At 48.3% G+C, this 143327-nt stretch overlaps 3 protein-coding genes across 3 annotated transcripts; 2 read left to right on the top strand and 1 right to left on the bottom strand.

The window, feature by feature from the left end:
* Window positions 1-18244: 18244 nt before the first annotated feature.
* Window positions 18245-20356, bottom strand: EPOP (elongin BC and polycomb repressive complex 2 associated protein). Its single transcript, XM_065422447.1, has one exon. It carries the CDS (start codon window positions 20354-20356, stop codon window positions 18245-18247), a length of 2112 nt encoding a protein of 703 aa, XP_065278519.1.
* A 31186-nt stretch (window positions 20357-51542) lies between these two features.
* MLLT6 (MLLT6, PHD finger containing) lies at window positions 51543-118441 on the top strand. Its single transcript, XM_065422578.1, has 20 exons — window positions 51543-51931; window positions 57400-57479; window positions 63801-63855; window positions 65632-65741; window positions 67618-67721; window positions 68288-68381; window positions 71353-71457; window positions 86943-87041; window positions 98772-98946; window positions 100268-100855; window positions 104498-104682; window positions 105487-105604; window positions 109668-109734; window positions 110531-110673; window positions 111089-111277; window positions 111516-111604; window positions 112206-112564; window positions 113272-113380; window positions 116141-116515; window positions 118397-118441. The coding sequence occupies exons 1-20, from the start codon at window positions 51823-51825 to the stop codon at window positions 118439-118441; spliced, it is 3198 nt and encodes a 1065-aa protein (XP_065278650.1). The 5' UTR covers window positions 51543-51822.
* Window positions 118442-129645: 11204 nt separating this feature from the next.
* CISD3 (CDGSH iron sulfur domain 3) lies at window positions 129646-135900 on the top strand. Its single transcript, XM_065422430.1, has 3 exons — window positions 129646-129720; window positions 132735-132863; window positions 135721-135900. The coding sequence occupies exons 1-3, from the start codon at window positions 129646-129648 to the stop codon at window positions 135898-135900; spliced, it is 384 nt and encodes a 127-aa protein (XP_065278502.1).
* Window positions 135901-143327: the final 7427 nt, after the last annotated feature.

Below are 143327 nucleotides of genomic sequence, written 5' to 3'. Positions count from 1 at the left end.
ATTTGGGATTTGAACAATAGAGGGTGGGAAGAAGCAGGGAGGGGGGAAATGGCGACTGGCAGTTGGGGACAGACTGAGGCGTTTTGCAGCCAGTGACAGAGCTGCACGTGGGGGGCTGATTTGCAGGACAGACCCCACCTGAGGGAGGTGGATTCTGGGGTGCAAGGAATCCCAGCAGCAGTGCAGTCTCCTAGTTCCCAGCCCTCGTGTGTGCGTTCAACTGTGCCAATGCTGTAGCGCGCTGTCTCCATATATATATATAATATAATCCCATTGCTATCAAATACAATCCCATTTTCCAAGGATTTGGAGCTAAGTGGCTTTAAACATGGCTCTGGGGAAAGAACCACAAATCCTTGATTTGAGGAATTGTGGCCAAGGGGGAGGAGAGAATTCCAAATGTATTGCTTTAAAACTTTTTTTCCTCTCTCTCTCTTTTTTTTTTTTACCTTCAATCAAAAATGAAAGACATTTCCCTCCTTTCCCAGTATTAGCCGAGGGAAATGGCTGGATGAAAACAATCCACAATCTTGTTGTCACTTTATTTTTAACTCACCCTGGTGTGCAGTCGCCTCTTAATACATGGGGACATGTTAGCCAAATTGGCAAGGGAAACAACAATCAGAGAAGCAGGAAGAGGCCTGTCTGAAGATAAGGGCTTCTTTCAGGATAGTGCAGGAGGAATCTGCAATGGCTCTTTCTGGCTTCTTCCTCCCCTCAAACTATTAAGTGATCAAACTTTGTCTACACACAAAAAGTGCCCCTAACTAGCCCAGAACAGTTAAAGTGGCACAATACCCCACATGTGGAGGTAGTTATACTTATACCAGTGTAGATTACTGCTGTAAGGGGAATAAGGTATTTCTGTGCAAGGGAGAACTGTAGAACTGCTGATTCAACTAGTTTAGTAGAAAATCACACTCCTAACCAAAGTAGTTAAATCAGTACAAAAACTGTGTGTAGACCAGGCCTCGAAACAGAGCAGTAACTGCCCTGGTGCGAGTATACTGGAAAGGCAAAGTTTCCACACTGCCACTAAATCAATTTGAATCCTAAGGACCGTCACAAACCTCTCCTCCTTCTGCTCCAAGTGCCGGGTGCACTTCTGTGACCTCCCCTTCTCTAACAGAGCAACGTGTATTTTTAAAAAACAACAACTAACCCCCTCAAACCCTACCAAAACACGGCACTCCACCACACACGCTTCTCCCCCTGGAGAGAGGATGACAGAACAAACAACATGTGACAGATGTTAGTCCCATCGCTTAATGCACTGCTGGAAGGGGCTCAGAAGCTACAGAGAACCATAGATAGTTTCCAAATGAAACAGCCTTGTCTGGACTAAGATTTAAAGGTGCACCACTTTAACTATACCAGTGCTACCATTTTCCTGTGTAGACAAGGCCTTAGTAGTGAAGCAGTTTAGTTATTTTGATTTAGATGGAGAGATATATCAATATAAAACAATTTGTGTGTAGACCCAAAGGCCCAGATCCTCCAAGGTAGTAAGTAGCTCCTATGGGAGTTAGGCACTTAATTACCTTTGAACGTCTGGGCCAAAGTAGCTTCTGATGGAATAAAGGGACTAATAGTAATGCAAGCTCTCATATAAAAATAAGCCTTAGGCAGTAATTTTACAATAAATATAGATGGTAGCTTCCTACTAAAACCATGATCTAAACCAGTGTAAGGGCTGGTTTACACACAGTTCGTGCACCAGTTGGACTAAATTGGGATATAAACTGGGTCAGTTAAATTGATGAAATCCCTTAGTGTGGAAGCAGTTATATCAGTCTAAAAGTGTTGACATTGCCATAGCAAATTGAAACACTTCTATAAACATCTAATATCAACACTTTCATATGAATATATTTGCATCCATGCTAGAGAGTTACACCGATTTACCTAAATCATTGTATCCCAATGTAGTTAAATTGATGCAAGAACTGGGTGTAGACGGATTCGTCGGCACACAACCTTGCACAGAAATAATTAAATCAGTTTTAGTTTACACCTTTCGTTCCTTGAATTAAAGCCGATTTAGTTCTGTTCATGCAAGTTTGTGGCCTGATGCACTAAACACACCTCTCAGATGAGCCTCATTTTGAAGGACCCGACTCCTTTTAGCCCCAGGGTCTGATTCTGCCTTACCCCTGCACCTGGTGCAGTCATTTATGCCATGCTACCATTCAGGCTTCAGACGTCCATCCAGATTCCGTACCCCACACAGTTTTATTATTGAAAATGATTTGCATCAGAAATAAAGAACCACAAAACGGAGGTGATTGATCTGGGGGGGTTTAGGTACTTATATGGTTCCCATCACCATTGCACCTCCCAGTATTTACTCTGAAACCACCCCTGTGAAGCATGGCAGTGCTATTTTCCCCATTGTAGAAATGGGAAACGGAGGCACAGCAAGGCTAAGTGATTGCTCAAAGGTTACATAGAGAGTCTAGAGCAGGGGTGGCCATTCTGTGGCTCCGGAGCCACGTGCGGCTCTTCAGAAGTTAATATGCGGCTCCTTGTATAGGCACCGACTCCGGGGCTGGAGCTACAGGCGCCAACTTTCCAATGTGCTGGGGGTGCTCACTGCTCAACCCCTGGCTCTGCCACAGGCCCCGCCCCCACTCCACCCCTTCCCGCCTCCTCTCCTGAGCCTGCCATGCCCTTGCTCCTTCCTCCCTCCCCCCGAGCCTCCTGCATGCCATGAAACAGCTTATTGGGAGGTGCAGGGAGGTGCTGATCGGCGGGGCTGCCGGTGGGTGGGAGGTACTGGGAGCCGGGGGGGAGCTGATGGGGGGCTGCTGACGTATTACTGTGGCTCTTTGGCAATGTACATTGGTAAATTCTGGCTCCTTCTCAGGCTCAGGTTGGCCACCCCTGCTCTGGAGATTTGACCCCAAGTCTCTCAAGTCCTAGGTTAACACCCTAGCCACTGAACCATTCTTCCCCTAGAAAAAGTTACACCAAAGGAAGGGATCCGACAGCATTTAAGTTTCCCACTTGCACAATTTTTGTGTGTGCATCCCTCATTTGGACTTTGGCAGGCTAAGATATGTTTTAAAGCTAATGGCAAAATCCCCCTGTTGCTCTGATGGGAGCAGGTCAGGGCCCCGTTGTATTGCACAGAGCTCCTGTAAGATGCATGCTCTCTCTGTTCATGTTTATTAAGTAAAAACTTCAAACCCCAAACCAAAAATTACAGTCACAATCGGGACAAATCACAAAGAGGAAACGAAAACAGCCCAACCCTCCCTACCTAAAACACTTTGTCCTGAAAACTAAAAGGTCAGTTTGATAGTCTGGGCTCCCAGGCCCATCGCCATTTTGTCAAACTCATCTGTTCTCTCTCAGCCATTGCTCACAACTGAACGACTGCACAAACAGTGTGAACCAGAGTTTCAGGTGGGGCTTTCTGCTCTCTCTGTATGGTGCTTCAGGGTGGAAATCTACGCACTCCAGGACTCTTCACCAGCATGCTGGGTCAGATCCTGCCATGGTCGTTCCTGTCCTGCATTTTTCTCCAGGGAAGGCAAGGTTTGCTATGCAGGATGGGGGCCCGGAATCGGAAATCATTGTTAAAAAACCCATTCGGAATTAGAATGCACTGATTTTTGTCCGCAGTAAGCCTGTGCATTTGTTGACAGATACAGCCTCATAGCACACAACACACATCTGCTCCTCTCAAACATCCACACACACACAATTCCCCCACCCCCTGTTGCATTGTTAATTTAGAAAGAAAAAGCAACATTTTTTCCTTCCTATCTGGGATTCCTCCCCCCCTCCCCCCAAGCATTTATAAAGATCTCTTTGTTTGAAGGAAAAATGGGATCTCCTTTCCTTTTACCTTCCAGGGCAACCCTAACCCCCCTCCCCTCCTGCGAAAACACACAGGAAAGGGTTTTCTTTCTCAGCTTGATTAGATTCAAAGGGATCTTTGTCTGGGGGTAGGTCCGGCAAAGCCCTCCCCCATCTCCCTTTTGACCCCCAAGACTCTGCCTGGTTTTGTTTTAAACTAGAAGAGACAGATCTGCCCCCTTGGGATGTTTTATTTTTTGGAGGAGAGGCTCCCCTTTGATTTTCCTGGATGGCAGTTATATTTTTTGCATTGACACATGTTTCTCTTTCCTTAGCTCACCTATACATGCAGAGGGGTTCCTTTGAAGAAATTTCCTCCCATCGCAGTTTCCTTGAGAGTTTCTGGGACTTAACAGAAGACCTTGCCACCCTCTTCTCCTGTCCCTTGAGTGACAGGGGACGAGTTCCTCACAAGAGCTCTGTAAATACAAATATGTACAACGTGGAGAAAAGAGCCAGGAATCCACTTAGCTCTGCAATAGAGGTTGTGCTTACAACACTACATTTAGTGGAGAGATTTACCATGTGCTACACGTGTACTTAAAAGATATTGAAGATCTACACTTCTCTATTGCTGTGTATGTGTGTGTGTATGTATATATGTCTATGTAGGTACGGGTGTATAAATCTATATGAGTGTATGCATTGTGTATATATGTCTATGTATATCTGTTAGCCCAGTGGTTCTCAAACTTTTGTACTGGTGACCCCTTTCACATAGCAAGCCTCTGAGTGCGACCCCCCCCCTATAAATTAAAAAACACTTTTTTGCATATTTAACACCATTATAAATGCTGGAGGCAAAGCAGGGTTTGGGGTGGAGGCTGACAGCTTGCAACCCCCCATGTAATAACCTTGTGACCCCCAGTTTGAGAACCCCCGTGTTAGCCAATACATAGATCTTAGGTGTAGTATACACCACATTAATGAATATTTTGAGCACACGGGGTGAGTTATATGGGCCCATGATGCCTGTGCTCCACCAATATTCAGGAACGTGGGTCCAGCTCCACCAATGTTTGGGCTTATATTTTCAGAGTCGTTCCATCCATAGGACAGACCGGGGCAACAGCCCCAGTCCCCGTGCTTTGGGGGGCCCCGCACTTTCAGGGGGTCCATGCTTCAGGGGGACATGGGGTCCAGGGTGGCCTGGGGGGCTAGTGGGGGACCTTGCACTGGCAGCAGCGAGTGACCCAGCCACAGCCCACCCTGCTCGGCCCCCGCCCTGCCCCCACTCCACCCCTTCCCCCAAGTCCCCACCCCGCTTCTTTCCAGCTTCCGCCCCCTCCCCCGAGCGATGCTGGGAGTCACCAGGGCAAAGCAGAGGCGGGCTGGAGCTGGGTTGCTCGCTGCTGCTGGTGCCAGGCTCCCCGTTATCCTCCCAGACCACCCTGTACCCCGCATCCCCCTGAAGCGTGGGACCCCCCCAAAGTGCGGGCCCTGGAGCGGTTGCCTCACTCCATCCTATGGGGATGGGACAGCTCTTCTTGGACCCATTCTGGGCACCACCAAAAATTATACAAACGTGGGGCCCATGTTTGAGCATGGTATTAATATAATATACAATAGATAGAGAGATAGATGCAAAGGAGTGAGAGAAGAGTAAAGGATAGATAGATAGATAGATAGATAGATAGATAGATAGATAGTGGGGTGTGTATGGGGATAGATAGATAGATAGATAGATAGATAGATAGATAGATAGATAGATAGATAGATAGAGGGGTGTGTATGGGGATAGATAGATAGATAGATAGATAGATAGATAGATAGATAGATAGATAGATAGATAGATAGATAGATAGTGGGGTGTGTATGGGGATAGATAGATAGATAGATAGATAGATAGATAGATAGATAGATAGATATGGGGGTGTATGGGGATAGATAGATAGATAGATAGATAGATAGATAGATAGATAGATAGTGGGGTGTGTATGTAGATAGATAGATAGATAGATAGATAGATAGATAGATAGATAGATAGATAGATATGGGGGTGTATGGGGATAGATAGATAGATAGATAGATAGATAGATAGATATGGGGGTGTATGGGGATAGATAGATAGATAGATAGATAGATAGATAGATAGATAGATATTGGGGTGTGTATGGAGATAGATAGATAGATAGATAGATAGATAGATAGATAGATAGATAGATAGATAGATAGATAGATAGATATGGGGGTGTATGGGGACAGATAGATAGATAGATAGATAGATAGATAGATAGATAGATAGATAGATAGATAGATAGATAGATTAACTGAATGTATTATGCTCTTCCCACAATTCTGTTCCCCCATGTGAAGTATGCCCCAGCACTTTGCAGAGCTGAAATCAGCTCTGGCATTAGAAAATAGGAAGCCTGTCACAGCCAGGATACATGACTGGTGTGTCTAGCACAGGTTGGGGTGCACCTCTACCACCAACTGCAGTATCCAAAACAGAGATAAGAAAAGCCCAGAACAAAACAACAACAAGTTAAGGGACCGTTACGAATTGCTGGGTTGGATTTTAGAGACTAGAAAGGAGATCTGTGACTTGTCCAATCATACTGTACCCTACATCCTACTAGAAACACTACTAGCTGAAATGCAGATCTTTGAGGCGCACTTTGTGTGTAAGGCGAACATGCTGGGAAATCAGAATTGCTTCCTGCGTGTCTCCTTTCCATATTGTACTGCTTTGTCTTTGGACAATACATTTGGCTAAGTTGGCTTCTTGAATATTTTTAAGAACCAACTGGCTACACCTTTTAGCCAATAATATCTGTATCTCTTTCTAGGCGTGTGTATACACCAATATGGGGGTATAAACATACCTAGAGAAATATTTTAAACGTTTTATACATACCCATGTTATTTTGTCTTCAAACCTGTTTAAAACCTTGTCCCTCTTATTTATACTAAATATATATGGAGATATACCTATCTCATAGAACTGGAAGGGACCTTGAAAGGTCATCGAGTCCAGCCCCCTGCCTTCACTAGGCTAATTTATGGGGGGGGGGGGTACAGGGAGTGGGGGTCAACTCTGATAGAGTTCGAATTTGAATTGTCTTTCTTAATATTCAAAGAGGAAAATGGTTGAGTTGAATTGTTTCAGCTCTCAAAGAAATGAGGAGCTGGGACAATTTACACCAGAGGATGATCTGTCAGTGTCACCAAGGGCGATTCGCGGAACTGACCCTTTTTCTTCCCCAAAAGGTGTTTCACCCACACGTCTCTTGAAAGAATCCAGGTGGCAGAGTTGGTTTCATGGACTGGCAGTTAAAAAAAAAAAAAAAAACAGCAATCAAGAAAAAACCAACGTCCAAACAAAAACCCCAGCAGCCAAAACTCTCTGCTGCAAGGGAGGATGTATTCAAAGGACAAATAAAAAGGAAAATCTATTTCAAAGGGAGGCGGGCGACACAAGGAACCCGACTCTGGTCGGAAGTCTCTCCGCCCCTCCTTAGCATCCCTGGGCACACCGCGCAGGGCAGATTCTCAGCTGGGTTGCGTTGTCCTAACTCCATGGGAAACAACCCAGACAGGACCCTTTACACCCGCTCCCGTTGTCCCTGCGATCACCTTCCTTGTCTCCCCCCTCCTCTGACCAAAGCGCTGCGCTTTCGCAGACTCACCCGCCGGCTCATCCTGAAAGTGGTTGCACCAAAATAAATAAATGCCTGAAAATCACAACGAAAACAAAGGGCCCCACCCTGACTTCTTAACACGTGGGGAGCCGGAGAAACGAGGGGGGAGCTCTTGAACCGGCGAGCCCCCGTTTATGTAGGTATGTATTAATCCCGAGCTGGGAAGCGAGCCCAGCGGCTTTGCAGGCCATCTTTCTACAGAGTAACTGGCTTGTGACCGTGGGCCAGGCAGAAAGACAGATGACTATTTGGCTTCTGCGATTATAGGGTGATAAATTTGATGGGAAGCCCCCAGAGAGCATTGTTAATCGGTCTATTACCAAATGAAAAGGGTTTATTCCTCCTCCCTCCCTTCCCTCTCGCTCCCTACAGGCCCTCCCCCTCCCTTCCCTCCGCACCACCCCCATCCACCCAAAAAGCACAGCTGGATGTTTGAAAGTTGGGGGAGGGAGGGTGCCATTCTCCCCGAGCCCAGCTGTTCTCATGCGAAGAGTTCACAAAGTTCAAACTGCAAAGATTTGAGGGGGAGATAGAGAGAAAACTGACACCCCCGCTTTGCCCTATCGCTAGAATAAACAAGTGGACTTTCCAATCCGGCCACCTCATTATCAAACGCAGGCAACCCCCATGGAAGAGAATGCAAGAGCCTGATTGAAAGGCAGCTGAAATCTCGCCCAGAGCCAGCCAGTACTTTAAGCTCAGCTCCCAGCCAGGCACCTAAACAAGGGGGCAGATTTATCCCAGGGCGCCCTAAATTCCCCATCGACTTCCCTAAAGCCAGGATTTTACCCCAGGTTTCAAAAGAGCTCAGCGCCCCAGGTTCTTTGGGGAAAGCAGCCCCGCTCCTGCACAACAGTTTTGCCTCCATCCAGGGATCACGTCTCCAAGGCCCGTGTCATTACAATAATTCCTTCAATTAAATGAATACCGCAGGTTTGTGAAACGATGGGCCATTCTGTCTTTAAACCTCCCCATCACCCCCACTCAAATCCTGCTCGTGTTAAATATACCCCCCTTTCTGCACACACACCACCCACCCATCCATCCATCCACATTCTGGAGGGCTGCTAGGGATGAGAAGATTTCTTCTATCACCTAAAGCTGGGATTAGGAGAGACTATTGGCACAATGCTCCACAGAGCCCATGTCACTCCTTGCTTCCTGGAAACCTTTCAAACGGGAGAGGGGGGGGGGGGTGAAGAAGTGGTCAGGTTTTCTCCCACTCCCCCAATCCAAACGAAGAAATACTTGCAACATTCTTCCACTTATTTTATTAATCAGCGGTGAGTCTCTCCCCATCTAGCCCTGACCCCTACAGTCATTTCTCAAGCTAAATGCCCCTTGAGGTCAATGGGAATTCTGGCTAAAACGGCAGAGCCTGGCTCTTAACCTGTTTTAACACGAGTTAAAATAATAATGATGATACAAAAATCACATCCCAAATTGTGGTTGGGTCCCAAGTTTCTCCCCGCCAGGATTCTGCCTACATACCTAACCCCTTGCCCCAGCCTTAGGAGCTAGTCTGGGCTCAGGGAGGAGACATATGTTAGCCAGATATTTCCAGGACTGGGGTCAGATTTGCCAAAGACCCCAGCACACCAAGCACTGCACTCGTGTTTAAACCTGGTCCTGTGAAAACCTGGCTCTGAGCTCGTATGGAGAAAGCTAAACCCACGCCTCTAGGGTATAAACTGATGTGCCTGTCTACAAAACAGTCATTTAACTCCCCCAAATGGCCAGGGACCAGTTACATTTTCATTCATAAAACCTCCTCCAAGGCCGCTTTGGAGTGTGAAAGGTGCAACATGCAGAGTGTCGCCCCAGTGGTGAGGGATTTAAATACGTTCTTGAGGCCTGACAGATTTTCTTCTCTTATCCTTTATAGTTCCTATGATTTCCCCTAATGTTATGACAACTCCTCTCCCCAGTAGTTCTGTAGCGAAAACAGCTTTCCTCCTTCAAAGTCTTGGGCTGGGTTTGATCCTGGTGCCATTCAAATCAGTGTGTGTGTGTGTGTGTGTGTGTGTAAATGAAATCGATGGCAAATCTCCCATTGATTTCAATGAAGACAGGCTTTCGCCCACAGTGTGTTGATTGTGTGTGCTTCGAGGAGATGTATTTCCGAAAGCCATCACAATGGCCTCTTCTTATCTTAATCTTTCGTTTCCCCCTTTTGGCGATGGCAACTCTCAAAGTAGCGAGCAGAGGATTAGACAGAGCCTGATTTCCATGGATCTATTATCTCCCACCTATTAGGAGGCCTTCGTGGCTGTTAAAGACATTCACCTATCAGTGCCTGTGTGAACAATAGAAAAGGGCTTGCACGTTTCAGGCCAGGGGTTCAATAACCAATTTAAGACAGAAGGGAGTTGCTTTTTAAAAACCAGGTTCTTTCTAGACTTGGACAGATGCAAGAATCGAGTCGGTTTTAAACACGACATCTCGGTTTCAAAACGGGGAGCAAATGTACAGAAAAAATGGAGCTGTGTGTAGCTGATCAAATTAAACTAACCCCCCTTCAAAACAAAAACAAAAAAACCTCGCTCTTTTCTTTGCTGAAACCTGATGCACGAATGCCTATTTGTCTCCACTGCACCTCCCAGGGCCTTTTTCACTATCAACCTTAAGGGCTCTAATTTTTTTTGCAACTGCAAAAAGCTTTCGCCAGGAGAGCATGTTTAACCCTTCACCCACCAGGGAAACCAGCAGCTGGGAGAAGGGACATGATCCGAAGGGTTAGTCTCAAAAGAAACACCCCTAGATAAGAACGCGGAGTCATGCTAGATTTCAGCATGTCCGGATGTCTGTCTATCCATCCCTCTGGAGTCACCCTCTATCTTTGGAGTTTAATCTAGCGTATTATAAATGTGTGTTGTCCTCTCCTAACAGGCCATTTTTGTACATCTAGTATTTATTATTATTTCCTTTCTGTTCAGCCCTGGATTGAGAACCTGTTTCCAGCATTGTTATGCTTTGTCGTTGTTTGAGTGCATCTCCACGTTTAAATAGCTACGGAGCAGAACATCCAAATTCTTGTGGTTTCTTTATAGTTCCCTCTAAGTGATTTTTTAATGGGAAGTTAAAGAATCATTTAAAAAACGTCATCATTCTCAACATAGGCAAGAAACCATGGCGCATCAGGGCTACATGCAGCAGTCCTTAACTGATGCCAAATGGGAGTATTTGCCATGCTCTGGACGATGGGCAAAAATATGGCCCACAACGTTCCATATTTCTCTGTAATTTGCCATTCAAATTGCACTGATTTCCTGCCAGAGTCTGATGTTATTTCTTTTTATGAAGTGTCATTTCAATGCAAAATCCCAAATGTCCTAAGCAATTTATTTACTTTAAAAAAAAAATCACTGTCATGAATTAATTACAAGAAATCGCCTTAATATTTCAAATGGATTAAAAAGGCTTAAGGATCTCCCGGAAAGGGTCGAAATAAACATAAAATCCGCGAGCGCTTTGAGCTATTCAGTGCACGGAAGGGGGTCGGATTATTTTTGTAAAAAATAGAGCAGAGGCGGTATTTATTTGCAATATTCATTCGGCCGGGGGGGGGCGGGGAGATTTTAGTTGTTGAATTTTGTGGATAATTTTGCTTTTAAATTCCTCGATCAGGGAGGAGATCAAAGGGCAATGGCGAAATACATAATAATAAAGCAAAAAAGGAGCAGAAAAGCTTGGTGAGAACTTAAATACAATGAAAAAATAATGAACAGCCACACCCCAAGAGGTACAACCTGGACATCATGTGTAGCTAGCGGTAACAAACTATAGTCAATTCCCCTGCGACGCTTCTCTGTCTAAACAGGCACACGCTACAAATCGGTTTGCACACAGGAGTAACAAACTATCATCAGTTTCCTTCCATCCTTGTGCTCTAGTTGCTTCTCCCCTAACTCCGCCAAACTCAGTTCTTAAGGTTTCCACTCGGAGTTTTGTTGTTGTTGTTGTTTTAAAAAATGGTTCTGAATTAATGTCGTCTTCGTCTTCTTTTTTAAAGGCTCATTAGCTCGGCAAACCCAGTTCGGAATGAGGAATGTTCCGTTTTGGACGGTTCAGCTCTGAGGACCGCGGGGTTATTTTATGTGTTAAGCCAGAGGCCATGTTTTGGGGTTTGCAGCGTTTTGTTGTTGGGAGTTTAAAACGTTACTGGCCCGTCTTTGCAGACCCGATTTCTGCTAAGGAACGAGGACAAACCGTTACCGCCCCTTCCCCTTTTTTATTGATTTTATTTTATTTTGCTGGGTGTATGTTTCCCCATATGGCCTCATTTAGGCTAATTTCTCTCAATTGCTACAAGCATCAACTCTACCTATTGGTATGTAACCGCTGAGAGAGCTTCAAAAGTACAATTGTTGGGTTGATTTGTTTTTCCTACCTCCAGGAAAAGTTTGCAGATAACTTAAAAAAAAAACACTACATTTTTTTAAAATAGGGTCACATTGAAAACATAGAAGTTAGAAAGACTCTAATAACTCACAATAAACCCTTGTTCAGTCTCTTCTGTTGACTACATGTAAACATGGTAAATTAAAGGCCTTTATAGTGACATCTAATCCCTCAACCCCCCTCCTAGCTTTATCCTCCCCCCCCCCCAGATCCTGGGGTAGTTTAGCCTTCTTTTTCTCACAGCTTGGTGTTTTCCCGAGCTATCTAATTTATCATTAACAACCCGACACTAAACTAAATAAATGAAACTGCCCCCTACAATCCACCTCCCTACCATGCCCTTAGCCCATATATTTCCCCAGGAGCCTTTGACTTGAAATATCTCAAAATATTTACTGAGGGCTGGTGGGTGCATTCTCTCCTCCCCCTTTTCCAGCCCTCCTCCCTTTCCCCTGGGAAGTTGTATGCAGATAATTAACATCCTTATTAAATGACCCCCTTTTAAAAAGATAATAACAGTCAGGGGGTCATTTCACTGGGCTGGGATCTGAGGCGAGCCTGCCACTCCAGCAGCAGGAGTCCAGCGTTCCCGCTCGGCAGAACCGGCCTTTTGCACGGTTTGGGAAATGTTTTCCGGATCCCTGGATGTTCCCGAACTTTGCTTTTAGATGTGAAGAAGCTTTAAACCGGGGAGGGGGACGGGGGGAGGAATAACTTTGACATTGACTCCTTCGCTCCGTGCAAGGGAGTTTTAAAGGAGGAAGGGGAGCGGGGGGATCTTGGCTGGCAATTATCTAGACTGTGGGTTTCCCTTTTTTTTTTTTTTTTAAGGAGCAGTGTGATGATCTAGCCTGACCTCCTGCCAATCGGAGGGCATAGGCTGGTGGCGCTGTATCCCAATAAATACATGATCGCGTAGAGATTTGTGGGATCTCTGCCCCCCGATTGCCTGATTCCAGAACCCCTGTTCTACTGAGAAACAAAAGAATTGGATGGACGTTTCCCAGGTCAGGATCTGAGGTTCAGAGTTTGTATTGGCAATATTATTTGAAGCCCTTGCCAGAATAGAAGCCCTGTGTTTTCTTTGGTTCGTAGATTCATTGTTTATTATATTATTTATTATTACTGTGGGATGGGTTTTTTTTTACATTTGTCGCTGCTAGTCTCGGGAGCCGAGATCTTTCGCTCTTTGGTGGGTTTTCCGGGGGAAAAGATTTCACTCATTCCAGAGGAGGCAGCAAGTCCCCTGGCCCTCCAAGAGAAATTCCTGGATGGGGAGCAGATTCTGTGAGTATTCGTGGCTGGCCTACAAATCAGGCGGAAGTGGCTACCGATTTGCGATGGAATGTTTAGGGGAAATGTTCCATTCAGGCGACATTTGTCCAGAGAAACCCTTCCATAAACGGCCACGCACTCACGCGCACAATCCATCAGACCCATGCAAGCCAGACAAACACACACACAAAGTAATCAAATAGACCCCAAGCTCCCATAAAACCATTCTCCCTCTCACACATCCACATACGACAGGCAAGCACAGATGCACACCCGTCTCACAGTCATATGCACATGTAGACACAACACGTACAAACACAAGGTAAACATAAGCAAAGGAATTGCTGGCTCATGCAGAGAATACACACAAACCGCTCTTTGTACACACACCACACACAAATATGCATGCACTCACAAACAAAGCAAACACCCAAGGCTATCCCTACACCTCCGGTGTACACAAAGGCGCACAAATCCAGTACACCCATTGACACAGACAAACGCCTCCTGTAGGCATGCACCTCCAAGTGTGTGCACACAAACACACCCCCATAAACAAAGCAAAGACCCAGAAATATACACACACCTTCTGTCTGCACAGAGACACACACTCACAAACCAGCGAAACACACCATCAACCCCTCCCCTTCCTCCCTGCCCTAACATACACAAGCCAGGGCCATATACAATTTAGCTCTGTAAAAAGATATTTATTCCTCAGCCTAGATTCCATATTGCACGCAGGGAGTAGCACTCTTTCATAGTCATATACTTACAACAACTTTAAATAAATAAAGTTAAGAAAAAGTCCAATATACGGTTGGGGAAAAAAAGACAACTCCCTCCCTCCCCTGATATATTTTTAAACATGTGTTTCAAACTGTAGGGGGGGGGGGAAGCAATCAGAGGAAATGCAGTTTCTGAAGTTGGATAAAAGCTCATCACAGCAGGGGGGCAGTTTCAGACGTGGCCAATTCTCTGACTAATTCGTGTAAGAATTCACGAGAGGTAAATGCCTAGATTATAATTCCCCCCAAATCCTTCTGGGGATACATTTTATATATAAAGAGAAACTTTATCTATGGAACCAATGTCCAGGAGAAAAACTTTCCCACCTCAGCACCTCTGAAATCACACCGATTCTCTAATTCCTTGGACTGGGGGAAAGTGTGTTATTATTGACAAGTTGGTGGTGGGTTTTTTTCCCCCCTTTGCAGGAAAAACGGACAGCTGTGCCTTTAAATCCTGTGTGCAGAACTCCCCCACCCCCACCCCTTTTTGGATTGATCAGCAAAGCAGGTCAAGTCTAATTTAACCCACCTCCATTCCTGCGGAGTTCAAGTGATTTAAATGAAAACCGAGAGCTTGTTCTGTGCTCTGCTCCCAAACTGCATATCCAATTATGCAGAGGTAGAGCAAAGGGCCCAACCTTTGAAAACCCAGTCAGCCCCCATCCTCCCCAAAATAAACCCTTAAATCACGCAGCAACCCACCATATCCACGCTGAGATTCTCCTGAGTCTAAAACTAACTGCGTTTTTGTAAAATAAAAAATAAAATAAAAAAAGGCAGCCAGCCATTTATAAAAGTTTTTTTTTTTTTTTTTAAAGAAGATATTGTCATTGATTTTCCCCCTATCTGTTCCAACGCTTTTAGGAAAACAAAATGGAATAACAAAAAATCGGCTCTTCCTCCTTTTGCACCCATTTTGGAAACAAAGCGACGTTATACAATTTATTATAAAGGAGCCTTGTATAGCTTAACCCTTAAAGGACTCCAGTGGTGCAAACTGATTATTTGTTGTTCCAAAATACAAACACACTTCTCAACATCCCAATCGGTCCAGGCCTTTTGCGCTCGTGACGTTTATCCAGGAGGTTTTGCTTCTTTTCGATAAAGCACCATATACTCCTTTTATTATTATTATTATTATTATTATTATTATTTTATTATTAAATTTGTTATTTATTTGCGTGTTTATTTATTTTTAAACCACACGATATCAAATTACGGCTGGGTTTTCCTTTTCATTTTTTTTGTATTGCATTGCAACAAGCCTTTTTAAAAAAAAAAAAAAAAACCTTTTGGGAAAGAACATGGAGATTATTTCACGTTTCTGGCTGGGATCAATTTCTTTGCAACATGTAAACAAAGAGTCGGGGAAACCGTATTTCTTTAGCACAGAAGAGGGTGTCTCTGTTGCTTAAGTATACAAGGCGTGCGTGTTGTGGGGAAGAGAGGAAGTTTTGAGGTATATTATATTGTATTCACAGCCTCCATCACATTAGATAATGTATGTATGTGCGCATAGACAATAGTGCGTGTATGCAATCTGTGTGTTTCATATGTACACAGACACAAACACACACATATATACCCACACACTTTTTGAGGTGACTATATCCCTTAGAGAATATTCCTGAGTTATTTGTGTTACTGGTGTTTGTTGCTTTAGCAACATTGATAGCCAAAGTGTTTCTTTTCTGCTCAGTTTATCCAGGCTAAAAAAGACAAATTCTCTCTCCTTTTCACTTCACTGGCAGATTTGCATGTCCAAGGGCTTCAGGACCAGGCATATAATTAAAGAAAAACTAGCTAACACGTTCGGAATGGAGCCTGAGATTCCCAGCAGCCATGCACCCCTCTTGCAGACTTTTTGAATATTTCAAACTGATCTCTCTCTCTCTCTCTCTTTGTGTGTGCGTCTTTGTTGACATTATCCCAAGCTCTTGCATAAATAACAATGGTTTGTAATTAACACACGCCACAAATCTGTTTGCAAATTCCTCCCCCTTCCTCCCCCCCCCCCCCCCAAAAAAAAACCCCAAACAAACCCTGGAAAACACATTTTTAAAAATCTGCTTTGGATCTTGCAGCTACGAGTCCAGAAGCAAAATGTGCAGATTGGAGCGGGCGTTGGAGAACCGCATTCCCCTTAAGACATTAAAAGGAAAACAATATTATTTCTCTCGGTGTGTGCCTCTTTCCCTCTCTCCTGGGCTTTGCTTTTCAAATCCCCTATTCGGGCAGCCAGGACGACCAGCGCAGTGTATGTATGCGAAGAATAAAAGACTCCATTTTTGTACGCGTGTGTACATTGGAGACAAGGACTTAGTCTGCTAGAAAGAGGTTTAAAAGCAAACTGCAGAAGGGAGAGAGACTTCCAACAGAACAGGTATTTCTCTCACACAACAGACAGCAGATTTTTATAACCTTCCACAGTTATTGCACAGGCATAGGAGAAATCCCACCCATTTTGTTTAAACGGAGGAAAAAACCCAATCAATTAAAAATGCAAAACAAAGAAAAAACCCCCACAGAGGAATGTTTTTAGCATCAAAATAATTCAATATGCCTAAGAGAAAAAAATAAATTATTGAAGAGAAAATATTTTGGGCCTGTTATGGATAATTTTTTCCACCAAAGATGGAATGACATTAAAAATCTAAATCACCGGTGGCCAGGTTTGACTATTTGCTTTGATTATAATTCTATAATGATCCACAACTTTTCTTTCTTTCTTTCTTTCTTTCTTTCTTTCTTTCTTTCTTTCTTTCTTTCTTTCTTTCTTTCTATTGGAAGTAAAACCCCGTGTATAGGATGTCTGCTGGAGTCAATTATAACACTATAGAGGGGGGAATTAAAACATTCACACCAATGTGTTGAAATTGAGGGAATCGCATGGTCTCAGACTGTGTCAGATCCGCGGTTTGTTGAAAATATTTTATGCTGGAAAGGAGTGGGAGAAAAGCAAAAAAGCTCACACTCGCTTTGATTTGTCTAACATTTCCAAAACAGAACAGACTTAAGAGCCAGTTGAACTTTGATGTCCGAGAGGGGTGAAATCAAATCAGAAAGAGTCGAAAGGGCCAGTTCCAAAGACACTGGTTTGCAAGATTTCCTTTACAGAGAAGAGAAACTTTCTCTCAACATTCTTCTCCGCATTCCACTTTGGAACTTAATAGAGATCAAATTGTCCATCTGCACTTTATTCCTAATGCTCCTGGCTCCTATTTCTTGCGCCAATAAAGCTTTTACAGGCCTGCTACCTTTAGGCTATCCGACTTAGGGTATCCAGCAAACCACTCTTTTTTCCTTTTCATTTACATGCAGCAGTTTCCAATAACTTCCTCTGAAACCCGCCTGTTTTCTTTTTGCAGACAGAACTCCCTATTCTTTTTCGTGGGGGGGGGGGATTTTTTTCTCTTTGGTAGATAAAGTAGATTATTTAGTTTAAATAGCTGCTTGCAATTTTTCGTATGAGATTGATTAATGCAAAAGAGGGGGTATTTCTTCTATAGGATAGATCATTCTTTCTCTCTGCATGTGATTGTTATTATTTTAACCCAATGCATGTATCAAGGAAAGGAGAAATTAGATCCATTCTTTTCTTGCTTCGGCTTTTTTTTTTTTTTAAGAGAAAGCTTTGATGTGATCAGTTTAATGTGTGTTGGGCTGACAGCATTAAATTCTCCCACAAACGCAGAGGAAGTGGGAAGGGACAATATACAATTAACTTGGGGTGAATGGGAAGGGAGGGACATTTCTCGTTTCACTTGGAGAGGGGAGGGAGGGCAGGACCACTTGAACACTTCCCAGTCAATATGCACATTTTAGCCCATATCACCCTGGTTGGAATAAACCACCGAATGTAAAGGGGGTGAGGTATTCCTCAAGCTGACCTGGTTTGGGGGCGGGTGTTTTATTTTCTCACAGAACCCCCGAAAGGTGGACTCCCCCCCCAAAAAAAGAAATCGTGCAGAAACCAGAGTTGAAATCCCTTTCCTCCCCCTCTCCAAATGTCCAGCAGTAGATATATGTGGCCAAAGTTTCCTAACGTGATTTGGGGGGGTCCATTTGATTGGGGGAGTCAAACACCTTAAAGGGCGCTCGGGGGGGGTTAGAAGCTGGGGTGCTCAACCCTTCCTGAAAATCAAGGCGTCTCCAGTTGGGCACTTCAGATCCCTAGGGTCGTTGGGAATAATCCGGTTCCCATCTCCCTCGCCCCCTCCCTCAACTGTTGCATGTAAACCTGGCTGGCGAACATTCATCCGGCCTCGTTTAGAAACCCTCTAGGCCATAGCCCCGGAATTTGAGGCTGGGGGGCACAGGGAGGGCGCTGCCGCCCACCTGCCAGCTCCACAGCGGGTGCGTTTTGGAGAGCGCGCAGGAGTTCTTTACGCACAGGGAGGCGGCGGGGCGCAGATCCCCATCCTCCCCCACTACCAGCGAAGGGGTGCAGGGGAAGTTGCCCATGAGGCTGAAGGAATTCCTGCCTGGTGCTGGCCCGGCGCTGGCCAGGCGTTTGCAATGGGCCTTCCCCTTTGGGGCAGTTCTCCTCTGAGTCTTTTGTGGCCTCCCCTTTGCGGAGTTTTGTTGCCGTTCTGCCTCAGCGCCTCTGGCAAGGCGTCTGCGCTTGGAATTCCTTTCCGAGCCATTGCCTTTCAAAGCTTTGTTGGACAAGGGGCTCGGGCTCGGTGCGCCTTTGGAGACGGGGCATTGGAGCTCGGCCGCTTTGCACGGCTCCGTCCTCCCTCCGGGCCGCAAACTTTTCCCATCCGCGTTAAACCCCTTTGCATAACACCACAGCTTGGATTGCCTGATGAGCCTGTCGAAATGCTCCCTCCTGGGCTCCCCTAAGACCCTCTGGGGAGCCGGGCTGAGGCTCCCTGCGAATTCCTGAGCGGAGGGCGGAGGAGCTGAGCCCAGGGCTGGCTCTTGGGAAGCAGATCGCCCGGCTAAAGCAGCGAGCTGCCTCTCTGCTTGGTCACTGGGGCCTAACGAGGCTGCATTGTTCGAGGCATCTTTGTGCAAATCCTTCCCTTTGGCGCAGGGCTCTGTCTCCCCACAGCCTCCCGCCTTTTGTTGTGGGTCCCCCCCAGGGTAGCTGCAGCTCGGGGAGGGCTGGGAGGAGGGGGGCTCCTGCTTTGCGCACGCTAGCTCCGGCGGCGGCTGGGCCCCGGCTCCCAGAGCTGGAAGCGGCCTCAAACTTTCCAAAGTTGACGCTCGCAGAGTCCTGGCCCAGAGCTGCTGGGAGAGGAGCAGAAGGTTGGGATCGGGGCGCAGGGCTGCTTTGTGGGGCTCCGGGAGCCTCTCGTCCCCGCTGGGCTCTCTGGGGGGGTGGGGCAGCGGCTGGAACCTGGGCAGAGCCGCCTGCCTGTAGCGGGTACTCTGCACCGAGTCCCCGCTGCACAGCGAGCTGCTCTCCGACTCCGAGGAGCTGCCTTCCTCGCTGCTGCACGACGTGTCCCCCTCCTCTTCCTCCTCCTCCTCCGACGAGTCGCTGGAGGTGGCCGGGCTGGAGCCCCCGAAGTCCAGGCTGGAATCCGAGTCGCTGGAGTAGCCGGCCGAGGTGCCCTGCCTCTTGGAGCCCGGGAAGAGGCGGCCTTTCCTGGCCGCCCCTTGGCCCTTCTCCTCGGGGAAGAGCCCCTTGGAGCAGCAGGAGCCCCGCTTGGGCCGGCCGGGCTCCGGCTGGTGAGACGCCTGCCCGGCTCCGTGCGGCCCGCGGGCTGCCGAGTGGAGCAGCTGGAGGTCCCGGGGGTAGGCGCTCAACACGCCGGCGAAGAGCCCCCCGCGGCCCCCCAGGCCGTAGCCCTTCCTGCCCCGGGTGGCTTTGTCATAGTTTTGGAAGAGCCCGGCCGCGGGGGGATGGGGCGCGGGGGCCAGCTCGCTGCAGATCCCCGGCTCCTGGGTGCAGTAGGGGCCGGCTCCGCATGAGGAGCGCAGCGGCTGCCGGGGGCAGTCGAAGAGATCCGCGGGGCCCGGCAGCAGTAGCTGCTCTCTCCTCTTCCTCTTCCTCCTCCGGGGGCTGAGGCTCTTGCAGGAGGTGCAGAGCGCCTCCAGGTCTGCCTTGGAGATGAGCGAGCATTTCACCGCTCGCGTGGGCACGGAGTTGATGGCTTTGAGGGTCCGGAGCTCCCTGAGATCGCAGCGGCGGCTCTTGATCTTTAGGGTCTCCATCTTCTTGCTGATAGTGGTCCTGGGGATATCCTTAAACAGGTCGCTGAGGACCTGCGCCAAAGCAAACATCTGGGTGCCATTGATCTGTAAGTATCCCAGGTTTATCCCTTCGATTTCTTGGTAGCCAGTCTGGAATTCCCCTGGCCTGGCTTCCCCATTGTAACCCATGGTGGCTGGCACCATTCCGAAGGTCCCTTCGCAGGTCACGAACATGTTGCAAGGAGCATTTACTTGGTCTCTTCCCCAGGGGTCATTGGGAAGAAGGGCATCTGTGTTCCTGCTCCTTGATCACAAACTCCAACCCACACAAAAAAAGGGGAGAAGAGGTGTGTGTGTTGGGGGGAAGCTGCAACGCAGTGGATTTCCCTTTCAAACGCTCCCGTCAATGATTCGTGACATCTTCCAAATACCCAGTTCCTCCTCCTGCGCTGGGGCTAGGTTTCTCCCCTTCCCCCTCCCCAACCAAAAAAGGCAGAGAGGGAGAAAGAAAAATAAAGAAGCCAAACATCTTGCCGCCTCCAAGACTCCCCCCACCTTCCGCTTCAAAAATAACCTCTCTCCGAAAAGAAGCCCGCCAGCAGGTCCCCCTTTTGCTGGGCAATGCCAGTTAGACGCTAAGCAAACAAAGCTAAAGAGGTGGAGGTGGTGGAATAAAAATGGAATCTTGCGGGGGGGGGCACCACACAAATCCGTGTAGCTCCCACCTTTTGCTGGGCTTCTTTCTTAAAGACAAGCTCCCGGAGTACAGTATATGATAGGAAACACCCCACCAAATAATTTCTCAAATCTGGAAGCTGATTGGGTACTTTAGCCATGTGATGTCATAAAACCCCAACATTTCACCCCCCCCCCCCATGTAAAACACTCATAAAAAAAAACCCTTTCATTTAACAGCCACGCTGCTGCCAGGCAGACAAATATCAAGCGGTACATGAGCATGTTGCAGGATTAGATAGGGAGAGGCAGATTTGACTCTGTGCCTATATCTACATTTTATGCAGATGTTATATATGTATAATGTATTTGTATATGCACACAGCCCGGAAAAACAGATGTGCTTATTTCTATAATTATGCATGCTAACATTAAAAACACACACATATATTTATAGATGCACTATTTTAAAACATGTATGCTGCTTTTTCAAGGTAATTTTAATGCTGTCTTCCTTGTTAAGAAATCACCTTTTTAGCAGCTATAGGTGCATCTATGTGTAGTTTTATATTGTATTTATTTTAGCCTCTTTATACAGAATTATTTTACGAGATTTTACCTTTTTCTTTAAAATGCAATTTTCCTAGGTTTTCAGCCAAACCTATTTTTTAAAAATATGAAATGTTACTGCTTTGAGTTCAGAAGGATTGACTCTGTAACCATTCATCATTTAAACTGAAGTAGAATGCTTCTTAATTGCCAATTACTATATTTATTGTTCTGAATGATAGCCTTGATAATAATAATAATAATAGCAATAATAATAATTAATAATTAATAACAAGCGAAGACGCGTTTCTTTTTCTTTCTTTCTTTCTTTTTTTACTCACCCATCTTCTTTTCTTCTTTTCTCATCTTTTTCTTCCAAACTTCTGGATTTGATTTGATTTATTTACTTATGTTTAAAGAATTAATGATTCTGGAACGTGGCTTCACTTCACGGCAAACTTAAAATCCCAAGATTTCTTTGGCATGTGATGGCCTGGCTCCTGGTAACCCTGACCCATCCAGGCTTACCCAAAAGGAGAAAGAAAAAAACCTGAGCTCTATTGTCCCACCAGAACCCATTTCTTTCTAAACCTGAAAGCTGCTCGCGCTATTTGACTGACGCCATCGAGGTTGGTAAGGGAGTTTGAACTCTTTGTCACAGGCCACTTATTTTGGGGGCTTAGTTACCTCGGAAACTTTTGGGAGAAGGGAAGTCCCAGCTTTAAAGCCTCCTTTAAATGAAAGGTTGTGTTTATTCTTTCCCTGCTTTTTGTTCAATGTTCAGTATGAGTCATGTAATAATAATACAATAAATTATTAATATTATTTCTATATTAAGTTGTGAAGCTATATGTCTGATCGACCACAAATTGTCCTCATTTAAAAGCAACCCCCTCGGAGGAGGTGCCACATTCCTGAGTATCTGTGTTGGGGGGGAAAATGAAAATAAACCCAACATAGTTTTGAATTTGGGACTGATCTCGCCTGATTTAAATGTACTTTGCTGATCCGTTACTGACAACGGTATAAAACCCCACATCCTAACCGAAGACCTCCTATTTTTAAGCAGAAATCAATATGGGGAGGTTTGCCTTTAATAACATACACACATAACCGAACTAATGGCCCTGCTAAGAAAAGAAAACGTCACATTCTTCACGTCCCCTTGTGTTAAAACACCACATTTCAGCCCCGGTTTCTACATGCAGCGAGTTTCCTGTGCGTATAGATCCGCCATCCAACACAAACACCAAATTCTTCTTTGTTTGGGGCGGGGGGGAGATAGTTAAGATCGCAGAGGACAGAAAGGGACCAGTTAGTGCATACTGCAGCTTGTTGCTGCAAGTTGTTGTGTGTGTGGAGGCGGGAGAGAAGTGGGGAAAATCGGGGACGATCACAAAAAGAGTCGTTTGCATGAAACAGGTCAGTCAGACGGGAGTTTCCCTTCGCAAATAAGTAGGGAGATCTCTGGTATTTTTGTTTCAACGGAAATCTAGAGCCGTTCTACCCGTATGTTAAGCAGGGCTCTGTCCCAGACGGGCAGGAGGTGAGAGGGGTGTGTGGATGGGGAGCTGGTATATAATGCCCTTTCCAACTGGCTAATTCACAGTTTCATGGCCTTCGAGGGAGGGGTCCATCTATGAAAAGGCAAGTTCCAACACACAACAAACTTCCCCTGGCGGCAAAGGGGGGTTGAGATCTTCGCTCGAAAATCAGAAAAGAGCTCTGAGGGGCTGGCATGATAGGCCAGAGGCCATAAAACATAGAGATATTACATATAACAATAGATCTCTAGGGCGATATAAGGAGGCAGGTTTTGAGCATAATTATACCATATTTTAGCTGAAGATAAAGTTTTATATATATTGATATATAATGTGTGTTTATATGTATAGTAATTGACCCTTGGTAATACAGACTGACAACCATAAAGCATACACAGACAATATTTTAGAGGCTGATAAAATGTTATATATGTGTATGTACACACCAGCACACCGTGGTGTCTATATATATTGTATGTACACAGACAATCTGTGTACTCACATATTCTCTCTGTGTGAGAATGTATAAATGTATATACATACACACTATACTGTGTTTTGATGTGTACACAAACATACATTTTAACCTCCTCTAAACTATTTGACGTTTATATTTGAAGCCTAGCTGGTTGCATCGCCACAGATCAATTATTATACACATAATCCTGAGCCCATCCCTCCCCGCTAGGTCATTTTGAGCGCCGAATTACAAATTTATAGCCGGATTTGGCCATTATTAGGTGGATCAGGGCTTTTATATGTTATTGATGTTTAGGGTTAGGGTCACCCGAGCCCTTATTTATGTCGAAATGGGCGCCCACACAAAATGGATTGCTCGCTGGCTCTCTCTCGTCCTCGTGCAACAGTTATTTGGGTGGTGGGTCATTCCAACCAAGAAGATGAAATAATTGCAAGTGACTGTGCTTTGCAAGACCGGCAGAGAACTCCCCAGCACCTTCCTCCCTTGTGTCGATAGTTCTAAATTCCGGGCAAGGGAGGAAAGTGAGTGTGTGTGTGTGTGGGGGGGGGGGGGGATGAATTTTCCAATCTCTACCTCCTCTCACCCACTCCCTTGCACATGAATGGAAAGGACAATGGGCCAGGGTGATCTCAAGCGGTAATCTTGATTCATAAAGCAGAGCTGGGAGATAGTGTAGGTTTGCCTGTTTCCGCAGGAAGCAATAAATGTGACCAGGTTTTGGGGAGATTCACATTTGGAAGGGACACTAGAGACTGCTGGATTCGAGAGAGGCAAACCCACCACCTCCACCTCTCTGTCCCTGTTGAGAGAGAGGGGTTGGGGAAGAAGGAAATTTACAGCTGCAGTTGATTGACCAAATAAAGGAGAGATTTTTGCTTCGGTCTGGTGCCCTTTTTAGGATCCAGTTTGTGCTGATAAATTTTATACATGTGCCATCAAGCCGGTGCTAAAGAGGAGAGAGCGGATAAGCTGAAGGAAGGTTGAGGTTTAAATCATGCACAGATGTTGGTGACACGGAAGTGCAAAAAAAAGTATGCATGCGGAGGTGCTCTGTAAGCGTTGCATGATAAACACACAGACATGCATAGTTCTAACACACACATGCACACAGTTACAAACACACACATACAGAAACACAAACACACACACACGTCTCTACTTCCCTTCCCCCTCCCATTCAGTCCCAGCCACCAATTAATGAAGTGAACTTCAAGGCAGCTATTAAAATGGGTTTATAGACAGAACAACTCGTCCAAAAAAAAAAAAAAAAAAAAGAAAATCTCCGAAGGATTCCAATTATAGATGGAGTCCACCCAGCCGGAATCTGGACTCCGCTCTGTAATCTCTCCTCAGATATGTTAATGCTGTCATCCCTGTGCAGCACATTTTCAAAATAAAACAGGATCGCTTTAGTAGTGCAAAAGAAGATTATGGCGCTCCTAGCACCAAAGCCTAGGCGTGCAAAGGAATACACGGTTAAGGGTTGGGGCTGTAGGTGAGTGGGGGATACCGTCGATGCCAAGCTTGGCATCGACGGTAAATGTTGCTCCCCAAAAATGGTATCAGCATTGCAAACAGAGTTGTCAATGGTGTCAATGTTAAAAAGTTGCACTGGGATTTGCTTCTCGATCATCCCAGAAGAGGAGGGAATCTACTTTGTGGCAGGCTTAAACATCTTTTCTTGCTTAATTTTCAATCTGACCGGACACAATAGAATCAAAGTTATAGAAAAGCAAGACGTGTCTGATATGATCGTTTTTAAATCACAGATCAAAACTGGAATGTCTCTTGGTGTTGTTTACACTGGAACTCCCCCCTCCCCCTTCCCGCCTCCATTTAAACTGGATGTGGGCGAGAAAATAAAACAAGTTGTTTCTTTGTTTTGTTTTGTTTTGTTGTGTTGTGTTCGAACAGCTGAAAACTCAGTTGCAGATCTCTCAAGTTCAACACCCTTCGGAGTTAAACAAACCAACCAGCCGAGGAGATGTGTTTAAAAACAAAACAACAACAGCAACAAAACAGGTGCAAGCAAGAACACAGTTGGATGAGAGTGTATGTGCATGTATCACATACGGTGAACAATTTACAAAGAGAGCCAGTGCTTAATAAAAAGTTCAGGGACACAAGGGGGAAAAAAACAAAATCAAACTGTGGTTAAAAACTAAGGATGGAATCCCGGCTCCATTGAATTCAAATGGCAAAATTCCCATTGATTTCAGTGGGGGCAGGATTTCACCCTAAATGTGGAGATTTGTCTTCCTTTTTTCATCTGAAAATAATCTTGTAAAGCAGCTAAATCGTGTAGTGCCAAGACCAGTCCACGAAGAGCCTATAAAACAGGGAAAACGTGCCCTTATTCCTTTCCAGCAGAGATTTCCGAGGCTAGGTTTTCATACAACGGTTCCCATGTAGGTACCTACATGAAGTGGGTGTATTCTCAAAAAGTACTCAGCACCCAGTAGTTTCGTATAGAACCCAGGCCTACAGCAGGGGACCATCCCAGGAGACAGGAAAATAACCCTCTGTTTAAATATGAAGGTCCAGGAAAATATTGCAACTGTGATTTTTGATTTAAGATTTTTTTTAAGATGTGTGAATTAATCTACAGCATTAATGCAGGTAACCCTAAATGCTAAACACTGTCGGAGAATATAAAGCAGGATTTAAGATACTTAATAGTCGGATCTGGGGCAATTATTACTGACGGGTACTTAAGCTGTCTTGGATGAAAATGTTTCTACAAATCACCTCATATCCTGGCTATTTTTAAAAAAGTTTCTGTTACATTTTACAAATTGAAGAAATTGTGAGTTAAGAGAAACCATTCAAACCCTCAAATCCATGCCAATTCTGTGGGTTGCTTGGGTGAAGCTATAGAACTTTTCAGAATGCTATCTGGTGGGTTTGAAAGGTTTCCCTAAATGAAAGTGTCACACACACTTGAACTGCATGTAACTTTTTAAATACCTTCCCTTTCGCAGGCTTTCACCTTTATGCTACCAGCTGCACATACACTCTGTTAAAATGCTGTCAAGTCTTATTCAGCAGTAAAGATACCCTTTATGTTACACCAAAATATAATTATTCCCAGGCTCTGTCTATTTTACTCAGAAAGTTTCTTCCCGGCGGACAGTTTGTAGTCCATTTAACAATTTAATCAGGACAAGCTGCAAAATACCCATCTTCCTTGTTTTGAACCTTTAAGCGCATTAAGTCAGCATTTAATAAGAGTGCAATAAATCCCATTAATCGAACCAAGCTTCTAAAGTTAAGTATTTCTGATTATTTCCAGAGCAGTAATCGTTGTGTGTTTGTGTGTCAAGGTGCTTGTGTAATTACATTTGTGTTGTGATACTCATGACCAATACTGAAATAACTTTTTTTCTTGGAGAGGAGGTGGGCAAGGTAATATCTTTTACTGGAGCTCTGTGGAGCTAGCTGGAAAACGTGTCTCTTTCACCAACAGAAGTTGGTCCAATAAAAGATACCACCTCAGCCACCTCATCTCTCTCATATCCTGGATCTATGGGGGGTGGATGGGGAGCTACCACAACATTTTTGTCTTAGGTATTAATATGTAGACAACACTCCCTCTCCTCCACCACCTTCTCTTCTTCTTCTTCTTCTTCTTCTTGGCGAATCATAAAGATGCAAAGTCTGCTTGGGTTTTTGTTGTTTGTGTATATCCGCGGAAAAGGATAATTACTTTGTAAAATCGCTCTCTTCACATGCTCAGAATTGCTTCACAACTTTGTGGAGGTCACATTATTTATTATTATCTATCCCCTAATCCTTGCTTGGAGAACAGTGTTTCAAGACAAGGGGGGAAATATAAAGATTGGGTAATAGAATCAAAACTGCTGGATTGAAAGGAGGGAAAAGGCCTAACCAGAGAAACAGATTGCCTCAGACCAAATGGTGCCATTCTAAACACATTAAAAACCTTGCTTGGAGTAAAAACCAAGACCTTAGACATAAACAGCTACAAATAATAGAACCATAGCTGTGTTTCGCTAACCAGGTCCTCTTCTTGTTTAGATTTGATATGTTCAAACCTATTAGTGAAGGAGTTAATCAATACAGTTCATGGTTTAGAATATGCAATTATATTCTTACCAGAAATATATCTTTTGAGTTTAATTTGTCTTCATAGTTCATTGGCATGTTTTAGTGATTTGAGGGAGAGGGAAGCTCTGTGAATTAAAAAATGCATCATCCATGGAAGTAAATTAAAACAACCCAGTCTGCCTTTTAATACCTTCTGCTTTATCTCATTTTTAATAGATATCCATTCACCATATTTTTTAAAAGAAACCCCATTTCCTAGAGAACAGCTGAAGGGAATTATACAGTAATAAACACTAGCACTTTTAAAAAAAAGTTTGTTTGTTTTCCTAACCAGATCAAACCTAATGGTGTCAACAAAGATCCTTCTTCCGGAAAGAAAACCTCTGTTTGTTTTTTAGAAACATGGTGGAAATGTTTGTTAATTTCTGCTCGTTTGAAGCAAGGAATGAGAATTTCGAAGGGGGAACTTTCAATTTTCCCTTCATTTTTAACTCCTGTTTTTCCCCCAATGCCTTTGAACATTATTCTTGATGCCAATGGAAAGAACGGTATTTTTTCAAAGAATAGCAAACCTCTAAAATAGAGAGACAAGAAAAATGAGTTTGTAGATTCCCAAGAAGATTTCATGCATCAATCTTCAAGCCAGAAGAGAATTTGCATCGTTTTTCTATCTGCCTTTGAGGTTTTCCATATTACACTGTGATTTAATTGTTTCTCTTCCTGTTTTTTTTTTTAATTCATGCCTCTGCACCTTTTAGACAGAAACATTCATTTTATAAAAAAAAAAGTTTGCAGGTTATTAAATGATAAAAACAGACCTTTCTCTCTCTAACAAACTTCATCTGGAGAAATCCTAGTTTGTGTTTCTTCAATCTGGTCCACAAAGATTAGAAGGAAAAAATCTCATAAAAGTCTCCAATTTCCTTTCAATCATTGACTTGATTCTAGTATTTTATTTTGCTTATTAATTTATGATTAAAAGAATGTTGGACTGCTACATTTTTGCTCCTAGTACAAGATTATACTATAAACTATTGCTTGCAATTAAAATTGTACTACAAAATCAAAACAAAATATATGTAAAATTAAAAGGGCATGCTAAGGCATAAAGCACATATTTAATTATTTTTAATAAATACATATTTTTGCAAAGGAAAGATTGTCCATATTGCCTTCTCCCCTTGAAGAATATTTTCTCTATATATAATTCCTTTCTTGTGTAAATCACACTGAAAAATCATCTCTCCAATTATTTCCCCCTAATCTTTTTTTAATCTATTCTTTTGGGTGAAATTCTATTATAGCAGCAAAAATAGGCGGTTGGGAAGCATTTTAAAAACTGTGCTGGAGATAACATTCTGTGCAAAGTTTAATGTTGTCAAACTTCGAAAAGGAAAGTTTTTTTTTTTTTTTTACCTTTTACAAAGTATTTCTCATGCCTGTTATTGATTGACAAGGTTATTATTATTATGAATGGATTCTCCCATTTCCCAGTCCTCTTCAAGGCCTGATGTGGATTGAGAGCCTGACCAGTTGCTTATTGACCCATGATGGCTATACAATGACCCTGCTGCCCCCAGAGTGACCCTTTGACCTCAGGGGAACCCAGCTCAACAGAACAGGGCTCAGATATGCAAAGAAGGGGCTTTATGGAGTTTGGGGAAGGGAGGGGGTGGAAATTGCAAGTGGGCGAGGGTTTCATTAGCAAAAATGTGTTTATTGTAAATAAAAAGGCAAAGGGATGTTTAAAGGAACATGGCCCAAAGAACCACAGCTATCTGCTGCAGGGGAAATGCGGCAGACAGGGTGTCTTCTTTAAAGAATGTTTATCAACACGTGCCGAACTGGCTACAAATTAAAAAATAGTGAGACTGTTCTGGATGCCTGATTGTTATTCCATGGCTATTGATCGATTTTAAGAAGTCATTGAGTTTGTTCAAATGATAAACCCCAACCGCCTCTCAGGAGGGAAATAAGGAGAGAAAACAGAAAACACCCAGCCCCCCTTAATGTAAGAGATTTGATAAAATTATAAATTATTTTATCAGCTAAATGTGTCTGGGTCTTTTCTATTTCTCTCACTGTTTCCCTCCTGAGGAAAGGTTGGGGTTTATAACTTGAACAAACTCAATCACACACACACACACACACACACACACACACACACACACACACTCCCACTTTTATAGGAAATGAGGCTATATCCCTTTCATTGCTGCTGATATATCTAGTGAGATATATCAGCAGTGAGAGGGATATAGCCTCATTTCCTATAAAAGTGGGATAATTACATTTTGTGGAAAATAAGGCTTTATTAATTATTATTGTTATTAAGGGAATGATTTATGGGTAAAATAAAATGTAAGGGTGAATATAATATAATATAATATAATATAATATAATATAATATAATATAATATAAATCTTTGTGTGTATATGTATATATATGCATATATATCTGAAACTGAAACTGTCCTTCACCGAATTCTTGGAACAGAATAACTCAATCTTTTCAGAAAGCAGGAGGCTCTGCCTTCCGCTCCCACTTCCCCCCATTTCATGGAGATGCGGTTGTTTAAATATTTTTCCCCTTCCCAAAACAAATGTGGGAGGATGAGAGCTCATTTTTTATCCTAATGGATAGATCACCGAAGACACCCCTTTGAAGAAAAAGGCTGTCAACAGTGGGAAATACTCGGAGCATCTGGGTTAGATAGGTATAAACCAAAGAGCAACCTGCATTCTTTGGAAGGCTAGTTGCTGTCAGAATAGAAAAGACCGAGATAGTGTTTGATTTCGTCATAAACACCACACCAGCAAATTGTCCTGATTCTCCTCCAAAACATCTGTAGTGTCAAGTTTTCTAGTCCTTGGGAGCAGCAAAGAATCTCTTGCAATAGGGCAAAATCCTTCAGACTTTCAATGAGTTCATTAGGAGTTCAGGATTTGTTCATCATTTTTGTTTCCTGCTTCAGGAAAGAAATTGTTGTAATGTAGATGTGTGTATACCCACACTACATACTGGATCCAGATGGATAAGGAACAGATCTGGAAGGTGGAGACACAGCCAAAATCTTGGATCTAGAGGTATATAGGTACAGATGTGGGCACACACATATACACAAGAAATCCTGTCTCTAGGTGTATAATGCACAGAGGTGTGTGTGTGTGTGTGTACAGACATGGATATAGATGTTTAAGTTCAGATATTTATATATGTATATATACGTACAGGGGAAAGGGATGGAAGATAAAACATGGCCCCCGCCAGGACTCCAGCCCGCAGACTTAAAAAAACAACAACAACGTTATCCCAAATGTCCTCCCTAAATGTGTCTCTCTCCACAGCTTGAGGAAATCTGCCGGATGGGGGCTGTTATACCTGTTATTGGTCTGGGGCTAAAACTGGGGCATCAGGTCATAAAAAGTTATTGGAAGTCTTGTTCTAAATTACTTCCCCCCAAATCACTCCAGTCTATTGTACTTCTGCGTGTTTGTCATTATTAATTATTATTATTATTATTATTATTATTATTATTATTATTATTTCACACAAAAACTCCCTCACAGCTGCCAAGTGGCTCTCGGTTTAGCAGGTCCTGGAATTGAAAGGAAAATGAAAGCATCGCTCTAGGGAGCCAAGAAAAGGGGGGAGGGGCAGTTTTCATTTCACTCCAAAATGTGATTTAAACGTTCGCTCCGTTTTCAAAGAATCGCTAAGATAGAATCGATCTCGTTGGGGGTGGGGGAAGAGGTAAGGGTGGCACACACACACACACACACACACACACCGGAGCAAACGGCGGGTCACAATGGAAGCTCAGAGAGGTCCCATAGTTGCTTCCAGGCGATATCCGACCCAGCGGTCGCTAACCGCAGTCTTTGATCCCCAGCCTCCAGGACAATAATGACCGCCCCCCTCCCCCCGGTCTGAATAATAAGCCCAGAAAGGGAAGGGGATCGGAGGCAGCCACGGGAATATTGCCAAGAGAGAGTGACACTGGCGAGACAGAGACAGAGGATGACCAGAGGCACCTCGGCACGAAAGAGGCCGCTCTGGGTGCTGTGGCTATGAACACGTGCGGGGGGAAGCGGGGCGAGGGGGTGTCTGTGCCCCGCTGACTATCCGCTGGGTGCTGGAATAAGGTGAATCCGCAAAACGGCGGAAGGGCGGCGGTGCATTGGGTCAGTCAGCCCCGCCCCATCACAACCGCGCCTCCCCCGCCCCTCTATTCCAGCATCCCCATCCCAACGCCGCCCCCCCCCCCAGGCCAGCACCTCCTATTTAAACCCTCCTGTCCCATCCCCCTCAGTTCAACCCCCGCCCCTTATGCCCAGTGGTGCTGCTGTACAATTTGTATAGTGTGTGTGTGTGTGGGGGTGAAAGATACTGAACCAAACTGTAAACCCTGTATAGGCTGGAAACCCCTTCAAGCCCCTCGCCTCCCTGTCCCCAGACGGGTGCTTTTCTGGTTGCCTTTGTCCCAGCTGGGTGTTTTGAACCACCCCATTCCTTGCCTCCCCCCCCCCCCCCCTCCATTTCTCCTGATCAGCAGAAGCTGGAATTTCTCGCAGCCTCCTCGTCCGAGCCGGTTAGCAGGAGCTCTGTCCTTTCGGATCGCAGCAGCGTTCAGATATCAGAGGGCCCGGCGCGGCATCCCAGGGATGCCTGCTACCCCGGGGGTAGGACCTCTTTTCTGGCTGAGTCCCAGAAAGGACTGGGGGGGGGGGTCATCCGCCGGTGGCATCAAAAGCCCGGCACATTCCGGGGGAGTCTCACTCCGCGGCTGCCGCCTGTCTTTGTTTATAATGAAACCCAAACCTCCAACCTCGCTTTTATGTCAAACATAGACACACTTCCAGGGGCAGAGAGACTTCTTTTTAATGTTAACCCCCTTTTCCATTGCAAAGGAGAGAGATGTGGGGGGGGGGAGCAGCTCTGAGAGAGAGAGCGAGAGAGACGAGTAAAGGATGGGGAGGGAGCAGAATAAAGGATAGATAGATAGATAGATAGATAGATAGATAGATAGATAGATAGATAGATAGATAGATATTGGGGTGTGTATGGGGATAGATAGATAGATAGATAGATAGATAGATAGATAGATAGATAGATAGATAGATATTGGAGTGTGTATGGGGATAGATAGATAGATAGATAGATAGATAGATAGATAGATAGATAGATAGATAGATAGATAGATAGATAGATATTGGGGTGTGTATGGGGATAGATAGATAGATAGATAGATAGATAGATAGATAGATAGATAGATAGATAGATAGATATTGGGGTGTGTATGGGGATAGATAGATAGATAGATAGATAGATAGATAGATAGATAGATAGATAGATAGATAGAGGGGGTATATAGGGATAGATGGATAGATGGATGGCTGCAAAGGCGAGGGGGCAGTGGAAAGGACATATAGTTAGATAGATGCTGTAGATGTAAAAGAGAGAGCAGGGTACAGGATGGACACAGATAACGGATTAAAGAAAATCTCATTTCCCGCATACTGAGCACTCAGTCTCCTTGCAGACCAGCCACATCTGTAATTTAGATTTCTGGAAGAGTTCATATCACGTAATAAACTGCTCGCCCACCCCCCACCCCTCCACGCCCACCTAAGCTGCGGGTCCCCCCCCCGCACTGCCCGCATAGGACACATGATCCATGCCAGGGACACCCCCCCCCAATCCCCCTGACGCGCCGGGAGAGGGGAGAGCGGCGGATCACTTGGGCTGAGTCCCACGAGCGTTTCCTGGGGCGCAGGCACCAAGTGCCCACGGGAAAAGCGCACTCTGGGGTCCCTGGGGTGGACGGGGAAAGACCCCAGAGGGTTCAAAGTACAGGGGCCACCCAAAACGGGCCCCTGCAGAGGCTGCTTAGGTCCTGGGGTCGATTTAAGAGCGTCGAGGGGAAGCCCAGCTGTGCCGTGCTCTGGAGGATCATTCTGGCTCTCATCCGGACTCTACACATCTTCAGCATCCCTCAAGCACTCCGCCTCCGGGGGCTGCCCGGCTCCCGCCCCTCCAACCCGGGCGGGAGCGCCTGCGTCTTGCTCGGGGAGAGTTGGGGGTTCCCGACTAGCTCATCTCCAGCGGAATAACGTCGCGGCTACACGTGTCATGCACCTAACTCCCCCCTTACCCCCGGCCGTCCCACTTCTCGGATCGGCTGTAGGGTCCCAGTCGCATTCCGCACAGACCAACAGGCGCTCGGAGCCATTCAACATCCTGTCCCCCCCTCGCCCCCCGCCCCCCGCCACCTGCATTTCACCCTGGGCTGCCAGCCCAGAGATCGCGGCCCGTTGGTGAGCCGTGAATTGCTGAGTGAGCACTTTACTTCCCCCACCCACCCGCCCCTCTGATAACCCACAGCCACAAGCCCCAAGTGGGATGGAGAAGAAATGTGAGATGTTGGCGCCCCCTGCAGGTATCACACCTGGGCGCCTCACAGGAGACGGGGAGCATTTCAATCAGAAAGGGATTTTCTCAGGGTTGCCCAGCAGAGGTCCTCTTCCCCCACGAAACACACATACAAGAGCTTTTTATTCACGCAGGGGGCTTTCAGTGAGTAATGGCACAGAAGGCAGCAATCTCCCCTGGATGCTGCCCTGCTGATGATACCTGGTTGGAGAATCCCAGTTATCTCTCTCCCCACTCCCCCGTGCACACCCTTCCACCCATCTGCAAAGTATCTATCTACCCATCCACCCCCGGGGCACACCATCTATCCATCCCTATGGCTATGCACATCCATTTATCTACAAGTCTGTCTGTCTATGAATCTGTCTACCCGTCCTTTAGAGACGAGCCTGAAAAGCAGTATTCAGATCCAGATCTGAATTTAAAATACAAGGGGATTACAAGTCAGAGAACATTTTAGAGGGAAGACCATATGGCCCCAAAATCCTGATCCAAAGCAGCGAGTCACTTGTCTACATGGGAACGTTACACCAATATGAGCCAGGGTGTGAATTTAGACAGGTATAAGTATACCAGTCTAACTCCACATGTAGACACTCTTATTCTGGTATCAAAGGGCCTTTTATCAGTTACATTATGTCACTTTGGAGGAAGTTTAAACTAAAATGAAAAAAGACACTCATTCCAGAGTACACTGGGAGCTATACCAATATATCCATTTAACTATACTGGGATAGTATTTATTATTATTTGTTTCAGAGTAGCAGCCGTGTTAGTCTGTATCCGCAAAAAGAACAGGAGTACTTGTGGCACCTTAGAGACTAACAAATTTATTTGAGCATAAGCTTTTGTACAAATACTTATTTGTATTACTGTAGCACCTAAGAGTCCTAGTCACGGGCCAGGACCTCCCAGTGCTAGGTGCAGTACAAAGACAGAACAAAAAGATAGGTCCCCCCCCCCCCAAAAAAGGATTTCAAATCTAAGTATAAGGTAAGTGGCAACAGACAGGTACAGATAGACAGACTGGGGAGTATAAGGAAAAACAGAGACACTGTTAAATCAGCTTGACAGTGTTGTCTCAGCACACTAGGGGCCTAACCGCTGTCAATTTTTGACAGGTATAAGTGGTAAAACCTCACCATGTAGACAAACCCTTATTTCTCAAACCTTGCCCAACGTTTGAGACAAATTTCTGGAATCGGGAATTCTGGTTCTGATCCAATGGCACCCCAAGCTTCTTTAGAACACTATAATTATTAAATACAGATTAAATGACTAAATAATAATTATAGAAGAGTAAAAATAATTCCAATGATAAAACATCAAATGAAATGTTGCCTTGTGTCAAAAGCACTTCTGATATACAATTTTTAGAGCCTGCTTTATAGGAGGCTAATTCCATGGTGCTGCTTAAGTCATTCAGGGTCACAGGTGCAGTCACAGATATTATCTCTGAAGCTCCCTGCAAGACTAAGGCATTGATAGCCCCATCCCCTGAGACATAAGAGAGCATGAAGCTGGAAGGCCAGAAAAGTAGCTAAAAACAGACTAGTGAGGGGCTTAAAAATTAAACTCACTCAGTGCTCAGGCAGGCAGGAAGGAAATAAGCACATCCTTTCTGCCCATTCCTGAAGAGGAATTGAAAGAGAAACAAGCATTGGAGGTGTCCGCAGGGCAGGTTTTAGGCTTGTGTCAAGGGGGTGGCATAATCAGCATGTTCCCACTCTCAATCCGTGCACAGAACCTTCGGAGCAATGCTTGATACAGAATATGCTCGCCATCCTGAACTGGGTTCAAAAGACCCTTTTATGGGTATCATGTTGTTCTGCAGTAGTTGAAATTCATAAGGCAAAGTGGTCAGGTAATTTGTTTCTGTCCTGCATGGGGACTGGTGAGCTGTGAAAGTGGGAATGACACATAAACATGGGCCCCAAACCACAACCCTAGCTCAAAACACCCCTGAATTTTGGGGAGTTAATGGGAGTACTAGAGGCACAAGGACGGCATGGCTGGTCACCTGAAAGGGGGATGGAAAATATTCTTTTAACAAACCGCAGTAGACAGTGTATCTAGTGATTAGTGCAGGGCACTGGAAGTGAAGACTTCTAGGACCTGTTGCAACTATAACCTATAAGCAGCTCCTAATGATTTCAATTTCTTGAAATAAAAGAAAACAGGAGCCCATGGGGTGGAGAGAAAAAGATCCTACCTCAGTCTATCATTCTGGACTGACAGGGACTGGAAGCGATGCAGGCTCAGTCTCAGTGTCCTTTCCCAGTGACATACTATATGGTCTTTTGTAGCTTCCCGTGGGGATCAACGAGCGTCTCATGACTCTTCGGCTCAAGCTTAGCAACAACCTCTATGCCACGGTCATCAGCGTATCCGCCCCAACACTCAATGATGAGGAAGACAATCAGGAGCAGTTTTATAGAACTTGATGGAGTCCTCACAGCCACAACTAAGGCAGACAAACTCATCCTCCTGGGAGATTTCAATGCCAGAGTTGGATGGAGAGGCACAATAGGCTAAGAAGGGGTGGGAAATGTAAACCACAATGGTATTCTCCTCCTCAGCAAATGTGTGGAGCATGACCTGCTCATCACAAATACCATCTTTAGGCAGAGTAAAAATTTAAGATCACCTGGAAACATCCTCGGTCCAAACACCGGCACCCTCCTCAAGGACAATGCAGCCATTAAACAACGCTGGAAGGAACTCTTTGAGAGCCTACTAAACCGCGAATCCACGGTCTCTGAAGACGCCATCAAGTTTATTCCACAACGCTCAGCAATGGAACACCTTGCTGATCCCCCATCTTCTGAGGAAGTCCAGCATGCCATCACTTAGACAAAAGATCACAAGGCTCCAGGCCCAGACGGCATCCCAGCTGAGGTTTTTAAAGCTGGTGGAACAACACTCCAGCACAAACTTTGCCAACTCCTCGACAAAACCTGGACCTGTGAAGAAATTCCACCTGACTTTAAGAACGCCAACATTGTTACAATGTTCAAGAAAGGGGACAAGTACATCTTAAAAAGGGAGGGGTCAACCCAACAAACTGGGAGGACTTGGCACGGAACAGAACACTGTGGCGCTACACCAGACACCAAGCCACAGCTTACTTGGTGCTCATGAGACAGAGAAGCGACAAAGGGGGAAAGAAAGGGCACAACACTCCAACCAACAACTATGTCTCCTCCAAGATTACACCTGTCATTTCTGTGGGAAATCTGCAGGGCAAGAATTGGGCTCCTCAGCCACTTAAAAACTCACCAATGAACCCCCTTGGCAGACATCATCTTAGCACTGAGGGATAGCCGAAGAGAGTAAGACTATATGGTCTATGGACCACCGGTGGTTCGTGCTGTCCAACCACATAATGAGGTTTTCCCCTCCTTGCTTCCAGCTGCTACATTGCACTAGTCAGCTGAAAATAGAGGAGCACTTTCCTCACATCACATTACACAATCCATTGTTGCTGCTGGCATGTTCAGTGATCACGAATGGGCTGGGAGGAGACAAGCTGTCCATTTAGACGTGGTCCACATGCTATGAAAATGTCAGACAGCCCCAGCATTAATATACCTTAAATGGTATGAAAGTGCAAAGGTTTGCCAGGTGCAAAGCTCAGGAATATAGGAACAAATGTGGAGCATACACTTGTAGGCCCACATCTTGATCCCTGACATGAATGGCCGTTTTGATGTCAATGAAATGAGGAGATGGCCTTTAATAGGCTCTGAGTCTCTGTAGCCCTGAACCTTGTGAAGTCATTTTCACCAGTGCAATGTGAGTGGGAAGAGGATGCAAAACACTACCCAGATCAGAACGGCAGCATATGCACCCCTTTTGCACTGATGTAGATGAATTTACAGGGTCTACAACAATGGGGAATCAGGCCAACTGGGTCTGATTCTCCTCTCACTTACCCCAGTTTTACACTGTTGTGACTCCGCTGACTTCAGTGGAGTGACTCCTGATTTACAGAGGTGTAACTGGGAGCAAAATCAGACACAGAGACACCTCCCACAGAAACAACCACAAACGTTAATGCTATTTTCAGTCAGGCATGAGCAAGAAGTACTGAAAGGCTCCTGCATCCTGAGGTGCACACAAAAAGAGCCCTGGTTTCAATAATAATTACGAGCTTGCCCCTATTGCTATTGAAATCGACTGCAAAATTCCTTAGGATAAGACCCCAGGAATGTGGCATATCATGGGCCCAGACTGTCAGACGGAGCGTTTGCACCAGGTCTGTGGCTGATCAAATGTTCTCAGTTTGGTGACTTTTTTTGTCTTTTTGTGTGGTAGTTTGCTAATATTTGCCATCCCCAAAGCCACCTTGAACTTCTCCTTTACTAACTAGAATGTTCTTTCGATTAATCCATGTGAATGTGTTCAAATCAGGAATTACATTAGATCCTAGTGTTATCCTCAGCCCCCTATGGACTGGTCTACACACAAAAAATGTACCACTTATATACCACTGTATAGTTTATTCCTGTACAGAAAGGGGAATAAACTATACTAGTATAACTGCATCCACATTAGAGGCTGTACTAGTAAAACTGTGTCAGTTAAACAATCACACCCCTAAACTGACACATCTACAGTGATATAACAACTGTGCATTTAACAGGCCTAATTTTCAATTCCCAATCATCTAAGTAGTTTTCCAGACCCAGAGTTAAATAGCGAAAAACACGCTTTGGGCTTGGCTGTATTAGAAAACTTGTGCCAGTCTAAGTAAATGGATTTAGTCACACACCAGTGCAAACCTCTAATGTAGACATACTTGGGAAGAATACTTCAGACTCTAAGGAAGGTCCAGCCAGCCCTGCTCCTTGAAAGGGAAAATCAGTAGGTGTTTGTCTGATTACAGGGTAAACATTCAAAGACAAAAAGAAAGTGCATTGTCAGGAAGTTGTAATCCTGACTAACGCAACAGGAAACCATGCTCCATGCCAAAGTTGTTAATCAACTTCTGGAACTCATTCCCTCAGGAAATCAACTGATCCAGATCTATGGAGATATTGGAAAAGAATCAGATCTTTATGACAGAACACTGTGGTTCTATAGTTAGAGTTGAGTTTTTCACAGAAAGCAGGGACTCAACCTCTTTGTTATGTATGAAAAATACACAGCATCCTCCCCCAAAATTGCAGAATTTTCTTCGGTAGGCAGCGCTGCCTCCTGGATACAGCATTGAACTGGATCTCAGGAGACCTGGGTTCCAGTCCCAGCTCAGCCACTGGCCTGCTTGGTGATAATAGACAAATTGATTCCCCTCTCTGTGCCTCAGTTTCCTCATCTGTAAAATGGGGATGATACTCACATCTCTTGTAAAGCGCTTTGAGATCTACTGATGAAAAATGCTACATAAGAACTAGGTGTTCTTGTTGTTAATTATTAATTATTATTATAGTACAGAATGCAATTCCTGAGAATTTACAAGTAAACATGTTAATTAGTTTAGGAGTTAAATGGGTCATTTTAGAAATTTTGCACCCAATACCAGACTTTTTCTTTTGTCCTTAACTTAATAGAATATTGCAAACTCTTCAGACTTCTCGTAGTTAAAAGTAACTGCAATCCTCTACACATGAATAAGAAAACATGTGCAACTTACCTAGGTGAAGAAGTTACAAAGGTTATGATTATCTGCCCTCATGTTTCAGGGCAAAAACTGATTAGCTACAAAAGCCAGGCAATAATCCCCTTCCTCCACACCATTATATATGATATCAAGCACTTAGTTCAATGCATTAAGAATAATTTTTGCCTTTTTTGGAAGAATTGGGAATAGGCCCCTGATGGGGACAGTGTTAATCTAGACCAGTGGTCCCCAAACTGTGGGGTGTGCACCCCTAGGGGGGCGTGGAAGATTTGGGGGGGGCACACGGTAGGGCCCAGGCCAGCCCCCATGGGGAGCAGGGAGAGAGTACCACCCAGCCCTGCTCTGCCCCCAACCTAGCTTCAACCCCACCCGCAGCTCCACTCCACCCCCTGATCCACCTCCAGGCCACCTCCGGCTCTAGCCCCAGCTCTTCCTCCATCCCCAATTCTGCCCTCAGCTTCGCCTTCAGCCCAAGCTCCTCTCCTGAGCTGACTGTGCAGTAATTGGGGCTGGGGGAAGACAGATTCCTTTACTGGTAATGGGGGGCATGACAGGAAAAATTTGGGCACCACTGATCTAGATTAACTGGACAGCTGGGAAGCTCCAGTATGGAAATCCCTATATTTCCCCTTGATAAGGTTTGGTGGCACACCGGAGCACTGATTAGAAGAAAGTGGGAGGAGAACCACATTGTGTTGCTTGGTAATTAGAGCACGAAAGTGCAGCCAGGACTCTAGGTTCCTAGTTTCATAGATTCTAGGGCCAGAAGAGACCATAATGTTCATCTAGTCTGCCCTCCTGCATAACATAGGCCATGGAATTTCACCAAGTGATTCTTGCACTAAGCACATGACTTGTGGCTGAGGCTCTCTCCCTGATTCTGCCACTAAGGCCTTCTCTACACAAAAAGTTATACCGCTTTAAATATACCAGTATAGTTAAATGGTGCAAACTCCCCCTCCACTCTCAAGGCCTTGTCTATGCTAACTACATAGGCTCTGCTGATACAGCTATACCTGTATAGGTATCCAGTCAGACCTCCCTAGCCTAGACACAGTATATGCTGACAGAAGGAGCAGTTCTACCAGCATAGTAACGTCCCCTCCCCGAAAAGTATTACTTATGCGATCAAAGCCCTTTCCTCCTGGTATAGTTGTGTCTACACTGGGAGGTCTTCCATCAGAGCTATATGGGGTAGGGTGTGTGGTTTTTTGAGTTTGTTTTTTTTACCCCCTCGACTAACATAGTTATGCCAACAAAACTTTCTAGTGTAGACCAGGCCCCAGTGTGGACACAGTTATACCAGTATAAAGGTGCTTATACTGGTATTCCATATGGGGAAGGGAATAATAAAAGGGGGATAAATGCTACCTGACTTCTGAGGGATTATGTGAGGTTTAATTGTGTAATGTGTGAGAGTCTGGATGAAATTATATAAAATACCAAGTCTCATTAAAGGCGGTCTTGCAAATTTAAAACAAAACAGTGAACAAATGTCATGTTAATAGAGTTACAATGTGTAGCCTCTATTCCTTGCATACCCAACATTCCAAGATATTCAAAAGGGGCTAGTGATTTTGGGTGTCCAATTTGAGGCACCTTAAAGGAGCTGGAGTTTCAGAGGGACTCAGCACTTTCTGAAAATCAGTCCCTTCTTTAAGGCGTCTCAAGAAGAGCCCCTACAAATTGGGGCAGCGAAAATCACTAATTGCTTTTGAAAATCTTGGCAAATTTAGTATTAGATGTCCAGGGAAAGCAGGATCAGGTGCAAAATATTCTGGACTGGAAGGATTCTAACACCCTCCCTGACTCAAATTAGATAGCATCTTTCTGAACAAGTAGCCCCATTGGCTTTACCAAGACTATTTCTGAAGTATGCTGCGATTCAAAAAGAGTAACGGTGTCAGAATTTGACTGTCTGCCAGCTCCTAGGGGACGATCTATGATTCACCAGTGACTATAATCTGAGTAACAAGTTACAACCTCAGAATTTGTGATGAGTAATAGGGCATGTAACAAGAACATCAAATCCTTTCTTTAACAGCACACCAAATGGACACATGGTTTAAAGAATAATATTAACAGCAATTTAGAAGTGCCAGTGCCCACGATAAGGCAACAGAATATCAGTAGAGGAAATAGTTGCTTCCTCTGATAAGATAATCAGCACATTTTTAGTAAACCTGCTGAGCATCTGAGAATTGTGTATGCAAATTTCTCAAGATACAATGGAAATTTTTTTTCTTTGTAGCTCTTATTAAAAAACACAGCCCCGTCATCTTTTCTAGCATGTATAAAAAGATGCTTGCAGCTCAAAAAAATCTCACAGTGGTCTGCAGGGAATTCCTGGTCTCTTTTCCTTTTATATTTAACTCCATCTCTACAGTTCTCATACACGGGGGGAGTCAAAAATTAATCATTATGACCCAAATTCATTCATGGTGTAATTGCACTGAAATCAGGCATATTGAACCAGGCATGAATTTTACTTTATATGTTCTATTTGCCTTCTTAAAAATATGTTGGTTGCAAGGGGGCGAAGTTGGGAGCATATTTTAACTTTCCTAATTCAAGGCCCATTTTGATTTCCATGGCATGTGAAATGTTTTGAGCTGGTGTATGAATGGTCCTTATATAAAACAAGAGGGTTGTTTTTCTGTTTCTAAGGAGGGTTATTAACCCTCTGCTGTGTAGGATAGATAGATCAGTATTCTAGGATCTAGGGATGGAGATAGACAAAATTAGGCTTTGGGGTATGGCGAAGGTGTAGTGAGGAGAGAGAGAGAGATTTGACTACAGGTTTCGTGGGACTCTGTGAAGCAAAGCATATGAGTTCTCAGGCAGTTCTTGGTACACACGATATTTGAGACAAGGTTGTAGGTTGGGTTTGGAGGTATCTGTCATTTAGGAAGGCTGGTGGATTGGGGTGTTTGTCACTAGGAGGCACCAGTTTCTCTCACCAGGTAGGGCCATCCCAGGGGTAGGTTTGTGCTGGGATGGATGCCCAAATACGGGGCTCTGTCTCCTTATATAAGGCATGTCTCCGGACCCCCCAAACATCTGCCTCTCTCCCTCATCACTCCCTCTCTTTCTGTCTTTTCCCCAGTCCCTCAGCAAAGCAGTCACAGCCCTGCATCCTCCCCCAAACCCCAGCCATACACACTGCCAGGATGTTGTTGCTTGAATCTCAAAGTTAGACGCTGGGAACCCACGTACCAAAAAAGCCACCGATCATTTCCTGTCAATATATTCACTGAGGTTTCACAGGCTGGGCGGATTCTCAGAAACAGAAACCTAGGTGACGCCTTTTTCGCATCTCCTCCCCTTTCTGCCTGATAATGTCTTGGGTGGCTTTTTTGCAAGAGGCTGGGACCTGATCTCTGGCACAGGGACCAGCAGCTGCAGCTTGTGCAGAAGCGATAGCAGCCACTGCAAGGGGGTGGGAGGGTGGGAAGGCGTCAGAGAGTGTCGAGTTTCCGCTCAGCCCCACAATCCCCTTGTAGCTGTGGAAGGGAGGAGGTCAGTGAGAGAAAACAATTTTCTGTTTGCCAGATCTGCCCCAGCTCTTCAGAGCGAGCGAGACAGAGACTCACCTCCCAGTGGCAAGGCAAGGGACAGAGAAACCACCGAGAAAGAGACACACACACATCAAAGCTTCGCAGGGCCGAAACAACAGTTTACTAACGGGGGGGAAGACCCAGGATCAGAGGCAGATCTGCTACTAGGAATAATCCCTGTTTAAAAGGGAGCTGTTCCAGAAGACACACTGATCTAGACGGGTGCAATTAGGGAAGCAGATGTGGGGAAATCTTCCACCCAGCACTCATCCTTCCCTTCAAAGAAAGAAAGAAACACATAGGCATGCATGTGTGCAGACTGCCAAGTTTTGCGCGGCTCCCTGCGTGACATGTTATGTAATATTATGTACTGAGCTGTTTTGCATATTCGCAACTAATTTGCGTATGAGCATAAAACTTCAGATGCAGGGGGGGGGCAGCTGTGTGGATTTAGTACCCGAGAGTTGTCAGTTTGACAGCAGTAGTGGATTAAAAAATGTCGTTTATCTACTGTTTCCCAAGTAGATTGCCCTGCCAGCATGCCTCAGACCTAATGTGTGTGTGATTTTCTGTAAAGATAATCGGGGGAGTTCAGTCTTCATGGCCCATGCAGTGCTTGGCCTCTCTGCTGTGTCTGCCAATTTATTATTAAGTAAATAATTAATTTATCATTATTATTATTATTATTAAGGCCCTACTTAATTTGCGATATTGCAGAAATTGTGGATCCTGCAATATTAGGCTTCCAGCGTAATTTTAATTTTAATTAGCTTACATTGCACAGTCCACAATTTTGCATATATTTTGGGGGTTGCCATACACACTTTCCCCCCCCCCCCCCCATTAGTCAGTAGAACCCCATTTATCCAAGCTGATAGTGTCTGGGGCTTGGGCTGTCAGCCCCGCCCATGGCAGGACTTTCACTGTCAGCCCCATTCCTTAATGACTGTAATATAGTTGCAGCGAAATGTCTGGTTATCAAAAAAAAAAAAAAATGATCAGGTATAACATTATACTTGAGTGTTTATATATTGTTCCAGCCAATTTTTCTTAAACAAATAGATCTTCTCTGGCTTTTTCAAATTGCCGCAATTAATAAAGGTCCATTATTACTTTTCTGTGATTTTCCATGTCTTGTCCTCAACGCATCCACAATTACTTGACCATCATCCCACAATTCAAGTAGGGCCTTAATTATTTTGTATTACCATCATGCCTAGGAGCCGCAGTCATGGAGCAGGACCCTATTGTGCTGTACAAACACAAAACAAAAAAGATGTTGCCCCAAAGAGCTTACAATGTAAGTACAAGTTTACAATCTGATACAAAGCATGGGGTGGGTGGGTGAGCGGGTATAAGAGACAGCGATAGCGGAAACATGGTTTCCAGTATTACCATCCTAAAAAATCTAATACATAGACAGCAAATGCCTTCACATAGCTTCTTGATATCTATTATTTGCTATCCAGTAGCACCAACAATGTGCTAAGTGCGGTCCATGCGCATACACACATTCATGCACATTCCCTGCTTGGAAAAGATTAGAATATAAGGCCAAGCAACATCCAAATATATAAATTTTATTTCCCAGTATAAGTGATGGCCAAGATTTTCAAAAACAGCAAGTGGCTCTGGGTTGCTTCCATTTTTGTTTTTGTTTTGGGCTCGCTGGTGGTGGTGTCCATAAAATAGCCTAATTTTCAGAGGATGGATGGTCAGTGGAAGTTTTGCTTCCATAGTAGCAGGACTGGAGGCTAGGGAACTCTTGAGTGCTCAGAACTTCTGAAAATTAGTCCACTTCTTTAAGTGCTTAAGTATGGACTTTTCAACATCTTGATCTATAAGATCTCTGGATATAGATCATGTCATACATTTTTCTGTTAATGGTCAGGTATCGATATATTTTTCTGTGATTAATTTATTGTTATTATTATTATTGATATAGGATCATCCCACTAAGTCTGTTAAACTGGATTTCATATGGGCATGTTCCTTGTTATATAGACTGATTATCCCACATTCCTCCATTGGGGAACAAATGAAAAAACAGCAAAACTGTTTTCCAGTATGTGACCTTCAGAAGCCACATGTCCCCTGGTGGAGGAGGCAGGTGGGGAAGAGAAAGAGAGGTAAGTTGGTAATGGTCCATAAATGTATGAGAGAGACAAGGTGGGTGAGGTAATATCTTTTATTGAACCATCATCTGTTGGTGAAAGAGACAAACTTTCAAGCTCCACAGGACTCTTCTTCAGGTCTGGTGAAGCTCTGTGGAGTTCAAAGGTTGTCTCTTTCAACAGAAGATGATCCAGTAAAAGATTTCAGAGTAGATGTTCAGAGTAAAAGATGTTACTTCACCCACCTTGTCTCTCGCATATCCTGGGGCCAACATGGATAAAACACTGCAAACAGAAATGTATAGGCAGTGTGTAACAAAAATGTGGGAGTCGAGGGTCATAGGGGAAAGGAAAATCAGTCTGACTGTAAAAGTCCATTGAAAGTACTCTTATCTGTAAAAGAGTAGTTTTATAGATTCATAGATTCTAGGACTGGAAGGGACCTCGAGAGGTCATCGAGTCCAGTCCCCTGCCCTCATGGCAGGACCAAATACTGTCTAGACCATCCCCGATAGACATTTATCTAACCACAAGCAAACTTATTACATTCCTGTGTGAGGATGACACATGATATTCCTTGACTTTATTGTTTTAAATTAGACAGAACCAAGAAGACAAAACTGACCTACTACTTATTTGATTCAAGTGGTTAAAGAAAAGTGAAGGCATTTTGGATATTTCAGTTGCTACCTTGTAAGTCGTTAATGACATTAGAAGACAAGGTAGGTGAGGTAATATCTTTTATTGGACCAACTTCTGTTGGTAAGAGAGACAAGGTTTCAAACTTATGCAGAGCTCTTCTTCAGGTCAGATATTACCTCATCCACCTTGCTTCTCTAATCTCCTGAGACCAACATGGTGACAACAACCCTGCAACTATTAATGACATTGTTTAATGAATAATAACGTGTACTTACCTAGCTTTTTATACAACTCTTTCAAAGGGTTTTGCAAAAGGGAATCAGTGTTTTACAGACTGGGAAAATGAGGCAGTGGGAGATGAAAAGACTTGTCCAAGTCATTAGAACCCATCTATGGTCATTCATAGCTCCAAACACTAACCACTTGACCATGCTACAAGCTTTGTGGATGGTAGGAATGCAGGATCCAACTTATGCTCTGTCAAGCATGAAAGTAAACCTGCTAATAAGATATAAACACTGATGCAGAGGTCTGTTTTAGTGTACAGTTGCCTCTTATTTTGCAGATGCAATGTTATTAATAAAAAAAAATGTAGGTGTTCCTAGAAAATCCGTTGCTTGTTTGGTACAGGAGAAGGACAGAGACATAAGAAAGAATTGTTTCTTGGTGGATGCAGTTGATGAAAAGCAGAGGCAAAGTTATTGTTTTTCTCCTTTTAAAGCACCACACTACAAAGATAGCAGAAGCTCCTATTCAAACAGAGACTTTGACTTTGCTGATTGCCGTCTGGGGCCCAACTTCCCCCCGGCAGGAACTAGAAGCTCTACTATACCTCTACCTCTGGATTTCAGTGGGGAAAATCGTGTTCTGTGACCCTACATGGAGTGGAACAGGTTAAAACCTGCTGCTCATTACAGTGGAGAACTCGCCATATTGGAGGATGGGTATCTCCATTTTCCCATTTTGTGGGGCAGAGTGGGATATGACACTCCAGCCCTGCCCCTCTGCTAACATTCCTATCTTGCTTTGGGGGGTGCACGCCATTTATTACCAGGGAACAAAACTGTTTTTGGGGTGAGGGGAAATTACACCTTTTAGAAATACCTACATGTTGCCTAGCAGGTTTCTAAGCATCATTGACTTTAGGGCAGGAAACTGAAAGTTCAGCACTGCCAAGTTGGGACAATTTAAAGGGAGAGAGATTTAAAAAAAAAGAGGAGTGTGGTTTTAAAAGTCTCACTGAAACAAAGAGCCAAGCAATGCTTAAGTATTTTTACAGTACCATAGAGAGGGTCCTTCTGACATCAAGGCCCCACTGTGCTAAGCACCGTACAAATGCACACTAAGAGACAGCTCCTGCCCATAACACCTACATGGAAACAGATAAGAAAGAAAAGGGGAAAGAGAGGTGAAGTGATTTGCCTAAGCTCATACAACAGGTCAGTGTCAGAGCTGGGGATAGAGTTTGGTTCTCCTGATTCCCGATGAAGTGTCATGGCCAGGAGACAACACTGCCTCTTTGCCTAAAAAGGATGTTCACGTTAATTCAAGGGAGGTAAACTTGAAAGGTCTGGGAGCTGGCAGTTTGGATCATCTTTCCTGAATGTGGGACATAATGAGACCCAAAACAAGGGATCTGAAGGAAATAATCATATGCAACACTTTAAAGGAAGTCAGATTAATGTCTTCATCTTAAATAACACCTATACTCTCTCCTTCATTCTACACCTCTACCCCGATATAACGCGACCCGATATAACACGAATTCGGATAGAACGCGGTAAAGCAGTGCTCCGGGGGGGGGGGGGGGGGGCTGCACACTCTGGCGGATCAAAGCAAGTTCGATATAACGCGGTTTCACCTATAACGCGGTAAGATTTTTTGGCTCCCGAGGACAGCGTTATATCGAGGTAGAGGTATAGTAACCATTTACAGTAACAAAAGAGAGGCAGATACCACCAGATCCTGTTGGGAAGGAAGTGACTTTGGGTCTAAAATGAAGAATACCCTTTTTAAGGGAGGGATTGAGAGTAGTAAAGAGACTTCTGAAGCTGGAGAACATCCTCATGGCCCACACTGTGCCTCTCTCGTAGTGGCTGGTCCAGGCTGAGGATAAGAGCCTCATACTGCTACCAGCTAAAGGAGTTGCCCCTTTATTTTTATCAGCAGCACCTAGGAGCCCTTAGTTATGCACTAAGACTCCCATTGTGCTAGGTACTGTACAAACACAGAACAGATAGATTGCCCCCACCCCAAAAGCCTTTAGCTCATGCTTTGAAGTGGTAGTTCCTGGATTCTGTCATGGCTGGGGGTTATTACACTTCAATTTAAAATCCAAGGACTCCCTTCCTCCCCACCATCTGGGGAAGTAGGCAAAATCTCCGACAGAAGGAGCTACTTTGAAGATGCATTTTCACTAAACAGGGGCACCGATTTTCTTTCCCAAGTCCTGCCCTGTTTGGAATCAGATACATTATGATACATCCTTACCATGGGCTCTGCGCTCGGAATGGCACTTTCATGGGCTAGTTTTACCAACCTCCATTCTCCATAGTGGAATGGTGCAGGCCGCAGGTATTAGTGGCAAAACTGGACATAAGGAAGAGCTTTAGAAGACGAGGCGGAAGAAAAGACTAAGATGCCATGCAGCTATGTGAGTCTAATCATTACAACTCACTAAATACATGAAGCCCAATACATCCTTGCTGTAATGCTTTGCAATGTCACGTAGGCCATTAGCTAAGCCTGACCTAAATTCAAGCATTTTTTAATCTAGACAAAGTTTTATGTTCTCTTGGAGCATTCGGTATAATTTACAATCATGTATAAGAAGCTTTGATTCTTGTGTAAGTTTTTTCCATTTGTATTTTATTTATTTATATTTTAAAACAAAGTAGCTGCAGTATGAGCAATCTGAAAAACGTTACTAATGTGCAGTTATATTCTGAATAGTGACTCTGAAACTATGGCCTTGTAAGGTGCCATGCTTATTGTATCTTTATGGCTTCCATGATGAAGTCATTCAGTCTACAAGCAAAATTATTTTCTTTGTAACTACTTTCAAACTCAAAGTACATTCTGCCAGTCAAGCTGGGATCATGACCACCAGTACAAATGATTCTGCAATTGGAACTTACTTAACAATTCTATTCATGATGCCTGAGCCAGAGTAGAATCTGGCTCCCTCTTCTTCAGAACTAACAGTAGTAACAATTCATTTTTGTAAGTCACGTCAGCAGTTATGACTTAGCTATACTGCTCTATGTGCCATTTCTACCTAGCCCCTTTTCTAAGCACAACCACATTTTAAAAAATCATAGGAAATAGCAAATGCACAATATAAATAAAACATTTTCGGGCCTCAGTTTTTATGGCTGCAGTTTCCCCCTGATTTTGCTCAAGACACAGATATGCTCTTTCTTCCCTGGTTTCCCCACCACAGGGATTAGTTATGTAAATTAGAACTTAATCCCCTAAAGGCAAATTTGCAGTTCAAGTCCAAGTGCCTGTTTGCATGGCCAACTGGAACCAAAACCATCAAGAAACTGGGGATGTTTCGCATTTTACCCTATTTCCTTAAACTATAAAGGTCTCCGTCAAGTTATAAAGGCAACCGACCAGATTTTTTTTTCCTTTTAAACAAATTCATAATACAATAGATAAAAGGAAAGAGGGGGAAAAAATCTTCCTAGAAAAGTGAGCTAAGGCTCAGTGAATTTCCAGCAATGTGGCAAACATATTGTCTGCTTCTGTGACTCTCAAAAGAATGTAATAAAAGGAAGACAGCAGCCCAGCAGGCAACTTCTAGGGGAGCCGTCTGCCTTCCAGCCCCTTGATGTAACGCTTGAACAGGTGCAGTATAAAGGATGCTAAACTGGTGATTATTAGGGCTGTTGGAAAAGGGTTCCTCTCTGCTGTCTGATGTGAATATTTTTTAAAGGCACAGTATTAAGGGATATACAGGCCTTTTACAGATCACCTATTCTAAGGGGAATACTATGTTTGCACAGAAAAAGAAAGTTGCCCGTTTAAAAGATATTCATCCTGATTTGTGGCATTGTATATCAGGAATACTTCTTGTGAAATCAATGGAGTGATACAGGTGTAAGTGAGAGGGGAATCATGATCACTGAGTTGCATTTCAGATTGGCTATTTTTCTCAGCAATGTCAGCCGTTCCCTGGACTGACTTCAGAGCAATAGCTGACCTCCTAGCCACTCAAGTTTGCATAACAGGCTGCAAAAGTTTTTAGGTGTGTCTATCTTTGTGGGAGTTGAGATAACGTCGTTGTTTTTTTCCTTCTCTGAAGTTGCTGAACTTTCAAGATTATCTGTCCTTATGGCTCAGCAACCAACCAAAGACTAAATAACAAGCAAAGATCCCATATGGTTCAGTGATTTCTTGGTTAAGCTTCTATCCAAGAGACAGCATTCTCTTATTCTTTACATGATTTCTTTTAAAAACAAAACAACAACAGAGATTTACAGGAAGGGAAGTATGTTTAATGTCAACCACCCAACTTTAAATCCTCTTTTTATTGAGGTTACCCTCTTCCGTTCCTCAGCCAACTCTGATCTCTTATGCAACATGCACTACTAGTACAGGAATAGAATTGAGCAATTTAAAAGGACACCTACCTATTAGGCCCCTCCTAAGCCAGTGCAGGATTGTCCCTACACTCTACTTTTTTCTATTGCTTTGTCCAGTCTACTTTTTAGTGCTTTACTCTCTGGGACAGACAGTGCGGCCTAGTGCATGGGGCACTGGGTTGGGTGTCTTGAGACCTGGTTTTGACCTGCTGTATGACTAGGCAAGTTATTCCTGCTCTCTGTTTCTTCCCCACCCTTTGACTATGTAGACTGTAATATTTTGTGGGCAGTTGGAGGTTGTTTGTAACTCTGAAAAGTTCGTAACTCTGAACAAAAAGTTATGGTTGTTCTTTCAAAAGTTTACAACTGAACATTGACTTTAACAGCTTTGAAACTTTACTATGGAGAGGAAAAATGCTGCTTTCCCTTTATTTATTTTTTAGTAGTTTACGTTTAACACAGTTCTGTACTGTATTTGCTGCTTCTTTTTTTGTCTCTGCTGCTGCCTGATTATGTCCTTCTGGTTCCAAAAGAGGTGTGTGGTTGACTGGTCAGTTCCTAACTCTGGTGCTAACTCTGGTGCTGGTAACTCTGATTAGTGTCCTAATAATCTAATCCAGTGTACTGTAATAGCGCTCCTAACGCTAGGCTTTTCCAGCTACACTTTTAGTATTTAACGTCAAGATATCCTCACGCAATGGATGTGAAGCTCGAAGGGCCATTTTCCTCCCTGTTCCCCTGGCAAGATGCTTTTTCTAACAGGTGCCAATGGGTTAACAAATAATTATTTTAGCTTTTTAGGAGCCAACGCATGCCAGACGGTGGCGCTGGCGGTGCCCATATCTGTCAAGAAGGAATTGTATAGATAATAGGATTTGGGGAATGGTCCTAGCTGATCACTCCGGAGATATCCAAACTGACTGGAGTGGGCAAGCATCCTGCATTTTGGAAACACGTAGGGGTGCACATTTAGATTCCTGATCAGTTTCCAAGGGGAAAGATGCTAAAGGGAGGAAGGAGGGGAGAAGAAGAAGAAAAAAAAAAGCTCCCTACCCAGTCAGGCGGCAGTCCCTGAACCTAAGATTTTACAGGTTTCAGAGTAGCAGAGCTTCTACGTAGCCATGATTGCTGTATAGACTGGAGAGCTTGTATGTGTGTGCGTGTGTGTGTGTGTGCCTATGTGTGTGGATGGGAATGTGCCACCCTCCAGCGCCTGCCTGAGCCCTTAGCCAGCGCCTGCTCTGCCTGATTGTCTCCTGGCAGGAACAATGTGGGTTTGCACTGGGGGTCCCAGACCCCTGTCCCCGCCTGTGGAAACCGTGTGAAAGGCAGAAGGGGGCAACGCACGGAGGAGGAGGAGGAGGAGGAGGAGGAGTGTGTCCGTAGCAGGAGGAGGGGTGGAAAAAAGGAAGCCCTCATGGAAGTATGAAGGAGATGGTGGGAGGCTGCTGCGTTTGTTCTGACGAGAGAGGATGGGCAGAGAACCCGCTGGTCTATTGCGATGGACACGGTTGCAACGTGGCTGTACATCAAGGTAAGGCAGGGAGGGGAAGACCCCCCCCTCCCCAGCGCCGGGCTTGGCTTGTGGGGAGTGGAAGGGGTGTGGGGAGAAGGGGGGGGAAAAACCAGATCCCCGCCCCCCTTCCACGCCGACCTTTCCAGGCACACAACAGTGATGGGAAGCTCTGAGCCATCCCGAGCTGGGGGGGGGGCTTTGTTTTATCCCTATTGTTCGAAATAACGGTATTATTGATGGGCCCTGCTGCGGGGTAGGGGACTATGCCCAGGCGGAGCAGGGGGCAGGAGGAGAAGCGGTTTGGGGACCCTGGTGTGTGTCTACATTGGGGTGGGAGTGAAGGGGGGGTGGGATTGGGGTTTTTTGAGGGAGGGGCGCTAAGTGGGGAGTGGGTTCTTAGCCCCGGGTGCTGGGTTTTGGGGGGAGGGTTCGCCCAAGCAGCAGCACGCAAACGGGAGTCTCCCGGGTTGTTTACTATTCGCTGTTGTTATGGTTAGGAGCAGGGTAAACTCTGGGAGTCGTTAGCACGGAGCAGTGACCTCTGGCTGCGTTTCCCCGGCTTCCTTCCGGAGGACTGTGTGTTTATTAGGAGGGACCGAGGGGGACGGCGGTGTGGACAGGATCCTTAGGGAAAGTGTGTGTGGGTTTGTGGGTGTGGATCTGATGGGAGGTGCAGACCCCCGCTGTGGAGGCGGGGCAGGGCCTTGCAGAGGTGACAGAAAGGCAGGGAAAGGGACCGGCGCTGGCTGCTTTAGCAGATTATTAACGTGGGGGCGGGCGGGCGGGCCGCAGGATTGCGAAGAGGGTTAAAAGACCTCGCTTGGCAAGTGTTTCTTCAGCTCCCTGCTGCACATGGCTGGGTTATTAATGCCTCCCCGGAATGAGTTAACCCTTTCGAGGGGCAGCACCGGGACCCTTTCACAGGCTGGGTTCTGCAGAGGGAGGCAGCCCCACTTATCCCGCCCCCCATCCCCAATAAGGATCACTTGCATTTGTACATGACTTTACCTACAGGGCAGCACACACCCGAGCTGGAAATGTTGCCCTCCTCAGATCTGTGGGAAATAGTTGTTTTAGTGAAAGCCCAGCAGAAAGAGAGATGGTAAAAAGCTGAAGAAGCATAAGATTATTATGTGATTTTTGTTTAATAATAGAAAGTATCCTGGTCTCACCTGGTGTCTGTCTATCATCATGCATAAGCCAATATCTATCTATCTATCTATCTATCTATCTATCTATCTATCTATCTATCTATCTATCTGTCTATCCCCACACACACCCTCTATCTATCTATCTATCTATCTATCTATCTATCTATCTATCTATCTATCTATCTATCTATCCCCATACACAGCCATCTATCTATCTATCTATCTATCTATCTATCTATCCCCATACACAGCCATCTATCTATCTATCTATCTATCTATCTATCTATCCCCATACACACCCCACTATCTATCTATCTATCTATCTATCTATCTATCTATCTATCTATCTATCTATCCCCATACACACCCCACTATCTATCTATCTATCTATCTATCTATCTATCTATCTATCTATCTATCCCATACACACCCCACTATCTATCTATCTATCTATCTATCTATCTATCTATCTATCTATCTATCTATCTATCCCCATACACACCCCACTATCTATCTATCTATCTATCTATCCATCCCCATACACACCCCACTATCTATCTATCTATCTATCTATCTATCTATCTATCTATCTATCTATCTATCTATCTATCCCCATACACACCCCACTATCTATCTATCTATCTATCTATCTATCTATCTATCTATCTATCTATCTATCTATCCCCATACACACCCCACTATCTATCTATCCAGTGCACTGCCCTAAGTGCCCCAATAACAAGGAGGTGAGTGAAACCAGACAGTCACTACACTCTCCAATGAATTCACACAGCAAAATGGAAAAAAAAAAAAAAAAAAAGACAAAAACAGTATTTCACCCGTGGGCAAACACTTCTCCCAAGTGATCACTTTGTATCTGAGCTCTGAGTCCTCCTCAAAGGAAATCTGCCCAACACTTTCAAAAGCCAAGCCTCGGAACTTAAATTTGTAACTCTGCTAGACACCAAAAATCATGGACTTAATAAAGACACCAGATTTATGGCTCATAACAACAATCTGTAACTCACTAATCCTCCTTTGTCCTAGGACATCAGAGGTGATGACTGCTCACTTCTCCTTGAATGATCTCTTGCAATGTGCTAACTCCTGATCTGTTCCACCTTGTATTTAGCTGTGACACTCTCAGTACCTTTCCCAGACCTGAAGAAGAGCTCTGTGTAAGCCCTAAAGCTTGTCTCTCTCACCAACAGAAGACATTACCTCACCCACCTGGTTTCTCTTTCTCCTTATTATATATAAACCAATAACCATCATTATTATACATAAGCCAATATCTATCTATTGTACCCCAATATTTCTTTTTCTCTTGTTCTCTTTCTTTCTAGACTTTCTTATACAGGTTGCTGTGATTGGGAAGTTGGGCATTCTTCTGTGGCTTATATGCCATGCTCACACCTGTAAAAAGAGGTCATTTGCAACCAGGCGAGCAAGGGGAAGTTAAACAGAAGAAGCAGAGCTTGCAGGGGAATTCTCCTGACAAACAGATGCAGTGCCTCCTATCATAAAAGAGTTTATTCCAGGATGCCTCTAATGATCTGTTAGCATGTAGCTAGTCACTCTGAAATGACACTGGCTTGTTGTTTTAATGGCACCGGCGTAACTCTCCTACTTCCTATTTTTGTAATACCAGAAACTCGAGGATATTTTTCTTCACTGCTGATTATTGGGATTGGGGGGAAGAAGACATTGGCTTCTGTGCCCCACCCCTGGCCCTGAACATTAACACATATGCTTTTAATTGGTAACTAGGACCATTCCCACTTTTACGGTGCTTTATGATTCTGAAGTGTCTGGGTATACAAGCCAATGCAATTATATTGGGACTGTATATGTTTACTACTTGCTGCAGAGACAACAGAGCAGGCACAGAACATTGTTTTGGTAGGGCCTACAATACCAACTTTTAGTTTATAAAAGCCTGAGTCATAAAGTAGGGTATAAAGTATCCTACAAACTAGATATTTAGACCTGGAAGACTTGCCTCCTTCAGGTTATAATAATTTTAAGGGACATCCTATTTGATATCCAGAAACCTTGCCACCCTCCCTTACTATACTACCTATGAACATGGCATTTGGATATGATTTTGGCATACTTTAAATGTTCTCTTCCAAATAGAGTTGCTTTGTTAATTTATCTCTTTGTGCTTTTTCAACACCTGCAAAGGTAAACCATGTTAGCTTTTGACTGCATGAATAAAATAGAGCCAAAACCAAGCTTACTTTAAAACTTCACAACTGGTCAAAAAATGGAATGCAATTTTTTGTGGAAAATTTAATTAAAATGTTGTCCCTTTTTGTGACTCAAAATTATATTTTTCAACAAAAGTCTCATCAAAATGCAAATTAAGAACATTTTCAACTCTGGTCCATGTCCAGTTTATATTTTCTTTCTTTCTCGCTTCTTGTTCAAGCAACAGGCAGGGAAACTAATAATGTCTTCAGCTGAGTGCTTGCCTCTGGCCGTAAGCCCATTGCTAAAGATGGACCCAAGGCACTCCTTTGTCATTGCTTTTATATAGTTTCTATTTTCTTATGTATATGCCTTGGGCTCGACCTGGAGTGAGCCAGCCCTTTCAGTTTAACTCCACCACCCCCATTTTTTCCCCCGGCTCACATAAAATCTCAGACATTAGAGAAATGGAGAAAACTTATTGTGGCCCTGTCCCGTCTATCCCCAGGGAACATCACATGAGTGCTTCCAGCATTATATTTTCAGATGCTTTGTCCAACCTAGTTTCAATGGTGGGGACTCCATTCCAACTGTCAGCTCAGCTTTGAAGGTTGAGTAGGGAGGATGTAATTTGTTCTTTGCTGACGGGTCCCTACATCCTAGCTGGAGCATGAATGACCCTACCCCTGTCTTCTCTTTGCTTCTGTTGCTTTAAACCCACATGCATCCTTCCAGAGTGAGCAACCCTTTCTTAAAATCCAGCAAGTACATCCCTTGATGGGTTAGATAGAGGCACTGCTGCTGAAGGAGGTAGGGCATCCTCAAGTGACATCGCCAGTCCTTGGAAAGGATTATAATGGCCGGGATGTTGGCTTGCCCCATGGCAGAAGGGAAGCAGGCCGATTATAAAGGAGAGAGCTTCTGTTGACACAGAGGAAGCTGGAGACAATCAGTCATGCTGGGAGAGCAAAGAGAGGGGAACATTTTGATAAGAGTAGGGTAAAAATATGAAGATTTCCTGGATGCTAGCTGGAGGCTGTTACATTAAAATGGAGCTTGTTCCCCACATTGGTCCAAAATAGCCCAGATTTGGTGACCTTCCTGGCATGCTGAAAAAGGCATCTCTTTGACAGGGTTTTTGGAGAGGGCTAAGGGCATGCTTCTTACAGTGATGAAGAGATGGAAGAGATTTTATAGTTGTCTGGCTGGCAAAGTTCCTGGTGAAACGATTGCTTTAATGCTGCTGTGATTTTACTGTATTATTAATGATGGTTAGGGCACCTAGAGCCTTGGATAGGAGTCTTTTTAATTATTTTAAATCTAAATAAAGCAGAACCTGGTGGATTTGAAATTGGCTGGGGATTGTGGGAGTCGTCTCTCCACTCCATTTAGGCCAGATTTTCCAATGAGCTCAGCTCTCATTCGGGCCAGATTTTTCAGAAGCTTTCTGCATGTTGGGTGCTGACCTCTTCTGAAAGTCTGGCCCGATGTGTCACAGTGGAACTGCTGAGTACTTTGGAAAACTTGGTCACTTATTTAAGTGCTGAGCTCAGCTGAAGATCTGGCCTCAGTTGTGGATCTAAGGAGAATGTTCCTTACCTTTAAAGCCCTCCTCTGCAACCTAAAGCTAACTGCATGCCAGACAGCTGCTATGGTCCTGTGGCAAGGCCTTAGGTTTGAGAGCCAGACAATCCTGGGTTTTATTCCCCACTCTGCCAGTAAGGCAAGTCAGTTTGCTGCCTTGTGCCTGTGTTTACAGGGTGAAACTCCACAACCTGTGTTATGCTGCAGGTCAGACTAGAATTAGATGATCTAATGGTCCCTTTGGGCCTTCAGACTGGCTCTCTTTTTACAATGCACTAGGGTCTGCAGGTCTGACCAGAGCCAGAGGATGTTCTACAACAGATTTGTGGGGATGGGAGAGAGAGGTGGGTGTACAGTATTGTGTTGCCTGGTGGTGGGAGTCGAGAGGATAAGCTGCTGTTTAATTTTAATTTTTGCTCTTGTAATTTAAGTCTGGCTGCCTATAGCTTTGGAGAGACAGCCCCCCCCCTCTTTTTTTGTTTGTTTGTGTATGAATCTGAATAATTTAAACAAACAATGAAAAAGCCGAATTAATTTTCTCCTGCTTCCCCCTCACAGCTTGCTATGGAATCGTCCAGGTTCCCACCGGACCCTGGTTCTGTCGAAAATGTGAATCTCAAGAGAGAGCCGCCAGGGTGGTGAGTACGAATCACACCTGTCTTTACACTGACTAGATTATTCTGTTCCCCCTTTACTCCCCAGGAGTGGTCCAGTGGGGTGAGAAGTGGAACTCAGGAGATGTGGGTTCTCATCCCAGCTCTGCTGATAACCTTAGCCAAGTTACTCAAATGTTCTTCCTCCTATTGAAGTTTAATAGGATTTGAGTGCCTAACTCCCTTTGAAATTCCCTGCTTGATTTAAATCAAACCCATCTTGTATAGACAAGGCCAGAATCAGTATAAGCCTGGTTTAAGAGTGCCCACACAGCCTTTGTCACTGGTTTAACTACATTATTTTAAATCACAGCTTTAGTTAAACTAATGTAGACAAACCCTTGCTATGTATTTGTGCAGCACCTATCACAGTAGGGCCCCCAGTCTCAGCTGGGGATTGTAGGGGTCCTGGCAATACAATCATAGCTGTTTCACAGATGGGCACACAGAAGTGAAGTGAGTTGGCAAAGAGCTCAAGCTTAGGGCTTGTCTACACTGCAGAGTAGTAAATGGAAGAGTTAGGAAGAGAACCCATGTCTCCTGGCTTGCAGACCCCAACTCTAACCATTAGATCCCACCCCCTGTTGGAACCGGGACTGCAAACAAGACCTGACTCCCAGACCCCGCCCCTTCTCTAACCACTGGGAAATGCTGCTTTTATATACACTGTGGTAAAGAGTCTGGAATGTGCCTGAAGGTGGTTTTATCTCACGCAAATAGTTTCCTAACAGAGGGTCAGGACAGGAACGGTAATCTGGATTTCACGCCCCTCCTCCCCCTCGCCTGTGCGGAGGGAAGGACACCCTGCTGCGTTAGTTACAATGCAAACAGTGTCTAAGCTGAAATAATATACGTGCACATGCAAGTCCTCCTCGGGGGGGCCCCTCACCTGTGAACCTTGTGAGGACTGTAATGTTTCAGCAGGAGACTATGCCCCACAATCTACCTTTAAGATAGCAGGAGAATAATGGCCCTGCAGGTGGTTCCTCTTTTAACTCACCCTTGGTGAAATCTGTTGGACAATGCATAGTGGGCTTCAGTCATGGCATTCATTCATGTGACATTCAATCCCAGCTCCATAATAACCGGACAGTGATAATCTTATTTCCTAAGAAGAGCAGGGGGTGACTGCCTATCTAAATCTCTTACCTTATGTGTGTTAGACGCCAGCAGTCCTAACAGCAGATGCACAGATGGGTAAATACCTAGAAAGAGTCTAGTCCTTTGATGTAGGAAGCCGTGCATCTGGTGATCAGAGTGAGGGACTGACTCAGCTCTTGTGAGTTCTATGCTGAGCTCTGCTAGCTATTTACTATGTGGCCTTGTATACCACAACACAGTGCATTGGGTAGTACACTAGAAGACGTGGGTTGTGTTCCTGGCACTGCCAGAGTCTGGTGGCTTTGCTGTACCCTAGTTTCCTCCTCTTTAAGAGGAAAATTATCTGCCTGTGGGTAGCCTTGGTTGCAAAACACTGCTGTAGAAGTGCAAGATGTTCTTAGGATCCATTGGCATCCATATCTCACTTGCCGTGATTGGCTCTGAGCTGAACTACACTGAGAAATAACAGCCAGCCTCTAATAAGGTTTTGCACTTACATAGCTCTCGCCACCTGAGAATCTCAAAGCACTTTATAAAGATTAAACCTTACCTCCCCCCAAAACATGAATTGGGTGAATATTTATGGCCTCATTACAAATGGGGGAACTAAAGCACAGGGAAATATATGACTTGCCCAGGGTTTTAAAACCTAGATCTTGAGATTCCATACCCCTGCTCTGACCACACTCCCTCGAGCTGGGAAGAGAATCCAGGAGGCCTCACTCCCAGTTCCCCGCTCTAACCATTAGGTTGTACTCCCCGCTCTAGGAGTCCTAACCTCTAGGCCCCCCGCTCTAACTTTTAGGCTCTGTTCCTTTCACGGAGCTGGAAAGAGAACCCAGGAAGCTAGACTAGAGACCATGTTGGTTGAATGTAAGGAAGAAGTACTGCTAATCCCTACTCAGAACCCCTCCTCAAATTCGCAGGTCCCTAAAGGATGCTGTGGACGTTAGTGTGCTTATAGTAAGCAACTGAAAACCTATTCCACTTTGTAATCAAATTGTCTCTGAAGCCCCGTGAGCTGCAATGGCCCGGAGGGCGGCTTTAGCTGTCTTTTAGAAGCAGGGCTATTAAAAGTCTTGTGTGGGACTGTTAACCCCTCTTGTTATGATCAGAGCTTTGCTAATCGCATGGTGGGAGAGACACTTTGATCTAAGGGTTGGAGGGGAGAGTGTAGGGGCCTTTTCAAGTGCAAATTTCTTATTACAGGGCTTCGGTTTACTCTGTTCTCTCTGGGCTTTGCTGGAGTTGCCGTGCGGATCATGGGAGCAGCTCTTCAGTGCCCTCTCTGGCAATCCCAACCCAGTCAGCAGCGGTGTGCAATGCAGCCATGACTATTCAAATACCAAAACAATACCCAGTGTCTTTCATTCTTGGGGGGGGGGGGGGCTGACTGCTGAGTTCCTGATGGACTCTGCCATTTCCCCCCACATTGCTTATTATTTTTAATATTATTTAGCGCTGGTGAAAGTTGGCTGTTTGACAACCCATGAGACTTGAGTCTCTTATTTATCCAGAGAGTAGGTTCAGCATAGGCCAGGAGAGCAGAAGCTTCCCAAACTCTGCCCATGGCCAACACACACACACACACACACACACACACACACACACACACACACACACACACACACACACACACACACACACACACACACACACACACACACACTAATGTGTATTGCACTAGAGATCAGAGACCAGGGCCCCTGTGATGCTAGGGGCTGCTCAAATACAACTACAAGATGATTACAGAGTAAGGGTCTGATTCTCCATTGTCATGCATCTTCTGCAGTCATTGACACCAGACCAAAGTGGGTGTGAACCATTATCAAATTGGAGTGGGAGGATCAGACGCCCAGTTTGCACTGGTGCAAAGTGCATGGTGATACAGAATCAGGCCCTGGTGCAGCTACCCTGTTGCAAACCCCTCCTGTAGACACAGCTTGCGCTGGTGCAGCATGATTTCCTCTGTTTTGAAACGGGTCTAATCTGCCCTGGGGCAAATTGTGTGTGTTCCACCAGCGTAAAGCACATCTGCACAGTGGCTAACACCCCAGTGTAGAAAAGAGCTCAAGCCTATAGAAGAGGTTACCTCCAGGGGGCAGAGAGGAGTTGGGTCTCCAGGGCCCCTTCAACTATAGATGTTTTTGCTGAGAATGCCAAAAGGGAGCAATTGTTTGTTGCTAACTGTGATGGTGATTTTTCTAACTCGGGACACTATTCCACTGAGGAGTGGAATCTCTAGAGCTTGTTACATACAGCAAACCCAAACAAGGGCCCCACATCCACTACCCCCCCCCCAGCTCATGTTGATGGACCCCATAACTACAGCTGGTCATAAATTTTCAGTGGAAATGGCTTTTTCAACAAAATGGACATTTTCGCAAAAAAAAAAAAAAAAAAAAATCAGTTTTTCATTGAAAATTTTCGGGGTTTGGATTTTTCATCCCAAACCTGAAAAACTTAAAAGAAAAATGTCAATAAAAATAGAAAATACATTTTGTTTGCCTTTAATTTTTCAGGGGAGGAAAAAAAATAATTTCTCTCCTGCAGCCTCTTTTCGCAAACATTAGTGCGAGGTTGGAGGCACAAGTTTGCCAGCATCAGACACGCTCCTGGGAATACACATTTGGTGTAGAATCCACGTCAGTATTGGCCCAGCCATCTTGAAAGCTCATTGTGGGTTGCGGTCATCCAACCAGGGAGCAGGAAAAGTGCCATGTGAGCCCTCACCTGTCACAAATAGTCAGATACAAATAGCCAGTGATATAAAAAAGTGTGGAAAGAATTAATACTGGGACTCACCATCCGCTGTGGGGTGCTGGGTGGATCCTATGTCCGGGGCAAGGTGTGTTAATGAGTCTCCACTTCCATTGTCCCCTACGGCCATTTTAATTAGTGCAGGCAGGTGTGTGTTCTTGAGACAGTCTCTTGTCTGTTCCCTCCTGGCGGCTTCCTTTGCTGGAACTGCAGGGGGCTGGCTGGGTTTGGGCAGGTCTTGCCTCCCCTCACAGCCGGAGGGCATTTCCTCAGCCCCTTCTGGCTCCAGCAGCCTCCCTGGTTGTGGGGCTCCCTCTCCTGCTTCCGGAGAGGCTGGTGGAGATGGGAAGCAGGCCCAGGAAGGACCCGCAGCCTGGTGTGAGGCAGGGAGTTGGTCCTGGGGGGCTGGTGGTGCTGTGGAGGGGGCCCGGGGCTGAGTTGGGTCTCGTCTCCTCCCCGCCCGCCATGGCCATTTCTCTCAATGGGGCCAGCCCCCCTCACTGCCACACTGCACTATCTCTGGGGCCACTTCCTCACTCTCTGGGCTGCCTGCCCCTTTCCCTTCTCCACACCGGGCAGCCGACCCTCGCCCACTGAGGCCTGCTCAGTGACCGGCTGAGGGAAGATGGTGAAAGGTGGGTGGGGGCCTCCAGCCATTGGTCAGAAGGAGAGCTGGGGCGGGGCTCCCTTTGGAATTCCGGCCTCTGCATCCTGGTGAGTCCTGCAGCCCTGGGCAGAGTGCCTGCGCTAGGGTGACCAGATGTCCTGATTTTATTGGGATAGTCCCGATATTTGGGGCTTTTTCCTATATAGGCTCCTATTACCCCCCCAGCCCCGTCCCGATTTTTCACACTTTCTATCTGGTCAGCCTTTATGACCAACCCATATTATGTGAAATATCTTCCCATTACAGGTATAAAAATTGGTGCCTGGGCCCTGATAAACCATGGACAGAAAAAGGTGTAGGATTTTTTGAATTCATTGTTTCCTGCAGATGCTTTGCCCATCTTTGAGCTGAAACCCTCCAAGCTCATTTCACACAGTCATTCATAACTCTTGGGCCCAGGATTGTAAAGGCTTTCTGGCATTGCCACACTCAGCATGGCAATGCCTAACTGATTTAAGAGTCTAAATCTCTTTTTCAAAAGGGATTGAGGCACTTAGGAGCTAAAATTGCATTGACAGTTGATAGGATTTAGGTGTTGCAACACTGACCACAGCAGCGCCTAAATAGCTTTAAAAATCTGCTCCTTGGTCACTACTGACTGAGGCTGGACCAGTGACCTAGAAATGAAAGATGCTGTATCCCCTGAGCTAGCTTCCATCCTTCCACCAAGTGTATTATCACAACGAGGCAAATAGAAAAGTGACCTTGGCTTAGATCCTCAGCTTGTGTGAATCACCATTGTATTACTGAAATCTATGGAGCTATACCAGTGATTCTCAACCCCTGGAGGTACGCAGAGGTCTTCCAGCAGGTACATCAACTCACCTAGCTATTTGCCTAGTTTTACAACAAGCTACATAAAAAGCACTAGCAAAGTTAGTACAAACTAAAATTTCATACAGACAATGACTTATTTATACTGCTTTCTATTACTATACACTGAAACGTACGTGCAATATTTATATTCCAGCTGGTTTATTTTATAATTATATGGTAAAAATTAGAAAGTCAGCAATTTTTCAGTACAAGTAGGCTGTGACACTTTTGTATTTTTGTGTCTGATTTTGTAAGCAAGTCGTTTTTAAGTGAGGTGAAACTTGGAAGTACGCAAGACAAATCAGACTCCTGAAAGGGGTCCAGTCGTCTGGAAAGGTTGAGAGCCACTGAGCTACACCAATTTACACCGGTTAAGGATCCGGGCTCTTAATCAGTCATTGGATCCCTCTGGTGTAAATGCAGCACTCTGGTATGAGAGAGATAAGGTCAGTGTGGTAACATTTTATTGGACCAACTTCTGGTGGAGGAAGGTACAAACTTCCGATCTACACAGAGCGCTTCTTCAGGTTGGGGGCAGGAAGCCGAATAGCTCAGACGGAAGGAAGCAGAGTGACTCAGACACTTTTACTTCCTTCCCCAGACCTGAAGAAGAGTTCTATGTAGCTCAGAAAGTTTATACCTTCCACCAACAGAAATTGGTCCAAGATGTTACCTCCCCCACCTTGCCTCTCTCATGTCCTAGGACCAACACGGCTACAACACTTCAAACACTTTGGTATTGCAGACAGGACAATATCTGGCTCTGCTATTGAGTATCCTCCCCCCCACACACACACACACATACACACACATACACACACACACACACACACACACACACTTCCTCTCAGTGAAGAAAACATCATCCCACATAATCCAGCCATGTGCTAAATGAGAACATCTCTGTCCCCCATCCCCTACCAGGAATCATACTAACCTCATTGTTTCTGTTTGATTTCAAGAGATGCGAGCTGTGTCCCCACAAAGACGGAGCCCTGAAACGGACCGACAATGGAGGTAAATGCCCCTGCACAGAGTAGCCAGCTTGCTTTCTCATTGCATTGTCTGCTGGGGTGATGGCAGCACCAGTTCTGGATGCAGAGTAGTGGTTAACAACCCAGAAATTACTGCACTCATTGTCCATCTAGGTTGCCAGTGCTGGATGCTGTCTAGGTTGCCAACCAGTGGACAATGCTGAATGCTCCAGAGGAAGGAGTAACATCTCCCCTATCATACACACATGTACCTCCTAATGTACCTACAAAGGCAACACTATTCTCTGGAAAAAATTCCTTCCTGACCCCCAGCTGATATTCTGGTTTATGCCCTGAAGCATGGGGATGGCCTTTGTAATTTTCACCTAAGCTAGTGTCACTGCAGATGCTGCTATTGTTCATATAAATATATAACCTACTAAACTATTTACTTCAATCATATGCTGTAGCAGTGAGTTACAAAGGTTAATTATGCTGGAGAGAACACCTCCAAGTAGGGATAAGAGGGGAATTGATTCTCCGAGAGAGCTATTCAATCCTTGCCCTCTCTGCTGAGACTTCCAGCAAAGGAGTTGGTTAGTGGGGAGGCAGCATGGCCTAGTGGATAAAGAAGAGGTTCTGTTCCTAGTTCTGTCACTGGGTTGCTGGGTGACCTTGGGCAAATCACTTCACCTTCCTGTAACTTAGTTTTTCCCCATCTATAAAATAGGGAAAACGATACTTCCTTGGTAAAATGCCTAGAGATCTATGGAGGAATAAGAGCTAGGTATTCTTATCATCATTACTAGTGGCTGTTGGGATGATGGTTCAACTTGGGCACTTGTCCCCAAGGAACTGGGCTGAGACCCTGCAACTCATTGCACAGAGACAACTGAAGAGCCCTCAGGTGGCAGCAGTTACTAATGAATAGATGTGGAAGGCTGAGATTTTTATCGGTAAATGTCAGTAAATGTTGATTTCACCGTACACACACAAACTGGTGAAAAAAAATTTCCATCGATAATTAAAATGCACAGATAGGCAAAGTAAGAAAAATGCTGCTTGAGAACGTCTTAGAATTTGATTTAAGGATATTTACTTTGTATAGTTGATGTGATGTTGACAATTTTTGTGTGAACGGTTAGTAAGCTTTAAGTCTATGAATCTCAATGCCTAGTGTCGTTAAATAATTATTGTCTGACCTCTGCTATTGTCTGGACCCCCCCCCCCAGAATGTCCCGCCATTATGAAAATTTTAATAGATAACAATTATAAATAACTGCTTAAAAATAAACATAGATAGTAGATATTGACATTATCAAAATATACAAATTGAATTTTGCCAAGCCTACTAATCACCTAGGCTATGTCTGAGCCAGTCAGCTAAACCTGAAAGAGTTCAGTTCTTTTTAAGGTGAAATGTTTTCATTTTGGATGGGCTGCCCCTGTTGGCTGGAAGGCAAAGCATGGTCCTGACCTGCAAGAAATTTGTGTCTCAGGTACAGGAGTTCTCTGGTCTGGAAAGAGTGGGCATAGGGGATTTGTGTACCTCTGGAACATGGCAGCCCCTGCTGGCTGGCCTTCAGACTGGCAATAGCATAGGCTCTCTTTCTCTCTCCCCATCCACTGATCATCACCATAGGATCTGAGTAACTAACAAAATTTTCACAAAGGCCAGGATGTGATTTAGTTTAGTTCCCGCCCTTCCAGCCTCCCCCGAACCTTGATTCCAGCCCGCTGCCTGTTTGCTGTCCTCCCCAGGTCTCTGGCATCTCATGGGGGCCTGCTGTGATCTTCTCTCTCCCGTTTGCCTCCCCAGGCTGGGCCCATGTCGTCTGTGCTCTGTACATCCCCGAGGTGCAGTTCGCCAACGTGCTGACCATGGAGCCGATTGTCCTGCAGTACGTACCTCACGACCGTTTCAGCAAGGTGAGGCTGCCTGAGGAGGAAGAAGAGTTATTAGAGCTAAAAGACACGGTTGGCACAAGAACAAATGGGGTTAAACTGGCCATGAATAAACTTAGGCTGGAAGTTAGAAGAAGGATTCTGACCATCAGAGGAGTCCCTCTGGAGCAGTGGGGAGAGCAAACAACCTAACTAGTTTTAAAATGGAGCTTGATAGAGTTATGAACAGGATGATATGACAGCCTGCCAACCCCTGAGCACACCCGCTTGTGGCGTGGCATGGCCCCAGTGCTTAATTCGTGCCAGGGCTCAGCCCTGGCGCCTCTAGGCTTGCTGTGTTCGTTATGAAAGTAAAAAAATTGCTTGAGCCCTGGCACCTCTTTCATTACAAATTAAGCCCTGCGTGGCCCTGCAGGCCCTCTCCTCTCTCTTCCTCTTGTCATGCAATGATTTACTAGTAGACCAGAGTACTTAGACCAAGATTCCGCCCCTCCGGCCCCAGGAGGCTTATTTATTAACTCTTGCACAGAGTACAAACTCCTTAGCTCCTCAAATCCACCCTTTTTCTGGGAGCTAATTCAGACAGGCCTCCTCTCCTTAAATCAGACGTCCCACAGTCTCCACCTGGGCCTGTGTGGTCTCAGCCAGGTAGACTTCTGCCTCCTGCTAGCATCTCTAGATGCTGCTTTCCATGAGAGCCTCTTTTCTCTAGGTGCACCCCCCCTCAGCTGAGCTCTTACCTTTTTATCAGGTGCAAGGGGGTTAATTATTGGCGGGGGGGGGCTGGGCTCATTCTCCTTAAAGAAGCCCTTCGTAGGTAAACTGGGCCCTGACTCCTTTTAAAGGGGCCAGCCTCCCTGGGACATAAGGGCGGACTCTGTGATACAGGAGGTCTGTCAGTCCTTTCTCCCTTTACTCCAGATGCCCCCACCTCCATATGGTCTTTGTTGGGCCTTTTCTAATTCCCTGCATTTCCTATCCACTTTGGGTTCATTTCCAGATATTTTATTCCCTTTCAAAAACATATAATAAAGTGAAGTCTCATTAGAATTCTAGAATCACAGGGTTAGAAGGGACCACACGGGTCATCTAATCCAATCCCCTGCCAAGATGCAAGATTTGTTGTGTCTAAACCATCCCAGGCAGATGGCGATGATCCAGCCTCCTTTTGAAAACCTCCAGAGAAGGAGCTTCCACGACTTCTCTAGGCAGCCTGTTCCATTATCCTGTGGTTCTTTCCGTTAGAAAGTGTTTCCTGAGGTTTAATCTAAATCTGCTCTGCCGTAGTTTGAATCCATTGCCTCTTGTCCCGCCCTGTGGCAATTCTTGCAAGTTACCTTCATTTCCCTCCGTTGCCATGGCTCAGCCTCTGACTTGTGCCTTTGCATTCCCATTGCCCTCACCCGGCCCTTGCCCAGAGAACACTTCTCCTTGTGTATGCAATGCCCCATATTGTGGTGTGAGCGGGACGGGGGAGTGGGATTAGACTGCATCTGTCCCCCCTGTATTATTAGGGGATGGCAGGAGTGGAGCTTCATCTACCTCAAGCATTGCAGGGAGAATGGGGATGGGTCTCCCTTTGACCCACATGTTATGGGGAATTTGTGGGCTGAAGCTCTCTTTGACTCACGGGTTATGGAAAAACATGCGTGGGGAGGAAGGGGAAGGAGGCTGTTATTGGGATCAATGGGGCTGAGGCTGAGTGGAACACTGAAAAATACACCAGTATCAGTGTCACAGGAAGGAACTGACACGGCCCAACGAGGAGGAGTTTGGGAAGGTCTTTGCTGCATATGGAGCAGTGTGCATGGGATGGGGAAGGCCTGTCCTTTGGCTGCCCATTGCATGGCCTCCACGGGGTTAGGGGGACGGCTCACAGCCCTCTGTTTCCTTTCCCCAGACTTGCTATATCTGCGAAGAGCAGGGCAGGGAGAGCAAAGCAGCCTCTGGGGCTTGTATGACCTGCAATCGACATGGCTGCCGGCAAGCCTTCCATGTCACCTGGTGAGTCGCCGCGGTAACGGCCCCCATCCGCTGGTTTCTCTGCCACAGCCTTGAGGCCATGTTAAAGAACAGACAGGGCCCCACTCCAAGGGGAACTGGGCAAATAACACTGGCTTTATATTTGGGGGGGGGGGGATCCCCCCCACAACTACCAGAAGTGGAGGAGATTCCCCCAGGTTGTGTGAAATTTCACAAGAAGGAGGCATTCCCAGGGCGGGGTGGTGAGTGATGGGGAATTCTCTAGTACTGGGTGAAATCCAATGATAGAGAGGCTGACTCATAGCCCAGGGATGCTGTTTCACACGCACAGGGCCTGGAAGAGCTTAATCAGAAATATGTGATTTTTAAGGTCCCATCTAGGGTGACCAGACAGCAAGTGTGAAAAATTGGGACGGGGTGGGGGGTAATAGGAGCCCATATAAAAAAAAAGCCCCAAATATCGGGACACAAACCATTTATTGAACAGGCCAGGATGGGAAGCATCCAGCCCCTCATGGGACGGAGCACTCAGCACATGGCCTGTTGAGGTTTATGCTCTGCCACCCTCCCCATCTTGTGTATTTCAGCGCCCAGATGGCTGGCCTCTTGTGTGAAGAGGAAGTCCTGGAAGTCGACAATGTCAAATATTGTGGCTACTGCAAGTATCACTTCAACAAAATGGTGAGTCCCTTTGTTTCGCTGGTAGGGCTTATTCCCGCTTGAAAGGGGAGGCAGAGTCTTGGGGGTTGACCCCGGATCGTCCCAATGCCTGGCAGCAGGAGAGGACCTGAGGACATGTAGACGAGACCGTCAGTCTGTGCCATGGACCACTCCCTGGTTCTCTTGCTCTGACAGGGCTAGCAGAGCCTGCGAGTGGCTACCCTCCCTGACCTTTGACCCAAAGCACTTTAAAACTATGGGGCTGGTTCTGGCCCCCTGCTCCTGCCCCTGTAGGGTACTCTGGGAGCACTGAAGGGCCGTAAATAAACCTTAAGGGGCCAGGGGGAAATTCTCCAGGTGCAGGAGCAGGGTAGGGATGATGTAAGCTGCCCATTACTGCTCTGGCCTAGGCGGTGGTGTTGGGACCAGTAGGGGACGTGTCAGGGCAGGAGGGAACCCCCCGACTAAGGGGGTTCTGAGCCCATATGCCTTCCTGAAGAGGTTGCTGTAAGACAGAGCTGCCCTAATTTATGCCTGGAATCTGGGGTGGCCCAAAGATGGCATGAAGCCACCCAGGAGACGCAGCACAGAATCTGGCCCTATCTATATATACAGCCCCATCAAAATGCAGCCACTTCTGGGGAGGAGGGTGGCATGCTGCCTGGCATTCTGGGTAGATTTGGGGCAAGAGGAACATGGGCTCCTCCCCATTACATCACAAGAGGAATAGGAGGGAGAGGGACCCTTCCCAATTTAGAGCCCCCTTCTCTCCCCAACCCTACTGGAAAGGACACCTAATCCCCTGCACTCTCGGCCCCTCCTTTGTTTGCTGGCCTTTCCCAATCTCCTTCCCGCTTCTCAGGGCTGTCACATTCAGTGTCTAATACCTCCGGCCTCCTCCCCAAGGTCAAACCAGAGACCACATTCCTGCTATGTGGGTCCCTTCATCACCCCAAAAGCAACAGAGAGTCCTGTGGCACCTTTAAGACTAACAGATGTATTGGAGCATAAGCTTTCGTGGGTGAATCCCCACTTCGTCAGATGCATGTTGCTTTTTACAGATCCAGACTAACACGGCTACCCCTCTGATACTTCATCACCCAAGACAACCGTGGTCCTGTATCTACTTTCCCGACGCACCGATAGGCAGCAGGGCTCCCCAGCAGCCACCTCCCCAGGGGGCTGAGAACAGAGCCTCCCTGACCCAACATCTTATTCAAGAGCATTGGCCTTATCTAGGAAGGGGGCCTGGATGTAGAAGCCAAGCAGGGGGCGGGGGGGGGGGAGTGTCTGGTTTGGGCCTATCTATATATATCTGTGTGAGCTAAGCAAGGGTTTAGGGTGGTGCAAATCAGGTCAGAGCGCCGTTGCTGGCACAATTCACCTCCTCATCATAGGTAAGCTCCTCTCCTCCTTGCTTACAAAGCTCTCACACCCAGGCTGGGCCTAGCTACTTCCTCCGCCTCATGCGTGTCTTTGTGCATTGGCCATGTATAGGGCAACCAGATGTCCCGTTTTTATAGGGAAAGTCCCGTTTTTTGGGACTTTTTCTTATATCGGTGGCTATTACCCCCCACCCCCGTCCCGTTTTTTCACAGTTGCTGTCTGGTCACCCTAGCCATGTGGCATACAGGAATTGGATAGTATCCCTTGAAGCAGTCTGTGAACCCTCCAGTGCAGGGGTAGGCAACCTATGGCACACGTGCCGAAGGCGGCACGTGAGCTGATTTTCAGTGGCACTCACACTGCCCGGGTCCTGGCCACCGGTCCGGGGGGCTCTGCATTTTAATTTAATTTTAAATGAAGCTTCTTAAACATTTTAAAAACCTTATTTACTTTACATACAACAATAGTTTAGTTATATATTATAGACTTAGAGAAAGAGACCTTCTATAAATGTTAAAATGTATGACTGGCACGCGAAACTTTAAATTAGAGTGAATAAATGAAGACTCGGCACTTCTGAAAGGTTGCCGACCCCTGCAGTGGCACTCAGAGCAGAAGTATGCATGTGCAACTAGGCTTGGCATGTCAGTTGTGTGTACTAAACGCACTTGTTGGGCTCCCTGTATGGTTTCTTCACACCATTATTGTTGTGTAAAGGGCAAAAGGCACAAGAGGAGGGATGTGAAGTGGAGCGACATATAAGAAGCGGGGGGGGGGGAAGGGCGGTCCATCTGACCAGATGGAGAGGGGAAATAAGGGAAAGCATGTCTCATTAATCCCCTGACCTCATTCAGCTTGCCCAGGAGGTTGGCAAGCTGTAGATTATCCTGCTTGTAATCTTCTTTCTAGTGAAAGGGTGAAACTCCTCCATCCTCCCTTCCCAAGACTGGTCCAACATGTGCAGATCCAGCAAAGGGCCATGTGGCCCCTGTCTTAGGCCACGTCGACACCACGGGTGTTACAGCGGCACAGCTGCAGCTATGCCATTGTAGGGCTGTAGTGTAAGATGCTTTTACGTCGACAAAAGGGGGCTTTCTGTCCCTGTCGGTAATCCACCTCCCTGAGCAGCGGTAGGTAGGACGAGGAAAGAATTCTTCTGTTGACCTAGCCACGCCTACACCGGGGGTTGCCTCGGCTTAGCTACAGCATTCAAGGGTGTGAATTTTTCATACCCCTGAGTAGGGTGACCAGATGGGATGAAGAAAATATCGAGACACATGGGGGGGGGGGGGGAGTCCCGCTGGCGGAGCAAAAAAACAAACAAACAGGAGTGCGAAATATCGGGACAAATTGCGTCCCAACCAAACATCGGTCGGGACGTGGGACAAATGCCTAAATATCGGGACGGTCCCGATTTTATCGGGACGTCTGGTCACCCTACCCCTGAGCAACGTAGCTAGGTCGATCTAAATTTTAAGCGTAGCCGAGGCCTTAGTCATGATTTTGCTGTAGTGCTGAAGCTTTGGCCCTGAACTCACCGTTGGCTCTTTGTTTTTTGTCTATTCTCCATCTCCTCCCCCCACCCCCACTCTGCTTATCTCAGAAGACATTGCGTCACTCTGGAGGCAGCTCCTTCATCGCCGGGAGAAGAAGCCGGTCTGTGTCACCCGCTCAGGAGAAGCCTGTCTCCCACCATGAGAGGCCAAAGAAGGTAATGCTCCCCTTGGTACGTGTCTGTGCATTGAGAGAGCAAGGACTTGATCATATGGGGTGAAAGAGGGGAGAAGAGGGTGTGGAGGACACCGGTATCCTGTCTGATGTGTCATTGCCATCCAAAGGTGTTCACAGCTGGAGATTTGCCCGTTGGGCTGCATTTTCAAATCGCACTCTAGAAATACCTGCTAAATTTGGAAGCATAGCCATGGTGCATGTGAAACGCTGCACGTACAAAGGGAACACGTGCCAGCAGAGGTGCCCCTGTAACATGCTTCCCCTCCCTTCCCAGCGGCTGCTCCGTATGGAGGACAACAGTCTACTGCTGCCGCCCGCTAGCAGAGTTACTCCTTTAGCTCAAGTGGGAAGAGTCTGTGCTGTGGTGCTGAAAGCAGTGGGTTCAAATGCAGCTGGTGACTTATGCTCGAGGTTGTTATGCACACAGACTTTGGAGGCTTTGCTTTCAAGGACCAAGAGGTTATGGGTCAACTTTGGCCAAGTTGTTAATTGGAAACAATAAAATAATTCATAATAACAAGGAAGGTGCTTAATTAGTCAAATTAAGCACAGTCACATGGAGCCTGCCCTGCGGTGCAAAACTAACCAAGGAAATATCTCATTTTGGTTAAATGATTATTCTGAAGAATGTCACACTCTGTGTCTGTCTGGAAGGATAGTTATTTAAATGAGCAAGATGTGCTCACCGAAATCACGACAGTATTACATGTTAATGAGAGCGACAGAGATGTACTCTCCTATTGTCCACATTGATGTCTTCTGAGACTTTATGGATCAAATTCTGCTCTCAGTTATCCTGGTGTAAGTCTGGAGTGACTCTATTGAAGTCATTCAGCTTTACACCGGTGGAACCGAGAGCAGAATTTGGCTCATTGTACAAATGCAGCTGATGGTGCCATGCAAACGGGAGCAGGAACTCCTAAGGTCTTTTGCCATGGGTGGTGTCTGGGGATGTCTGGCTTGCTAGCTTTTATTTTGTCTTGTTTTAATACTGCAGCCCTCCATAAATAAATAAACCAATTCAAATCCAGCACAAGCTGGTAATAACCAAACTCCAGAACTCCCTGATGGCTTGTTGGGTGATTTCTATGGAATGAGTTGGGTGGGTCTCAGCCCAGTTCCCAGTGGGCAGGCAAGTCCACCTTAGAAAAGCAACATGGCTGCAGTGAACACGCCACCTGACTTCCTTCTTGCCCGCCCCTGCCGAGAGGGGCTGAGTGGGTCATGAAGATTCATCTCCCCTCTCGTCCCTAATGAGGGGTCCCTCCAGATCTGGGTTGAGACACACCAGCAAGTACGTGTGAGCACCGTGCCGTACTTGATCTGTAGTCGAACAAGGGAGACGTCAATTTCCAGGGATGCTGGTATAAATTCACATGCACCTAATTGCTGACTCTGAATGGGCAAATTTCCTGGTGTAGATGAAGCTAAGATGCACCGGGATATATTTACTCCTCTTATAAGTTGCAGCTGCTGGGAAGGAGGGAGAGAGAAAGAGCCTCTGTTTCATGGATAGAGAGAGCTGGAGCTTGGCACAGGGTAAACAGCTGTAATGGAACATGCTATTTTTAGCCAGCACCAGCCAGAGGGGTTGGGGGAGGGGGACGGGATCAGTGTGATTGACAGGAGCTTTGGAGATCCCAGCTGGAATTATAACTGACTGACGCTGCGAAGGTCAGGGACTGTAAGACAGTTCCTATATTTACACAGACTTTGGCAGCGGGGGTAGAAGGGGCGGGATCATTGTCATGTGCGTGGCAGGTAGGAGCTTAGGTGGTGCCGGTCTCCAGGCTGAGGTTGGAAAACAGGTTGGCACCGGAGGGGACGCCAGAGCAGGAGGAATGTATGTTTGTTTACAGGCATTTCTGCAACGCTTGCTGCTGTTGTCACGTCTGGGTGCCTCACAGACATGGATGGACTCAGCCCCACAACTCCCCCCAGCCCTGGGGGGGATCATCGCTGTGTTTGTACAGCCTCTAGCATAGTAGGGCACTGGCCCATGATTCCTAGGGCACTACTGCCATGCAAATAAATAATCATAATCGTAATCATTCCCCCATTACAGATGGGGAAACTGAGGCACAAAGAGGGCTAAGTGTAAACCTCTCTCGGGGGGATGAGAGTTGAAGTCTGTGTGAGTCATGGGTGCTCAGCAACATATAGGTCCGGCCCCAGTTAGTTGTTAAGGTGCGGGAATTGAAAGAATTGCTACTGAATATAGATTGTGCCTGTACCACAACCATTTAAAGAGTGTCTAAAGCGCTAGTTCCAATCTGTTACTCCCCGAACCTTTCCGCAGTAAGCGTCTGGTGGCTAGATCAGGGGACTGGCCCTCAGGACTCCCGGGTTCTATGCCTGCTTCTACAGATGACCTTGGGCAAGGTCACTTGCCCCCCATTGGCATTGCAAGACTGAGCTGTCTCCCAGGGAGCATTGTGAAATGATTCGTGTTTGCAGAGCTCTCTGAGAGTCTGGATGAAAGGGATCTGGGTGTTGTTAGGGTTATACCTTACCTTACTGGTAAAGGCCTTCAGCTGTCCTGCCCTCCCCTCTGGCCTTCAGTCAGGAGAGGATTTGAAACCCTGGTAGACCTTGGGTTCATCCTTTGTTGCTAATTATCTGGCTAGCACAGGGTTTTATACTGCTGCCCCTCACTCTAGTATCTGAGCCTCTTCCATATAAAATTGATAGCAATAGCGAAATTCCTAGTAGACTTTATATTGCTATGGAGTTTGTACCCATGGCAGCCAATGATATGGAGCCTTAATTCCAGTACCCACTTTTTAGCTTAGTAGGGAAGCCCTGGACAGGAAGGACTCAAATGAAAAGCCCCAGTCAGATTTAGGAGAAGGGTTTCCACTTGTTTGCCTCAGCCCTGATCAGGTTGCCAACCCACGGTTGCGCCAACCCCCGCGGAAGTCACGTCGCAACCCGTTACATCACAGCATGATGACACATCCTCATTCTGTGGTCATGCTACTTTGGGGTGCCCCAGAAAAATGTGAGACTCTTGCTGTCCTGTGAATGTGGGATGGACTCATGGAAATCAGCACTGGCCCACATGCTGGACGTAGCTTGGGGTTGGAACTAGCTAGACTACCTTAGCCACAGGGGTAGCTCAGCTGTGCCCGCTGTAATTTCCCTGGAGTCAATAGTCTTCAACAAAATTACACAAGAGGTGGATCTTGACCACTGAGTACTATGGGCAGCTCTCACAGATGAGATCCTAAAAGGAGGGGATCCTGTCAGCTGTTGCATAGTCATTATAGGCCACACGGCACATTTCAGAGTAAATGGGATTTGCTGCATTATCCCTGGGCAAAATCTTCCTTTTTCTCCACTTTCCCCTGCTGTGCAGCATACGGGGTGCCTTCCATCCCAGAGATGGCTGCATTTCAGCAGAGCTGTATGTGCGTAGGACCATATGCCAAGGTCCTTCCATAGGTCTGAAAGCTGCAGGTGCTTCCTGTAATGTGCTTAATCCCATTGATTTGTAGGGGACTCTTCACCAGGGCCGGCTTTATGAACTGCAGGGCCCGATTCGAATACCCGGCAGCGGTCTGGGGCTTCGGCGGCACTTCGGCGGCAGGGGGTCCGCTCCGGGTCTTCCGCGGCACTGAAGGACCCCCTGCCACCGAAATGCCGCCGAAGACCCGGAGCGGACCGCCACCGGGTGAGTAAAAAAAATTAAAAAGGCGCCTAAGGCGCGGGGCCCGATTCCGGGGAGTCGGGGGAATCAGCCTAAAGCCGGCCCTGCTCTTCACTGCCCAGCAGCAATTGTTTGTAACATTAGGATCATGACTTTTTACTTGGTCTTTACTGAAGCAAAGCTCTGACTGAAGTGAAGAGGGAGTCGAAACAGAGTAAAGAAAGAATAAGGAGCTCAGGATTTAGCCCGCTGAATTTGTTAGGAGTTGTGTCTGGGCTTTGCTAAATAAGGGCTCATCGTTTGTACGGCGCGTTCACCACACTGGAAAGAAAAAACCCCAGCACCTGAGTTTCAGAGCCGGAGTCAATTTACTTGAGCTCACAGGGCTTGGGCTATGGGGCTAAAACTAGTAGTGTAGACGTTCCCGCTTGGGAGCTGGGGCTCTGGCCCAAGTGGCAATGTCTACACTGCTATTTTTAGCCCCGCAGCCTGACCTCCATAAGCCCGAGTCCATTGGCACAGGCTTTGAGACTCGGTGCCGCGGGTTTTTCTTTGCCATGTAGACGTACCCTTTTGGACAATAGACGCTGATGGTGTGGCCCTGCTAGCCTGTGTGCCTGTCCCTCTCAGGAACCTCCAAGCCCTCGTGGTTTCAGCAACCCAAACATTTCCTTTCTCTTGCGCTGTTCCAAAAATGGGTCGCTCTTGTTTTAAGGCAGTTGGGGTTTTTTCTCCAACCACTCCCAGGGCCTTAGCAAAAGCACCACCATTTATTTCTTTGCCTTGGCCTTTCCAAAAGGAAAGTTCTTCTTCACGCAGCGCACAGTCAACTTGTGGAACTCCTTACCTGAGGAGGTTGTGAAGGCTAGGACTATAACAATGTTTAAAAGGGGACTGGATAAATTCATGGTGGCTAAGTCCATAAATGGCTATTAGCCAGGATGGGTAAGAATGGTGTCCCTAGCCTCTGTTCGTCAGAGGATGGAGATGGATGGCAGGAGAGAGATCACTTGATCATTGCCTGTTAGGTTCACTCCCTCTGGGGCACCTGGCATTGGCCACTGTCGGTAGACAGATACTGGGCTAGATGGACCTTTGGTCTGACCCAGTACGGCCTTTCTTATGTTCTTATGTTCTTATGTTCTTATGTTCAAAGCGCATGCTCATTGCTCAACCCTTCGGGAGCCTGTGTGCATTTTTTTAAAACAATGCTAAGTAACGAGAAAAGGCTGGATGACATCCGGATGTTGAATGAGGTACAGATGCCCGCGCCCCATCTCCCATATGTCGGCTGTGAAACTTTAAAAAACAGCCATGCTCTGTATGCTGAAGTTTTCTATGCACCTGAAGTTCCCAGGAATGGATGGAAACAGAGACTGCTTCCTCTATGAAGTGGTGGACATTCTAAAAAATATATATGACAGGCCAGATCCTCAACCACTGTTGTTATTATTATTCATACTGCAGCTTTACCTAGTTGTCATAACCCAGGTCAAGGCCCCATTGTGCTGGGTATTCTACATCCATATAGTAAGAATCAGTCCCTGCCCCCAAAGAGTTTATCATCTAAATATAGGAAGGAAATGACTTGCCCAAAGTCACATGGCAGCTCAGTGTTAAAAGCTGGGAATAAAGCTCCCTTCCGAGTTGTAAAACAGTGGTCTAACCACTGGACCACACTGCTTATCTATAGGGGTTTATACCAGCTAAGGATCTAGTCCAGTATATCTAGGTCCCAGCATGTGTTAGAAAGGGGGGAGGCAGTGACATCTCACATCCAAACCCCTTTATGTTTTGTGGACGTGTTAGTGTTCCCATCTGTACCAGCATCAAATCTGCCACGGATCGTTTTGTTTCCACGTTGGATCCAAAGAGGGGAGCAGCCTTCTTTTTTCCTCTTAATGCAGCTAAATACTTGTGAGATCAGCATCCAGGATATTTTTGGTACGGTCAGATCCAAGCCTGATTCAGCCTCAAACCCAGCACCCCGAGCCCTGATCCAGATCCCAGTCTGAATGACACCCCTTTTGGCCTTTCATTAGGGGGCACTGTCTGGCCCACCCCTCCCAGCAAATTCTTTGGAGCAAATAAATAGAGCAGCAACAATTTCAGAGCAGATGCTGCTATCATGCTGCCTCTGAGTGAAATCCAGGGGGTAACCCGCTAACCTGACCCATCTGGGTGCTAGCACCCATGGATAAACAGCTAACCTGACCCATCTGGGTGCTAACACCCATGGATAAACAGCTAACCTGACCCATCTGGGTGCTAACACCCATGGATAAACAGCTAACCTGACCCATCTGGGTTGACTTATACCCTATGCACTCACTGGGCTAGCTTCCCCTCTCTCTTACACTGGTATAACTCAGAAGGAAACCCACTGCAATGAACAGGGCAACACTGGTGGGAGAGAGAGCAGGATGAGGCTGTAACTTTCACTGGGGCAACATTTTTAACTCCTCCTTCCTTTCTCTGCCTTCTTCCTGCTGCTGCACCCATATCCTGGCCTCCTTGATTTCTGGATTATTAGAGAGTAAAAACCGGAGACCGCTCGCCTCTTCCAAACTAAGATCCCAACCCCCCTAGGAGCCTCTTCTTCCTTCCCCCATTCCAAACTGCTTTTCATGGTCCGCTTGCTCGTGCCCAGCGGCAGATTAGGAGTGGGGCTCAGAGCAGGGAGTGGAGTGTGTGGATTGGAGGGGGGAGGGAGTAAACGCCCCAGAGAAACCCTTTTTGGCAGCCAAGGGATCTTGTTTCACTCCGCCTGCCGTTTGAGAGCTACAAGTTGGATTGTGTGTCTCAGTCCCGCCCCGCTATGCGAGCCCAGCTCCCCCCCTCCTTCCCCAGTCAAGTCTCTGAGCTGCTCCATGCCGAGATGCCAGCTGTTAAATCCTGCCTGGGGAGAATGTGTTCATGAAGTTGGTTGCTTTGGGGAGGTCCATGTTCGCCCCAGAGCCCTGCAGGGAGCGTGCAGTGCCTGGAAGGTAGGGGGGTACTTTGTTTTTTCGAGGCAAGGTGGGTGCCTGTGTGTGTGTGTGTATGGTGTGGGGGGGGGTGTTAACATATTTGTCCCCCCCTCTCCTCTAGTGAAGCTGCTTCCTGCCAGCCTCCACTTCTGCCCCCTCCACTGCTGGTTCCCCAGGCAGGCAGGAGCCACTGGCAGCCATCCATCAGGGCTGCACACCAAGATTCCTGGAAAGCAGCTTTGCAAAAGGGGGCTCTGTGTGGAGGGGAAGGGGACGGGGGTGCTGGGCACCGAAGGACGTGGGTTGGCAAGCAGAGCAGACTCCGGCTGTGCCCTTCCTCCCTCGCTCGCTCCCCTCCAGGCGGGGCAGTCAGTGGTGGCTGTAGCAGGAAGCATTCAGAGCAGCAGTGATCCTCGTCCCCTCCCTTCCCCCAGAGCGAACGGACACGTTTAAATGCCTGGGCCGAGCCCTCGGGGGATGGCACGGATGGGGCTGCTGCCTGCCAAGCTGGGCGTGGGCGGCACAATGGAGCAAGGTAGAGACAGGGCAGGGCTGCAGGACCTGGGTGCTGCCAGCTGGCTCTGCGTGCGCATGCTCGCGGGTAATAGGGTAGCTTGTCTGGGGGACTGTCAGCACCACTAAAATACCCATGAGTAACTAGGGACCTGGGCCCCTGGGTGCCTGGGTAACCCAACCCCTCTGGGTGCCAAGGCCCCTGGGTGGTCAGGTAATCTGACCCCTCTGGGTGCCAAGGCCCCTGGGTGGCCGGGTAACCCGACCCCTCTGGGTGTCAGAGCCCCAGGTAATAGCCAGGTAACCCAACCTACTAAAGTATCAGGAAATAACCTGACTTGTCCATTTCCTGGGGTGTCACTAAGGGACTCAGAGCAATCAGGCATCCTGAAACTTGCAAAGTGGAAGCGCAGGGGTTTGAGACCCAGAAAACATGAGGCTGAGGTTCCACCAGGTCGTTTTGGCCTTTTGATCCACCAAGAGGGGAGTGAGTGAGTGACCCGCAGAAGCCTGAAAAGAAGAAGTGTTTCCTAACTGAGCAGGGGAGGAGAAGGAGGTGGCTGTGGGCATGGCCTGGAGCTCTTTGTGTTGGCTTGGAGCAGAACTGCAATTCCACTTCGTCTCCTTGCAACACTCTGGTTTTAATGCAGGAAGTGGCTGCTGGGTAAGTTTAAGCAGGGTTCAAAGTCTGGCCTCTGTAGAGCAGATTTTCCAGCGTTCAGAGCCAGATTCCCAACTGCTCAGCACCTGCACTTGGGGCCACCTTTTCAAAAGCACCGAGCACCCAGTGTGCTGAGCTCTTTGGAAAACCAGGCCACTTATTTTAGGTGCCTACATTGGAGATGAGCTCTTTGGCAAATCTGGTCCCAGTTGTGGGTGCTGAGTGCTTGCGATGTGCGTGTGCATATATATATATACAATCCTAGATGCAACCAGATGCACTGCTCAGTTATTTGTCATAACCTCTATAGTGCTGACAACTAAAGGAGATTCTCCAGGACTTCAAATAGGAGAGACCTGTGGTTTTGGAGCAGGAAGTTCTGAGATCTGTCACAACTGCTACTATGTTAGCTCTGGCTTGCACCACACTTGCCACAACCTATTGGATAAAATCATGACAGCGTTGTCTCGTGCAGCATTTGCATCATCACCTTGTAACGCTGCACTGCAATAAATTTGGGATTTGCTGCCAGGACCTATGGCACTCATGGAGTTTCAGGATCTGCGCTGGTGCAGCTATCTGGTAAAATGCTTCTTACTTATGCATCTGACTCCCTGCCCTATGGACCCTCCTCCTGACTGATACTAGCTTCATTTTCTGCATGTGTCATGAGTGGTGCGGGGAGGTGAGTGCCGGGGACTGGGAGTCAGGATGCCTGGGTTCTTTACCTAACTTCCTGTGAGACCTATGGCAAAGTCACGTCACTGCTCTTTGCCTCAGTTTCCCCATGTGTAAGATGGGGGTATAGATACTGAACCATCCTTATCAAGCACATTGAAAACTTCTTCTGTAAGCCACTAAACAAGTGCTTATTTTTCTTATTAGAGAAATGGACTAGGAGTCACAACCGTTTCATTCCAGTCCTAGCTCTGCCGCTGATGCACAACATGACCTTGGGCAAGTCACTTACCCTCCCCTGTGCCTCAGTTTTCCCATCTATAAAGTGAGTGTAACATCTGTGTATCCTACATGGATGGTTGTGAGGCTTAATTGATTAATTAATGTTTGCAGTAGTACTAGCACAGAGAATTCAAAACGCATGAATCAGGCTCTGAAAAATCATGAGATTGGCTAAAAACCATGAGATTTTAATATAATAGATTTTTTTTTTTAATTTGCCTTCTGGTTTTTGAGTCTTTAAGGGTCACATGGGCAAGTGTGTTTTGGTAATCACAAGAGGTGGAAATGTATGTTTGTTTTTAAGTGAAAGCTGAGATTCTCACATAATCCCTTGCTTCCAGGAGCTGGGGCTTTAAGAACAACACAACTATCAGGAGAGTTGGCAGCACTGCACCCAGGCTTCAAAACATTGGCCGAGGTGTTTGTAAAGTGCAAGGCAGTCCCTGGATCGCCACAAATACCCAGTGGCGTTGCCGGCACAGTATTCCAACTCCATGTGACTTAATGGCAGGGCCGGCTCTAACTTTTTTGCCGCCCCAGGCAAAAAAGAAGAGCGCCGCATCGCCGTAACACCCTCCCCGCCCCCCAGCGCCGGGCCGGGCCAGGCCGGGCTGGCCAAATCCCCGGAGCGCCGGGCCACTCAAACCCCCGCCCCAGTGCCGCGCCGTGCTGCCCAAACCCCCGTCCCCCCGGAATGCCGGCCCAGGCCGCCCAAACCCCCGCCCTCCCCCAGCGCTGCGCCGCCGAAACACCCCCGCGCTGCCCGGCCGAAACAAAAAACAAAAACAAAAAAAACCCTTGAGCGCCCCCCGCCACCCCAACATTGGCCGCCCCTTCTGAGGTGCCGCCCCAAGCATGTGCTTGGTCGGCTGGTGCCTAGAGCCGGCCCTGCTTAATGGATAACTGTTTGGGTTTTTTTTTTTTAACATGACACATTTGTTTGGGGCGAGGTGCACTCTTCTCATGTGGGCAGCCCAGCTGAACCCACCTGTTTCATGAGAAGGATATGGGGGAAGTTAAGGACATTTCCAGCATCAGAGCTGCCTCTCTCTGTGATACCTACGGGCAGGACCTTGGTGTCATCAAGTCTTTTTTAGCTCTAAATGCCCCATTGCTAAGGCACCTTTGTTCTTCATGTGTGAAATCCTATCTCCCCTTCCTTCCATCTTGACTCCTGTTGTGGGCATGCATGGCATGGGGGCGGGGGAGAGGAGGCAGCCATGCCATTTTTTCCTTCTGCTACTGCCTCTCTGCTGATGTTACAACTCTGCCTTCTTCTCTGCTCATGATGGGCCTCCTTCCCTGACCTCAGGGCTGCCGTGATGGAAGGAGGAGCCTTTACCGTTTCTTCTTCCCGGTAGTTTATTTCCTACAAAGTTTTCATCTTCCAAAGACTTTCCTAGAAGTTGTGTCCAAAGCACGCCTGTCCAGCTGCTGCTCAGGGTTGGAGCTGTTCGGTTTGGGCTCCATAGCGAATTCGCTGGGGAGTTTTCACATCAGACCCACCAGTTGGTTGAGATAAGGGGAAAAGATAGAGTGTTTGGGTAATAAGGTGACAAGTATGGGATGGATGGATGGGGAGAAAGAAAGGAACAGATGTTATGGTTGGTTATAGCCAAGTCTGTGTGAAGAGAGACTGTGGTCAAGTGGATTGAACTCATGGCTTGGAGCCAGAAGCTGTTGGTTTGCCGGAAGGAAGGATGGTCTTGTGGTTGAGCCACTGTCCTGGTACTCAGGAGAATTGGGTTCAGTTTCTGGATCTGCTGCTGACTCCCTGTGTGATGTAAATCACTTAGGGCCAGATTTACAAAGGGGTTTCGGTGCCTAGTGGACTGACAAATGTGCCTAAGCAGGTTAGGCACCTAACTCCCATTGAAAGTTAATGGATGAGGTATCTAACTCACTTCGGTGCTTTTGAAACTCCCACTAGATGCCTACCTGCATCTTTAGGCTCCTAAATACCTTTGCAAATCTGGCACTTGATCTCCCAGGGTCTCAGTTCTCCACCGTTAAAATAGGCGTGTGGATCCTTCCTTTGTTTAGACTGTAAGAGTACTGGGGCAGTGACTGTCTCTCACTATACTGTGCCTAGCACAATGGAGCCCTGATTTTGTTTGTGGCTCTTAAGTGATACTATAATACAAATACTAATAGCCCTGGCTCTGCTGCTGACTCATTATCTAGCCTTGGGAAAGTCACATAGGGCAGGCCCACATTTTTACAGCACCACTCTCTTTGGGTAGCTCCGTTTTTGGATGACCAGCGTGCAAGTGCCCCATGTGACTCACACATCCAAAAGGCTACCAGGGGTTCAGGTTGGAGAACCAGGGGGAAATTGACCTACATAGCTATTCTGGAATTGCTCCCCCTGTGGGTACACTGTGAATAAAAGTCTCTTTGTTCTGGAATAAGTATTCTGTTTATGAGCTTTTATGGCAGACGCAATTTCATGCCTTCTTTTTTCAACTGCTTCCTCAACCGAGTTGCACCAGGGATGAATCTGGTCCCAGGGCATTCATCACACACAACACTCAACACAAAGGAAATAATTATCACCCTCTACAACAGAAAGAGCAGGGAGATATGAGCTTGACTGCTGGAGACAGTTCTTTTGCAGGCCTGATCCTGCAAGTGACCGAATGTCCCCGTGGCTCAGTGACTTCCTTGGAGGTTAAGGGTGCGCAGCACCTCCTAGGAAGTTCTCAGCAACCCACAGGATCAGAACCTTGCTCTTCAGAGTAGCTTTACTTCTGGCATGGGAGATTTTAAGAATGGGAAGCCTAGAAAGTCAGAAGTTATGGGAACAGGGGACCCTCTACCCATCCAGCAATCTCATCCTTTAAAAATAATATTATTCCTAGTGCTTGGTACTTCCACAGACAGCCCTCTTCATCTGCATGGCACTTTATAAGCATTCATTTCTCTTGCTAAGCTATTTGCCTCAATATCCTGCAGCAGTAAGTTCTCCAGGGTTAATTATATGTCACATTTATTTTCATTAAAAAGTGTGTTGCTTTCAATATTTAAATCTTGATGCCTTTTAAATAACAATAATACCAAGTAATAATAAGTAATTCTCAGTTATTATTATTTGTATTACTGTAGCACATAGGAAATCCCAGTCACAGATTTTGAATGTTCAAAAATTAGCTTTTTGCGAAATTGGAGCGAAAAATGAAATTTTTTTAAATTCTTCACAAAGGAAAATTCAGATTTTTTTTGTTTGTTTGTTTCAGGTCAATGAAAATGTTTCATTTCAATTTCAACTTTGTTTTATTTTTTATTGTTTTAGGGCATCTGTTGTGGGGCGGGGTTATTAATTTCATTGGGGGGGGGTATTTTGAGCAATTTTTGCGTTTTTTGTAGATGTCCAAAAATCAAGGCGTTTTGGTGCTATCTCTGTGTATATACTGCAGTATTATGTACATTACTCATTACAGTAGTATATACAGTAATGAGTAATCTCTTTGTAACATTCGCTAGTGCACTTTACCATGGTACTCTTTCAAACAACACTATGTTAAAGTGCACTAGAGAATCTTTAGTGCACACCGGCAAGGTCTACACACAGACCAATTAATCTGCCACAAATTAGTGCGCTTTAGAGATAACACCCCCACAGTCTTCGTTAATGCTCTATGTAGACAAGCCCTTAGAGACAAGTAACCACTTCCAGTGTTTTTGCAATGTTGGATAACCACCAACTTCTTTTTTATTTTTTGAATCAGGGGTGTTTTATTAGTGTTTATCGCTTAAAGCCAAAAGTCAAAAGCCCTAATTATATTAGAATCATACATTTAAAAAAATTCAAAACAAAAAGTTGTTTCATAACACATAAATGAAGCATTTTGTTTGGAAGATGTCAAAACAAGACGCTTTGACATTATCAGAACTTTTTCCCCCCCAGTGTATTTGCAAAATGAAATTCTAGCAAAGCTGACCTGATTTGCAAAGCATTTCAATTTGGACTGAACTGCATAATCCCCAACTGTAGTTCCATCTAAATTTTTCCAACCAGCTCAATTTATTATGAACCATTATCGTCAGATAAGAGGATATTGTCTCCAAATCTGTTATAAATCTGGGCTCCTGGAATCACAGGGCCTAAGTGTCCCCTGCCTTGTGTCTGTCTGTCTATCTGTTTTAGGGTTTTATACAGCCACCCATCACTGTGGGATATGAGCACCTGCAGTGTAAAATCATTAGCAACAGTGAAGTCCCTAATGGACTTTATGAAGTATCTGTCATGTCTCCCTTTTTGAGGTAAAAACTGCTTGGGGTAGGGTTTGTTGAGGAGTCTCATTTATTTGTTTCATGGTGGGTTTGGGGGGGAAGGTGTTGGATAGAAGAGATTCCTGAGGTTGTGTCATTCATGCTAGAGTGGAAAGGCTTTTTCAAAGAGGAAGGTATTGTAGAGTTTCCTAAAGAGAGTCAGGGCTTGTCTACATGGTATGGTAATGCACTCTAGGGGGGGGGTGATTTCTAAACCACACTAACGTGTTACACGTTATTTGGTCCGTGTAGACCCTGCTGGTGCACTTTAATGTACCACTGTTTGCAACTGTACTACAGTAAAGCGCACTAGGGAACCTTTAGAGCACATCAGCAGGGTCTACACGGACCAATTAGTGCACAACACCTTAGTGTGATTTAGAAATCACACCCCCATACAGCGCATTACCCTACCGTGGAGACATACCTCTAGACACTGGATTTGCCTAATCTCCCCTGGAAGTGCTTTCTACAGCAGGGACTTTGCATCATCCTTTGTACCTGTGCAACACAGGTGTAAACCGGTGCCTGCCCCTGGTGTGAGCAAGTGGAGAACTCTGATATGCTGGTGTTTTATAGCCACCTTGCGCAGGTGTGCGTGGCTGTCTGAGTGGAGAATCAGGCCCATTCTGTTTGGAATCTTTTATAATCAGGATTTGAGGGTGGCTGTTTTGTTAAACCCCCTGCTAGTGCAAACAAATCAGGTTGATGAAAAATGAATGAGAAATAACCATCATCACTGTGTGTCGAAATGCAGAGTAAAAAAAATCAAATGCTCTCACGCCTACCTACAGAAGGCCAGTTAATGGCAAAACCGCTGTGAAGTCAATGGTACTGTCTCAAGTTGATAGAGAGAGGCAGCATGTTTAGTGTATGAGGCACTGACGTGGGGTTAGGAGACCTGGGTCCTAGTCCTGGTTTTGCCACTGACCTGCTGTGGAACCTTGAGCTAGTCACTACCCCGCTCTATGCCTCAGTTTCCCTCCCACCCTTTGTCTGCCTTGGCTGTAAGCTCTCTGGGGCAGAGACTGTTTCTTACTATGTGTATGTACAGCACCTTGCACAGTAGGGCCTTGATCTCAGTTGGGGTCACTAAGCATTACCCGAATACATAGTAATGCTAATAAAGAGGTGGTGTCCCCTTGTAAAGGCTCAACAGGGACGCTCAGTTGGTCTTCTCTGTATAGCCCTTGTTATTTTCTCTTGCCAGGATCAGTGCCTAAGAAGAGACTTCCTATGGAAGTCTGTGGTAGCCGCAAGGTCTCAGCACCTCTCGGGCCATAATCCTTGCTTGGTTTGCAGCCTGTACAATCCCACTGACTTCACTGGGGCTTTAGGGGATGGAAACCAGGATGGATTTTGCCCTAAATATTCCAGCTGTCATTGATAGAGGGGCCCAAACCAACCCCGCACTGCCTCCCAAGTAGACTGGGGGGAATATTAGAACATAGGAACAGCCATACTGGGTGAGACCAAAGGTCCATCTAGCCCAGTGTCCTGTCTTCCAACAGTGGCCAATGCCAGGTGCTTCAAAGGGAATGATCAAAACAGGACAGTTATCAAGCGCTCCATCCCCTGTTGTCCACTCCCAGCATCTGGCTGTCAGGCTTAGGGATGCCCGGAACATGGGGTTGTGTCCCTGCCCACCTCGGCTAATAGCCACTGGTGAACCTATCTTCCATGAACTGACCTAATTCTTTTCTGAACCCAGTTATACTTTTGGCCTTCACAACATCCCCTGGCAAGGAGTTCCACGGGCAGTCTGTGCGTTGCATGAAGAAGCACTTTCTGTTGTTTGTTTTAAACCTGCTGCCTCTTAATTTCACTGGGTGGCCCCGATTCATGTGTTATGTGAATGGGTAAATGACACTTCCTGACTTGCTTTCTCCACCCCAGTCATGATTTTATAGACCTCTATCATATCCCCCCTTTGTCATCACTTTGGATCCTGAGCTTTGCCGCCTGGGTCACCCCCTTGGCCTGCTGATCTCGTTAACCATGTGTCCCCGTACAGAGAACAGTTTGATGGACTGTCCCACCAACTGCAGTGCTGTGGGAGTCTGAGACCTCTGAGGAGGGGAGAGGGCTGAAGCAATGGGGCACAGAGCCCCTGTGGGAGAAGAGGAGGAGGGCTTAAGTTTCTTGAAATCAGCCAGGGCATGTTAAACCGTTCCCTGTATCATCTTACCAGAAACTGATTAGGGGGATCCTGTGGATATTCTGTATGCCAGATGTGGGCTGCAGCTGGGGGAGAGATAGTGGGAGTGGGACGCTCCCAGCAGCGGGTGTGAGGAGGCAGGGCTGGTGGGGAGAGAGGAAGATAAATGGATAGCTGTAAATCCACCCCAGCACAAACCTCCTCCTCTTTTTTTCTTTTGCAATCTCTGTTCCCACCCCAGCGGAAAACTTGTCCTTTCAACACTTTCTCATTTCCTTTGCAGAGTCGGAAGGACAAGGAAAGACCTAAACAGAAGCACAAAAAACATCCAGAGTCTCCCACCAGCCTCGCCCCGTCCTCTGTGCCCGTCCCTGCTGAGAAGGTACCAGATTCATGAGGTGCTGTTGGGTGGGGGCTGTCTCTGCCACCTTCTTTGGGAAGTGATGGGCAAGAGAGGCTTTATCCCTTTATTTTGATTCCTGTTTTCTCACATTCTTCCTTCTTCTGCCCTTATTCGCTCCTCCCCCTACCACCACTTTGGGAATTTCACACTGCGGCTGTCTCTTGCTTTCTGTCGGCATTGAGGACCCGATCAGTGGCGGCAGGTCTTAGCCTGCTCGGCAGCAGATGTTCGGGTTTAAAGCTCTGGTACAATAGATGAAACATCCATGGGTTGCCCTCTCTGCAGCCTCCATTTCGGGGTAGGAAGGGACAACTGGAGACCAAGGTCCTGGCACTTTGCCTTTCTCTAAGTCCTTCCATCCAAGCCTCAAAGCACCCCAGTAGGGCAGACAGGTAGTTACTGTATTTCCTTAATTTCTGGGGAAACTAAGGCACAGAGGGGCTGAGTCCTTACTGCCCTAAGGCCCCTTCATGAAAGACATCACAGCTCCCTACTCTGGAGCACCCCTACTGTAGGGGCTTCCTTGGATGGTGCAGAACTTTCTACACTGGCTCTACACCAGCCCCAGTGTTGGGGGCATGCAACGCCCCGTAGGGGGCTGTTGCAGCTGAGGGTAAATTAGAACAGCCCTGAGGCTGCTCTAATTTGTGCCATGGGCCAAGCCCCAGAATAATTGGCATAGAAGTGGTAGAGCTTGGTCAGAGCAGAGTCAGGGCCAGAGAGGTGACGTGTTTTGCCCCAGCGTCACAGCAAGAACTAGAACCCAGACATCCTGCCTCCCAGAGCCTGATTCTCCTCTCACTAATGCCAAAGTAACTGGAGGTAAGGCCAGCCTGCTCAATACAGTTACACTGGTGGGAACAGAGCCAGGCTAGAACCCATAGAAAACACGGCCTGCCAGCCCCCCTCAGAAAGACTATTTAAAGGTGGTTGCATGGCCGTGGTTGCATGTATACCCTGCGCTAATGGCATCTACACACAAGGAACACTCTGTGGGGAGGCCCAGGGCTGGGATAGCAGCCGGGCAGCACAGAGGCGGGCTATCAGAACTGTGTGAGAGGCCCAGAACTGGAATAGCAGGGGGTGTGTTTCAGGTCAGGATTGAAGGGAATTATCCAAGTTGCGCATGAGGCCCAGGGCTGGAACAGCAGGGGAGATGCAGGTCAGAACTGAGTTGCAGCAGCAGAGTACAGGGGCCAGGACGGAATAGCTGGTGGGCGCTGCCGGGCACGATCGAGGTGCCCCAGCTGAGCTGGGCATGGAATCCCACACTCCACTTATTTGCACTCTTCCCAGCCCAGTGTTCGTGCAGTTACGCTTGCTCTTCTGAGTGGCAGATTCCCCCAGTTCACAGAGCTGTCGGGGACTGATGTGCTAAGAAGATTATTTCCAAGCTCATGTCGAAATTCAAAACCTGGCTCCCGACTAGCTAGAGTGCCTCTTAGACAATTGCCCACTGTCTCCTCCCAGACCCTGCCAGACCTTTGTAAGAATTGGGGGAAGGGCCTAACTCGATTTATACAGGGACCTTTGTAAGCTGAAATTCAGGTGATCCTGATTACGCTGGCCGTTGCTGAGTGACGAGGCCATAGTCTTTCCACAGGGTGTTATTATTAATCTTCATAACAATGAGTGGCATTCCCATAGTGCCTTCTGTGCACAGATCCTTTAAAGCATTGCTCCAGCTTTCTGCTACTGAAACGCACCCACTTCTGGGGTGGAATGCAGCAGGTGTTTAACAGCATGCTGCAGCATTGCACAACAATTCAGGACTGGAAGTGGAAAATCCGTTTGAAACTGCAGAGGGGTACATGATAGATATTGGCACTGGTGTGACGACACGAGTGCAGTTACACAGCTGGAAACCCCCCAACGGAGATACAGGACACTGGGGCAAGCTCCATCTTGCACCAGTGTTGTGCATCTACATGGAATGTGCACTGGTGTAATGCAAAAATAACACCTGTAGAGTCAGGGCTTTAGGCCATGTCTACACTACAAACTTAGATCGGTGTAAGTTACGTCACGGTACAACCACCAAAGTTAGTATATCGCTGGTGTGCGTACATATTTGGCTGTTTGCAGCAGCACGGCACGTACTCACCAGCAGTGCTGGTGTCAATGCAAAGTTCAGTACGCCATGGGTAGGAATCCCAGTGTCCCTCAGGCCGCCGTCCTGCGCAGTGCCTTTTGGGAAATGTTTGCAATGTGTTGTGGGATAATAGAAATGACTCACCCTGGGATCTCTGGGAGATAGGAGCCAAGCTCCCAGCATGCACCTTTGATTGGTGGAGATTGGTAGAATTACCCCAACTGGACTTTGTCTGGGACAAAGTTAAGTGCTCAGATCTGTGGGGGCGAGTGGCAAACTAAAAAGTATTTGTGGATGGACTAGTTGGTAGAGCTTTGTCATCACGTTTAGATTTATAGTGAGAGAGGCAGGGCAGGCTAGTGGTTAGAGCATGGGACTAAGCATCAGGAGAGTGGGGTTCTATTCCTGATGCTGACAGTGACCTTGGGCAAGTTGTTTCCCTGCTCTGTGCCTCAGTTTCCCTCACTCTTGCCTGTTTAGGTTGTAAGTCCTTTAGGGCAGGGACTTTCCCTGATGATGTGTCTATGCAGTGTCAACTCTAGCACAATGGGGCCCTGATCTCAGTTGGGCCTCTAAGCGCTACTGTGATCTCAACAGTGGCATTGCCTCCCTTGAGATGCTTCGTGACCATGGCGTAGAACCAGAGGAAGAGACAGCGACCGTGCTGCACGCTTATCGTCAAACCCCAGCCAGGTCTACCCAGGGAATGGCTCTTTCCCCATGGCAGTGGAGCTCACTTCTTCCTCCTTCCCTGCAGCCCTAACACACTCCTGCCACCTGGCAGACAAACCAGGTCTTATAAGAGTCTCCCTGATGGGGCCAGAGCAGCCTCTGACCTAGCCGTCCTCCTGGATTCAGACTCTTATCCCTGCAGCTGGGGGTCGCTCACCACATTCCAAGCGTTCCAGTGGCTCTGGGGACACGCTGCCCGGCGCTGGAGCCCGCATCCTGTCCAGCAGCGGTGAAGAGGGCTAACTGGGGGGAGAGCGGGCTGTGGTCTAAAGCAGGAAGTAGCGTGGCTGGCTCAGCGGTAACTGAGCAGGACGTCTCAGGGCATTGGCAACGGGGAGCCCTTTGCCTCTTGGCTGCCAGTCTGAATCCAGACCAAGTTGCGAGCTAGGTGGGTTTCTTCACTGCCGCAGCACATGGGCCTCTGCATGGCAGTCTCATCAGGGAAGCCAAGAGTTTGACTGGACTGGAGAGGGTTTCTTAGGGACCCTCGAAAAGCCTGCAAGGTCTGAAAGAACCAGGCTCTCCGATGATCACCCTTCTGTGTGATCCAGGGAAAGTCACTAGATTAATGGAGAACAATGTGGGGAGGAGCTGTTCTTCTAACCCTGAGCAGGCCTGAATTCAAGAGGGCCAGATGTCTGCGTCCAGGCATCTGAACCCTTCCAAGGGCAGCAGCATCCTCCCTCTCTCCTGGCACCCTGTGCGTGGAAGGGGCACATGGGCAGCCCTTGGCATCCGACCCAGGGTAGAGGCTGCCAGCTAATCTCTTTCAGCTTGGCAAGGAGAGGGAGTTGGGAGCATGGTTGCCAAGGCAGCTGCGTCTCCAATGGGATTTGTGCTTCTGTCCCAAAATGCAGACAGGCAGGATGAAAGCTTGTCAGCGTTTTCAATGAGTGCACGAGTTGTGGGGGGAGGAAAAGGGGGCGGGGAATTGGTAACTCAGGACGATATTTAGGTGCCAGCGATAAGGAATCAGCGTGAGGAGCAAACACTTTCTAACTCATAAAGCCTCCGTCTGTCTGTCCCACACCCTTTCCCAGCAGCTTTAGTCACCGGATCTCACCAGCTTGCACGGGGGGCAGGAGGAGCTGCTGGTGGGACTCGGGTAAGGAGGATGGTGGGGGAGAGTGAGAGGAGACCAAAAGCAGGTTTGACCCTCTCCTTTGCTGCCACCTCCTCCCCTGGAGAGTCAGCCCATTAGCACCCGATGCCTCTTGCAGCAGGGAGTGGAGGTGCAGGGGGGCAGCCCTGGGGAGTGGCTAGGCAAGCCAGCATGTCGCATCTAAGTTTGGGACTCCGGAGACCCATGTTCAGTCCCTGGCTCTGCCTATGACCTTGGGCAAGTCACCTAGAACTAGGCCCCCATTTAAATTGATCAGAGTTGGGCTCCCGACTCCTAGAGGCAGCCTGAAAATCCAGTGCCTACCTGCACTTCAGCCCAGATCCTCCGGTCAGGCTCCTGACTCCCAGTGGAAGTTAGGAGCCTAAATACCTTTAAAATTCTGACCCGGAGGGCGTGTCTACACTGCAGGTGAACTCCTTCGGCTGCACTGTGTCAGCTGGCTCAGGCTCAGGCTGCGGGGCTCTTTAATTGTGGTGTCAATGTTCGGGCTCGCCAGGCTCTGGGACCCTCCCCCCTTCACAGGGTCCCAGATCCCGGGCTGCAGGTCTACGCTGCGGTTAAACAGCGCCCACAGCCCGACTCAACTGACCCAGGCCAGCTGCGGGGGGTTAACTGCAGGGTAGACATACCCTTAGTCACCCTGTCCCTTTGCTTCCCACGCGTCAAAACAGGAGGAAGAGCACTGGCCGACCTCCCAGTGAGGATAACTAGGATAAAGAGAGGTTTCAGAGTAGCAGCTGTGTTAGTGCTCACTAAGGAGGGCCATGTCAGTCCCATAGATAGCTGATCCCGGGTGTGTTCCTGGGATGGCGAACAGGGTGCTGAGAGAAGGTGGGTTGCTACGGGAGGGGAAATGGTGGTGGGGAGGATCCAGGCACGGGGTTGGCATGTTTGGGAGCAGGTTGGGCGGTTTGTGCGACCAGAAACTTGTCCTGCAGCACATGCCCGGCCATTTCGGTACCAGGTATCCAAGCACGGTACACAACGGCGGCTGTGTCTCTCTTCTCCGCCTACAAAAGCCCCTGGGGAGCCATCCTGGCCCTGCCTAGTGCACTTGCAGTAAATCTGCCGCCATTCCTGGCTGCCCCAGCTGCTTTCTCCCACCAGCTGCAGACATCCTGATCACTTGTTGACACGCAATCGCACATGCTTCGGGCTGCAACATCTGGCAGGCAAGGCCGGCTTGCTCTGGATTCTGCAATCCAAGCAAGTCATCCATGCCAAGGCCTCCCCTCACCCACCCTTCTAGGTCAGGTGCTGGGAAGGGGAGTTGGGGAGGGGGAAGCATCTGATTGGACATTTCCATCCAGGAGGCAGGGCAGCTTTCTGGTTTCCCAGCCTGGTCTGAGCCTTTCTGTACACCAGCAGGCCTAAGTCTGTCATGAGCCAGAGCCCCATCCTGGGAGAGCTCTGGGAAATTTTGCCCCAGGCCGGTTTCATCTTGATTTGCAATCCCTGTGATTGCATGAGGGGCAGTGGGGGGAGGGGGAGAGGCTCAGGGTCCCCCCCGCTACCTCCTGGAAATCAGAGCAAGCCTTAATTAAGCACTTGGAAGCCTGCAGTAAGGATCCTCTCACCCTTCCTCGGTCTGAAGCATGGGCCGGTAGTAAAAGCACACGGCTTGAAGTCAGGAGACGTGGGTTCTTCTCTGCAACCTAGAGCAGGGTGACAAAGGGGGGGGGGGCAATTGTACCCAGAAACCGAGCTCCGGGGCCCCCCTGAAACATCCGTAATGTCTGTGTAAATAAAATGAAATGGGACGGGGGGAGGGACCCCAGCAAACGTGATGCCCAGCCTGTCGGGAGAAATTTGGGGTCCCGGTACACGTCACTTCAGGCCTGATTCTGAAGTCTGTTCTTGTACCGTGCTGCACTGCAGTATCTGAGCGCCTAAGTGGTTCTCAGCCAGGGGTCCATGAGCAGGTTTCAGGGGGTCCGCCAAGCAAGGCCAGCATTAGACTTGCTGGGGCCCAGGGCAGAAAGCCAAAGCCCCACTGCACGAGGCTGAAGCCCAGGGCCCTGAGCCCTGCCACCCGGGGCTGAAGTCGAAGCTGAGCAATGTAGCTTCGAGGGGGACCCTGTGGCATGGGGCCTGGGCAAGTGCCCTGCTTGCTAACGCCGGCTCTGGCTTTTATATGCAGAAAACCAGTTATTGTGGCCCAGGTGGGCCGTGGAGATTTTATAGCATGTTGGAGGGGCCTCAGAAAGAAAAAGGTTGAGAACCTCTGCACTAAGCAACGCGACTCCGCGCCCAGAAGGCGCTTAGTTAGTATGGTGATGAGTGTGGTACAAGAACCTAGACAGGGTAGAAATAGCCAGTGGCAGTTTTGCCATGAGCATCATCAGAGCAGCCCCTGAATCTCAGTTGCTCAGTTTTCCCCTCCTGAGGACAGAGGTAACAACGCTGAGTTGACCTGTGTCCTCAGATGGCGTCCATTGACGGCTGCAAGGAGCTTCGAGAGTCTCAGAGGGGAGCTGCTCCAGAAATGCAACGTATTATTATGACCTGAGGTTTTCCAAAGGAGCCTGAATGAGCTAAGTGCCCGGGTCCCAGTGGAAGGTGAGACTAGAGCACTGAGGGACACCCCCAGCTGTTCTTATTAAGCACGCACATTAGAGCTCTCCTAAGGAGAGGAGGGATGGGGCAGTGATTTGGGGATTTGTTTAGGATTTGGAAAATGCGGGGTTGATTTTGCCTGCTCTACCGCCAACTCCCTGTGTGACCCACTTAGGCCCTGATATTTAAAGACATTTAGGCCTTGCTGTGCTCAGCATTGCACTGCCTAACTGATTTAGGAGCCTAGGTTTCATTTTCCAAAGGCCCTTAGGAGCCTAAATCCTATCAACTGTCAATGGGATTCTGTCTCCTGAGTGCCCCCCTAAATCCCTTTGAAAATGCAACGTAGGCTCCTAAATTAGTTAGGTGTTGCAGAGCCTAAATACCTTTTAAAATCTGGGCCTTCAGTCTCTCTGTGCCTCCATTCTCCATCTGTAAAATGGGTAGAACAGCACGGCCCGACCTCACTGGGGCGTTGTGAGGATAAATCCATTCAAGACTGTGAGGCGCCGATGCTGTGGTGATGGAGCCATTCACGTACCTTCGGCAGAAGGCTCTCGCTGCCATGGCCAAAGCTCCATCTCTAACAGGCAACTGGTTCTTGCTGGCCCTTTTGGGTGGCTGCTTCCCTGCATCCCTTTGTCTGGCCTGGGTGGGGAGAAGCTGCTGCTGTCACTGGATTGTTCACTGTTCCCATCCTCGCCACACTCCCCCCCATCAGTATTAGTTTAATCCAAGGCAGGCAGTTCTGTACAAGTGTTTTTCACCCCTCCCCCTGCTTCCTTGTCAGTGGTTCCCTCTAGCTGCTCATCCCACCAATCAGAGCGCAAAGAGATGCTCTTCTGATTTCCGATAAATAAATTAATGAATGAACAGCTCGGGCGCTGCAGAGTGTCGGACGGAGGCCGGGAAACAGGTACAGCTGTGAGGGGGGTAGCGTGTGGCTCTGGGAGTGTATGTGGTGTATGGGTCTGGTCTGGTCCTTCCATCTCCCGGCTCACGGACCCGCGGAATTGGATTCCTCATAAGATTTGTGGACTCGGCTGGGCCGGGAGACCCGTCTCCCTTGTGGTTTTTTTAAACAGGCCTTTTAAAATGTAAATACCTGTGAGTTTTTGCGAGGGATCTGTGACTTTCTCAGCCCTATGGGGTGTCTCTCCACAACATGCTCCTCCTGCCACCCAACACACACACACACACACACACACACACACACACACACACACACACACACACACACACACACTGCATCCTATGGAGTTTGCCCCCCTTGCTCCCCTTCTCTCTCTCTCTCTCTCTCTCTCTCTCACACACACACACACACACACACACACACACACACACACACACACACTGCATCCTATGGAGTTTGCCCCCCTTCTCCCCCTTCTGGTGAATTTAGTGCTGGGGGAAAGTTGACAGCCCTGGAGCCTGAAGGCCTCTGTGTAGCAACAGGGCAGATACAGAGCGGACAGCAACAAGGAAATCTTCCCACCCTCAAACTGCCTCAGGGCTGAGCAGGACGGACCACCTCTAGGAATGAGAGGGGATTAAAATCTCTAGGGTCTATTCAGTCTTTGTATTATGGTAGCGCCCGCCGAGATCGAGGCCCCGTTGCGCTAGGTGCTGTACGTACACAGTCTGTGCCCCAGAAGGCTCACAGTCTAAACGGACAAAAGGTGGGGAGGAGAAACAGAGGCACAGAGAGGGGAAGTGATTTTCCCACCGTCACCCAGCGGGGCTGGGAACAGAGCCCAGGTCTCCTGACTTCTCCTATGTGTGTGGGGGGGGGGGGGAGGGGGTCGGAGGGTTTATTTTGGTGATATGGACGGCTCTGATTTGGGCTGCGACCACCAGTTGGTTGCACATACGCACAGCCAGTACTGCCAGTAACCATCCAGCACCCTAGTGGGAAACCCTGGCCCCTCTGAAGTCAATGGGAGTTTTGCCATTGACTTCATAGAATATCAGGGTTGGAAGGGACCTCAGGAGGTCATCTAGTCCAACCCCCTGCTCAAAGCAGGACCAACCCCAACTAAATCATCCCAGCCAGGGCTTTGTCAAGCCGGACCTTAAACACCTCTAAGGAAGGAGATTCCACCACCTCCCTAGGGAACCCATTCCAGTGCTTCACCACCCTCCTAGTGAAAAAGTTTTTCCTAATATCCAGTACTTCCTTGTGGGCCAGGCTTTCAGTGCTGCAGGTGAACGGCTCTGTAGCCCACTGCCAGTCCCCTGAGCCAGCACGGCCCCTCTGTTAACTGTATCTATGTGTTTATTTTTAATTTTGCAACCAAGATTCGTTTACCAACGCCGATTTCACCCCGCCGTGCTGCTAATCCATGATGCTCCCCGCACTCCCTTCTTGGCCTGCTAGATTAAAAAGAAGGCTCTTTGATATGGGTTGTCTCCCTCTCTCTGCCCCTCGGTAGCCTGGCACACCTGGTGGGAGGATCAGAAGAGATGGATTTGTGGGGAAGTCTTGAGGGCTTTGCACCCATTTTGACTCCTGTTTCAAGGGGCACGTGTCAGTGTCCTGGTGGAGCTGATTGAGACGAGAGGTGTGCTTTCCCTGTGGCGTTCGGACGGCCTCACTGCATCCCATTGCTCCCAGACTCCGCTCTCCCTCCTCCTCTCCTGCCCTCAGCTCGCAGATGAGGAAGGTCGGAAAGATTTTCCTGCTCCCTCTGTGATCATAAATCAAGAGAGCTTAATCTTCAACATCCAGAAGTTAGTGATGAGAAAACACAGATTCCCCCACCCCACCCCTTTCCCAATTTCCACCACTCCCTTCCTCCTGTCTTTCATATTCCCAGCACATCTGGCCCGCATTAGGCTGCCAGCCATTGCATTGTGTGGAGTGATTAGACCAAGCAGGGGAAATAGGGATAGATTTTTATCCGGGCATCCATGTGTCTGCATCACAGGCCTATTTTTTACCCTTTCCAAGAGGAGGTCCTCTGGAGTCAGGGAGCGTGGAGCCAAGATCTTGCTCAAATCTGTCCCTCAGCAAGCTCTGGGGCAATGCAAGGAGCTTGCAGTCGCGTCACAGGTGTTTTATTTTGGGCTGGGACTGTCACATTGCAGCGGTGGCCAGAAAAGTGACCATGGAAGTACCATCTTGCACTTAGTGACTTTCAACGTTACTAGGCTGCGGCTGCCTTCGAACTGGCGAAGGGTTGAAAACACCACATCCTACTGTGGATGTCGTGAGAGATCCAGTTCCCGACCCACCAGACTGTCCTCCTGTTCAGCCCACTGCATTTCCTGGCCCATCCTTCCAAGCTCCCAGATTCCCTAGCATCTGTCTAGTCTGTTTCATTCCACGTGGATGGACACCTCAGGTTCTCTCTCTCTGTTTCTCTGGGGTTTTTCTCTAGCATCGATCACTGCAGCATAGAAAGCTGCCCTGCCAATTTAGCTTTGCAAAAGCATTCTCCACTGTAGACAATGGGAAGGCTCCAGGTGATCTTCTAGGTTAGCCAGCCTGGGGCTCCTGGGCAGAACAGACATTGGCGCAGAATGGTAGCAACAAAATGCAATGGAGGCATGAAGGGAGCTGCATTAATGGATGCTTGGTGGATGAGCAGTGTGGGGCTTGATATGCAGCGGTATCACGTCACCGAGCAGGGACTTGATAGTCGCATCCTGTGTAGGCCTGGCTTCATGTGGAATATTGCATTCAGTTCTGGGCACCTAGATAGCAAGAACGATATGGCTACCAGCTCAGAGAAGAGTGTGGGAAAAGACTAAGGGACTGGGGAGACTGAAAGGGCTGACGGGCTGATTTTGAGATGTGCCCGGATCCTGTGGACTCCAGCTGGAGTTGGGGCCTGCTCGGCATTTTTGAAAATTAAAGCCCTGAGCCTGGAATTTTCAAAGGTGCATAAAGAAGTTAGATGACCAAATCCCGTTGGATTTCAATAGGTCCCTTTGAAGTATCCCAGCCTAAATGCACATGGCTTGGCTAAGTGAGACCGCAAGTCTCCCAACATCTGAAGGGAAGAAGAAGCTATTTAGATGACAAGGGAGCAGAGCTAGGACTAATGGGACGTTCCCTTTTCTTAATATCAAACTTCCCGACAGCAAGGACTGTGAAACTGTGGAAGAGTCTGTCAAGGACAGTGGTGGGCAATCCGATCCATGAGAATTTTTAACAGCAGCTTGGACAAAGCATTCGAAAGCATGCAATAGGGTACAGCCCTGCATTGGCTCCGCCAGGGAAAGGGGAAAATGCCCCAGTAGGTCCTTTCCATCTCTCACGTCTGTGGCTCTGAGTGCTGTCAGCCCCACAAATTGCAAATCAGCACAAGATAATTATCGCCCCAGAGGTTCTTATTGTGCTCATAATTGCTGTTCTGGCCGGGGCATGTCGAGACAGCGCTGCTGAGCTCTGAGCCGTGGCTATAACTGGGATTGAGGCAAAAGGCCTCGGGATGTTCTGAGCCTCTTGGAGTTGTTACCAGTGGAATAGATCCCTTTGGCTCCGGAAGATGCCCTGGCACCATTTACACACCAGCGTGGGTTTTGTAAGTCAAAAGGAGCCTTACCAATTTTAAGGGAGTCCAGCGAAGAGCAGGCAGGTTTTGTCTCATTGCTCCCTTATGCTCCCCCATCTGGCTGTGTCCATCTCTCTCTTCTCCCTTGGATTGGGGCAGGAACTATCGTTTTGTTCTGTGTTTGTACAGCCCCGAGCACAATGGGGTGCTGGTCCACGACAAGGATAAAAACGAATACTTATCAATAATAAAATGTTAATATTATTATATTACTAATAACAATCACTTACGCCACCTTACACATCACCTCTAAATCTGGCCCACAGAATGTGACCTGGAGGAAGTCACACAAGCCCAGATTTTCAAATGATCCCTAGCTTTGCCTGCCCCCAGTTTGGAGGCAGTGCCTGTTTTTCAGTGGGGGTTGTGCACCCACAAGCCCAGCTGAAGTCAGGAGGAGCTGCAAATATCCAGCGCCTCTGAAAATCAGGTCCTAGGACTCTCAAATCAAGTGCCCCCAAAATAGCTGACGTGAGAATATTGCTCTTCTCCCCAGTGTTGAGTGGGGTGAAAGAATTGGTTATGAGCTATGCTTGGCCTATCCCTTTATTGGAATAAATTACATAAAATGGAAAATCAGTAAAGACAGAGCTAGCTGCGTGCACATCTGGACTGACTCTTGGCCCCTGTGTCTGTCTGCTTTCCAGGGTTCCACCGGGCACCATGAAGGTAGCAAAGAGACCTCGGAGGTCGGCAGGTCAGAGGTGAAAGGCAAGAAGTCCTCGAGTCATGGCACCAGCCACAAGGGGAAAAAGACGGGAAGTGGGAAAAGCTCCACCAGCTTCACCTCAGCTCCCTCCAGCAGCACTTTCCAGCCTGCAGGTAAGGGTGTGTGTGGGTAAAGTTGGCAGGGAGAGAGGAGAGCAGAGACTGAGTGAGGAGAGAGAGAAGATCAAGCATCAGGCTGGCAAAAGGAGCAAGGGATCGCTCACAAGGCAAAGCAGGAGGGAACTGTATAAGTCCAGCACATAAAGTGTGGAGAGCAGATACACTCATAGAGTTCATGGTCCTCCAGTTACCAGAGTGGATCAGGTTATAAAGAGTTAAAAGCAATAGAGAGTCCAACTCATCCCTAGTGCAGCTCCACTGCTTCAGGAGAGCAGTTTGTCCCTCTGGAGTTTCTTTTCTTGGGCTAAATGAAATGAACAGCAGTGGGGTGGGGGTGGAGGGGAATCGAGGCCTCGTTATTAAATTCACAGACATTTATTCCTGTTGCCGTCTGAATAACTGAGAACCCCTATCCATACAGGCTTAGGCTCCCCAACACAAGTTAAAATACCACCTCAGCCTGAAAACTCAGGGAGTGTGATCTAGCCAGGAGCTAAGAAGGAGTCAGGACACCTGAGCTCTATTCTTGGCTTTGCCCAAGGTGACCTTGAGCAAGTTGCTCCCCCTCCCCCTGCACCTCAGTTTCCCCCCATCTAAAATTATCCTGAGCCACCTTCTGGGGGAGTTAGAAAACTTCATTAATTACTGATTCTAAAAGCCCTTGAGGTCCCACCAGAGTTTTACTATTATTAATTCCATGTGGGGAGGGAATAATCAGGTCCAGATGTGGACTGGAGTTGCCCTCTTGAATGAGCCTGTCTTCACTACAAGGAAAGGAAGGTCCATCTGTCAGAATAAAGAGAGGAGGAAAAGGAAAATGCACAGAGGAGGCCATTGTAGCACCTGCCCTTTCCCCCTTGATTTAGTGGTGTCCCCTCCTTAACTTTGAGGTGGGCCTGAACCAAAACCCGGCATCCAAACACCCCTAAGCCTTGGATCTGGATCTGAGCTCAGGAGCTCTGACCTCACCAGAACCATTGTAATAAGCATACCTTCCTCTAGCGCCTTTCATCCCATGGGATCCCAAACTAGGCTGGAGGGGCGGTCGCCTCCCCACAGACAGTGCCCTGCATGACGGGGGGAGGAATTGGGGACAAACTCCTTACTCTTACAGAAGAATGTAGTGGGATCTTTACTGTTGTAATGAGCCTGCTAGCACACATCTCTGCTGGAGAGGACTGCTGCACTGTGTGTCCTATACCCTATACTGCTGATGGCGATCCTCCTTTAGCTCAGGCATCCGGGCTTTTGCAGAGGGAGGATTTGAGTTCTGAATTGCTGCCCCCCCCCCTTCGTTCCTCTTTGCTCTCCCTAGGCACCTCATGCAGCTCCCTGCAGGGCTCCCAGGATTTTGTGACATTCCCCAAGCTCGAGCAGGAAGAAGAGAAGTACCGGAAGCCCGTCTCCTCCTCCTCCTCCTCTTCCCACTGCTCCCCGCTGTACGAAGGGCAGAAAGGGGACGTCTTCGAGCAGAAGGTCATATTCTCGGGCTTCGGCTCTATCATGCGCTTCTCCACCTCGGCGGTGAGCCAGCAGCGGGGCCGCGTTGCCTCCCCCGTGGACTACAAGGCCTCGAACCCAGTCAGCGGCCCCTCGGGGGGAGGTGGTGGCACCGGCGGCGGCAGCCACAAGCGCATGCCCTCCCTCAGCATCGAGGACGGGGAGGTGCTGAAGGAGAAGAAGCACAAAGGCAGCAAGAAAAGCAAGCACGGGCCTGGCAGGCCGAAGGGAGGCAAGAACAAGGAGATGCTGGGCACCCAGCTGGCTGGGTCCACGTCTACCTCCTCCTCACCCTTCTCCGCGGGCTCCCTCGTCAGCTCCAGCATCGGCAACTCATCCCGGTCCTTCAGCCACACTGGGACCCTGCCCAGCCTCAGCCTGGAGTCCCCCCTGCTGGGCTCAGGTATGTTCCCCTCAGCACCCGTCCTGGGGCACGTGGCTCCCTTCAACCTACTTTTCCACTGTACAACCGGCATGAGGCCCTCCTCCCAGGGCCCTCAAAGGCATTTCGGTACCTGGCCCCCATTGAAATCAGTCAGTTAGGCCCCTAAATATCTTTTGAGGATCTGGGCGTTGGCTGCTGGTGAACAGAGGAGTCCAGCTTCAGGTTCTTCTCCTCTCAGGGGGCTCTGGTGTGACTCCATTCCAGATGTCCATAAAAATCCAGTTCAAGTTCTCCTTCTTTCCAGCCCCCCCTGCTCCACCCAGGCCTGTGCCCCAAATGACCATAGAAATCCAGTTCATGTTTTTTTTCTCCTTTCTGAGGCGGGGTTCAGAATCCCGCCCAGGTGAGCACGGGATTCAATCCAATGTCAGGTTCATCTCCAGTCAGGAGCGCTGTCCTGCATCCATTCCAGAAGGCCCTAGAAATCCAGTTCAGGTTTCCCCCCCCCCCCCCCGCTACTTTCCATCCAAGCCTGTGACCTGGTATCCGTTCCAGGTGAGCAGGAGGATCCAGGCCAAGTTTTCCTCCTGCAAATCCAACCCAATGGGCATGTCACAGCCACCTTTGCACAGGTGCCATCAGATTTAACCAGACTGGAGCTTATAAACAAAGGAGAGTGCGGATCAGGAAGGGACGGGATGGTCACCATCAAACCAGACCTAGCTGAGATCTGGGCCCCAGACTGAGGATTGATAAACAGATCTTACATTGTCCCCCTTTCTAGAGCAAAGCCACTTTTTAAACTAGCAAATGCCTGTTCTGCTTAGGCCCGGGGTGAGTGAGTGCTAGATGGTGAGGCCTGGTTTAACACAGTTAGGGGGGTGAATTTTTTTTAATTGACCCAGGGCTGGTGTACACTAGACCGACCCCGCTATGTCGCTCCGGAATGTGAAAAACCCGCACCCCGTGAGTGGGGTAGGTACACAGACCAAAGTCCCATGTAGACAGCGCTAGGTTGACTGGAGAATTCTTCCATTGACCTAGCTACTGCCCCTCGGGGCGATGGATTTACTACAGCCTCCCGAGTCCCGTCGCTGTAGTAAGTACACCTCTACCCCGATATAACGCTACCCGATATAACACGAATTCGGATAGAACGCGGTAAAGCAGCGCTCCGGGGGGGCGGGGCTGCGCACTCCGGGGGATCAAAGCAAGTTCGATATAACGCGGTTTCACCTATAACACGGTAAGATTTTTTGGCTCCCAAGGACAGCGTTATATCGGGGTAGTGGTGTATCTACACTGAAGCGCTACAGCAGCCTGGATGTAGTTATACTGATATAAAGGTTTGGCTTATACGCCTTCCCTTATGGGAATACTGGCCAGCGGCGGCTCTAGGCACCAGCGCTCCAAGCGCATGCCTGGGGCGGCAAGCTGCGGGGGCGCCCTGCGAGGGCAGCAGTCAGGCAGCCTTCGGCGGCTTGCCTGCGGGAGGTCCGCCAGTCCCGCGGATTCGGCGGCAATTTAGCGGCGGGTACGCCGAAGCTGCGGGACCGGCGGACCTCCCGCAGGCATGCCGCCGAATCCGCGGGACCGGGGACCTCCCGCAGGCAGGCTGCCTTTCTGCCTGCCGTGCTTAGGGCGGCAAAAAAGCTAGAGCCGCCCCTGATACTGGCATAAACACGCCTAACTAGTATAACCTGGCTAACCAGTCCTCTCACTAACCGACATGACTAACCAGTCCCACTGAGCCCACACTAGGGGTAAACCGGTGTAATTAAAAAGGTGTAACTTTTATGTGTAGACAAAACTGGAGTCGCCTTGCCCAGCCCTACAACCCTCCTTGGCAGAATGGAGGGCAGTGGCGCTGAGCTGTGGCAGGAAAGGGTTAAGGCGAGGGAGCAGGAGGAGGGGCCTGGCGCTTAAGCCTACTTCTGAGGCTTGACACTTCTGGCAGCAGTCAGTCTATTGTGGGTTGTTTGCAGATGCTCCTATTTAGGTCAAATTAGATGGGGGGGGGGATTTTTTGCATGTGCCTGGGAGCAGTGGCCCAGAATGTCTGGGCTGCCTGAGAGAGTTTGTGGTGGGGAGGTGAATTGGGGCTGTAGTCTGGGGAGGAGCTCTCAGGAATTGATGCAACCTCCATAGTCATAACCTTGGGCGATATTTCTCCTCCTCCCCTATCCCCGGGGAACAACAAAGAGACGGTTCAGAGCTGGGGGATGGCTGTCAGGCTCCCTTCTCCCATTCGCTCATTCCCCGACCGCCTTCTCCTCCTCCTGGAAGAGGATGTTGGCAAGGGCTCTGCAGGATCCGAGCCCTGGGGGCCACTGGCTGCCGCAGAGGGAACCCCTCCCTTGACAATCATTTCCTCACCTTTCTACCTCATTTATCCAGCCTCACCGCACCTTGCTGTCTGGGCGTCAGCCGTGGCGCACGTTGGCTTTTCTCCATGGGAGCGTGGTCGCATGTTGAGAGTAGGAGACAGGGAGTCTGGGCTCCTGGGTTCTAGTCGCCATTCTGGGCCTTCGTGCCTCGGTTTCTGTGTCTGTAGAATGGGAGCATCATGAGGCTGCAAAAGACTTTGACATCCTCAGGTGGAAGGACTGAGGTCCATCGCTATTCACTCTGTGTGCCAGGGCTGAAGGGGCACCTGTGCTCATGGCAATCTGGGGCCGGAGATGCCAAGCCTGGCCGTATATGACCATGAGCCGGAAGGTCTCCCCTCCCTTCCATTCTAGAGTCTAAGAGACTAAACGAGGTGCTCAGTGCGCCTGGTCTCAGGGGGCACTCTTGGGCCTCAATTTTCGAGTGTCCACTCTTTACTGGGTGCCTTAGGTTTTGGGGAGCCCAGCTGGAGACACCTTAGGCCTGGTTTTCAGGGGGCGTTGCACCCCCAGAGTTCCAGATGAATCGACAAGTGCTGAGGGTGTTTGACCCCCTCTGAAAAATCATACCCCGGGGGGGACCCCAAAATGGAGGCACCCAAAATCAGTGGATACACAAACAGTTTAGGCCCCAAATGAAAAAGGGGTTCCAAGTCCCTGGATAGGGCTGTTTGGCTTATCCCCCACTTGATTTGGGGCCGGGAGGATTCTAATCTAAGCTGCCTGCAATAACCTTCCAGCCCCCTGACTGTCTTTCCTCAGGCGAGGCGCAGTCATAGATCACTGCGTTGGGAGAACTTAGTCTATTTAGCTCATCAAAAGGGAGATCAAAGGGTGACTTGATTATGGTGTATACGTTCCTTCCTAGGGAGAAATGACCGGGTATTAAAAGGAGCTTTAATCTAGGGGAGAAAGTCCGAATGAGAACAAACGGCTGGAAGTGAAAGCCAGAGAAATGGGAAGTAGAAACAAGGCGCACATTTTTCACATTGTGGGTGATTGACCATCGGAACAAACGCCCAAGGGTAGTGGTGGGTTCTCCATCTCTTGATGGCCTTCAGAGCAGGACCGGATGCCTCCCTGGAAGATGCTTTAGCCCAGCCCAAGGTATGGGGCTCAGTACAGGGCAAACGGGGGGAAGTTCTCTGGCCTGTGCTAGGCAGGAGGACAGATTAGATGTTTTAGTGGTTTCTTTTGGCCTTAATCCCCAGGCAGCTCTGTAATGCTGAGCAGGGAATTCTGACTGCTCCACCCCCTTCTGTTTTCCATGCAGGGATCTACACCAGTAACAAGGACCCCATTTCCCACGGGGGCGGGGTGCTCCGGGCCGTGTGCAGCACCCCCCTCTCCTCCAGCCTCCTCGCGCACCAAGGCACCTCCTCGCTCCCACAGCTCAACCGCTCCCCTTTTGCTAGCACCATCCCGGCCTCCTCCTCTTCCGCGGTGTCCACCACCCAGGTAAGAGCATGTGACCGGGGAGGGAGGGGGGAGTTATAATACAAGAGGTGATTTGGACTGGCCCAGTAGCCTAGCAGTGCAATGCAGCCTGGGGAGGGGGGGTTCCCCTACTTAGGAGCAGTACTGAGGAGGGACCTCTGTTGCTCCACAACCAGATGGGCGGGAGCATGCGGGAGACCTCATTTCCTGCACCGCTGCTCCCTGAGCTCCGTCTTGCCAGCACCCACTGACTCGGGGATTCAGTTCAGTGGAGCACTGCTGGTGGCCTTCCTCTTCCTTCACAGACCACCCGGGATCAGAAGAAGGATGATCCCATGGTTAGGAGGCTAGCCCGGCACTTGGGAGCCCCAGTGCTCTTGTGACTGTAGTTAACTCCCTTTGCTACCCTGTGCCTCAATTTCCCCCATCTGTAAAATGTGGCTAATAGCCCTGCACTGCCTGAGGGTATAAATGTTAGTTCATGGTACTACAGATGCTATGGTCATGGGGACCATATAAGTACCTAAGACAAAGAGCAAGTCTTAGCCAGGATTGCCGTCTGATGTGTTAACCAACGGGATTGCTTCTCTAAGTTCAGAAACCAGCCTGATATTCAGCTGTTCATCTGAACCGCTTGGACTGGGAAGCTCAATCAAGAGCAACCTCTCTTGTGAAACTCCCGGTACTCCCTGCCTTTCTTTTTTAATACTTTCCCTGTTGGCTGGGACCCATTTGGAAGTTCAGAGGAGGCGTGGGAATGCAGCGTCGGGTTCCCCAGGCTGTTCAGCAAGTTTTCTGTCTCTCTTGTTAATTTCCCACCTGCAGGTGTTCTCGCTGGCAGGATCCACCTTTAGCCTCCCCTCCTCGCACATTTTCGGAAGCCCCCTGACCTCTGGCCTGTCTATGAACCCTCTCTTGAACCAGTCTGAAAGCAGCCGGGCAGGTACGTGAATCGGAAGGTCTGTGAGTTCAGAACTCAGAAAGAGTCTCCCTGGAAGAATTGAGACAACCAGGTCCACAGTTTGAGCTCCGCTTCCCCTGCTGTCTCCCCATCCCAAGAGCTGGAAGGCCGAGGGTGTGTGCTGGGAAGAATGAACTGTTGAGATCAGTGGCGTCTTTGTCAGCTCATGCTATGTCTGCATTAGCAGAGCACTTGGCTGGGAAGCTAGCAAGCCGGGGGGGTAGTCCCATGATGAGAGCACACATGCTGGATTGTCCGTGGGAGACTCTTTGTCTCTGGGCGTGTACTAGAATGGTGAAAAATGTGACCGTTTTGAGATTTCGTCATTTTACACACTTGAGCTGCGCAAATGTAGTGAACATTTTTTGGAAAAGTTGGCACAAAATTTTGCACTACAAATGTTCAGCTTTTGTTTTGGAGTGATTTCGTCCCCCTTCGACTCTGGCTCCTCCATGAAATGCAACAAAACCAGCTATGTTCACACTGAAAATATTCTGGCACTGAATTTGACTTTGGAATGGTTCATTTCCCCCCTGCAAAACAGGCTCATTTGCTTTGGGAAAGGGCCATGCTCATGAGGGGGAAACCTCCTGCATGGTAGTGAATGTTTCTAACCCAGCAGGCCCATTTTTTAGTTTGCAAGAAAATGCACATAAAAGGCCCCGCACACTCCTGACTTCCAGCCGTTTTGCCTTTGGTGGTTGTGACTATCTCGCGCTCCTCGGGGCCAGAATTTTCAGGCGCTCAGTACGTTGGATGCTGAACTCTTTGGAAAATCTAGCAGTAAGTGTCACAGCGGGGAGTTGCTGGGGGGTTGAGCCCCATTGCCGATGCCGATCCCTTGAATATCCGGCCCTGAGCCCTTTTGAAAATTGGGCCCCTCGTGTGTGCGGCACGTCGGTTTGTCTGCGTGAGAGTACATGCCTGCATGAGGAGCACGTACGAATGTTTACTCCTGTGTTTCCATACTTGTAAGCCCATGGAGAAGGTATATCGTATATGTGCACACCATGGAGTGGGGGGACGGGGCGGGGGGGCTGTGGGAGCTGTTTGTCTGTCCTGGAGCTGGGGGGTAATTTCCAGCTCCTGTGGTCACACTAGTTCTCATACCCACGCTTGCTCTGATTGAAAATAGCCGTGTAGCCGCGACTGCATGGGCGGTGAGATGGGTAGCTGCCCGCGTACCATCCCATCTGAAACCTAGGTACGTCCTTGGGACAGTTAACCCTAACGCTGCTATTTTTAGCATGCTAGCAGGGGTATGTCTACCTGGGCTGGAAATGACCCCTCTGGCTCCACGGTTGGACGTACCCTGAGTGTACGAGGAGCGTAACAATAGTGCTGACGTTAACTCAAGAGTTAAAGGCCCAATGCAACAACCCTTCCTCCTACGAAGCGCCTGTCTAGTTGGTCTGGGAGAAAAGGATGGTTCAGGAAGGTGCGTTTCCTCTTAACATGATGGGGGATGGAGGAAGCGGCACATCCGCTCCCTTCTGCCGTTACTTGGCCAGGTGAGGAAGGATGAAGGAGAAGAGCTCACTTGCAGGGATGGGCTTGTGGGTGGGACTCAGGAGACCTGGACAAGTCACTTAGGGCTAGATTTTGGTCCTCCAATATCCTGAGTTCTGTTTAAAATCTGACTCTCAATTTCAACTTCCGACATTGCTCTTCTTGCTTCATCGGGATCCCAGAGCTGTTTCTTCAGCCACAGGGCCCTAAACGCTTCCTCTTAGAGCAGTTGCCACAGGGGACCTTTTGTGATCTCTTTGTCCCCATCTCCTCCTGATCGGTCTTAGGCATTTGTTTGTTGTAGCTGAGCACCTGGGAATTGTTCATCTATTTATCCTGTGAGGTAGGGCAGTGCTACTAGCCTCCTCTTACAGCTGGGGCTCCAAGGCACGGAGACACTAAATCACTCATGTGAAGTCACGCAGGAGGCTTTTAGCAGAGGAGGGAATTGAAACCAGGTCTCCGGCTAGCACCATGACCACCGGGCCACCCTTCCTCCTGATACTGCATTCTGGGGATGAGTTAGACCCAACTGCCGCCTTCTGCGGCAGCTGTTCCCGAATCTCCTCTTCAGTCTTGCACCTTCTCCGGTAGCTCAAATGTCTTCATGTCCTCTAGAGTGACCTTCAGAAAAATGGCTACTTCTCCCCAAAGAGGAGGAGCCAGTTGAATTTGACTGACAGTCAAAGACTCCTATCTGGACGGGAAGGTGGGACTTCCAATCTACCTCCCATTCCAGGAGGGGCCTCTCGAAGGGGACTCCACAGGGCTGCTGCCTGCTTGCACAGGGCAGCAGCCTGGGAGGCTGCAGTCAATAACCAGCTTGGGGCATTACACCATAAATCACCCCGCCCCTGCCACCCTGCAGTGCTTCCCACAGGAAAGGTCCTGGATCCTTGCGTGCTATAAAGGCTCCTGAGATGAGGAGGGGACACAAGGAGGCCAGCTGGCACAGGCTGGTGCTCACAGCATCTGACACATACCAGAGTGATGGGGGACATATGCTGGCTGAGTGGCAGACATGGAGGTGGGGAAGAGAAAGCGCCTGGCTGATGATTATACTCTGCTTTTTTACTGGGGGGCTGGGGACACCACACACACGCACACACACACACACACACACACACACAGCCTTGCGGGGGGTGGGGGAAAACTATCACACCCCATTTTACAGATCAAGGCTGTTGGCTGTTCCCAGGCAAGCCACCAGCAGAGGTAGGAATGGAACCCAGGAATCCCGACTCTCAGAGCTGTCAGTTCTAGGCCACGCGTCCCTCCCAGACAGGTTGAGGTCTAAAGAGACGGTGTGGTCTCTGAGTGACTACAGAGAGTTCTTTCTCGGGTGGCTGGCTGTTGGGTCTTGCCCACATGCTCAGGGACTAACTGATCACCATATCTGGGGCTGGGAAGGAATTTCCCCCAGGTCAGATTGGCAGAGACCCTGGGGTTTCTTTCCCCTTCCTCTGCAGCATGGGGCTCGGGTCACTTGTAGATTTAAACCAGTGCAAATGGCGGATTCCCTGTAACTTGACGTCTTTAAATCATGATTCGAGGACTTCAGTAACTCAACCACAGGTCAGGGGTCTAGTACAGGAGCAGGTTGGTGAAGGTCTGTGACCTGCGACATGCAGGAGGTCAGACTAGATGATCACGATGGTCCCTTCTGGCCCTAAAGTCTATGAGACTGTTGGAGAGAGACCTTAGCAACCAAGGCAGCGGACTCTAAGGGGCTGCCATTTGCTCTCTGTTTGGACAGTGCCTAGCACACTGGGATACCTGGTACTAGCTGGGCCAAGAGGGCCTTGTTATAATAATAACCGTCTGCCCCAGAACAGGCGTCACAGTCCATGCTGGCTGGATCCATCCTATCTAGTCTATCCAGGCTGTTCTCTGTCGTGTCTGAGTGCCATGCCATCTGGCTCTGCTCGCCCCTGTTCCTAGGGAGGGGTCGTGCTCCTGGGCAGTGACCTTTGAGATATAATGCACAATGCTTCGTCCAGCTCGGAAAGAGGGTGGCTCCAGTTTAGAATATGTCCGAGAGCCCTGTCTCTCCTAGGAACTTACAGCATCTGAACACATCACAATCTCCAGATGTATTTACCCTCCCAAGCCCCCTGAGGGGGGCAGGGCAGGACTATTTAGCCCCATTGTACAGATGGGAAACTGAGGCACAGCGACTTGGGCAGCATCACACGGCGAGTCGGGGGTCCAGCAGGGAATTGAACGCAGCTCTCTGAAGTCCCAGGCTAGGGCCCTAACCGCTCTCCTTCCTCTCAACTCCCTGAACCACTCCCCCCCACTTCCCCACCCAGAGGAGTGAAGGGGGGCAGTGATTCCAGGGGCACCTGGCCAGCCTACAGACCCTACTGCCAGACCACGAGACAGGCTAACGGGGCTGTTACGTAAGGACAGTAGGGGAAAACTGCTCTGTGCTGCCACCTAGTGGGGGCTGTGGCCCTAGCAGCCCTTTGGCCCAGGCTAATAGTTGCTAGAGGCACAGGAGAAATGCTTTGTCTGCCTCTGTTTCCCCTCCCAGAGCCTGACCTGGAAGACTGCAGTTTTGGCTGCCGAGGAACCTCCCCGCAGGAAAGCCTCTCCTCCATGTGAGTGTCCTCCGACACGGGGGGTCAGGAGGCTCCACCAGGGGGTAGGGTGAGCTATAGGTAATACCAGCGGGTGAGGAGAAACTGAGGAACACGGTGCGGGGAAGGGAGGCAGCCGCTTCTCAGTGTGGAGTGGAAGTTGGGGGTGGGGGGCTAGGAAGAAGTGGAGCGGTGCAGAGACATCCCCTCCCAGTGTGGGGCAGAAGGGCTTGGGAAGGGGGATGTGAGAGGGGCAGAGACCGACCCTCCCTGTGTGGGGCTGGTAAGAGGGATACAGAGACATAGGCGCCGACTCCGTGGGTGCTCCGGGGCTGAAGCACCCACGGGGAAAAATTGGTGGGTGCTCTGCACCCACCGGCAGCTCCCCGCCCCAGCTCACCTCCGCCTCTGCTCCGCCTCTTTCCCTGAGCGTGCTGTGTGCCCACTTTTTCCCCCTGGCTCCCAGCGCTTGCTGTGGCGAAACAGCTGTTTTGCGGTGGCAAGCACTGGGAGGGAGGAGGGAGGAGGGGGAACAGGGATTTGGGGAGGGGTCCAATAGGGGCAGGGAGGGGGCGGAGTTGGGGCAGGGACTTTGGGGAAGGGGTTGGAATGGGGGCGGGGCAGGGGTGGAGTCGGGGCAGGGCCCGGAAAAGTTGGCACCTATGTGCAGAGACAGTCACTTCCAGTGCAGGACAGGGGAGAGGGTCTTCGGGTGGGTGGGGAGATGCAGAGACAGCCCCTCCCAGTGTGGACTAGAGAGGGGTGAAGGATCCGAGTCCCATCTTCTGACAGCCCTTCTCCTGGGGCCACTCCCCAGGTCCCCCATCAGCAGCCTCCCCACCCTCTTCGACCAGACCGTGTCCTGTAGCAGCAGCGGGCAGCTGGAGAACGTCCCCCAGGCCACCCCCAATATCGAGCAGCTCCTGGAGAAGCAAGGCAATGGAGAAGCCGGCGTAAACAGTGAGCCGGGCGGGGAGCGGGCTGGGGGACCCCTATGGGGCTGGGTTGGGGTGGGCTTCTTCCCCTCTGTTTGGGGGTAAGAGTGGGGGAGGCCGCAGACGGGGGCTCGGCAGGGTGGGTAGAGAGGTGCTGAGACAGCCCCTCCTGGTATGGGGCAGGGGCTGGGGGGGTGAGGAGTGCAGACACAGGCCCTCCCAGGGTGGGGAGGGGAGCTCCGTGCTAACCTGTGCCAAAGTGGAGAGGACAGTGGGGGCTGGTACGCCCCTGTCCCTGCACAGTAGATGCTCTAACTGTGTCACCCCGTGTGCCCCCTCTTCTCCTTCCCACCCCTCCTCCCTTCCCTCCCCTCTTCCACTGCCCCCTCCTCTCTCTGCCCCCCCGCCCCATCCCCCTTCCCCCCTTTCGTTTCCCGCAGTTGTAGAAATGCTCAAGGCCCTGCACTCCCTGCAGAAGGAGAACCAGCGGCTGCAGGAGCAGATCATGACCCTGACAGCTAAGAAGGAGCGGCTGCAGCTCCTCAACGTCCAGCTCTCTGTCCCCTTCCCAGTGGTGACCACCAGCAACGGCCCTTCCGGCCACGCCCAGTACATCCTGCCTGCCAATGGTGAGGGGCTGCCTGGGACCGGGACTGGGGGGGATACCCCTGCACTCATTCGTAACGGTCCCGCCACCCCGGGAGCCTGCCACAGAGGGGCTCTCTGGGCCTGGGGGGAGGAAGTTTGAGGGATTTTATCATGGTGCATAAAACCACGCCGGGTCCAGCCATTGGCTGCACCTGCTGTCCCTCTGCGTCACCGTGGTGATGCTGGGCTCTACCCCTGACTCCCTCCTCTCCCCTGCAGTGTGCAACAGCGACTCCCTGAGCATCAACAAGAACTCCCCCTGCAAGAACAGCTTTGGGATCGAGAACTCCCTCTCCACCTCCTCCGAGGTACAGTGGCCGCCGAGACCCTGCAGTGGGGCCCAGGGACTCCCCCACACTATATCGCTGCTCCCTATCAGCGGCACACAGCGATGGCCAGACCCCCTGGACTGAATGGGAGGGTTCGGCAGGGTGAAACCAGCCCGTACCCACCGCCCTGGGTGTTCTGTGATCTAAGGGGCTGGCTTTCTGCAGATGGAGTCAGGGAAATCGATGCCAGGACTGGGCAACAGGAGGCTCCTTAAGCTTTGCCGACTCATCTCCGTGGTGCATCCATCCCCACCCATTGCGTGGAGGGCCGTGGTGGTGGGTATGTGCTAGGTGCTGTACAAAGGGAAGCGAGAATGCTGGCAATTTACTCTGCATCCCTAGAGATCGGGCATTTGGGTGTTAGCTTCCAGCCAGGCATGTGAGAGCCCAGCTACTTCTCCCCAAAGAGGAGGAGCCAGTTGAATTTGACTGACAGTCAAAGACTCCTATCTGGACGGGAAGGTGGGACTTCCATTCTACCTCCCATTCCAGGAGGGGCCTCTCGAAGGGGACTCCACAGGGCTGCTGCACCCGAGGTTCAGTTCTCACCCTCTCTCCGTTTCTCTGCTTCTCCCCCCAGGATCCGCACTCGGGCTGCCCCAGCCGAAGCAGCTCGTCCCTCTCCTTCCACAGCACCCCTCCTCCCCTGCCGCTGCTGCAGCAGAGCCCCACCTCGCTGCCCCTCCCTGGGGTGCAGCAGCAGGTCAACGGCCTGGCCAGGGTGACGGCTGGCTCGCTGGGGGGAAGTGCGGCAGCCAGTCACGGCCTGCCCACAGGGCCCGGGGTGGATGGCCTGCTGGGGAGCCTGGCGGGAGGCCAGCAGCTGCCCATGAATGGGCTGCTGGGGAATCTGAACGGAGCTCCGGCCGCCCAGCCGCAGAACCCTCTGACGCAGGCGAGCGGGCCACCCGCCCTACAGCTCTCCACCAACCTGAGCAGGTGAGAGGGGCCCCCCAGGTATCCCGAGGGGGAGCAGCACAGTCATCCCTGCATCTCCGACCCTCTGCCCCCGGCACAGCCTCTGTCTCCCTGCGGGGCTATGACCCCCGGCCCTTCGTTTCCTCTTTCCTCCAGAACTGCAGCCTTGTGTCCGGCTAGTTCTCTCTGTGCAAACCAACACCGGCATGCTCCCAAAGTTAGGAGTGTCCACGGCAAACTAAACATGTACATCTCAGACCACACAAACCCCAAAGTATGCATCAAGCAACATGTGACAGTGCATACTAACACACGTATGACAGTTATTGCTTGTGTTAGGCACTGTGCTTAATGACATGTGCGCGCCTAGTGAGAGAGACAGTCCCTGCCCTGAAGAACTTGCAATAGAAACAGACAAAAGGTGGGAGGGGAAACTGAGGCACAGAGCAGGCAGGTGACTTGCCCAAGGTCACACAAATGGTCAGTGTCAGAGCTAGCGTCCTGCCCACTGGACCGCACTGTCTCTCATAGAGGCAGCTTAGTTTGACCCGTAAGGGAAGCTGAGCTTAAATGACTTCAGCCGTGTATCCTTACTGAGAAGCCTGGCTCACAGTTTGTGGCAGGGCTTCCCCTCTGAGACTGCTGCTTTCCTCGGGGCTGGGCATGCGGAAATACCCCAGCAGGAATGCAAGGCAGCGGGCTACGCTAACGTCCCGTCTTCCCCGCAGCGTGCCAGGCCTGAGCCCCCTGACGGAGCAGCAGCGGCACGTCCTGCACCAACACGAACACCAGCTGCAGCAGCTGCAGCAGCTCCTGACGTCCCAGCCGTTTAATCCGGTAAGGTTTTAGGTTTATTCCCCCTCCAGCAAGGGCCTGGCCTGAAGTTTGGATTGGGGGAGATTTAGTCCAGTGAAGAAAGACTGATCATGGCCTGGCGCATCCGTTGCTATGTTTGCTAAAGGCCTTGTCTACATGCACAAGTTGTGCCAATTTAACTGTGGGCTGATCTACACGTCTTTAAACTGGGACCAATGCTGCGGAGATCAGCCCTAAAATCAGTTCTTAAACCAGTGCAACCCCCTGTGTGGACATGCTCATTCTGGCTTATTTTGGGGTTAGTTTAAACTGATTCCCAGTCACACACAAAGTTCCACCACTTTGCGTAACTCTGTTTATACTCACACCTTAGTTAAACCAAAGCCAATGTTTGTGTAACCCACACTCCTCCTGAGTGTGGTGTTCTGTCCCCTCTCGTGGCACCAAGGCCACTTAGAGATTAATGACTCTGTTACAGCCTTAGGTAAGAGCCACATGGCTTTTAGTTCATGCAGTAGAAGCTCATGCACTAAGCTTCAGCAGTCCCAGGTTCGATCCCGTCTGCTGACGACCAGGGTCTGTCGGTGTTACATTTGCATTGTAGTTTGAGGTCTGATTGCCGCCCCGGGAGGCGTTCCCACACAAGCACGGTTGAAAATAGCAGTGTAGACACGGCCGTGTGGATTTCAGCGCATGCTGTGAAAGCCAAACCGGAACCCAGGGCGTTGCTAGCCTGTGGCACCGCATCTACGCTGCTACTTGGAGCAATGACAATCACTCAGGTATAGGTAACTCGATAATGTCTACCTATGCTGCAGTCACAGCTCGGATCGCAGTGTAGATGTGCCCTCTGTGGGCTGATCAGGTCCCAGGGAGCCGTCAGCAGGCACAGGCGCCAACTTTCCCCGGTGCCGGTGGGTGCTCGTGCCCAGCCCCACCCCGACACCACCCTTTCTCTGCCCCTATTGGACCCCTTCCCCAAATCCCCATCCCCGCCTCTTCCCCGAGCGCGCCATGTTCTCCCTCCTCCCCCATCCCTCCCAGCCGCGTGAAACAACTGTTTCGCGGCGCAAGCGCTGGGAGCTAGGGGGAAAAAGCAGGCACGCAGCACGCTCAGGGGAGGAGGCGGAAGCGAGCTGGGCGGGGAGCTGCCGGTGAGTGCCAAGCACCCACCAATTTTTCCCCGTGGGTGCTCCAGCCCCGGAGCACCCACGGAGTCAGCGCCTATGTCAGCAGGTACATGAGGCATCCATGTGCCGTGAACACACAGACTTGGCATTTGGTAGGTGGGCAGAACCAGGGCAATTGACACGCCAAACCTGGAAAGTTGGTGAAGCGGGAAAGGCAGTGCCTAACAAGGCCTGATTCTCCTCTCACTTACACCAGTTGAATTCCACTAACTTCACTGGGGAATAGCCCTGATCTACACTGGTGTCAATGAGATCTGGCCTTGTGTAGGAGCGGGTCCAGACTGTTTACCTTACAATCTCGTCTCATTTGCTTTGCCGGGCATTGCATCAATTTGGCATCCAGCGGTATGCAAAAAGGAGCGTGAATTGCACGGCCTCTCCATTTTCACTTGTTTCTCTGGCCAGCTGGCGTGTAACTTACAGCCTCGTTCACGTCACTGCCGAGCTGGGCCCCACGTTTCACTGGCACTCATATAAACCACAAACAAACCTGTCCTCGTGTGCTGGACATAATTGATCTGGTTCCTATTTCGTGTACACTCATGAAACGTCCGTAGAGTTAATCCTGGGTTAAACCAGTGTAACAATCAGGATCCGTGAGTGTGTAAAATATCTCAGGACAGATTCCCAGTTGTTATAAATCAGCATAATTCCATTGAAGTCCATGGAGCTCTGCAACTTTACATCAGCTTAGAATCTCACCCAGTAGGTGTCAGTCTTACATTATACACACAGGTTTCCAGGTTCAACTATTTATAATCAGAACAATATTTTTCAAGGGGATTCTCTTCTACGGTAGCTGATGTCACCATGTCATCCCCTTGCTCCCTTTGTGTGTGGGAACTAGTAGTTAGCTCCACGGGTGTATTCTGTTGGTCGATGGTTTCCATGGAAGCTAAAGTGGTTTAATTTGATTGGAGCACATCTCTGCCAGCTCCAGGTGAGTTGGGTCCCTTCCATCCCCACAGGATTCAGCTCACCTGGAGTAATTAATTCCACCAGAGGAGATTAAATATAACAAGGTCAGTTTCGGGGGAGGGAGGGGAATTGAAAGCCAGTCTGAGAACTCATAGCAATGAACTCCACAGGCTGCCGGACATCAGATTTAATACTGCAGATAGATTGAAAGGGGACTGGATACATTTGTGGGCCAATGTGTTTGTAGGGATCCTAAAATAGGAGTCATCCAATCTCATGCTTCAGTGTGCCTGGTGATGACTGAAGAGGTCAGGAAGGATACCAAGCACACTCCCACCCCAGGACCATATCTACTCTAGAAAAATGGATCATGTTAGAAAAAGTGTTCACGAACACAAGATGTTAAACATGACTTGGCCACCCAGTGTGGACAGGGATATGTTGTGCTTAAAAATGTGCCAGCTGGTTGTGATTAACCTAGTGGGTACAACTTAACACTGCTAGACCAGGGAGGAGCCATGGGATAAGAGCTGAGAGGGGCATGCAAATCCACCTGCTGTGTTAGTGAATCGGGTGTGAGTCTATTTCTCTGCATCCATGCAGGTACATGGATGCAAAGCCTCCCACATGCTCTGTACCCTTATCCAGCCTGACTCTCTCTCCCTTTCTCCAGGAGCAGCAGGCCTTGGTGTTCCAGATGATGCAGCAAATCCAGCAGAAGAGGGAGTTGCAGCGGCTTCAGATGACGGGCACCTCCCAGCTGCCCATGACCAATCTGCTGACGGCCACCTCCACGCCCCTCCTCCACTCGAGCGCCCTGATGACCTCCACCGCCGCGCCCCCTCCCAGCGGCAGCTCCCTCCTGGCGTCCATCTCCCCCCAGCAGCTCAACCCCGGCAACAGCCTGATGGGGACCCCGACAGCCCCGCCCCTGAGTGCTCCGGGGAACAGCTTGATGGCTTCAGGGGCGGGAGTCCCACCGGTCCTTTCCACACAAACCAACCCCTTCCTCAACCTCCAGGCGGACAGCAGTGCCCAGAAAGGAACGGTGCGTAAATTAGGAGTATTAAGGTAACACCTAGCTGAAATCAAGGCCCCCCTGTGCTAGGCTCTGTACAGGGGTGTAGTAAGAGACAAGTCCCTGCCCCAACAAGCTTTCAGTCTAAATAGGGGAAACTGAGGCAGAGAGAGAGGCAGAGTCTTGCCCAGGGTCACAGAATGCATCAGTGGCAGAGCGTGCAATACCCACGGGACTATGCTGCCTCTCGGGCTCATCCGCCTCCCTCATTAGCCAGCCAGGTGGGCCTGAACCTACCTCCACTGACATCAGTGGGGTCAAGACAGGGCGCTGGGGTGAGCGAAGGTGCACCCAGAGATACCCACCCCCGCACACGCCAGGCCAGCTGCAGAAGCAGGCACGGCAGCCCCTGGATTTGTCTCCATTGCTCATGACTAAGGCTGCGAGTCTGTCACGGACCTCACGGGTTCCGTGACTTTCCGTGACTTTCCGTGACTTCTGCAGCAGTTTGGGTGTGTGGGAGGAGGCTCAGGGCTAGGGGCAAGGGGTTGGGGTTGTGGGGGGACGCTTACCTTGGGGTGCGGTGCTCCCCGGCTCCCACTAGCATGGCCCTGCAGCTCCTCCTAGGGGAGGGGCAAGGAGGCTCCGTGCGCTGCCCCACCCCCGCAGCTCCCATTGGCTGTGGTTCGCGGCCAATGGGAGCTGCGCAGCCAGCGCTTGTGGCGGGAGCAGCACGGGGAGCCCACTGGCCCCTTCGCTGCCTAGGAGCTGCAGGGACATGCGGCGCTGGGTAGGAAGCCCCTGCCAGCCCCGCCAACCCTCCCCACCCCAGCACCAGTGGGGTCCCAGGCCCTCTCCCCCAGCACCCGCGGCGCCCCAGGACCGCCCCCCCAGAGCACCCATGGCCCCCCGCCCAAGTTTTAGTCAGGGGTATATAGTAAAAGTCATGGACAGGTCATGGGCCGTGAATTTTTGTTTACTTCCTGTGACCTGCCCATGACTTGTACTAAAAATACCCGTGGCTAAAACGTAGCCTTACTCATGACACCTCGATGGGGCAACACCCCTTCCCAGACAGAGGCGGATGATGATTTTGTGGGGCCCTGGGCCAGAGCAAGTGGGGGCCTCTCCCCACCCCTTCCGCCTGCAGTCCCCCCACTCTCCCCCAGCCCCTCACCCCCGGCATTCCTGCCAGGGAGCGGGGCGTGAGGGCTTGCCCCGCTCCACCCATCACTGCTGTCAGAAATTGTAGTGCCGGGCAGGCGGGGGGAGCGGGGCAAGCCCCCGTGCCCTGACCCCACTCCCCGGCAGGAGCACTGGGCAGGCGGAGCGGGTCAGGGTGCAGGGGCACTCAATTGGCTGGGGCCCCTGGGCACGGGCCCCATTGGCCCAGTGGCTAATCCACCACTGTTCCCAGGCTCTGACCTTATTGGCTTCACGTGGTAAAATACAAGGGGGATTGCTTTCTTGACTGGCAGGGCTCAAGAGGGGATACACACGCAGACACACACATGCAGAGTCAGGGGCACAGAGAAAACAGGATGGTATTGGCTGCTGTCAGAGGCAGGACCCCAGATTTGAGAGGCCAGTGGTGTGATCTGCTATGACAAAGCCCCGTCAAACTTGCCTCCTCCATCCATCTCTTGCCTTGTAGACAGGGCCTAGCAGGCCCAGCCTGGTGGAGCACTAGGGAGCAAATGCCAGAGTCAAGGAGTCTGTTTAAACTGGGAGCGGGGAGGTCTCCCAATCAAGTGTCTCTGCTGATCTCAGCCTCGGGGAGAAGTGGGCATTCCTCATTCCGGCTGCGTGCCCCAGCAGGGGCAAGCCGGCAGCGTGGCAGGGCTTTCGTTTCTGCTCACTTGCGGGTTGCTGCCTGTCTGATGACTCTCTTCTCCGTGTCTTTTTTTAAAGAGCATGAGTGAAAAGGGAGCTGCTGTCACCCAGGACAAGGGCTAAGGCCTCCCAAGCAGACCAGCGGCCCGCTCCTCTCTGCTACAGGAACACGGCTCTCCGCGGTCACACATTCGGATACTTTAGAGCAATGAGCACAAAGCTTCTGAGAAGGTCTTCCCGACCGTGGGAAGTGGCAGGTGGTGCTTTAGAAGATAACGTGTCTCCGGCCAAGACCTGGTATCGGGTGCTCTTCTAAGAGGAGAGATGGGGCAGGGGGAGGTCCCTGCCGGTTTGATCCATGGCGCACTTGCACGAAGCGAAGTTACACTTCTCCTTGCTAAGCAGAGGGCGAGAGTTTGCCTGTGCTCTGACACCTTCCGGCCTCTTCTCCAGTGCGTGTGTGTGTGTGTATGAGTGTGCGCGGGTGTGAGGCCTCCAGGATGGGGCCCTAAACCAAGACCACAGAGTATCCTAGGCCGAGACTGTGGTTGGAGGGTCATCTCTGCTTGTTTTCTGCACAGCATTCAGACAGCTTGCAGCGCCCTCCGGGGGGGGGTGCCAGATACGACGTGGCTGGGAAAGTGGGGCGGGGCCATGGGGGGGGCGGGGAGTCAAGATTCTGTCCCATCACATGGGGAAACGAAGAGGAATATGAGCTGTGAAAACCCTGCCACAAACCTACAGCAGGGACTTCGCTCCTGCCTGTCGCCTTGTGACCCCCTCAAGGAGATGTTCTGCCCTCGGGAACCACCACACCACCGGATCCAAATCCCGCTTGGGAAGACATGGATGGCAGAGCTCTGGAAGGGGATTGGGCATGAGGGGTGAATGCCACCTTCTTCTTACCCCAGCCACTGTGGTGGGTGTCTCTGCTGAAGATTAACCTTAAAGACACTACTGGGACCTCTACGCCAGCTGCAGGGCGGATGCCGGTTGGTCAGCTGGGTGCTGTCCCTTCCACCTGAGAAGCACACTCCTCCCTCTCACACTCTCTCTCGTTCTGTCCTTCCAAAGTTTACAGGCCCAGCATTACCACTTGAAAAGGGCTAACGCCAGTACTGCCCACTGCCTGCCCCGCCGCAGGGGGTGTGTGCTCACCAGGCCGTCTTCTCACGGGGCTAAAACGGCACCAAGGAGGCAAAGGGAGGGAGGGTCTGAAATCTGTTACTTTTGCTTCCTTACCCACCTCCCGAATGTGGCTACTCTGGCAAGAACTTCCTCCCCTGTCGCTGGCACTAGCTAACCCAGGCCCTGGAAATGTGGCCAGTCTTCCCAGCCTAGGGCATTGGATAGCCTCATTGCTTCACGCTGTCTGGTCTTAACTCCACCTTGAGACCTGGTCCTGTGGCAAAGAAACCTGCTTCCTCTAAGGTTGGACAATGCAGGGTTGGGTTTTTTTGAAGGACAGTTCAGGGAGGGGGAATCGGCGTCAAACGTTTGAATTCTCCCTCCCCCGGTTAAATCTGGATCTCTCGGGGGGGGGGGGGGTCAAGACTCCAGCGACTGGAAACACTGAGGGTCTTAAAAAAGTTTTCAGACCTTACCGGATACAAATGATTTTCAGCACACTCCCACCGCCTCGTCTGGTTTGCACTATTCAAATTTGTCAGCGGTGGGTCTGTGCTGATGCCAGTGGAAAAGCTCATCACCGTTTGACTCCATCTATTAAACCCATTTCACGTTTGTTCTTTGATTTGATTTTAAAGATTGTTGCCCCAATGGTTGAGCAGAACCAACAGCAGAGAGCGCCTCTCCCTCACCCCCCCCCAGGGGTCTCGCTTTCTGTTCTGTGAACCGGGCAGAACAATGGTCTCTGTTCGGAAAGCTATTGGGTTGGGTTTTTTTAAGCTATTGTTTAAAAACAAGAAGAAGCTACTGGAAAGACGGAGATGGCAGCTATAAAAGTGAAAATGGGAAAAAAGTAGTTTTGCTCTCATCCTTATGGTCTCTGCAATACCAATAGGAGAGGCTGCAAAATGTGATTCGAGTGAATGTTCCTTCTCGCTCCCCAGCCACCTCCTGAGTGAGTTAAGAATCAAGATGTGCCAAACTTCCATCCGCCTGGTACACGTCACAGCCTGGAACATTGAATTCCGTTTTTCACTCGCCTGATGTTTTTTTTGTTTGCCCCAACCCTGAGTTGCACGATTCTGTGCCTGCACTTTTTTATGTGTAATTTTTTTCCCCTCTGCAAGTGGGGGGCTCCCTCCTGCAAGCCCTCCCCCCACTGGGACAGTGATACAGGGCGCCATGTTCCCACATGCAGATTGGGTGATCTGATGCCGACCTGGCGTGCGCGTGGGAGGATCCAAGTGGGCCTGTGGGATCCCACCCGTGAAAAGCTGCCCGTGCAGAATTACAATTTCAGAGGCTGGCTGCGCTAAAAACCGGCCCCGAAATATTTTGCCAGCTGCTGTCCTGGGCTGGTTTGTTCCTTTACTGTAGAACTCCAGATCTGGGTTGCCATCTACCCCCCTGTTAGGACAACAGTCCATTAACACGGTGGGGGGAGCGTTTCACTTCCCGGCCCCTTTTTCATTCCAGCCAGTTCTACTCACGATGCAACAAGTTCATTCTCCAGGATAAATGAAAGCAAATCCAAGGAATCTGTTTCCCAACCATCGTCTCCATTGGTGTTGGTTCCATTCAAGGCCTGGTTCGGTGGATTCCTAGCTACCCCTGTGTGTATTTGACACATATTTTTTTGTTGGCATACCAAGCCTCTTAGCTCTAAGGCAGCTTCGTAGATCAGACATGGGCGAGGTTGAGGATAAGAGGAAGGAAGAGACAGATAGCACTTAAAGAAAAGATTTCTCTGGCTTCTTCCAAAAGCACCTGGTCCCTTTAAAGTATGCTCCTTGCCTGGTCCTGTCAGGAGATTAGGATGCGTTAAAGGGCCACTATTAGAAGGTTGACATTAAACTTTGTATCTGCGTGAAAAAGAGGAAGAGGAGAAAAAAATATAAAAGCTAAAGATTATCTGTGTTTCGGTTGCACTGGGGTACACGGTTCTTTACCCGTTTTAAGGCTAATGTCACATTTAGTATGTTGCATGTGTCTTTTTTTTTATTATTAAATAAAAGAGAAAAAATGTGTATATTTTTGGCAATTTAAGGTAATGTAGCTAAGATATATTTTTTTCACGCTGCTTGACTGTTCTTTATTATAATAAATAATATTAATATTAAAATTGAAGACCTTTTTGATACATTTAGGGTTTCAGATTTTAACTAAGGAAAGGGGTCGTGTGTTGGAGAGGCGAAATATAAAAATATCGTAGTTTCCGTTAAAGCTACCGACAGTGTCTGAATCATCCGTGTAAAAGGAAAAAATGTTGCTCCTAATTTATTTTAAGGTTCCATTTCTATAGATGTTTTAATAAATGGATTAATCAATTGTTATGGGTTGTTTTAGAGTCCAGTGAGTTAATAGGTTGCTTCTGACCAGCTGTAGCACCTTCTCCTGGGGTGTTTATAACCCTCTCTAAGACATGCTATTCATCCTTATGACACCGCTTACGAACTATTGATAAATGAAACCTTACTATAAAGTATGACCAAAATGTTATGTCTGCTAATTGTTAATTTTTTTTTTAAAAAAAGCTAAGGGTGAATTTTTCAAGTGACGAATGGGGTCTTTGGGGACGTGATCCCAAGCCTGTTGAAATCAGGGGGGTTCTTTTGCATTGATTTACAATGTGTCTTAGACCCTGATTAAAGAAAGCACGTAGGCATATGCTTACGTCCATCCCTCTGCAGGATGGCACCTGGACACATTCTTAACTTTAAGCAGCGGTGCTGAAGTCCCGTTGACTACAATGGGACTTGAACACCTGCTTAAGCGCGGTCCTGAATATGGGACGCTTTCCGGGAGCGAGGCCTTTACTGGGGCTAGCTGAGTGCTGACCTCTGAGCTGCCTTGGGCCTGGTTTTCGCAGGCACTCTGCACCCAGGCAGCTCCTGGTGAAGTGATGGGGAGCTGTGGCTTCTTGGCGTCCTCAGGAGAATCGGATCTGAGGTGTCTTAACCTTGGGAGCTCCAAAATGGAAGCACGCAGTCTTGGGAAAGCTTCGGCCGACTGAACTGATGAGGGGTGAGGGAAAAGAGCATTGTCCCCTAGCCAAGAGGAGTGCAGCTTAGTCATGTGGTCCTGAGATTGCGGGCTTAATCTTACGCCTGGCTGGGAAGGGAGACAGTCAGAGGCTCCAGAACCTTTGTGGAGGGGGTGGAGGGGGGGCAAGACCAAAGTGCCCCCTCCCTCTCCACAGCTGGCTGCTCCCCCAGTGAGCCAGCTGCCCTCTCTTCTGGTGCCACAGCAGCCCCTGGTGGACAAAAGGTGTAATTGCGCAGCGCCTCCTCAGCAGAATCTATTATTCTGTTGGGGACATGAATCCTGTACTTATGTTTCTTTTGTTAAAAAGTAGGGGGATGGCCCCCTTCCCCACCACCCCCGGTCCAACGCTGGTGGACCAGTCCCCACAGAAGAAAGAGCAGTCGCTACCTGGGCTCGAGATGTCTTTGTAACCAGTCGCGATGGGCCTAAAACCAAACCCTTGCTGCCATATCTGGCCCTTATGCCTGGTTTTCCAAAGGGGTCCACTTCCAATTAGGCAGTGAAACAAGGTTATACTACTGGCCCTATTGTTCCAAAGAGGCCTGCACATCAGGTGCTGCGCTCTCTTGAGCTGTGGCTGCTTATTTAGGTGCCTCTGGAAGGACTGGGCTTCTTAGGAAATCTGGTGCTGATGGTGGGGGCAGAGCCTGTGCATATCCAGCCCTGTGTCTGCACAGGACAAACCTCTGGACCTAGACACACTCTAATGAGAGGATAGTTCGGATCCAAACGCTTGTGGTCTCCATGGTGTTCATCATCCGAAGAAGTGGGTTGTAGCCCACGAAAGCTTATGCTCTAATAAATTTGTTAGTCTCTAAGGTGCCACAAGTACTCCTGTTCCTTCTATGGTACTAATCTAGCTCCCCTTTACCACCTCGCAAGCTGAAATGTATTTTCCCCTCCCAGCACCCCCTTGAGATAGGGCACGGCTATTATCCCCCTTGCACAGATGGGGAAACTGAGGCCCAGAGGTTCAAAGGTATTTTGGCATCTAACCCCCATTAATTTAAATGGGAGCTAGGTGCCTAAATACCCTAGAGGATCTGGGCCAAAGGACTTCCCAAGGATTCACAGAGCGTATGTGAGAGCAGGGAACTGGACCTCATTTTCCTAAGTCCTAGCCACTATATCATCTGTCCTCCTATCCCCAGAGTTTTCCTGCTCTCTTCTTTTACACACACACACCCATCCTCTATCACCGCTTTTCATGCTCGACCATCAAATCCACCATCTTAACTCCAAATGTGTTTTGCCATACGCAGAACTGGGCGCCCGGTCTACACTGCAAAGTTAGGTTGGCCAAACTACATCAGTCAGGGCTGTGAAAAATGTCACGCCCTTTGTGACGTAGTTAAACCAACCTAAGCCCCAGTGTAGACACCACTAGGTCAATGGAAGAATTCTTCCATCCACCTATCCCCCCGCAGTGGGTTTATGACAGTGACGGAAGAGCACCTTCCGTTGATGTAGTGAGTGTCTATACTGCAGGGAAGCAACTGTGCCACTGTGGTGTTTCTAGTGTAGACATACTCTGATTTTTAAACTGATTTAGTTAAACTGGTGCCAAATGCTGTGTGGACACTCTTATTTCAGTTTAAATTAGGAGAAGGCCTACTTTAGGCACAAAGTTGGACCAATGTAACTGAAGGTGTGATCTTATACCGATGTCATAAAACCGGTGTCTTTTTCTTTGTGAACTCTTACAGGAGTTCACACCTGGCTTACGTCTATTTAGCTTGCACATGTAAATTTACAGACGCAAGCTCAACCCATACAACCAGTTTTAAACCAATATAAGGGCATCCATGAGGGTTCTTGCTCCAGTTTAACTAAATCAGCTGTCTGTAGCCAAGGCCTCGGAAATGGATAGCTTGTTTTTCCTGGGATTGTTCCTCCCAAATTTCCCCTTCCCGTTTTTTTCCCAGCCAGCTATATCTCCATTGCTGGCAAAAGCCCCAATTCAGGAAAACATATAAGGACATGCTTATCCATCCCTGTTCTGGGAAGCCCTTAAGTGTTTGCTGACCTTTGACTTCAGTGGAAGTCAAACACATCCTTACAATTAAGCACAAGCACATGGATCACTTGATGATGACCTGTTCTGTTCGTTCCCTCTGAAGCACCTGGCATTGGCCACTGTCGGAAGACAGGACACTGGGCTAGATGGACCATTGGTCTGACCCAGCATGGCCGTTTTTATGTTCTTATGCTTAAGCTTAAACTATAAGCAGATATTTGTGTGATTTTTTTCCTAAAAAAGGTTTTCATTTTAGGCCCAGAGTCATAGTCAGGAGCGTGCTAACTTTCTTATAATGTTTGTATGACTGCCATCAACCAGGCATATTCCGTTTTTGCTTGGAGAACGTTCACTGGGATGACATTCTTTAAAAAAAAAATCTTTCTATGGACAAAACCCCACTTCAGGTGCTAAATAGCAGTGGAACGTCTTTGACAGAAAACTGCTCCTATTTTCCCTTCCTCTGCCGTCAGTGATAAAGGAATTCAGTGGGCCTCATATTCTCCCTGTTGTGTAATATGCAGATAAGAGCGTCTTTGTATCATTAATGTATTTGTACAACCAGAAAATTGTTGCAGTCCTTGTTCTTTTACTAAAAGAGTTATTTCCAAAAAAATAAAAAGTAGGACCAAAAAAAAAGTGAGTTCTGTATTTTGTTTTATTTTATTTTTTTCACTTAATTGTCGTTTCTGCCACAGCACGAACAGTCCAGGAATAATTATAGCATGGTGTCTTTCTAGCGGGATCTACATCCTATAAAGCATTCCTAGAGAAAGTCACAACTACTCAGATGCAGCCAGCTCTAGAGTGGAGCACAGCAGCTGTTTAACAGCCCACAGCTACACTGCACAAAAGGTTGGTGACCTATCCAATTGAAACTAAGGGGGAATTTTAGAGAGGCAGAACATAGTTATCCGATTCAGGTTAACACTTCTACTCTTATACGTCTAACTGGAGTTAGGGGATTAATTGCTCTGTGGCTAGGTTATTGCAAAACTGCCAGCTGCAGGGTTTCTTGCATCTTGTTGGGATGCAGCTGGCCAGTTGGAAACAAGGTTAGATGGACGATGGATTTGATCTGGTACAGCAATTCCTGCTTCTCTTGAGGAAAATGCCTTTGAGGGTCTGTAATAACCACAAGAGGCAGCTCCAGCAGCAATACACCGCCCAAAACCATGCTGGGCCCTACTGGTTCAGTTCTGACGCCGGCCCTGACTCAGGAAAGCACTTGCGCACGTGCTTAATTCTCATTGACTTCAATGGGATTTAAACATGCATAACTGTTGTCCTGATGAGGGAGGTTTTCCTGAATCAGGTAAAAGAGGACTAACTACTAAAGGCCCAGGCCACTTCATCTGCTTATTTCTTCCCAGCGTTGTGGGAAGAGGTGTGACATCTCTAACCCCTCTCTTTGGGGTGAGCGCTCTTGAGAGAAGGACTAGGGCAACAGCAGAGCGAACAGAAGAGCAATGCCCTGACACGTTTTGTCACCTGATTCCTCTGGAAAATGGCACAGACTAAGCCAGCAATCTTCCTGGCCCCTTCAGTGCTTAACCATCTGCGCAAGTTAAATCATCACAGCTGTCAAAAAGTTACATTTTCCCCAGGGTAAATGTTAAAAAACCAAACCAGAACACCCTCTGACGCTTCAAATAGTCATTCAAGGGAAGTGGCTGAGTCATGGGTAGCAAAGAGGCTAAATTCACTCTTCAGTTCTGATGTTCCGGTTGGGGGAAATCGGCAGAGCTCATGGAAAGCACAGTCGGAGGACACTAAGATGAAATTTTCTCTTGGTTTATTAGGTCAGCAGAATCCCTTCGTGTAACGACAGCCGTGGAGTTCACTTGGCTATTGTATTTAGCAGATATAGCATTACAAAAAAACACAAAATGACTGCAAAAAAAGGGGGGCATTTCTGTTCCTGGCTCTGATGTAATCCGACATCAGTCTGGATTAAGGGCTCCATTCTAAAATGAACAGTCCAGCCCTGATGCTTAAGCACATTGCTTAGTTTTCAGCTCTTGGTTAGTCCCATGGAAGTCAACAACACAGTGTTCAAGGTCGTCCCACTAAGACTGCAACAGAGCTAGGAAAAGAACCCAGGAGTCCTGATTCCCCATCCTGTTATTTATTTATCTGTATTTCCCTAGCTCCTAGGAGCTCTTATCATGAACCAGGCCCTCCCTGTGCTAGTCACAAACACAGGACAAAAAGCTCCCTGCCAGGGCAGGATAACTGAGTGGTTTGAGCATTGGGCTGCTAAACCCAGGGTTGTGAGTTCAATCTTTGAGGGGGCCATTTAGGGATCTGGGGCAAAAATCTGCCTGGGGATTGGTCCTGCTTTGAGCAGGGGGTTGGACTAGATGACCCCCTGAGGTCCCTTCCAACCCTGATATTCTATATTTTTTCTTTCTTTAAAGTCCTTACAATCTAACTTTAAGAAAAGAGGCAACAGATGGAGACATACAGGGGAGTCCACTTATTCTTTAACCAGACCAATGTGCGAATACTGTGTCAATCAGTTCTGAAGCTAAAGCCGGTCAAATTCCAATGAGAAATAAGCAACCTTTTTTTTTTAAACAGTGAAGATGATTAAACATTGGACCAAACTCCGGGGAAGTGGGTGATTCTCCATCTTTTGATGGCTTCAGAGCAAAACTGGACGCCTGTCTGGAAGATAGTCTTTACTCAGACAAGTTATTGCCCTGGATCCAGGGGAAGTGGGTGACATTCCATGGGTTGTGCTATACAGGAAGTCAGCCCAGATGAGCCAAGTGGTTCCTTCTGGCCTTAGAAGCTATGACAATACTCCAAGACTCAGAACCCCATAAGAACGGCCAGACTGGGTCAGACCAAAGGTCCATCTAGCCCAGTATCCTGTCTTCCAACAGTGGCCAATGCCAGGTGCCCCAGAGGGAATTAACAGAACAGGGAATCATCAAGTGATCCATCCTGTAGCGGGGCGGTCACCCCGCTCCAGTTAGGAAGGGGTTAAAAGCAGCCAAGGGAGGCTGGTTGGGTAGTCAGCCACAGGTGTGGTTGCACCCAATTAGGGCACAGCTGGTCCGGATAAAAGGCCAGGCTGAGGAGCAGAGAAAAGTCTCTTGCTCCAGCTGGGGAGCAGAGAGGACCAGGCTGCTGGGGAGATCAAGCAGGGCACCTGAGGCAGAGTAGGGCTGGGGCGCTCTGGCCTGGTGAGTGCCCAGCCTGAGGCCTTGCTAAAGGCCAGGGGAGGTACTAGGGCTGCAGGGAGGCAGCTGGGGCTGGAAAGGCAGCCAGTCCAACCCTTGCCAAAGATGAGTGGTCACTTCAGACTGCAGTTTGCCCCTGAGGGGGTCTTTGAGGGAACCAACAAGCATGTGGACAAGGGGGATCCAGTGGATATAGTGTATTTAGATTTTCAGAAAGCCTTTGACAAGGTCCCTCACCAAAGACTCTTAAGCAAAATAAGCAGTCATGGGATAACAGGGAAGATTCTCTCATGGACTGGTAACTGGTTAAAAGATAGGAAACAAAGGGTAGGAATAAATGGTCAGTTCTCAGAATAGAGAGAGGTAAATAGTGGTGTCCTCCAGGGATCTGTACTGGGTCCAGTCCTATTTAACATATTCATAAATGATCTGGAAAAAGGGGTAAACAGGGAGGTGGCAAAATTTGCAGATGATACAAAACTACTAAAGTTAAGTCCCAGGCAGACTGCAAAGAGCTACAAAAGGATTTCACAAAACTGGGTGACTGGGCAACATAAAAATGGCAGATGAAATTTAATGTTCATAAATGCAAAGTAATTCACATTGGAAAACATAATCCTAACTCTACATACAATGATGGGGTCTAAATTAGCTGTTACCGCTCAAGAAAGAGATCTTGGAGTCATTGTGGATAGTTCTCTGAAATCATCCACTCAGTGTGCAGTGGCAGTCAAAGCGAACAGAAGGTTGGGTATCATTAAGAAAGGGAAAGATAAGACAGAAAATATCATATTGCCTCTATATAAATCCATGGCACACCCACACCTTGAATACGGCCTGCAGATGTGGTTACCCCATTTCAAAAAAGATATACTGGAATTGGAAAAGGTTCAGAAAAGGGCAACAAAAATGATTAAGGGTATGGAACAGCTTCCGTATGAGGAGAGATTAATAAGGCTGGGACTTTTCAGCTTGGAAAAGAGGTGACTAAGGGGGGATAGGATAAAGGTCTATAAAATCATGAGTGGTATAGAGAATGTAAATAAGGAAGTGTTATTTATTCCTCATAATACAAGAACAAGGGGCCACCAAATGAAATGAATAGGTAGCAGGTTTAAAACAAACACAAGAAAGTATTTTTTCACACAACGCACTGTCAACCTCTGGAACTCCTTGCCAGAGGGTGTTGTAAAGGCCAATACTACCACGGGGTTCAAAAGGGAGCTAGATCGATGCATTGAAGATAGGTCCATCAATGGCTATTTGCCAGGATGGGCAGGAATGGCTGTATGTGGATGGAGGAGCCTTCATGGTAGGCCCCCAACTTCACAAAATCCCACCTCTGAGTTTTGGGTGCCCCTACTAACTGGGCCAGCAGGTTGCTGGACGCATAATTGCACCAGGGGCTGTCCAAGGGTGAAGTGAGCCAGACGCAATCCCCATCAGCCCAAGCCTCCGCTGCCGGGAGGAGTTCCTAAAAACCTCCTGCGGTCTCGGCAGCTCCTCACTGGGGTTGTGGGCAGCCCTTTCCCGGAGGCAGCAAGAGCTGCACCTGAAGGGAAGCTCCCCCAGCGAGGCTCGCTCCATTAGCAGCCTGAAGCCCAGAGGAAGTGGGCTCAGCTGAGGCGGGGGGGTCCACACTGCAAAAGGGGTGCAGAGGGGGAGCTTCCAAGCCTGCGCCCTTGCAACAGGCTGGCTGTATTGCATTGCATTGCATTGCAACGGGCTGGCTGTGCTGTATTGCATTGCATTGCAACGGGCTGGCTGCATTATAGGGCCGGGCCGCCCGCCGTGCACAAAGGTGGAACCCTTCTGCCGCTCGCCCAGCTCCCCGGCTGCAAACCGGCCCGGCATTGCCTGCGCCTTCCGGCGGGGCGGAGCTGGGCTGCGGAGCAGGAGCCGGGAAGGTGACCCGGCAGCCGGCTGCGCGCCCTCGCTTAGCCAGCATGCCGGCGCTGCAGAGACCGGCTGCTCTTGTGACACTGGTGAGCGGAGCCTGCGCTAGGGCGGCGGGCTGCTGGGTAAGCGCACGGGGCAGAGGCCAGGGCAGGGCTGCTGGTGGATCTTTAGGGGGCGGGAAAAGAGGGAACCCCCCTCAATTAGCCCCCTAACTCCCCTCCTTTTCGTGTTTTTCCAGGGGGTTCCCCATGTGCCAGAGGGTTGGGCTTTAGCCTAGACTGAAAAGTGTGTGCGTCATCCTGGCAAAACAACCCCCCCTTGCCTGCCCTTCACCCATCATTAGGGATTATTTGATTAATGAGGTTTACTAGGCTAGGGCCTAGGGACCCCCTCCCCCCCGAGACCCACCATGGTACCGTGCAGGGTGCAAACACACCTCAAACTTAGGTCGGCCTCCCTGGGTCGTTCAGGGGTGTGAATTGTTCACACCCGAGGCCTGGGCTCCGTGGTTGACGTAAGTCGCCCTGGCCTATCTGTGCGTGCGTCTACGCTCAGTTTTCTTTCCGGCCAGCCCGAGTGCCCTGTTATGGCGATGCAGTAAAAAAAAACACCTCCCCGAACGGCGCGGTCAACCTACTGAGGTCAAGGCAGACCCAGTGTAAACACTGCATAACCTGTGTCAACCCTAGCAGTCCTCCAGCAGCTGTCTAGGGTGACCAGACAGCAAATATGAAAAATCAGGACAGTGTTATAGGAGCCTATATAAGAAAAAAAAAACCAAAATCGGGACTGTCCCTATAAAATCGGGACATCTGGTCACTGTACAGCTGTTCCACAATGCCCCATTCCCTGAGACAGCAAGAGGCGTAGTTAAGACAGCCGAAGCCCAGGGTAGTCACCGCTGGTGGACAGAAGAATTCTTCCATCGACCCAGGGGATGGATTTACTACAGGCATAGTAAATAGCTGTAGCAAGTAGCGGCAGTGCTTGAGTGTAGACGTACCCTCAGGGTACATCTATGCTGTGAGTTGGGGGTGTGATTCCTGAGGAGACCCTCCCTGCTTGCGAAGCAGCTAGTGGGCTAAAAATGGTGCGGCTAGCGGCCTCTCCCACCACTCGCTCTGTTGCAACTACACTCTTGTTTGTCATGCACTAGCGCCATCCAAGCTAGCATGAGGACGTCGAGCTGGGGATTTATGCATCCAATCCAGCTCGAAGCATAGACATATCTTACATGAAAAAGCTAGACAAAGGGCAGGAGAAAGGGCTGGAGCGCGCTTTACCATGGGGGTGGAGGGGGGAAATTAATTGTGTTTTGCTCGCCTGTCAAAACAAAAACATATCCCCTTTCCCCTACAACAGCACTGTCCTAGAGCAAATGGAGGAGTAAACTATTGGCTGAGACCCATATCGAAACTGATGATAAACTTCTTGTAATAGAATAACTAGCTCTTTTTATCTGTATTGCTCAAAGCACTTGACAAAGGAGGTCTCAGTGTCATTATCCCCATTTTACAGATGGGGAAACTGAGGCACGGGGAGAGGAAATGGCTTGCCTAAGGTCATATGGCAGAGCCAAGAATAGAACCCCAATCTCCTATCCACCAGGTCATACTGCTCTGAAGGGAGACCAGCGTTTCTCTAGGGGTGGGGTTTTCATAAGCCCCAAAGGCCTTGATCTTGCAAACACTGATGCCCATGCAATGACTTAAGAGCACAAGACCGATTCACTTTCAGCAGGATTTGTGCTGCTAAGGTATTTGGAGTTGAAAAATCTCTGCCTATGATATATAACATGTATGTATGTGGTCGTCTGGTGTTTATTGTATGTGGTATGTATGTATGGTATAGACTGCTTTGGTGTTTGTTGTAGGTATTACTCCTTTATATTTAAAACACCAACAATACATAACTTTAAAAAGCTACCTCTACAAAAAATCGGATAACCCTCAACCTCCCAATTCCTTGATTTAGTTATTCTTTAAATCCAATGATTTTTGAATGCATAACAAAACCGAGGATCTGATCCCTCTGCCACCCTGGCTTGCGTAGTCCTTTGCACCGGTGTCGAGTGGGTATACAATGCTAGCAGAGCAGGGCGGTGGGGAAATCAAGTTGTGCAATGAGAGTCCGGTTCTTTGGGGAGCTGGTGGCGGGCTTATAAATTCAGTGATTATTTCTGTGACTAGAGGCCCCCACAAAGGTCAAGGGCCCATTGTGCTGGGCGCTGCCCAGACACACAGTGAGAGACAGTCCCTGCCTCAAAGAGGTTCCAGTTGAAATAGACTAGACACAGCAGGGATGGGAGGGAAAGCGGCACAGAAAGGCAGAGCTGAGACTAACCCAGCTCTCCTGAGCTTTAGACTGGACCGGTCTGTTGTCTGGCTGGTGAGAGATCAAAATTTAAAGAAGAGACAAGATTAAGTTGAGAGGACTCAAAAGTGCTTCTCTGCTGAGGCAAATATGATCTCTTAATCCAGCCTGGAGTGTGTTTTCCTCCTCTCGCAGCCCTGCTGCTTGTTTTCTGGCTCTGCACGTGGTGGGAAAAGGAGTTTATTACTTTTGAGAAGCTCAGGCTAATAAACCCCTTTCCCAAGCCGTTAGCGCTTCAGGCATCATAAAACTGCTAATGTCACTGGCAGTAAAATATGTATATTTTAAATCTGCGGGATGTCTTGACATAAGAAAACATTTTGCTATGGCATCTCCCACCGATAACAGAAAAACCCTGTTAATCTCTCTCTGTGGGAACATATTCACACAGTAATATTACAGTAGCCTCAGCTGCGACTGGGGCCTCGGGGTGCTAGGTGCTGTACAGACACAGCGCAAGAGACATTCCCTGCCCCAAAGAACTTATAGTAAATAGACCAGACAAAGGGTAGGAAGGGAAACAAGCACAGAAGAGCCAGAAGTAGAACCCGGCTCTCCTGATTCCCAGTCCAGTGCCCTAGGCAGTAGACTGGCTACCCCCTGTTGTTATGCTCCTGGCTTAGATTTTTAGTTTCACCCAGTCCTCAGGTGTTACGCACAATGAGATCTTATAAAAAACAAAGATTCCCCGGCTGAGTTTAACCTAATAGGACAGATCCTTTACAGCAGATCTCTGTCCCTGACCGTACCTCCTCCTCCACAGGTAAGGAGTTCTTCAGGTACCTCTTCGTCCCCTTCCCGGCCAGCAATTGCAGCCAAACACCCATACCAAGTGGATTTGAAGGCAGGAAAGCGTTACGCGTGGTGTGCCTGTGGCCACAGCAAGAAACAGGTAACTTCCAAAATCATTGTGGTTTCTCCTTCATGCCCGCACTCCCCGAGCTTCTTAGCAATTCACCCAGCTCAGAAGCATTTTTCATTGGCCTACATGACTTCCTTCAGCATTCATGCAAAACTCTGAAGACTATGGGACTTCCATACACCCGTTTCACCTAGTCCAAGGTCTTGCTTCCAACACCAGCTGCTTCAGAGGAAGGAACAAGAAATACCTCCCCCCAGTGGACATGTTTGGGATAACCTAGTTGTCACCCTAGCTCCTATCAGTTCTAATTGCCTTGTGCCATGAAGCTTAACATGATTATATTAAAATATATGTTTTAAATTATCTTTAAGTAAGTGTCCCATGGTTGAAGCTGGTGGTAGCTAAAGACAAGGTGTTCTCAGGATCGGGCCCATGCCTCTGCAAGGCGCTTCTAATGGAAATATTTTGAAGCCTAAAATGCGGCCCCATTTTAGCATGAGTTCGCCCAGCTGTGAGCGATGACGTGCCGAGGCACTGAGCCATCTGGCTAGATACTCGCCTTTCTCTGCCCTTTGAAAGCCGGGGTCTGTAGGAAACCCGGGTCTGTTTGCTGCTCTGATTTGGAGATTGCTGAGGTCCCAAATTCCAAGTGCATCCAGACACTGCACTGAAAGGCAACAAGTGAAATACTTGATAATTAGTTAGGGAGAGGCAGCTTCACACCCACTGCTGGCCATACTGGGTCAAACCAATGGTCATCTAGCCCAGTATCCTGTCTCTAGCAGTCGCTGGTGCCAGCCGGTTCAGAGAGAGTGAACAGAACGGAGCAATCTCGAGTGAGCCGTCCCCTGTCGTCCAGCCCCAGCGTCTGGCATTTGGAGGTTTAGGGACACCCAGAGCATGGGGTTGCGTCCCTGATCATCTTGCCTAATAGCCCTTGATGGACCTGTCCTCCATGAACTCATCTAATTATTTTTTGAACCCAGTTATACTTTTGGCCTTGACAACATCCCCTGGCAACAAGTTCCACCGGTTGACTGTGCGTTGTGTGAAGAAGTACTTCCTTTTGTTGCTTTTTAACCTGCTACCTGTTAATTTCATCGGGGGCCCCCTAGCTCTTGTGTTATTTGGAGAGCTAAACAACACTTCCCTATTCACTTTCCTCACCCCAGTCATGATTTTACAGACCTCTCTCATATCCCCCCTTAGTTGTCTCTTTTCTAAACCGAACAGTCCCAGGCTTATTAATCTCTCCTCATACGGAAGCTGTTCCATCCCCCTCCTCATTTTTGTTGCCCTTCTCTGCACCTTTTCCAATTCCAATATCTCTTTTTTCGAGATGAGGCAACCAGAACTGTACGCTGCATTCAAGATGGGGATGTACCATGGATTTATATAGTGACATTATGATATTGTCTGTTTTATTCTCTATCCCTTTCCTAATGGTTCCCAACATTCTGTTCGCTTTTTTGACTGCTGCGGCGCACTGAGCAGATGTTTTCAGGGAACGATCCACCATGACTCCAAGATCTTTCTTGATCCCACCATTGTGTGTGTGTGTGTATAGTTGGGATTATTTTTTTCCAATGTGCATTACTTTGCTTGGGACGGTTCTTATTATTTATGTGATATTAGCCTCTAATGGCCCCAGTCAGGATCATTGTATGTTTATACCATGCAACACTTCTCATCAAGTGCAGTGAGTTAAAATCTAGAGAGTAATAAATGCATTTAAGTTTATTCTCTTCTGATCCCCTCTGCCTGTGAATGCTCATGTTGCTGTTTACAAGCAGACAGCAACCATAAATGGGAGTCATCTCTCAGCTATCCCATTCTCCCTCTGGACATTACATTTCCTAATAGGAACATCTCCCTGTCCACCTGTGTCAGTTGGTATCTCCCGCTTGGAGAAATACCTGTTTTGTAGGGGGATTGAAGAGGTTTCTGCTATAGTGTTTCCTTTAAATCCTGGAATAATGGAAGAGTCAATCAGGTTTATTATTATGCAGAAGCGGAAGGCCTGATTTGGCAGATAACTGGAGTATGGAGCCTAAATACTTTATTGATCAGGTGTATTACGGTAGCACCAAGAAGCCCCAGTCATGGTGGTAGGTGCTGTACAAACACAGAACTTAAAGACAGTCCCTACCCCAAAGAGCTGACAGTCTGTCTGAGACAAGAGGGGTTGAAAGAAAGGTCAGGTTTGACCCATTTGTAACGCTCTGTCAGGCCGTGGGGAAAATGCCTCCCGTTTAGTGATCCTCCCTCGTACAAACTAGGAGCCAGTGCAAAATCCAGCAGGTGAAATTAACGTCATGACGTGTTGTGAGCTGCATTGTCACCGATCGTCTGGCTCTCTGTATACTGAGGGGGGCCTAAAACATTGACGCTTCCTCGGTTATCTTTTGGTGATCTCTGCTGGTGTGGGGGAAGGAAAGCATAGGAGAAAATGCAGAGGCCAGTATTGATTCCCCTCTTGCTTGGAAATGCAAACAGATCTTTACCCGATATGGGGCAGACTGGATCTCCGGCTCCTCCTAAGAGGAAGGATGGACCAGTGGTTTGGGCACTTATCTGAGATGCAGGAGACCTGCCTTCAATTCTTTTCCCTGCCCCAGATTTCCTGTGTGGCCATGGGCATGTCACTTAGTCACTCTGTGCCTCAGTTTCCCCATCTGTGCTCTGCCCTCCAGGGGCTGGAAGAGAAATACATTAAAGGTTATGAGGTGCTCAGGTAGAATGGTGATGGGGGGCTGAATAAATACCTGAGCTAGATGGAGCTAATCCAGCTCCGTGAAACGGTCTCTCCTTCCCAGCAGCCCTGCCACACCCCTCATTGCACAGTGGCGCCAAGTAAAACCACTGCTTTGTTTCTTTTGCTCTACAGCCTTTCTGTGATGGATCCCATAAAACAGCGGCCCCAGATCTCTCTCCCCTGAGGTTCCAGCTGGAGGAGGCCAAGAGCGCCTGGCTGTGTGGGTGCAAACACACCAAATCCCCTCCTTACTGTGATGGCACCCACAAGGAGGAGTTCATTCAGAAAGCAGAGGTCCCTGGGCAGCCTTGATGGGGGGCTTCCTATCCTGACGCAAGTGGGGGGCCCTTGCAGCCTGTTTCGAGGGGCGGGGGGGCTGTAGGAATGGGAAGATGTTCAGGCTTTCAATGTTCTCTGGTGTATTGGATCAAGTTGTCCGAACAGCTCCAGGTTCCGTTCCTCTTTCCCTGTAAATGAAGTTCTGTACAGACCAGGCCAGTCAAACACAGGGGCACTGGGCTGGTGGCTTCATCCAGCTGCCAAGAAGGATCAAATAAAAGCGACAAGGCCTTTTTCTCGTTGCTGGCACAAAGAGAAAGATGGGTTTGGTCTGCATTGTTGCAGCTCCATGTTATAAAATAATCCCAGCGTTACAAAAACAGAGCCAACTGGGTGGGTAATACATAGATTCTCTGCAAAGAAACTTCCAGCCCATGGGAGCAAATGGGATCCTAATGCACAGATGTTGTAGGAGGAAAACTGTGTATCATGATCTATCACCAGTTCCTCTGGGCTGTCCCCGCAGCCTTTGTAAACCGTCAAAAAATGAGGAACTCTGTTGGCTTCAGATTAGCGAGCCTGCTGCTCATATCAGCCCAGCTGTTCCCCGTTTGCCTTGTCCCCAGCCTGATTGTAGCTGGATCCTGTTTCTTTGATGACTTTGTTGCCAGTTGAGGCTGGAGATTTCCCACCCCGACCCCAATTGAATTATTCCTCGTTGAGTTGGCACTTGATGTCTCATGGAAGTAAAGTGAAGCACGTACCCAAGTGGTTGCAGGATCAGGGCCCAAATGTTTAAGTTAAAGGTGGCCTGCAAAGGGAAAAAATAGGCTTGTGTGGTTTTTCTTCTTTATGATAGATAAAAAGAACCAGAAGAATTGGGAGGTTTGGGCTTGGAAAGGATGGATTTTTTTTCCTTCTCTGCTTGCCTCTTTCCTCGGGGATGTCAAGTTTTGTGTAGTTATCTGTTTCTGGTGGCAGATTCCCCGGAGGACTCAAAGATGCGGATTGGGAATTTTCTCAGCCCTCCAACAGAAGGGGTGTCAAAGCCTTTCAAAGAGATTTTATTTGTGAACTCCTTTTCCCTCAAAACTTCGAAAACCCCACCGTTTTAAGCAGTTGGACTGAAAACCGTCAGGTCTTCCCTTCTGAATGAAACGACGTGTCACTTCCTTGCTATCCGCCATAAACCTCCAAGTTCAAGTTTTCCATAGACTCTCCCAGGAAAGACAAGATCTGAATTTTTAAGGCCTTGTCTACACACACCCAAATTGTATCAGTTTAACTATATGGGTGGATCCATTTATACTAGGGGTACGTCTATACTTACTTCCTGGTCCGGATGTAAGCGATCGATCTTCTGGGATCGATTTATCGCGTCTTGTCTAGACGCGATAAATCGATCCCGGATCGATCCCGGAAGTGTTCGCCGTCGACGCCGGTACTCCAGCTCAGCGAGAGGAGTACGCGGCATCGACGGGGGAGCCTGCCTCCAGCGTCTGGACCCGCGGTAAGTTCGGACTAAGGTACTTCGAATTCAGCTACGTTATTAATGTAGCTGAATTTGCGTACCTTAGTCCGAAGTCGGGGGTTAGTGTGGACCAGGCCTGGTATAAAGATGCTTATACTGGTATAACTATTTCCCATATGGGAAGGGGAATAAGTTATACTTGTGAAAGGCACTTTTGTATACCAGTGTAACTGCTAGAGATTGTATTGGTATAACTATATTGGTTAAAAAAACCATACCCTTCAGTGTACCTAGTTATACAGGTATAAAACCTGTGTGTAGCCAAGGCCTTAATATATACAAAACAAGCAGAAGAAAAAGTAACAAAAAAGCAACTTTTCAGGGCTTCTTAACTCATAATCAGGAAGCAAAAAAACCACATTTATTTTTCTTTACAGGTCATTTTTTAACAGTCAAATTGCTCTTTGTTCTCACAAGGGGTTTCTTACAAGGCAGCTGTTTTTGAACACGATGGGGAGAGCTGTAACTGACACACCTCCACTTTTTTGTTGACCTCTGTTTAGGCACGACGGGTAAAAATTTTCAAAAATGCCTTAGTCGCTGGAATTCAATGGGACTTAGGCGCAGATCCTCAGAGATATTTAGGCACCTACCTCCCATTGAAATCAGTGGGAGTTAGGCATTTAAACGCCTTTGGAGAATCTGACCTTATTGCTGATCTACACAGAAAGTTGTACCAGTTTGATTTAAACTAGCACCGTTTTGTCTGTGGAACAAAACTGGTTTATGTTGCTTTAGCTTGTGCATCCTAAAAGGTGAGGAGAGTGTCCACACACCAGATTGCATCAGTTTAATTAGAGCAGTATACAAGTTAAACCGGTGCTGCTTGTGTGTGTGGGCCCAAGGGCTAAGTCACTGAGGCACTTTTAAACCTTTAACCCCGCAAGCCTGGTTCTCTGCTACACCGTCATTTACATCTGTGCAAAACAAGGGATCCGAGTGACATGGTTGGAAACCGGATCAGAATGGCCGTGTTTTACACTGGTTTTATACTCGTGTGAACAATGGTATAAATCGCCAGGGCCATGGAAAATTAGACCCTTCTTAATTAGCCAAACATTCAGAATAGAAGATGCGCGCGGTACATCTGAATGGCGTTTTTCTATCAGGCCCTATGAGTCGGCTTATCTGGAAACCAGAGGAGGTTATTTCTGCCAATGTACAAGGGCAATTGCTCCTGTAACAGACTGCCATTATGGGGGAGTTCTTTGCACAAACCCCAGAGACTTCCAGAGGCTGCCATAATAATAAACCGAACCCAGTTGTCACGCAGAGACGCGACTTGTTCTTGTACCATAGTGTCCGCTCTAACAACTCAGGTGGTCGGGGCTTCAAGAGATTGCAAGGGACCCCTGTTTCTCTTGAATGGTTGTTTTGATTATGAAACGGTTAATAAAATATTAACATCCAGCTAGATGGCTCTGCGTCTTTCATTTCAAAAAAAATTCCCAGCCCCTGCGGGTTCCCCCTCCCAGCCCTACTCCAGTGGGGTCTGGTTGGGGGAAGGGAGAAGCCTGCTTTTAAAGTTAGCAATGCAAAGAGGGTTTGGAAAAGTTATCTTCCCTCGGGGGCTGTGAATTACACCAGAGGAAGGGAACACCTGTGCTTGTCTGTGGATCAGTTTTTCCAACTTGCCTCTCCTAATAATCCCTCCACCTGTCCAGAAATCTCTGTTGGTAGATATTAGACACAGATGAAGCAGATCACCTGGATAGGTCGTTAGTGGGGATTGAACCCTAACTCTCTGGATCTAAAACCATGAACTGCTACTCTTTGAGCCAAATAAACAAATCCATTAGCCTGGAGGCAGTATCAGACTCATGGACCCTATACCTGGTCCAACCAGTAGAAGGAGACAGAGATCCACACTGTCTGTCTTATCTTGGTGTCAGTCCAGAGTGACTTCGTTTGAGTTGCCTTAGGTAGAAACAGATCAGGATCTGGTCCCTTCTCCTGTGATCACTCCCTGGTTGCTTTACCTTCAGCTAAAGGCAGTTGATTGATTTTTCTGCCCCCCTCCCTGTCCCTATCAAACCAGATTATTTTCTCTCCAAAAATAAGTTGCAATATTGTGGAGAGGAAAGAACCAGCTTTAAACAAAAAAAGACCTCAAAGAGCAGAGCCCTGAATGCTCTGGACAAACGAACCTGCAAGATGGGGTTGGTTTGGGGCTAGTGAAATGTATATTTGAACAAAGACTTAATTAGCATCACAGAGCTGTCAGGCCCCTCAACAGAAGCCGGTTGACATTTTGAAGGGGGATTTTAGGATTGCTGCGGAAGATTCACACACACTTCACCCAGCCGCCGGGAGATTCCTCCCCATGTACACACCAGCTGGTGCCAGCTCAGCGAGGAAAGGGAGCCATTCACAGAGCGGGCTGAAGCTGACTTTTCCTTCACCGCTTTGCTCGCCTCTCATGCTAGGCGCTAAGTCTTCCCAAGTGGCACAGCAGAGACCTGCTGCCGGAGTGGAGCAGTCGGTGGATTGCTTTCCAGAAAGACCCAGCCTCCGGATCTCGCCTGAAATGCAGCCCGCCGGCCAAACAACCGGGCGGTCTTGTCCGCTGAAAGATTTCCTGCCAGGGCAGACAGAGCCAGGAGTCTCCACAGGGCTTTCCTGCGCCTCCGGCTAGAATCCGAGAGTAAAACCTTGCAGCAGCCAGGAGAAAACTGGAGCTTTGAAGGAAACAGCCTCAATTTTGGCTTCATTAAAACACAAAGATCCCCCCATGTGGGAATAATGGAATCCCAACCGAAGCCAATAGGGTGCCCGGGTAATTTGCTTGTTGTTTCTGCCCTGGCTCCTCTCGAACCTGGGACACCGTTTTTGCTTTTTACATTTAAAAAAAAATGTTTATTTTGCTTTTCCCCCTTTACCTCCAAAGACTCTGGTTGGGACAGAACCCAGATCTGCCTATTGCAGAAGTGAATAAACTAACTTCCCATCCACCCCTAAAGTTTTGTGTTTCAGTAGCTGCCAGGCCAGAAAGAAAAAGAAATCGAGTTCTCTCTACACCGGGAATCCCTCTAATAATCCTTGTTCCCCTCTCGCCCCCATAACAAGTGGCGAGAGGGGTCCCTTTAAGAAGCCCATGCATGCTCTGAGCTTGTCTCCAATGCCTAGACACCTACCTCCCTGTCAGTTCTCCAGAAGGCTGGTTCTGCAGCCAGAAGCCATTGGTGGCTTGTGTCTTTAAGCAGGTCCACCCCTCTGACGAGGCAGCTTACAGCAGCTAGCCCCCCGCTCAGGTATTGTGCCTATAAAGGAGGGTTTAAATTTGTACCTGAAATTAACAAGCAGATCGCTTGGAACGTTTAAGGTAGGAGGCAAACCATGAGTTGTCTGGGGAAAAAATTAATAGTGGGAGGAAGGGAAAGGGGAGAAGTCAAGCCCTCGCTATAAAACTTGCCTGGCTCTATTGATGGGAAGATGGTTAGCACACCAAATAATCGACTCGTTTAAAAAAAATATCGATTCGCGTTTGGATTTGTCCTTTGTGAATGGGGTTTAAAAGAACAGAGCGAGGCTGGAAGAGGAGAAAAGAGCTTGTAAAATCGCTTGGGTTGTTGTTTTTAAGCCGGAGAGGAAACATCCTTTGATCGCAGCAAAATGCGAAGGGATTTCAAACTTTAGCCTCACGTGCATTCGACAGCTGGATTCCTACTTCCCCTCGGAACCGCCCGAGACACTCACTCCCCCGTGTCTGTAATGCGCAACCAAGCACGTTTCACCATGCATCACCATGCACTTGTGCTCATGGGCTTGGGTTGAAACCGTGGGTTTAAAATCACAGCGACTGTGCATGGGAAGGCGATCGTGTTTTAAAAGCCCGCAAGGGGCCAATTCAATCCGCAGCGTGTTTCCCCTGAAATCGGAGTGACACCGAAGAGAGAAAGAGCGGCCCAAGGAAACGGATCCTTCGCTTCCTTTGAGCTAGGAGAACTCGACCAGAACCTCAGGCGTTCAAGTGAAAGCTCGGAATAGCCGCGCACCTCCAGCTAATTGCTTCTTTGTGGCTCTGGAATTAACCAAGAAGGAATCGAACCAGATCCGAAATTAAAACATCTACAGCTCCAGAGAAAGCGAAACTCACCCCCGTGGTTCCTGCACGATCTCTACAGTTCACGACCAGGCGGGGTTTGACAGGTTGCAGTTGGTTTGTTTGGAGGTGGGGACAGGGAAGTTAAACATGATTCCCGAGCTCTGTTCTCGTTTCTATTTAAAGGGGCTGCGATCAAAGCATGGCCCGGTCAGTGATCATGTGCATTGATCCCCCGGAGCGCCCGACCGAACTGCAAAGGGAAGTATAGAAGAGACTAAATAGACCCCCCCCCCTCCTGAAATATTTCCCTACACCGTGTTGAGTGCATTATGCGGGACATAAATCCCAGCCCCACGCTGTGAGCTGGGACATGTACAGCCCTTTGCTATGAGCTGCCCGGGGGATGCCACGGGGAATTGTAATGACATTAACCACGAGTTATTGCTGCGGGTGACTTGTTGCAAACGCCAGGGCTGGGATTCTGCTCCCGTTTGCGCCAGTGAAAAATCCAGTGTGATTCCCCACTCGCTTTCGTGGGGCTGCTCTTGATTTACCCAGCGGCGTAGTCTCGAATTAACACGTGTCTACCTCCAATCTCTGCAAAGCCGCTCCTCCCTGAACAAACAACCTCGCGGAGGGGGTGGATGCAGCTCTGAGCCTTGCAAGCTCTGGGTTTGTCAGGTGAGCGAGTGGGGGGGCCTCACTTCTTTGCAGCTCCCCTTTTCTGCTAGCCTCTCCCCTTCGTGGGCTTCTAACCAACGACCTTCCTTGACTCCACTAAGCCACCTAAACCAAACCTTCACTTACCCAGCAGTTTCAATCCAAACTTTTCAGAGGGTGAAGATTTTTGGCTCTCTCCTTGTTAATTAGTTTTGAAGCATGCGCTGTTGCTAATTATTGGCCTACATTTTTATTTTTAATATAACGTTTTGACATGTTAAGATCTAGCATTAGATATGAAATGAAGAGAATTTTAAAATAATAATACTATGGGGCAGGGAATGTTTCCATATTCCTCCCAAAACTGGGCTGAGCTTCGATCTGGTAATCAGCAAGTCTAGTTTCTAAATCAGATCTGTTACATTCCCAGACCGGTGGCTACAGAAGAAACTTTGTTCCCTCTGAAACCCTCATAGATAACATAGATTCAGCTCTGCATTTAAAATATTATTTTTTTAAAAAAATCTTCTTCCTTTATTCATAGATTCTAACCCAGAAGGGATTCCTGTGATCATTCAGTCTGACCCCCTGTATAGAGAACTTCCCCCTCCCGCTCACCCCCCCCCCCCCCAAAAAAAATCCCAGAGCAGATCGTTTAGGAAAAAACATCCAATTTTGATTTAGAAATTGTCAGTCATGGCAAATACACCACAACCCTGGGGAAATTGTCCCAATGATTAATTACTCTCACTGTTAAGAGTGGATGCCTTATTTCCAGTCTGACTGTGTCTAGCTTCAACTTCCAGACCTTTCTCTGCTAGACTGAAGAGCCCACTGTTAAATATTGGGGTATCTTTTCCAGACATCCCCTGATTGCCAGCCTTAGTTATCTCCCACAAAACTGGGCTTCATCTCATTGTACATCACGTTTAAAAACAATGGTGATTCAGGGCCAGGTTTATCGAGTATTTAGGTGTCTACAGCTGGATATAGGCAGGGGGGCTGGAATCCTCGGCAGGCAGGATCGAACCTGCGGTGTCTGGAGCTTAGTGCATGGGCTAAAAGTAAACTGGCTGTTAGCTAAGGCTGTAGAGCAAACTCATTAATCGCTCTCTCCTGTCTCCATGCCACTAGATGGGACAGAGCGCCACACCCAGGAGGTGTGTGGGTTACACTAGCACCTATGGATACAGGGGCATAGGCCCAGATCCAGAAAGGTAGTTA

This window comes from Emys orbicularis, chromosome 25, assembly GCF_028017835.1.
Source record: "Emys orbicularis isolate rEmyOrb1 chromosome 25, rEmyOrb1.hap1, whole genome shotgun sequence".
In the NCBI taxonomy this organism is placed as follows: domain Eukaryota; kingdom Metazoa; phylum Chordata; order Testudines; family Emydidae; genus Emys; species Emys orbicularis.
This window is presented reverse-complemented; position numbering and strand designations above follow the sequence as displayed.

Bases quoted from the DNA above. Each gene is read 5' to 3' on its own strand.
- EPOP (XM_065422447.1), bottom strand. From the start codon at position 20,356: ATGTTCGTGACCTGCGAAGGGACCTTCGGAATGGTGCCAGCCACCATG.
- MLLT6 (XM_065422578.1), top strand. From the start codon at position 51,823: ATGAAGGAGATGGTGGGAGGCTGCTGCGTTTGTTCTGACGAGAGAGGA. The intron at 65,742-67,617 runs GTGAGGCTGCCT...TCCTTTCCCCAG, and splicing joins CTCACGACCGTTTCAGCAAG to ACTTGCTATATCTGCGAAGA. The intron at 100,856-104,497 runs GTATGTTCCCCT...TTTTCCATGCAG, and splicing joins GTCCCCCCTGCTGGGCTCAG to GGATCTACACCAGTAACAAG.
- CISD3 (XM_065422430.1), top strand. From the start codon at position 129,646: ATGCCGGCGCTGCAGAGACCGGCTGCTCTTGTGACACTGGTGAGCGGA. The intron at 129,721-132,734 runs GTAAGCGCACGG...CCTCCTCCACAG, and splicing joins CTAGGGCGGCGGGCTGCTGG to GTAAGGAGTTCTTCAGGTAC. The intron at 132,864-135,720 runs GTAACTTCCAAA...TTTGCTCTACAG, and splicing joins GTGGCCACAGCAAGAAACAG to CCTTTCTGTGATGGATCCCA.